This window comes from Dendropsophus ebraccatus, chromosome 9 (genome assembly GCF_027789765.1).
Source record: "Dendropsophus ebraccatus isolate aDenEbr1 chromosome 9, aDenEbr1.pat, whole genome shotgun sequence".
NCBI lineage: Eukaryota > Metazoa > Chordata > Amphibia > Anura > Hylidae > Dendropsophus > Dendropsophus ebraccatus.
Window position 1 is genome coordinate 54,826,998 of NC_091462.1, and position 144,179 is coordinate 54,971,176.

General features: G+C 42.6%; 2 protein-coding genes across 5 annotated transcripts; both read right to left on the bottom strand.

Annotated features, from left to right (window-relative positions):
* Positions 1-1,699: 1,699 nt before the first annotated feature.
* RAPH1 (Ras association (RalGDS/AF-6) and pleckstrin homology domains 1) lies at positions 1,700-119,998 on the bottom strand. 4 transcript variants are annotated; one of them, XM_069983408.1, is made up of 17 exons: positions 119,543-119,998; positions 52,622-52,741; positions 50,240-50,345; positions 48,056-48,567; positions 40,782-40,853; positions 37,039-37,113; positions 27,356-27,433; positions 25,486-25,645; positions 22,757-22,878; positions 19,152-19,217; positions 15,934-16,077; positions 15,407-15,517; positions 14,740-14,838; positions 14,070-14,190; positions 7,509-7,651; positions 7,021-7,090; positions 3,909-3,993 (listed from the first exon to the last, which is right to left on the bottom strand). In XM_069983408.1, the coding sequence occupies exons 2-16, from the start codon at positions 52,739-52,741 to the stop codon at positions 7,022-7,024; spliced, it is 1,998 nt and encodes a 665-aa protein (XP_069839509.1). In that variant the 5' UTR covers positions 119,543-119,998; the 3' UTR covers positions 3,909-3,993; position 7,021. The 4 variants fall into 4 exon arrangements, with proteins under 4 accessions (XP_069839506.1, XP_069839507.1, XP_069839508.1 ...); XM_069983405.1 differs by lacking the exon at positions 7,021-7,090 and having other exon boundaries at positions 1,700-3,993; positions 119,543-119,994; XM_069983406.1 differs by lacking the exons at positions 7,021-7,090; positions 40,782-40,853 and having other exon boundaries at positions 1,700-3,993; positions 119,543-119,993.
* Positions 11,249-12,837, bottom strand: LOC138802104 (lamina-associated polypeptide 2-like). Its single transcript, XM_069985251.1, has 2 exons — positions 12,660-12,837; positions 11,249-12,566 (listed from the first exon to the last, which is right to left on the bottom strand). The coding sequence occupies exon 2, from the start codon at positions 12,563-12,565 to the stop codon at positions 11,261-11,263; it is 1,305 nt and encodes a 434-aa protein (XP_069841352.1). The 5' UTR covers position 12,566; positions 12,660-12,837; the 3' UTR covers positions 11,249-11,260.
* Positions 119,999-144,179: the final 24,181 nt, after the last annotated feature.

Below are 144,179 nucleotides of genomic sequence, written 5' to 3' on the forward strand. Positions count from 1 at the left end.
ATTGTTTACTGAAGAGTCTTAACACACATAGAGGATGAATTGTCTCATTAAAAAAAACAAAAAAAAACAAACACCATCACACGATTATTTCTTTATATAAGTATAATAAGTACCTGCCAAGGCTCGGACAGTGGCACCTCTTTGTAAATCATTCATATTCATATGCATTTTTAAGTTTACATAAAAAACAACTTCTGTCTTTTGTTTTATAAGGTAAATTATCATTTAAAGACTCTTCTTAATTTCCAATAGTGGAAGCACAGGACTGCCATGTAAAGAAGTTGTTAAAAATAGTTGGGTTTCTATTGTGATTTACTTAGGATAACCATGTTTTTATGATAAGTTTTTTTTTAGATTAATCATGAAAGTAATAACATGCAAATGTATTTATTTTTTTTAAATAAAAGCCCATGTACTTTCCACGTGATGATACCACAGAGGGGCCACTCTATAGACAGTGTTGTATTAGTATTAGATCTATTTGTGCTCTACAATGAGGTATTCTATAGTGAACATCAGCCAAGTTATATGCTACTTTTTGAATCATAAACCCTTAACATGAGTATGCATATACATCTGGATGTATATGTCTGCAGAACCAATGATGTTTTTATCAAAACAATTTGTAGAAAAAGAAAAGATGCCATGGGCTTTGGATGTGGGAAAAAGTTGTACATTCGCCCATTTACTATGTAATTGACTATAATGTAAGTATCTTTTAAGGGGTTATCCAGTATTAGACCTGTCCTCAGGTGTCCTTGTGTGTTTAGTTCTATTCGCTTCAATGTATCAGAGTTGCAGTACAAACCAACATGAGAACAAGGATGGCGCTATTTCTGGAAGAAATTGGCCAAGTTTTTCTAATCCTGGATAAGCCCTTTAAGGGTGTTATTTGACATTAGAAAAAGAGGTAATACTTTTCTAATCTCACACAACTTTCTTTTAATTTTCAACCATTTGTCTAATAGCACCCATCGCTTCCAGCATATAATCTTTATGTAATTTTTTTATCATGACAGACGTCCTTAAAAATACAGCTGCAAAGTTTGTGCCATACCAGGCGCGTAAATTGAAATTTTCTGGAATGCTTTCCAGTAAATGTTGCACAATCATTCTATGGGTTATTTTCGACCATAAGCATGGAAGATCATTGAGGAAGTAACTGGATCAAGACAAACGAGAAGAAGAAAGCACATGAAAGACCAAGAGAGCAAAGCTAAATGCTTATTCCCTCTGCATATGCCCATATACAAAAAACACCAAGTCACCTACAAAGGATAATACGTGCAGGTTATAACTGTGCACATTGACAGTCAGGTTAGAAGGTGAGCTGCAACAGCACATTTCACATTTAGTTCTGTTTAAACCTTTATAGGTGTAAATGAAGTTCTCTGATCTGAAGAAAGGAGTGATTGTAAATGGTACACAATACTGTAACCAGGCAAATAACAGAAGCAGAGTGAAACAATTCTGATAACACCTAATACACATATGACAATAGCACCCCTTAGCAATTAAGGCAGACCTCAGTTCACAACTTACGGTACTTACTGGCCACTTTGGCTGAACCAGTTTGCAAGCTCATAAAAATAATAGTGTTAAGTCTTTCTTGAGGCATATCTTTTTGCACCAAGTAATCAAGTGTGATCATATACTATTCTTTGTAGTTGACTGGAAACAGACATATTGAAATAAAACATTCTTGTTATCTTTTATTGTACAGCTGCTATATTATTACTTACAGAATTATATGCCTATTGTAGGAATACATGCAGAGACACACTGCACACCAACGTACACTACAAAAAGATTTCATTATATGTAGAATATGAATAGAGTTTTGGTCCTATCCATACTGGGAATAGTTATGGATCACCAGATTCTGTTCCTGTTCAGCAAAGTGCACAACGACCCTTTATCCTGAAACTGCATTGCTTGATTGGATATTATCATACAAGGAGTCTAAATTAATAGTACATTAGTCAGCTGGATGTGCAACACGTCCGAAAAAGTTTATGTCATAAGTTACCAGTCTCTAGAAAGTTTAGTATTCTGGTCTCTTTTAGGTGGGGCTGGAGGTGGCCCCCTTCGTAATGTTGCATAGCCTGATAAATGGCTGCCTCCATAGCAATTAGCTTTTTGATGTTCACCTAAAAGTTCTGGTGGTGGAGGAGGCAGTACCATATCATCCATAGTAGCAGTGGGTTCAGGCCTTGATAAACGGGCCGAGGACAGAGAACTATGTCTAGTAATAGATTTTCGCTGCAGAGTCTTGTTTAGATCAGCAAGAAATCCAGGCTGCACACTAAGGCCAGGCTTGGGCGAAGTTGGGACTTGAGAACTTACGGGGGTAGGTTCTGTCATTTCAGCTTGCATTAACCTCATGCTATCATTCCGTTTTGGCCTAGTAGGAGGTGGAGCCTTCTTTACAGAAGATTTTGACCATGTCTGGGGCTGTGGATTCACAACTGCTACTTTTGGTGAGGTATTCCCAGAAAACAACATAGGTGGGGCATCTACAGGTGGAGGAGGAGGGGGTAAAAGCTCAAGATCTGCAGGTGGAGGTGGAAATTCAGACTCAGAATCAGAAGGAGGAGAAGGAAATTCTGTAGTGTGTTCCTTTGCTGTAGACATCATTTGGGCAGGGTGACCACTTCCTTGTTGAAAAACCATCGGTAAATTTACCCCGGAAAGATTTAGTTTAACTGGTTTTGGTGGAGCTGTTGGTGGGGGTAATGACTCTTTAGAAGGAGATCCGGGAGACTCTGAAAATTTACACACAAGGCTGTCCACAGACGTCTTCTTAGATTCATGATACTCCGCAGAGCTATTGGACTTAATACTAGAATTTCGCTGTGGGGTGGGGGGAGGTTTTTTCCCTCCTGGGCTTGAAGTCTTGGTTGCCTTCTTAACAGGGGAACCAGTTTTGTCTGGTGTTGGTGAGGGTGGTGGCACAGGAGATGTTGAAGGAGGGGGTGGAGGGGGTGGGGGTGGTGGAGGAAGCAATGCCAAGCTACTTTCAGGAGGAGGAGGAGGAAATTCAGGTGACGGAACAGAGAATGGCTGCCATTTTGGCTTTGCTTTCACAGCTGGAGGAGACTGAGGAACAGTACTAGGTGTTGCTGGCTTAGGTGTTTCTGATGGAGGTGGTGGTGGAAACTGACTAACAATCTGTTTAACCGAAGGCATGGCTGATTGTGGGGAGGAAGGAGGCTTGGCAGAGAAGCTTTGCTGTTTTGGTAATGTTGGAGGTGGTGTAGGACCAGCTGGTGCTGATGTAGATACTAAAGACTGTTGAGTTTGGGGAGGGGTGAAATGTAACTGTTTTTTAGGTGCTGTGGGGGGTCCTGCAGCTGCAACTGTTGGTGGATTAACAGGGGCTATAGTTTTGCTTACAGGCACAAACTGCTTAACAGGGGCTTGGAATGATGGTGGAGGAGGAGGTGGGGGTGGAGGCAATGGTGGAGGTGGGGGAGGCTGAGCAGCCTGAATAGTGTTATTTTGTGGAACTTGATTAATCTTTAGAGGGGGTGGTGGGGTAAACTGAGGTGTTGATGGTGCACAGGGGTTAGGTTTTAGCATTGCCATTGCTGAACCAGGTGGAGGTGGTGGGGGAGGAGGGGGAGGGGGTGGAGGAGGAGGAATAGCTCCATTTGGAGTGACAACCATTTGAGGTTTTGTACTTTGTAGGTGTGTAGTATGTTGAACTGTTTGGGTTGCTGATGGTGCTTTGAAATGAGGCCCTGGATATTGGGCAGCATTTTGTAACCTTGTGATGGTACTGTATTTTGCAAACAATATTGGGGTAGATTTGGACTGTGTGGGAAGTGGTGGAGGAGGTGGCGGCGGAGGAGGGGGAGGTGGCGGTGGAGGAGGTGGTGGTGGTGCAAGTGGTGAGGGTTGAGATAATGCATGTGGAGACACAGCTCTTATATGAATCTGTGACTGGGGGGTCAACGAAGTTAAGGGACGTGTTAAGGTTTCAATGCGAGCCTAAAATGACAACAGAAAAAAAAACCTAATGAATATGGTCACTTATAATAACATGCAAAATAACAGAAACTGAGCCATAACAGCACCAGGTTTAAAGTGAGCAAATAGGTAGAAAAATAGAAACTTTTACAAACAGGTGCGTCCTGTGTTGTTATGCCTGCCTATACATTCCATCAAGCAATATCTTTAAATGGGTATAGAGAGGTAAAATGACTTAGCCCCTATTCACATGATAGATAAACGTAAGATCTCCAGAATTGGGCCCTGAGTCTTTCTTATGAACGAGGCAGTTAGTATAAATATACACTGTGTATACATGCACGCTGCTTCTCCATTTATTTTCTATGAAGCTGCCTAAGATAGCAAAGCACACCAGTGATATATATTAAGTGGCTCCCACACCAAAAAGAATGGAGCAGCAACATGCATGTGTTACTTTCTGCTGCATTCATAACAGACTCATTGGCCAATTCTGCCATTTATGTCCTATCCTGTGCATAGAGAATGAGTCATTTTAACTAGGAATACCATATACCAATACAATATTAACAATGTAATGTTATACAACAATACTATTTCCTGCACTGCAAGAGAAACCCCTGGAACAGTTATGCAGCATAAACTTAAAATAAGTATCAGAAGTTCAAATGACAAATGAATGACAAGGAAACGTGAACACAAATCACTATCTGTGGTAAGGAAACAATTGCAGGGCAAAGACAGCATTACAAGTAAGGCTATGTTCACATTACACAGTGGGATTTTTTTTTTCCATACACTAACTTTACTAGATTAAACATACAGCCATGTTTTATACCTATATTACTATTGTTTTCATTTAACTGTATCTGAACATGGCCGTAAAGTCTATTTTGTGAAGAAAATCCAATTGAAATAAAATAATTTATGACATTGTTTTGTGAATGCGTTTTAGTCTTAAAGATGAATATGCACATAAAAAACTGATAAGTGTGAACATAGCCAAAAATTTTACAGAGAGACAGGAGAAGATGGTGAGAAGAGGCAAGTTAAGCAGAACAAAACTGGCATCCCTACACTGCAAAAGGAGGCCCTGGAAAAGATGCAGCATTCCTAAAGGAGGCAGCTGGAAAGAGAAGAGTAGTCCTCTGTGTCCCACTAAGAACTTTATTGTGTTTTGTTATTAAAACCTTAGTGTACTCAATGGATTGCACATACCTATATATTAATTAATATCAGGTCCTAAGCCTGGATGTTGAAACTGTATCCTTGTGATGTGTATAGTATCTTAATGCAGATTTTATGTGTAATTAAATTGAAGCTTTCTAGGATGGTAACCCATGCAATATGCCAGATTATTGGTACAATAGTTGTAAATAAGAAATCCCCTCCCTCCATGCCCATGGACAAAATAGGCCTTCATGGATCAAAAATGGTAAACAATCTTATACACAGTAGACATGGACATGTGTGGGTTAATTCTCCCATGGCAGATGATGAGACAGAAGGACTAAGTGTTGAATTCTGACTGCCTAATCCTGTTGATGGGGGTAAGGCATTTAGCTTAAAGGGGTTATCCAGCGCTACAAAAACATGGCCACTTTCCCCCTACTGTTGTCTCCAGATTGGGTGGGGTTTTGAAACTCAGTTAAATTGAAGTAAATGGAGCTTAATTGCAAACTGCACCTGAACTGGAGACAACAGTAGGGGGAAAAGTGGCCATGTTTTTGTAGCGCTGGATAACCCCTATAAGCCCCTACCCCTTGAATGGGAGGTAAATGGTCCCATTCAGTTATAGGTCCAATCACACGTACAGGATCTACTTCAGATTTGATGCTATCCTTCATCGTTTAGTTACACCAATATCTGCAGCATTAAATCTGCTGTAGATCCTGTACATGTAAATGAACCTTTAAACTGGGGGGGAAATAGAAAGCAGCATGTTTTTTGTGTGTTGGCTGTAGGTTTTGCTGCTAATTGGCTAAAATGTACTAAGCCAATTGAGCCACAGAAAGTAGGAAGTCTGGGGTTCTGCTTTAAGTTATTCATATAGTTTAAACGTTGATCGGCTAAGTACTGTTATTGTCTGTTGGTGATAATTACATATGCACTGCAAAGACAGGCTGTGCGGTTACTCACGTCTGGCTAAGGCTGGTTTTACAGTTAAGCAGTGTCTGTTTAATGTAAGCACTAGGATAGGTCCCTGCATATGCATTAAACAAATCCATTGACTTCCATTACCTGACAGAAACCAAAAAAGGTGTAATTTTGGCTTCTGTTCAGATAGTACGCATTGGGGTTTGCAGGTGAAATGGTAAAAATATTCCATCAAGCTGGGTCCAGAAAAAAAATATATACCGTGAGGTATGCCTTTTTTTTCTCTGAACATGGGAACCCAAGGAACAAAGAATGCCACTTAGGGCCAGGACGTCTCCTTGACATATACATCCAACAGACACTGCTAACACCAGCAGCACTTTGGCCTTTTGGTGCAACTATCCATATTTTGGCAAACAAAAAAAAGTCAGAGACACAACACATCATATCAAAAGAAAACAATGGCACTTAAAATACTTCTTAAAATGTGGAAGTAAAGGCAAAGGGAAGAAGACTAGAGGGAGATACCACTGAAAAGGGTTCAGGAGGACCAAAATGGCCACCAATAACACTACATTGTTTTCTTTTGAAATAATTGGTCTAGGCCAAAACAGGCCCTTTACATATACCAATATTACCTATACAGTGGCCCAAATTTACCAATGTCTGAGACAGCAACCAGTCACAGTTCAGCTTTAGTTTCTCAAAATGAGCTGTGATTGGTTGCTGTCTGCTGCAAAAATCAGATCAAACCTAATCTTTAATGTAGAGCACAACATATGATGATAATAAAATATAATGTTAACCATAAGCCAGGGGGTACTTGTGTTAAGGTGCATGTTTTCAAGAAAGGATTAAGGATTTTTTTTTCCATTTTTTTTAGAACGTTAGTCTGGAAAATTCCAGTTAACAACATCCAGGTTAAATGTGCTTTTTCATATGACCCCTGACCTTAATACTGCCCCGTACAAATCGCTGTGGGCTTGATGGCCTTAGCTGTGGTGGGCTTCACATTTGGAACCTGGGACAATGAGGCAACAGGAGAAACACGAGCAGTGAAACAAAATGCTTGGCGATAGAACAGCAACATGATGCAAATGCATATATGCTAAGCCCATTCATTAGGATTTCCCATATTACAATGAGATGTACAAATATATTTCATACTTTCAACTAATTTGTGAAATATTGGAATATTTACAGTAACAAAGAATTTCAGCAATGATCTACAAACTTGCCCAGTGGAATGACCACACGACAACAAAACAAATGGCAATGACTTGATCTATTCTATGTTGATATGATTGACATTGTACATAAATCTACATTATGGAATGGGAAATCAGGTGTGGGGCACAGAAATTACACTTGATAGTCATGCAAGCCCAGCTGCTCATGCCTCAATCTCTTCAATGGGCATAATTCCTAGGTGTTGCTACCTTGCTGGATTCCTCCAGCTGGGTTCCTCTCTTCCAGGCTTCAGAGAAGATTGAGCTCACAATACTCTGGGAACGTACGTGGCTGGTGACCAGGGAATCAGACAGTCCGCTATCTGACTGGTTTGAATGGTTTGATTGGGATTCTGTATATGGAAAATAGACAATCAGATAAAACAATAATATACTATGGCACAATATTCTGTGTTCATGTATAAGTATGCCCTTACAAAACCTCCCATATTTAGCTTTTTCACTTGCACTTTCTTCCTTTTCACATCCTAATGCTCATTGGGATTGTATAGGAGCTAAGACCAACAGAGTTGTAGGAGGGCTTATTTTTTGTGGGATGAATTGTACCATAGAATGAATTATGAAACCAGAAAAAAAATGTGGCAATCATCGTTGTATGGGAAAAATTATGTTAACTTTATTTTAGTAATCAGTACAATTACATTGATCCCAAATTCGTATGTGTTTTGTTATATTTTAGTACTGACCCCCTTGATATAGTTTAGATTTTACTCACCGAAATCTCTTCTTTCCATGACGTCCCAAGGCAGCACAACAGAGGGTTAACATTATTTCTCTTTTCCTACTAACAGAAGAACCAATCATAGTAATACAAGTATACTAGCAATTAAGAGTAATTAGCACCAGGCACCTCCCCCTTAGCTATATAACACCCTAGAGAACACACATCAGCGTGAAGTATGCAGCAATATTATTTAATGAGGGTGGGTAGCTTGTGCTGCCTTGGGACGTCATGGAAAGAAGAGATTTCGGTGAGTAAAATCTAAACTTTCCATTCGTCCCTTCGGCAGCACAACAGAGGGACATATAAAGCAATGGAAATAGAGGGAGGGTTTTTACGTAGTCGCCAGTTCCAGCACACTCCTGCCAAAGGACGCCTCTCTGTTAGGAAGGACATCTATCCTGTAGTGCTTGATGAAGGTCCCTGGTGATGACCATGAAGCTGCTCTGCAGATTTGGTCCATGGACACTTGTGCTAGTTCCGCCCAGGAAGTAGCTGTCGATCTGGTTGAATGAGCTCTGATGCCTTCTGGTGCCGATAGACCTGAGGACGAGTAGCATTGGGCAATGGTGCCCTTAATCCACCGGGCTAATGATGCTTTGGACGCTGATTTTCCCTTGTTGGGCCCAGCATATTGGAGAAAAAGACAGTCCGAGCGTCTAAAGTCCTTTGTTTTATCCAGATAGCCTAAGACAGCACGCTTAACATCTAGGGTATGGAGTTTGGCATGAGTCTCATTCTGGGGGTCTGGAAAAAAATCTGGCAGAAAAATCTCTTGATTGATATTGGTGAGGGATGCCACCTTAGGGAGAAAAGAGGGTCTCATACGGAGGATTAGGCAGTCTTGCATAACTCTCAGAAACGGATGTTCCGCTGAGAGAGCTTGTATCTCTCCTACCCTCTTGGCTGAGGTGATGGCCACCAAAAATAGAGTCTTCCAGGATATAGATCTGATGTCCGCTGTCTGAAAAGGCTCAAATGGAGGTTGAGACAGAGCCTCTAACACCAATGGCAAGTCCCAGGAAGGTAAAGGACTCTTGACCGGAGGGCGAAGATTCTTTAGAGCTCTAAAAAATTTTGTGACCAGAGTCGAGTTAGAGAAAGCACCGTCAAAATGATGATTAATCGCAGAAAAATGGACTCTTAGAGTGTTAAACTTGAGGCCCATGTTGAAACCTTCTTTGAGAAATTCCAAGACATGCGAAACAGATGGAGAGAGGATATTACGGAGATTACACCAAGAGTTAAATTTCTTCAGGATACGGCTGTAAACTTTTACCGTAGCGGGCCTATGTGCGGCCGACAGGATGTGCATGACGTCCTCCGATAACCCTATAGACTGAAGGGTTAGCCTGTCAGTAGCCACGCCGTCAGTCTCAGTCTCTCCGGACATGGATGGTAAAGGCCTGCTTGTAAGAGAATGTCCGGTCTCAACGGGATTTCCCAGAATCGCCCCTTGGCCAGAGACACAGCCAGGGGAAACCATGCCCTCCTGGGCCAGTAAGGTAGGATCGCCAGGACTGAGGCCTTGTCCCCTTTGACTTTGGTCAGAACTTTCATGATCAGAGGAAATGGTGGGAAGACATAGATGAATTTTTGACTCCAAGGGATTGATAGACCGTCCAGGAAGTCTGGCTTGTCTGCCCTGTATATTGAGCAAAAAGTTCTCGTCTTGCGATTGAGTCTCGTCGCCATTACATCCAGCTGAGGTTCCCCGAACATGTTGACTAGATGAGAAAACACCTCCGGATGAAGACTCCATTCCGCTGGATTCAGCTGCTCTCTGCTCAGAAGGTCTGCTTGAATGTTGAGAGACCCTCTGATATGAACTGCATGAAGGTCTAGGAGATGATCCTCTGCCCACGACATTAGGAGACTGCACTCCTCCATTAGACCTGGGGACCTGGTGCCTCCCTGCTTGTTCACATAAAACACTGCAGGGAGGTTGTCCGACTGAATTAGGATGCATTGGTGATGGACCAGAGGAGCGAAATGACGCAGGGCTAGGCGGATCGCTCGCAGTTCCCTGCGGTTGGACGAGTACGAGGCTTCTTGTCTGGACCACCTTTTTTGGACCCACCTGCAGTTCAAGTGGGCCCCCCAACCTATGGCTGACGCATCTGTGGTCAGTACCAGACGCGGGGTACTGGACATAGACTTCCCCACCGAGATCTTGTCTGGCCGGAGCCACCATGTGAGATCTGACCTCGTGGGGGGCGATAGTCTCAACAACCTGTCCAGCCCCCAAGGCCTCCTGTTCCACTGCGTGAGGATGTCGAGCTTCAGTGGCCTGAGGTGAGCTCTGGCCCAAGGAACAGCGTCTAGCGAAGACGTCATAAGCCCCAGAACGCTCATGGCAGAGCGAACCGTCACCTCTGGTCCCCGAAGCAAGTGAGAGATTTCTGTCACCAATCGTTCCGATCTCTCCGAAGAGAGAAACAGTTTCATCAAGATCGAGTTGATGTTGAAGCCCAGGAACCTGCAAACTCTTGCTGGAGTGAGGAACGATTTTTGTCTGTTGACGATGAAGCCATGATTCTCTAGAGTCTCCTGAGTCAGACGTAGATGTTGAATCAGAACTGCTGGAGAGGAGGCCTTGACCAGCCAGTCGTCCAAGTATGGTATGATATAGACTCCCCGGAGTCTGAGGTGGGCAGCCAAGATTACCGCAACCTTGGTAAAGACCCGGGGAGCGGACGACAGGCCGAAAGGGAGGCAGGTAAACTGGTAGTGACGCGTCTGGTCTCCTGATGAAATTGCGACCCTTAGGAACCTCCGATGACTTCTGAGGATCGGCACATGTAGATAGGCGTCCTTGAGGTCCAGGGTCGCCATATAGTCGTCTTGATGCAGGACTGCGGCGACTGATCTTATTGACTCCATCCTGAAGTGTTTCTTTACCAGGAAGGTGTTCAGGAATGTTAAGTCTATTACCAGCCTCCAAGAACCCCCTTTTTTGGGGACGGCGAAAACCCGTGAGTAGACGCCGAAGCCTCTTTGGTGTCGAGGAACTTCCTCGAGGGCTCCCTTCTTCACAAAATCTTGAACAAGGCCGAGGACATGAGGACCGCTGTGATTGCGGAAGAAGGTGTTTGGGGGTATACTGGCCAACTCTAGGGAGTAGCCCCTGCTGATGACAGAGCGGACCCAGGAGTCTGATGATGTTTGAAACCAGACTGCAGCAAACTGAGCGAGTCTGGCCCCCACGATCCTCCTGGCGTCAGAAGGATGAGCCCTTTGTTCCTCCCGAAGAGGGCTTTTTCTTATATGAGGATGATGTATTGGCCTGGTAATTGGACTTATTCTGCTTGTACTTTTGCTGAAACCTTTTTCTAGCTGGAGACCTCCGAAAGGGCTTCTGCTGCGGACGAAACCTAGGCTTCCTTGGGGGCTGAGGAAAATCCACCCCTTTCTTAGAGCTCATACCCTCCAGGATGGGGGTAAGTTGAGGGCCAAAAAGGTTCCCAGCCTGAAATGGCAAGGAACAAAAATGGTTCTTGGAAGAAACATCCCCTTGCCATTCCTTCAACCACAATGCCCTCCTTGCCGCTGTGGACGAGGCCAACAACTTAGCGTTAAGGCGGATCATGTCCAGGGGGTAGTCCGACAGGAACTCGGCAGCCAGTTTCATATCAGGGATATCTTTTAGAATATCCTCCCGTCGGACCCCATCCTTGAGATCCTTGGACAACCGGCTCAGCCAGACCCTGAGTGCTTTACTGACCGACACAGAAGCGATAGAAGCTTTAACAGCTTGGGCGGCCCCCTGGTATATCCGCTTAAGAGAACCATCTGCCCGCCTGTCCATCTGGTCTCTCAGAAGCGCAGACTCGTCAGAAGGAAACATAGACTTTTTGGACAACCTGGCGACCGCCAAATCAACACTGGGAGTGGAATCCCACGCTTCTGAACACCCAGGGTCTAACTTATAGACCGACTTAAACCTGGAACCTAGATCCGCCTTTTTCTCTGGTTTCGCCCACTCGGCCTGCATGAGGGGGTCCAACAGCGGTTGGTTGGGTAGGGCGTGATGGGAACTCTCTGAAAAATAAAAAAGAGCCTCTTTTTTTGGAAGCTTGGAAGAACTAGGTTCGCCCTCCACTGTTTTTTTAACTGCACTGATCAGAGTAGCCACTTGATCTTTCTGCAGCAAATAATAATCATCAGGGAGACCTCGATCCGGGGTACCTTTGTCAGAGTCGGCCTCAGAGACCGAGTCCTCCTCATCCTGCGAGGACTGGCATGGTGAGGAGAGAACAGAAGCCGGGACAAGGGCTTGAGACATCGGTACCTCATGATGACGTTTTTGTACCTCATTGAAGATTCCGGAAAGCTGGTTTTTAAACCATCCCATGAATTCTTTGGCTTCTGACTGCATGCTACCGTGAGGAACCGGGGCAGCACAATTCTGGCAGACATCAGAAGCGCAGTCGTCTGGCAGAGGTTGGTTGCAGCTGCGACACATCCTGTGTCTGTCCTTGCGTCTCCTTTTCCCCGATGAGGAATGGTCCCGCTGGTTGTCCATCCTAAGAGGCAAGCAGTAGGATAAGCGGATAGAAGACACAGATAGATAAAAAGGCAGGTAAAAAAAAACATCAGCCTTAATCCTGCTGACATACCTAATGTGCACAAAGTAGGCGCTCCTGGCAGAGTGCTGGGAGCTAATCCTAGTCCCCAGCACCTTTAAATCTCCTTCCCGGGCAAATGAGGAGGCCGGACTTGCCAAAAACCAGCCAACCGCGGTATTCGGCCCTGATGACGTCACCACAGGAAGTCAGGTTGCCACATGACCGGAAGTGGGGCAGACGCTCAGCAGAGTGCAGCCATGGAGACAGGAAGTGGGGCAGACACTCAGCAGAGTGAAGCCATAGAGACAGGAAGTGGGGCAGAGAACTCCAGAGTGAGCAGAGCCTAGTCCCGGAAAGACCCCCGCACCCGCCGATACTACAAGTGCGGGGACCGGAGCCAAGCCCCACCCCCTCCCGGAGCCCACCGCACGTATAGTCAGCCAGGAGTATCCAAAAGTTTGTGGCGCAGCGCCATGTTCAGGAGAGGGTATGTCCCACACACAGCGATACTCCATGTGCCGGACCCCTCCCCCTGCAAATACACGGCATGGCTGCGGGGCGACAGACTATCAGCAACCCTGCTGTAGAAAGAGCCCAGCCACTGCATCACCGGAGACCCTCCCCAGAGAGTAGAGCCGGGAGCAATACCCTTACCTCCTAGACTTCAACAGGATCAGAGGTATGTGCAGGGACCGGCTGAGCCGAGGACCCCCTCGGTATGCCAGGGGTTTCTGAATAAGCGAAGGTTCTTCTTAGCAGAAAAAAACAGAAGAAAAAAACACGCTGATGTGTGTTCTCTAGGGTGTTATATAGCTAAGGGGGAGGTGCCTGGTGCTAATTACTCTTAATTGCTAGTATACTTGTATTACTATGATTGGTTCTTCTGTTAGTAGGAAAAGAGAAATAATGTTAACCCTCTGTTGTGCTGCCGAAGGGACGAATGGAAATTTTGGTTTTCTACCTACTGAGCTTAGTAACGGCTATTTTTGCCATAATGTATAGATTTAATTTTTTTTTAAATTTAAATTTGACTGCAAAAAGGAGGGGGGGGGGATTTAAAAAAATATAGATTTTAGAAACATTGTTTTAATATTTTTTAATTCCCCCAGCAAACTTTTATAAGCAATTATATTTGATGATATGCAGATACAGATCAATGCTAAACTATTGCATTGCATTGACCAATCAAGTTGTTTGCTGCTCTGCTAGCCCTAACACCAATTCTTTATTTTGAAGTGCCGTTCATTTATTATGCCTGGAAGGAGAAATGATGATATAAATCTTTTAATAAAGTGAAAATTATTAGTTCTGCTTCCCCGTATAAAGAATAACATAAATTCATAGAGTGAACTGCAGTCTTACTATCACTACTTGTTCACTGCAAAATACAAATTCCGCATCTGAGTGGTGAATAATGAAGAATACTGGGTCAGATTTACTAATATTGTCTAATTCTTATACCTGGTAAACTAGAAGAGCTGGAGCCAGATTTCATGCTAGAGCTGGATAAAGATGTCCAGTCATAGGCAGCTTCTGTTCTCTTCAAGGCTTCCTGATAATTGGTGTAAAGCTGCTTCCCATACTACAATGACAAGAATAATGTTAGTTGATACAAACCAACTTACTGTATTAAAAGAAAAGTGTGGATTAATTTAAGATATGCATATAAGCAACAGTGGGTATGCTTATGCACAAAGAGATACATTTTCACTTCGGAAGTAGTATAGCCAATGGAAAGAATGCCTGAAGGTGTAGCGAATCTTTTTTTTTTTCTTTGATGGTTTATTCCAGCATGTTACCTGCACATCCCTTCAAATTCAAGGTAGTATTTGTCAAGAATCAATCTCCACTGCATCACATTCTGGTGACTTTAGGCGAGAGCCACATGCCCTAAGCAGCGCTGTCCTATGACCTCTGCTGTTTCTTTTGATGTCAGTTTGCATGACGTTCCTTCAGATCATGTGCATGACATGACAGAGAATGAGTCTGCAGTCAGTAAACCGATCTCTGTATCTTCCTCTTTGACTAAATAGATCAAGTCCTAGCATTCAGATGAAAACAATGTAGCGTGCACATTTGCCCTTGGGCTTGTGTAAGATGACGGATACACTTTAAGTATTCTAGAAATTACCTTTGCTATTCGGATTCCATTAACCCACTGGTGTAATGTTCTGACATCATCACAGCACAGATACTTGATATACTGAGACTTTTTCTGGATTTGTGGATGCTAAGAAAAGAATAAACACATGAACATTAATTATACTTAGATGTGTAGTAGGTATTCCATGTGGATGGTCCTTGGTAAGAGGTTTTCTACTATTTTTCTTTTGCATTCCTAAATATGCAGGTAAAATACAATTTAAATATTTATTTTATGTTAAAAATATAATTGTTTGTTGTGGTTGTAATAATTACTGCATACAGGGAGAAGTTTTATTTAAACCAATGGAAAGTGAATGGCAAAAAAACATGCCAATGAACCGGCTACTACAGGTTACTGCCAGACTAACATTTAGCTGCAGTTGTTGTAATATAATATCAAACCACTAGGTGGCAGTATAGTCTCAAAAAAATTGAGACAATTGATAACTACTGTAAGGTGAAGTAAGAAAATTCATCTGAAGTTTCAGTAGCACATGCATTTCCAGAAGCTGCATATAAAACAAGCCACTTCCTTCCCTAATAATAAATAAGGTTGTTTATGCCAGCCAGATTAGAGGAATGTGTTGCATAATCTTTTTTCAGGACATTCTAGCCTATGAGGTAATAACAGTACACTCATAATAAAAGCATACCTTCAATACCAGGCAGTAGTCTGTAGGAGCTTTGTACTTGCTCCGATACTCTTGACCATAGTAAACATTGACATGATCCAGTTGAAGAAAGCAGACAAGGTCCCGAGATGCCTGAAAACAACACAACAACAATGTACTATCAGACTAGAAGCATAAAGTCATTTAAACCTTTTGAAGAACAAGTCATGCTCACACCAGCTTACAATCTAAAAGACCCTGAAGGGGTCCATCCGTTTTCAATTGCACTTAATAAGGGTGCCTATACAGAGATTTATCTGACAGATTTGTGAAGCCAAAGCCAGGAATGAATTTGAAAAGTCTTTCCTTTATGACGAGTTCTCTTTTTATAGTATGTTTCTGGCTTTGGCTTCAAAATTCTGTAAGATAATCTTTGTGTAAAGGCACCCCAAGACAAGGCTATAAATTAATAAAGCTGAATATGGGGTTACAGAGGACATCACTAATGTACATAGACAATCAAAGGATAATGGATGTCCAGTCAATATCCCCAATTCTGTGTTCCTCACCTTTGCTTTCCCTTTGGGTACATAGTAAATACCAGATGCTCTGAGCAGGAAATATCTCTTCTTCCAGGACTTCTTTCCATCATCTTTCAGCCACAAGACTCCCTCTATTTCTGGGACAGTAACTGAACTTCCACAGAAGCATTCCTGCAGACAAAGGACAGAGATAAACAAATCCAGAAGTTTTATGTCAGGACTGTTCACATTGAACCCCCCTCAGAGCTAAGTTTTGTCAGCTTAAAGAACATTGGAAGTGAAACCTTCTCTCACATCAAAAACCTCTACATGTGTCCGCCATGTGGTGCTGGGAAGATACACTACTACTGCTGGATCAAAGAAATGCCATATTCTCAGGCATGTGCTTTTTATGAGGAAAACGCATTCTGGCATTTAACCACTGAGGATACAAGTACGTATGTTATTATACTATCTAGGATGTATATACTTACAATGGTATTCTTCCAGAGCTCAATTTTCCTATAGCTTGAGCTCACACAGCTATAAAATATTTAAACCAATCATCCCTTATATGAAGATGGGAAAAACTCTTGAATTCAGCATAATATATCCAATTTGCCAATCAGGTCACAGCTGAATTAGGGAAATAAGAGCATTTCCCTACATAACACATATCTCAATGTGCTCATGATTAAAAGACCAGGTTTTAAAAAAAAATATTACAAAGTAACCTTTGTGGCGGTATGTTGCAAGCTTCATCTCTAACAGATTAAACACACAAGCTATGAGGAGGGCCTCTGTGGGCCATTTGTTTTTCCAGGACATCCCACAGATGCTCAATGCAACCGAGAACTGGGAAATGAAGAAGCCAAGTGAACATTTTGAACTTTTTGTCATGTCCCTCCAACCATTCCAAAATCTTTGGCTTGTGGCAGGTCACACCATCATGCTGGAAGAAGCCACCGGCATTAGGGAATATCACTTCCATGAAGACGTGTACATTCAGTAATCTCCAAAAATTTTTAGGTGGGTGGTAACATATTAATGCCAGGACCCATTTTTTCCCAAGCAGAACATTGTCCTGATCATCCCACCATTTCCACTGCCATCCCCCTTTTTTATTGCACCTTGCTGCCATCTTTTTCTTTTCAGGTTAATGGCGCACATGTGCTTGGCCATCCACATGATGTAAAAGAAATTCATGATTTATCGGAACAGGCCGCCTTCTTCCCTTGCCTCATGGTCTAGTTATGCTGCTTATGTGACTATTGTAGGCGTTCTTACCATGAACAATCTGACCAGACTCCTGCTTTGAAGCAAGCTGTGATGCACTGTGTTCTCACATCTTCCCATCATAGCTAGTATTACCATTTTGTGTGTGCTTCAGTAGCTCATGAGCAGGACAGATCTCTTTTACTTGTTTCTGTTGGCTGCACAGTTACTGAATGAAATAGCAGTTTCACCATTTTTGCAAGCTCCCCCTAACTAAGGTGAAGCAGTGAGGAATCTGGGGCTCAGTACTAGTGTTGAGCAAACTTTATGAAAGTGTCCTCGTTGATCAACTTCTTTGCATCTGAAGAAGGTGGAGGCAGCCTGAGGATTGCCTGGAAAACATAGATACAGCCTATGGACGTGTTCACACATTGTAAAAGATGATCTTTAGCTCTGCTGAGTTCTGATGTGGGTGCATCCGTGTGCACCCGCATCAGAATTCCCCACTACCCACAATGGAGCGTGCGGTCAGAGCCGCACGCTCCATTGTGTGAACTGACAGGGTTTTCTGCAGCTGCTATTCATTGAATAGCGGCCGCAGAAAACAGATATGTCAGTTTCTTGCGGCGCTGTGTATACACTCCGGCCGGGATTTCCTCAGCCCTCAGCACAACGTAAGTTCCGCACTAATCGCTGCCGTTGCAACAACGGCCATCATTAGTAGGAAACTTACGTTGTGTGAACATGGCCTATGACTGTATCTAGGTTTTCCAGGACTCCCTAGGGCAGCATCCAACTTCTCCAGACACGTGGAGGTTAAATGCAGAGCGTTCGCATTCAGAGTTGTCGAACCTGGATATTTTTTACTGAAGTTCCCTCTACACAGCACCCTTCTAATGATTATTTAAGGTCCCAATAAACTTGTAGGCAGGGGTTAAGTGTTTTTTCTTGTGGGTGCTGTGATAAATCACTGTCGCATTACCTGCACCCCTATTAAATGTACAGCACACTATATCATAAACATGTACCTTTAATTATAGCTGCTTCCCTGTGCTATTACAAAGTATTTTGCTGGCAAACTGGATTTTTAACAGATTGCAGCTGTTCTTCCCATTTTGCATTTTTACTTAAGAAGTTAATATGAGTCTGTTTGCCAGACAAAAGCAAATGGATGGAGAGGTTAAAATGTAACTGTGTGAAAAAGTACAGACACCGTCTTTCCCTTGCTATCCAGATGTACCGCTGCGTATTTCAACAATAAGAATTGAAACAGTATCATTACTGATTTACTGCATATTGCTGCAGATCTTGGCCAATATGTCCCATCATCAGTCCTTTCTTGTTAAAGGATTTTTTTAAAGTCTTTGAAGAATGTTAACATTTGATAAATCTATTTGTTGACATTTCGGATCTTTGTGCACTTCATTTTGATATTTTTCTGAATCAACAAATGGTCTGTAACACAGTGAGGCAGAATACAGGAATGGCAGTCTACATATGCAGATCAGATTTATTTTTTTAAGCTATAGACAGGATAATTATTGTTGCATTGACTGATTATATGTGAGCCTAGAACTACCGTAACAAAAAGGATGACTGGGAGACAGCAGGGATACATGTAAGTGGCAATATTCAACAACCGAGATGAAGCACAAAGTAGAAAATGGAGACATTAAAATTAAATATGAATTGTGGTGATAAGAACAGGAGAAGATTATTATTACTAGTTTCCCCTTTAACAATTGCTACTTTGCAAGTTGTACAACTGAGAAAATCATCATTCAGGCTCTTCTCACACTGGCTTTAAGTATACTGTGCAGTATGCAGTGCTATGCTGCACTATTTAATAAAGGAAAGACAGGCAGCCCTAATGTATAACACAGAACGGGACACCCTTCTGGCCCCTGTCAGCTGAATAGAGGCCTATGGATTTGTCTGACGCTTGTTGTGACAAACAGGTCAATGAAACACAGTGTGAAGAGAGCCTTAATTGATAGGATGTGAATAACTTTCATGAACGACCATCAAGATGTTATAACATTGACACTCACCTCTAATAAGACTTCCTTATTTCTATCAGCCATCTCAGAAGTCTCTTTCCTTCCTAAAAGATAGTTCTGAAATAGAGAAATATTTATTAACAAATGGAGTGATGACTCACTGCTTCATTAGACTCCTGCATTTTGGAAAAAGATTAAGCAAAAATATAAATTATTTATGCAGCTACCCACACATGCAATATGCCTAATAAACAGCTAAGGATATACAAACTGCAATCTGTCTTTTCACAGGTTAGCACCACAGTCCAGGCTGCTACACTAGTCAACTCTGCCAAAAGGGCCGTTGTGGGAGGCAATGAAAGTAAACACTAAGGTTCTACACTTTCCAAACAACTCATTTAAAGCCTTGTGGTAATGATATGTAATGGCGCAGATAAGATAAAAGGCAGTAGACTGGTGTAGCATAAACCCTAAATGTGGGGTAGTGCGGGACGCACCAATAAAAAGCTAGCAGCTGGAAGACAGACAGCAACGAATCTGAGGAATTAGCAAAGAAAGTACATAAAAGAAAGAGGACGCTACTAAAAAGGCAAATGGAGACAAGTGTATGCTTCTATAATGACCTGCAGACCTGTATATCACAGTCTCTAATTCTGACCTTTGTTAGGGTTCTCTACTGTTCCCTTACATGACTTATATTTCTTTTTCTGCATTAAACAGGGACCACAACTCTGACACTAACAGAACTTACCAGATTTGCCCTGTTGGTCAGACTGCATACATTGTGCCCATCTCACACTTGGTAAACTCTTGCAAATACGGTTTTCCCTTTGACCCCTAGTATATTTCTCACTGGATTATTCAGTAACACTCCAAATTGGCATCTCTCTTAATCTTCTGTACAGCTTTGTATTTTGTTCTATGCATCGCGCTATACGACGCTCACAATATCATTCTTCCTACAGTATTACACTGGGTATTGTTAACAAAAACCTTCACTGTGCTTTCCTTTTTGGTTGTCATATAATAACATTTCCTACTACAAGACTATTTGTAAATATAGCTTTTTTAGTGTAGCCTTTTCATGACACAGTTTAACTGCAATGCTATTCATACACCTTTTGATTAACATTTTAATTTCAAAAGATGTAATAATCCATAAAGGACATACTTATTTTTTAAGAAAATAATTGAAGTTGCCTTTAAGTGAAGAAACTGAATTATCACAGCATCTTGAGGCAGAGTACATGATAATGTAGAAGCTATGCTAAATCTTGTCTGTATATTAGCAATCAATATTGTACATCAAACAAACAATCCTAATGATACATGACCATTAATGCTATCCCCTGCCTTACCTTACATGTTAACCTTGCAGGAAATGCCTAGATACAACAGTTAGGACCTGCCAAACATTGGCATTATCTGCATGGTTGAATTATCATAGGAACTAGTAAAGAGCAGAAGTGACTGGACACCACAAGAGTGGCAGTGGCAGGGGATTGGGGCTGGTGAGTATGCTTTGCTCCACTGTATTTTTCCTTCTTTAGGTGAGTATGTTTTGCTCTCCTTCTTTAGTTAATACAGAGCGTGCCATTCTATTTCCTATAGAAACATTCCATGTCTTTAGTTTAACATGCAGTAAGTGGAAATGGTAATTAAAAGCATTAACACCAAATGAAATAGTAAAAGTTATTAGGAAGTGGAAGCATTTTAATCTTAGTACATTATAGCCCTCTTCACAGAGACATTTCATTACAAGGAAGGGACATACGATGGCAGTACACTCTGCAAGTTACAAAAAATAGAGTTGATGAATCATTTGTAGAAAATGAATGATGACTAAATAGGAGAAAAAAAAATTCAAAGCCCTCTTTATTCCTAATGATCCTATTGGAATAATGAAATAGAGCAAGCAGCTGTGCTAAAGTCAAAAATGCTTTGCTTTTAACAAGGCTATTCTATTATACTGTAGCAGCTTTATTACTGCGGCCTTGCAGAATTGTTCAATGTAATGTGTCTTTCCGGCAAGCAGCCTCATTGTTCTTGTAAGGCAGAATCACACGGTGCCTTGAAGACTGGTTGATCATGAACATTTGCATTAACATCTCTCTGTATGTATTGAGATGCACTGCTCTAGACATTGCAGGTGTCAAGGTAATTAGAAAATCCTCAAGCCCACGGGTGCCTGATAGCGATTAGTAGAAGGAAAGTTATAATTACTTATCCTAGAATCTGCAGTCTTTTCCTTTTCTACTGGATTCATGGTATTTCAGCACTTCAATAGTAAAGTACCTCTGTGCTGCATGGAGGATGACTGGCCAGCTATTACAAAGCCACAAGTATTGACTGCCCATTTGTCTATGGAGGTCTGATTCAACTGAGGTAATAGAATTTCAATGTGCATGTGCACGTAGAAGTAAAGAAAGCTTTCAAGGATTTTAATAGTTGTCTACTAAGAAGCGGATATCTAATGACATTTCTTAACAGGCAGATCGAATTGTGTTTTGTCAAAAAGAACGATAAAGGATTGGAAAAAATTATAGTGTATATATAAAAGTGGGGATAACAGAAGTGCAGACTCATTTGCATTTATGTTCACTCAGTCAATAGCGTAGCTACCATTAATAAGATTATAATGGCTGTCTATGTAATGTTTTTATGGACTTTCTGCAAAAACAATCCTAGCCACTTGAGGGGGTGCAGGGAATATGGTATGGTTTGTACCTTTATAACAAGCATATAATATATCCGTTTTAACATCAGTTTTTGCAAAAACGGATGAAGAAATAGAATGCAAAAATGTAGTGTGAACCCAGCCTTATAGAGCAGGATCAGCAGGGCAGATATAGATAGATTTGATTCTATCTATATAGTTTTGTAGAGGAAGTTCAAGAACAACTTGTCATTTATGTAAACTACTACTCCTACTGGCCTAAATTGTCAAGTGTATTATTGCACTCTGTGATTGACAGCTCTCTCTATATGCACACATATGGACAGTTAACACTAAGCATGACTACAGTACATAGCCTAGAACAAGCAGATATTTACATGAATAAATAACAAGTTATACTGGCACCTTCCCCAAAAATTATCAGTCTGTAAAGACTGCTCTATAACACCATGTCTGCAAAATAGACTGTAGGTTCCCTTTAAAAGATTTTCCAGGATAGTACATTGATACCCTTATCCTCAGTAGTGGTGCTGCAGCTCAATGTAATGTCCCAAAAGGCACTTTAAACACCAGCTGCATTAGAAATATTACCATAATGGCTTTCTTTGAAAACATTTTTGGTATTGTCAGCACAATACAGATGGTGCTGGTTAGATCACCTCTAAACTATGATAGAAACAGGAGCCACATCTTGCCTGCTCTCGCCGCCACTGCCAGTTTCCCAAACACACATGAACAATGGGTGTCCGCATGGACTGGTTGCCTATATGTAATTTACATTTTTTTTTAACTTATTCTTTCAGCAGTGGTTCTTAGCCATTCCTGTTTCTTATATAGTAGGAGATTGCATTAATCTCAGGCTCCTAATATACTTCTTGTAAATGCATGCCCCATCAATAATGAAAGGTATAGAGAATTGCAAATGCAAAATTAATATACTCAAGTATTTTTTTTCTAAAATAAGTCGGAAATAACTTACTTGTGGATTTTTGAACAATGCGTATTTCTCAATACGTTCCACAAACATCAGCTTGTTCTGGCTATCCCGGGTCCAGTTCAGTAAGTTCTCAACCAAATTCTCATGGTCTTCAAAGATACGGTCTGTGGAAAAGTTATATTAATTAGAACGAGTAATATTAACATAAAACTTTTCATAAAATATAAAAAAAATAAATAAACGGATAACCCCCACCCCCTTTAACATTTCGCCAAAGCTGTCACACAAGGTGACCATAACAATTTCGATCCGTTTTTTTTTTTTTTTTTTAATACTGGAGGTAAATGGGAAAGCGGCTCAAACCCGATGCACACAAATGCATCCAAAAAATGGATTGCAAAAACGCAGTGTGAACCCAGCCTAGCTAATAAAAATCTTATCATCATTAAAGGGGTACTCTAGCGAGGGGGCTATTTTTGGATCTGGCCGGGGAGGAGGTGGCTGAGAGAAAAGATGTCCACTCACCTCCCCGGTTTCAGTGGCAAGTCCTGTATCGCGGCGCTCCGGGCTGGGACCGGAGGGCCGCGATACGGGACCCGCCGCTGGAACCGGGGAGGTAAGTGGACGGGTACCTTTCATATATCTCTCTGTGCTTCCACAATGTTTTATTCACTGGTACAAAGAGTCAACAATGCCTTTCCAAGCTCCTGATCTACTACAAGCTGAATCAGAAGCAGGGTCAGGTATAGGAGGAGGGAGTGCTTGCTGCACTTCAGCGGCTCAGGTAAGCCTTTCTGACTTTTTGTACTATTAAAAAAAATTATCTACATTCTGCAAGCAGAGATGTATATATGAAGGTACTAGATGCCTCCTTGATCTAACAGTTATCTAACAGTGTCAGCAGTTTGGAAACATGAATTACAGCTGACAGATTCCCTTTAAACATGTGCCAAAAATGTATTGAGGCTTAACATTAAGAATGTCTATACAAAGAAAAAGGCCAATTAACCCTACAGACTACTGTACATTCTGCAGGGGACAAGGATTAACTAACAGGTTTGAAGAGCTGTGGCAAGTTGATATAATGAAGAATGACCGACTGGCTAACACTTTGCTGCTTTTTTCATTAATTACATCTTTTATGGATTATGAGAAGAAAATAAAGTCATTTTATTTGGATTATAGAAATTGTTCCACTATTTTGAAGAATAAAAGAAATGAATTACAAAAACATGCCCGTGCAAATACAAGCTTTTTATCTGAAGCAGCTATAAATGCTCATGCGGGCTCTTAAACACTGTGCTACCTTCTGCTTTTAAAACATCTACAAAACCAGAAAGGATTAGAGGGTCTCTGTCAAAGCCTTTTACTCCATGAAACTGACTAATTGTTTAAAGAATATTAAAAATAATAGACCTCATGGTGGACTGATGTGCTCATAGGAGGATAATCCCCCCCCCCTGTCTAGTACTGGGTAGCACAGGGGCTGTCAATAAACTGAAAGGGGTGGCATATGGCTGAGAAGATGATTGTGGTCACCTGCAGCAAATAGTTGGGCTCTTAACTCAATAGCATATTACAACATGGATTATCACCTCACAAGCGTAACAGTTTACATCAATAAAGGTATGATTTTTAATATAATTTAAACCCTCACCTGCTGGTATAGCTACATTCAATGGAGTAAACCGTTCTGTTTCATTTAAATGTCTGCTTGTCTCATTCAAATTGTTGTCACTACATTTAAAGGATTAGCACGTGATATAGACACTTACCGCTACTATACTTCTTTTTGGGTCTGTTCAGATTAAGTGAATAAGGTCAAGTAGACCAAAACATTTAAAGGGGTTGGTCACTTTATAGCAAAATTGCTCAGTGTACAGTATTAGTAAGTGTACTCACTGTATATACAGACAGCAGCTCCCTGTGTACCTCATAGAGCTAAAAATCAGACTCAAACAAACAACGAAGGTGCCGAGAAAAAATTAGACTCCCCTCCTCCAGGCTGTGCTGCCCTGCTCTGTGGTGAGTCTGTGCATAAGATGGCCGACATGGAGGAGCATGTTACCATGCCCCGCCTCCAGTGTCCACCACTAAGCCTGTCTATGCCTATGAATGGCACTGGAGGTGGGGCAAGGTCACATGCTCCTCCATGTCTGCCATCTTATGGACAGACTCACCACAGAGTAGGGCAGCACAGCCTGGATTAGCAGAGTCTGATTTTAGCTCTATGAGGTACACAGGGAGCTGCTGTCAGTAAGTAATGTGAATACACTAACTAATACTAAACACTAAATGATTTTACTATAAAGTGGCCAACCCCTTTAACATAAATCTAAACTGCTGAAACTATGCAGTACATGGGATCTAGGACTCCCATTAGGGCAGGTAAAGCGGCCTGCAGCTGCCACATCTAGAGGGAGAATGAATGGAGAGATGGCCCTGCATTTGCTCAGATCTCTACCTTCAGTTTTTAATCCTTCTTCATCAGCCACCATTTTAAATCATTCTTCATATGAATGCAGCGGCAAATGGTCACATCAAAAGTTGGGACAAGGGTCAGGGAATCCCTATTCTGGAGGGTGACCTGCATCTATCAGACATTTATATTGTGGACACGAAAAAAATGTCTAAGGTGAAAAAAAGAGCTTTAACAATAGCTCCGATACACGAAAATGAATCAAAATGTTAAGAACCTTAACATATATGAGAATTTTATTGGATTCTTACTGTTCAGTGTACATAAAGTTAAGTAAAACTGATTTACTAACCCATTTGTAGCTCAGAAATCGTCTCAACTAGGGACCAATCCAAGCTGTACCCACAATGGGATTTGTCCATCAAGTTGTCCAGCACCTGTCGTACCGTTTGTCTCTCATCCACCATCATTGTCTTAGAGCTGTCATCTGACATGTGCACTCGGATCACAAGCTGTGAAGAGAATGAAATCAGTAAGACTGTAAACATGGAGGAAGAGACATGTATTTTTCAGATAAAATCATCAGGTTAAGAACAGGAGATGCTGTGACTTTTTACAGCAGGGATGGGGAACCTCCGGCCCTCCAGCTGTTGCCTTTGGCTGTCCAGCCATGATGGGAATTGTAGTTTTGCAACAGCTGGAGGACCGAAGGTTCCCCATTCCTGTTTTACAGCATTAATAAAATATGGCAAGCCTCCAAATATACCTACGATTAGAAAACTTGACTATTTATTATAACGGGCGATATTCAGTGACCACAAACAGAAAGAAACAGGGGGTTTCTTCTGGTGTAGTGCTATCAAACAACAAATGCAGGGATCAAAAGAATAATGATAGCCAAACTAAGGCTAGGTTCACACTGCGTTTTTGTAATCCATTTTTTTCATCTGTTTTTGGAAAAAAAAAACCTGATGCATTTGAGTCCATCCTTTTTGGTCCGTTTTTCCATTGACTTCCATTGTAAAAAAAACTGATCAAAACGGATCCGTTTTTTTTTTTACGGACGCAAAAACGTAGCTGACACTACTTTTGTGTCCGTTAAAAAAACCGATCCGTTTTTTTTTTTTTTTTTTTTTTTTACAATGGAAGTCAATGGAAAAACGGATCAAAACGGATGCACACTAATGCATCAGTTTTTGCCATCCGTTTTTCATCCGTTTTTTGCAAAAAAACGGCTGAAAAAAAATGGATTGCAAAAATGCAGTGTGAACCCAGCCTAACCTGGTTGTTGTGCTGATATGCAGACACAACTCTACAGCAGACTTTGAATAGCGATACACTACTGCACAAGGGGAGAGGTACTGGCACACTGTAGTCTGCTAACAACCAACCTCTAGGGGGCATGAACAGGAACCCAACACAAGAAATCCCCATACATATATTTCTCTATTGCAACACATTTCAATGCTGTTCCTGCGTCTTCCTCAGGCCTGAGGAAGGTTTGTCCTCTGACCCTTTAAAAAACATTAGCCGTTGGCCGAACATTTTTCTGTGTAATAGGTTATGTGTGGCCAATGACTGATGGCCACACATAACCACACAAGTGATATAGCAGCTGTGCAGCTGATTCGGGGCTTTCCCCCTGAATAACATGGAAAATAATCAGTCCTCTCCATTATGTGTGTGCTCAGTAGTCCAGTATATTAATGAGCACCAGAAAACTTTGGTCACCAGCTGCCTATTGACAGTTATCTATCCATGCTGTGTATAGGCAGTCAACTGTCAATTAGCAGCTGGAGGGTGGGGGGTGTGGTGCGGATGTATGAACAGTATGATGTAAGTAATTTATTGTTCTGTTCAGCATTTCTGTCACTAGTTTATGCTGCTTTCATTTAGAGCAGCATAAACCTAAAGACAGATTCCCTATAAGGCTACTAATCCTAGTACAGAAGAAAGAGGATTGCTAGCTCATGAATTTGACTTGCATTTGTAACGGAGGAAAGATTTAAAAAATCTGAATAGACCTAAAAGCATTTGGTTGATGGCATATAGGATTGTAAACCAGCCTCAAGTGCTAAGAGTTGCCCTCGCCATTCCATACTTTTCTTTACGCTACAGATACATACAGTAGTCAGTAACTTAATTAGTGTTATTGTCGTTAGATAAGCCTTTTGTGAATACAGTCAATGTATTTGCCAGTCCTACATTGTTGGGTGGGGTACCTTTTTAACTTGAGCTTCTTTTATCTTTTCTAAAGCTATTCTTATCTTCTCTGCCTTTATTTTAGCAGCCTGTTCCTCCTGTGGAAAAAAAAGCATCAAAAGTTAGATATTACATTTTATTTTATATGTAATATAAACACTACCAAAAAATTGTTAAGCCTTAACATTAAAACCACACGTCTAATGCACTTTGTGCCATCAAAGCAGCTCTGACCCACAGAGGTATAGGCTCCACAAGACCTTTGAAGGTGTCCTGTGGTATCTGGCACCAAGATGTTTGCAGGAGATGCTTGAAGTCCTGTAAGTTGTGAGGTGCAGTTTCCATGGATCGGAATGTTTTTTTTTTTGCACAGAACACAGACTTAATCAGATTGAGAAACTGGAGTCAACACTTTGCTAAGGAATAGTTTAAGAAACAAAGTGTTCAATGTTCAAAGTGGCCACATTTCCTGCTGAAATAGGTCACTGCTCGAAGGGAGAACCACTACCATAAAGGGATGTAGTTGGTTCTGCAACAGTGTTAAGGTAGGTGGTACAAGTCAAATGCCAGGACCAAATGATTTCCAGGACAGTGCCCAGAGCATTACATTGCCTCTGCTGGCTTGACTTTTTTCCTATAGAGCATCTTTGTCATCTCTTCCCCTGGCACGCAATGTAAGCACACCTGACTGTATAGATTATGCAAAAGAAAATGTGATTTATTAAACTAGGCCACATTCTTCCATTGCTTTATGATCCAGTTCTGATAGTCTTGTGCCTGATGTAGGTGCTTTCTTCTTTGCTATCCCAGTGCATCAAAAAAAAACTGCTGAAAATATTCTTCCTATGCTGATTATTGAAGACTGAGTGCCCAAAGCCCAAACACCAGTTGGCAATCTTTAGACCACTTTAGATACTTACCAGTTATAGGAACACCACACAAGACCTCTTATTTTAAAGATGCTCTGACTGCACTGTCTAGTCATCACAATGTGACCCTTGTCCAAAGTACAATGAGTATAAATCACAGAGGGATTTAAATACAATCTGTGACTAAAGTACCACATATATGCTATACACATATACACACATGCTTGAATTTTTAATTCAGTTAAAAGGAAACAGAAAGATTCCAAAGATGTAGGTATTATTTTGGGTTAAGATGCAGTTCTTTAAAGGGGTAGTTTACTAAAAGTGCCAGAGATTTGTAATGTACTGTTATTAAAAAATCTCAACGTTTCCAGTACCTATCAGCTGCTGTATGTCCTTCAGGAAGTGGTGTATTCTCTCCAGTCTGACACAGTGCTCTCTGCTGACACCTCTGTCCATGACATGAAATGTCCAGAGCAGTAGCAAATCACTATAGAAAACCTCTCCTGATCTCCAGACTGGAAAGAATACCACATCCTGCAGGACAAACAGCAGCTGTTAAGTACTGGAAGACATGAGATTGAAGTAAAGTTGTAAATTGAAGTAAAGTAAATTACAAATCTCTGGCACTTTTTGGCACCAGTTGATTTGAAAGAAAAATGTTTTGGTGAACAACCCCTTTAACTAGGCAAAAAAAAGACCCTATCACTCACATTTCTAAAAAAAACCTACTGGTTACAGTTATAGGAAATACAGACAATAAAATCCGTCATTATATGTGTGCAGTTCTCTTATTTTATAAACAAAGTATCAATTGAAATGTCAGCGATCAATGACAGTAAATAAATGCCAAGGTTCTCCGGTTCATGAGCATGCCCTACAAAGATAATATTGTCTACAGAAATGTAACAAATGTCTGTGGGCTGAATGTTTGCTTCCAAGTACCATTTACAGAAACATTCCTCTGTGTTAGAACTGACGGCAAGTGACCCTCACCATAAAGTTACTACAGAACACTATAAGGATATTTCTTGTGTTTAGAAGCATTGATGCAACCTGTGACTCCTATAATCTCCACCAAACTGACCAGTAGGTTCAGACATAAGTAATAGGTGAGATTTCAGGGATATGTTGACTTCTGCTTTATGAAAAAAAAACGTTAAAGGGGTACTCCGGGGGGGGGGGGGGGGCACTTTTTTGCTGGGACCAGGGAGGAGGTGGCCGAGGGAAAAGACGTCCACTCACCTCCTCGGTTCCAGCAAAAAAGTATTGCAGTACATGGTATATAACAATACTGCAATTACACAAAATGCAGTTTTGTTTTAAAGTGGTTATCCAGCGCTACAAAAACATGGCCACTTTTCCCCCTACTGTTGTCTCCAGTTCATGTGTGGATTGCAATTAAGCTCCATTTACTTTAATGGAAGTGAGTTTCAAAACCCCACCCAAACTGGAGACAACAGTAGGGGGAAAGTGGCCATGTTTTTGTAGCGCTGGATAACCCCTTTAAATGAAGGGTGGAAATTGTCAGGTCTGCAAAAGTATTACCTCAAATCAGGAATCAAAAAATGTATTTTTTGTTAAGTTGTAATCCATGTGAGGCAGGTACATTAATTATCTATGTAGGTAGCTTTTGGACAGCCTCACCAGTTCTAGCCATCTCATTGGGGGCGAGTTTGACCAAATAAAATTGTATGGCCCAATAATGTTATAAATACCCAAATAGCCCTTGGCAAAAGGCTCCACACCCCTGCTTTAAAACAAACATGCTGGGCAAACTGGATATAGTATACAGTACTTTGCCCAGTGCAGGTCCTGGGGCTACAGCATGACACCAGAGCACCAAAGAACACCATAGAGAATTCCCTGAGGCATGCACCACCTGCCAGATGAACAATGCTTCGCAATAGGAAAATATGCATTAGGATTCACACTTAATGCATGCCTAATTTTTAACCAGAGCAAGATGCACTTTGGAGAGGAAAATTTCAGAAAACTCAACTTCTGACATTAACTGGTAAAACGTCAATAATTAAAAAACACCTTTTTTGTGGCAAACTATACACCCAACCTTATGGTGCAATAACTGTATCTACAGTCTCTTACAGGCAAGAGTGTACATAACCTACATAATCTACTGAATACTGGTATAAAATGCTGTTTGGTCACCAATTAGTCAATGTTTTAATGGGATGTCTAATTGAGACAACCTCTTTCTATAAATAAGTCGGCATGACAATCTGGCATCTCTCACAACTCATGTCAGCTGTTTTCTACCTGCAGGAGAAGGTACTATTAAATTGCTGCCCATTTAAATCCTCCAAATTTAAATCAGTTAATTAAAAACAAACTATTTCTTAATTCAAAGGGGTATTCTCATCTCAACCAACACAGTTATACCTGTAGGAATTGGCAAGTTAAATATTTTTGCAAATAATTTTTTTTAACACACTTGCCTCCTTCTCCATATATGCTACTCCTTATTAACGACCAAAACAGCTCTGTAATGCTCACCTGCATCAGTTGTGTTGTTTGACAGGACTCAAAATACAGCGTTAAAGTAGATGAGGCGCTGCCACCACTTTGGAACACCCTCCTGGGGGCGGTAAGTAGATCAACAGGATGGCAGTAGACAAATGGATGGCTTCCAAAGGCGCTCATACCCTTCAAGATACAAGAAAAGTGTGAAAGCAACTCTTTTATTGGTAAAATGGACAACGTGTTTTAAGTGACTTATTGGTGCGCTCTTCATCAGGTCCCTGGTCCCTTCTAGACCTGATGAAGAGGGCATCAATAAGTCCCTTTAAACACGTTGTCCATTTTACCAATAAAAGAGTTGCTGTTCACTTTCTGTTGGAATCAGCTTTTCTTGGATCATGAAAGGTACGGGCGCCTTTGAAAGCCATCTATTTGCCTACTTTTATCCTGTTTATCTAATATATGTGTGTGTGTGTGTGTGTTAATATATTGTAGATGTATTGAGCTATATACTGTATAATATATAGGATCTATAAATCAATTAAACGTTGAGTTAAACACGTCAATGTGATCAAGTTTATATATATAGTATAGAGCTATATACTGTGTAATATATAGGATCAATTACACACACACCAGCCAGACTAATGTTTTTAGAGCAGAGTAGTGGTCTGTAACAGAGACAACCAGCTGTCAACAATGGGAGGGAAAGAGCATATTAGGAGGCAAGTTTGGTACATGAATGTATTTGCAAAAATATATACTTTGACGAGCCCTACAAGTATAATTATGTTACAATGTGAAATAAAATAATGTGTAAAGAGTGTAAGTAGCCATCTGGTCAAATCAGCTGAATGAACGTGTCCCCCCCATCTTCCTGGGCCAAGCATGCATGAGACCTTACAACAAACACATATCATGTTCTCTCATCTGCTCCACTTCAGCTAGCTTCATAGATCGAAACTTAAGTCTCAGGTTCCAGGCTTTTTCTGTCTTTTACGGCTGCATGACAGTAAGGCAGGAAGTGGTGACATTTTATATAGCCCTACGCAGTGCTCACATTACTTATCCAATATAATTCACACTATCCCAGACAGTACTGACTACAGCAACATGTACTGTTTATTGAGTGCTCCCATCATAGAAATGCTTGGTTACCACTGATATGTACTTGTCTATGGGGCTTTATTATTTGCCCTGATTATAAACACAAGGAAAATCCTATTGTGCTGGAGTCCTTGTGTATATTTTTTTCTAGAACGTAGCCTATTACTATCTCATGACAACATAATGTTGGTTTAGTTGCTTTTCTTTTCTACTCTAATTGTTGTCTCCCCTGCTTATTCCCACATAGTGTAATTCTATATAAAAGCCATAAAAATGAAATCAGTTTGTTTTTATTGATTTTATTCTAAGGTACAAAGTAGTAAGTTTTCTTCATATAGGCTATGTACCAAGCAATGGCTTCTATTTGTCTCCCTCTAATTGTTTTGTACTTGTTTTTGGCTTGAATAAAACTCCAATCTATACAAATTTTTAGGATCCCTGATTGGACGGCCATTCCTTTTGTATGCATCAGAAGAGAAATGTTCTAGAAGACTTATGCATGTCATGGTTGGAATTTATACAATGCCATAATTTAAAATATTTTAGCCAGATGGGGCTTTCCAAGTAAAAAAATAAAAAAAATAAAAATTTACTACTACAGAATTCTGACACAATTTGTGCCAAACATGGCTTGTGCTCACCTGGCCTGCGCCTCATTCCCTCTCTAGGGGCTACCAAACATTTCCGATCACTCAACCTGGAAATGCTCAGAGGCTCTATAGAGTGTCAATAGAGCACTGCATTAATTCCAGAGACAAATGTGTCTACCTTCTCTAGATCGGTCAGGGTCCCAGTAATCAGCATGGGCATAACAAGCTTTGATGGGAATACCCCTTTTTAAGGCACACTTCTGGTCAGTCACTATCCTAGCTCCAATGCTACAATACACCCACCTCATCAGGGATTTGGACCTTTGAACAATCCCTCCTCGATGATTTACACTGCAGTCATGAATGGGTCCTGTTAACCATAGGCTTACCACAGTATCATTGGGGAATTATTCAGGCAAAGAAAGGTAAACCAACAGACAGAAAAATGTAACTTACTAGTTACATTAAGTGAACGCGATCAGCTGAGCACAGGGAAAAGGCTCAATTAGCGTCTGATCATCCGTTCAGTACAGGCTTCCAAATGTATCTGTCAGCCACGCACCTTTTATTTATTTATTATCTGTGCTGTTAGTTTTCAGATCATAAGCACTCTATACTTACTACACTGCTTGTGTTCCGGCATCTGACTTCTCCAATCTTCCAACCGCTGCTGTATCTTCAGACCCCGCCTTCCCCAGAATGATTGACAGCCGGATGAGGCAGACGGAGGACTGAAAAAGCCAGATGCCAGATCACAAGCAGTGTGGTAAGTACAGACTGCTTGTGATCTGGAAACTGATGGCAGAGATATCTATATCTGTCTATCTGCACTGTCTGTTTCCAGGGTTGCATGAATGACACAAGGATCATTTGTAGGAATCAGATTTCTCGTGCCACGTAAAGCCACTAAAAACGAACGTCCTTACTTCATCATGGTGGAGCTTCAGAGATAGAAGTACCAAAATTGCCTAATTGTGAGCAATCATGAGACTGCATTCAGAAGGTATATTCTATTTCTATCCTTTCAGTATGTTCAATTTTAATTAGTGTATTCAAATATACTTTGCTAAAGCTATCTTCTTTGCCAAAATTGGTGTCCCAATTGTGGTAATATTTCTGCATATCGAATAATGTAGACACACAGCATGGACAATGGTGGCACTATTCATTCATAGACACTTCATTAATGTGTAGCACTAATAACAGTATAATAATAAACCCACTACAGAATTCCTTACTAAAAACAGAAAAAAAATATTGTGGTGTGATGGTTTGCATTAATATTTCATACTTGCTTTGTCATGTTTCATTGGAAAAGCTATGCAGTGATAAAAGAATAGAAAACACTTAACCACAAAGTGTCCATTACATCTTCGCAAATTTTTATAATACTAAATAAAAGGAATTAGCCCTATTGTTAGAGTTTAGGGAGATGTGTAATACATAAATTATACGCCCTGTAAAGCTGAAACAGAACACTGAAAAGAAACAAAAAACTACAAGCATGTTAAACCCATTAGATAAATCAAACTTATAAATTATAAACAGTCTAATAGTAATGATGCAAAAAAACACATATGGGGTAATATACAGCCGCACACAAGGGAGAGAAGGCAGCAGTACATGTTAGACGAAGTCTTGCAGTTAATAGTCATTTCCATTCATAATTTATAGGGCTGTGTAATTGATGTATACAACTGGGAAAACAACATAGGCAGTTGGAGGCAAAGGCATGACACGTGTCCAAATAACATCAGCTTTACACAGGAAATTCTCATTGTCAAACTATTAAACGTGTCATGCATTAAAGCAGCAGCTCGTGCAAAGATTCCGTATATAGGAATGATTAGAGCACACTTACAAGGTCTACATTCCAGATAACATAATTCTTTATTCCTCAGTGGCTTTGCAGTATCGCCTACAGAATACTACATGATGATATTACTCCACTATACCAACTTCTCATAGGCCACAGAAAATCATGGTTGCAGACATGAGAATGGGACTGCATGCAGCCATCTAGCTGTTACAAAACTACAATCCCCATCATGACTGGACAGCCAAACAAAAAGCTCGGGATGTCCAGACTTGATGGGATTTGTAGTTTTGCAACCTATGACACCTGTGTTCTAGCACATTTAGGGTACAAACACACACGGCATTTACGCTGCGTATTTACTGCTGCGATACGCAGCAGATACTCAGCAGATTAGATCTAAATAACTGAACACAGCATCAAATCTGCACCATCAGATCTGCTGCGTATCTGCTGCGTATACGCTGTGTGTGTTTGTACCCTTAGGGTACAAACACACACACCATATACGCAGCAGATCCGCAACAGATCTGATGGTCTAGAATTGATTTGCTTTGAATCTGCAGCTTCAAATCTGTGCAGATCCTGTACGTGTGAACGCACCCTAACTGTTCATATGATGTTAATGGGGTAGTGTGGCGTTGAAAAATTATTCACTAAATAACACACATTACAAAGTTATACAACTTTGTAATGTGTGTTATGTAAGTTAATGGCCCCCTTACCCGTGTCCCCCCACCCTCAGAAGTGTGGTGCAGTATACTCACCAGATTACTGTTGACCCTGGCCACCATTGGCTGAGCATAACTGTGCTCAGCCAATCGCGGCTGAGCAGCTGATGACACGGCAGAGGGGGCCGGCATGAGGGACGGCTGGAGTGGTTCGGCCGGCCTCCCGAGGATGACGTCGTTCGACACAAGATGGTGGCCGGGGTTGACAGTAATCTGGTGAGTATACTGCACCACACTTCCGGGGGTGGTGGGACACGGATAAGGGGGCCATTCAGTTACATAACACACATTACAAAGCTGTATAACTTTGTAATGTGTGTTATTAAGTGAATAATTTTTCAACATCGCACTACCCCTTCAGGTAGTAATTCAAGTTCTAACAGATGACCCTGTTAGATAGCTGTTAGGACAAGGAGACACATGATACCTTTCATGTATCTGTCTGTACTTCCAGCATGCAGAGAAATGCTTTTATTCTCTAGTACAAGTCAAAGAGGATTTTCCCAGCTCCTCATATGCAGCATGCTGGAATGTCTCTTCTCTCCCCCTCCCTGCTTGACTGACACGGGGGGAGTAAGGAGATGTTACAGCTTGCTGCACTTCAGGAGCTCAGGAAAGCCTCTTTGACCTTTTTTTTTTTTGTATATAGAATAAAAGCATTCTTCTGCCTCATAGAAGCACAGACAGATATATAAAAGGTACCATGTGTCTCCCAACCCAAACGGCTATCTAACAGGGTCAGCAGTTTTGAGTGTGAATTGCAGCTGACAGATTCCCTTTAAAATATTGTAAGGGTGTATTCACAAGTACAGCATCTGCAGCAGATTTGATGCTGTGTGTAATTATCCAATTACACTGCTTTCTGCAAGATAAAAACTGCTGCGGATCCTGTACGTGTGAACGGAGCCTAAAGTAGTTTTTATAAAATTTGTGTATTTATCAACACTGTGCCACAGATTAATTTCACACAGACATAAAGAGAAAAAAAGTCTGGATAATATATATATAGGCACATAAAATGTGCTCGCCATAACTTTATCCTCAAAAAATGTGGTGGTGCTTCCAGATTTCAGAACTGCTGCAGGCTATGTTGGATACTTACCATATGTGCTCAAGTAGATTATCTGAATTCCCCTAAACACTTTGCGTGTAACGACATAATACAGGGATGTCTTAATACTTTTTAAAGTGAATGGTTTATGACCTTTAAACGTAAGACTATTAGACAAAGGTTTTGTGAACTGGGCTGGCTGCGGTAAAGCCTAGCCGTACTAAATTATCTGAATGTAACAGGTACACTTGGCCAACAGGCTGACTGGTAACTAGCGGCTGTTCTATCCGCTGTGGAAAATCTTTAATCCAGAAATAATAACGTGCCGATATACTGCAGATTTCACCAATCCCACTCTATAAGAAATTCGTCCAACTTCACAAATATGGCCATGTGCATGCAGCTTTATGGACATTTCTAAAGCGCAGAACTACATATGGTAAATATGCTAAGATGTTCCTTTATCACTCACAGGCCCTTGTAAAAGCTTTATCCTTTGTGCCATATCAAAGGATAGCAGGAAACTGAAAATCTGACACAAGCATTTGTACCCTAGAACTTGTTAAAGAGAACTGATGGCTCATATATGCATATATATGCCGATAATTAGGAGTTAATTTTTAAGCAAGCAGTCTGTTTATAATTTTATAATAGAATTTTATTTTCCTACACCTACCTTGAACACCTGCATAGCACGGCAAATTCAGTTTTCCTTTGTCTAATACTTCGTCAAAAGATAAGAAACCATTCAAAATGATGAATTTAGGGATATCATGAAGATGGCATCTTTTTTATAGCAGTGTAAACATAATAAGAACAAGAAACACCTGTACGTCACGGCTTCTATAATGCTGCCTCCAACGCATATGTGAACACGGCCTTCATATTTGTATGTCTCCCCATATAAGATAATCATATAAGAAAGGTAGCATTTAGCAAAGAAACAGCAAACAAGCACATGCTTGCAGGTTGTACACTGCTCCGTCTCCATTTCACGGTGGGTACAATTTAGCTGCAGGGAAGAGGTAGATCATGCAGATGGAAAGAGCAAGCTTCATCACCTTAGTCAGCAAGTGTGAGGGCTTTCCTGCAATGTTTCTGAGCAGAAGGGAGGTCTCCCTGTCCAGATAGGAATGCTTGCACAGAAAAAGAAACAGACAGAAGGAGAAAAAAAAGTGGAAAATACGATTAAAAGAAAAATCTGAGCAAGACATATTCATTTGCGTGTACTGAGTAATGCAGTAGACGTGCAAAAGGAAAAGACAATTCCCTAAAGCATGATATGGTACAATCCACATTAACACAAATAGATGTCCATAATTTAGGATTAAAGTCACGGAGTAACTATATTCTGCAAGAAAAAAAAAGGTAATACATGTCCCACATATATAAATCTCACAATGATAACTGGTACAGAAACTAGTAAACCTGTTACTACTTTTCCCTTATTAAATTTGGAGAGTGTGCAGGTCACCTTGACAATACTAGCAGTTGTGTGTATGTGTATATATATATATATATTTTTTTTTTACAGTTTTTTCCTGCAGTCATGAATGACTCTGTGGCTTTCACATAGCTGCACATTACTAGTACAGCACAGTATAACCTGCACTGGCGACACACAGCTTTTATTAGAGCACTAATACACATCTCATGGTTTACTTGCTGGGTGGGGGCAGGAGGACTTCTCTTTGAGGGTACAAACACACGCAGCAGATACGCAGCAGATACGCAGCAGATACGCAGCAGATTTGATACTGTGTTCAGTTATTTAGATCTAATCTGCTGCGTATCTGCTGCGTATCGCAGCAGTAAATATGCAGCATATATGCCGTGTGTGTTTGTACCCTTAAAGACACAAAATGATTCATGCCTCTCATAAGATAACAAATACTGACCAATATTTAACCGCTGCCTGTGGTCTGCAGCTGCTTTACAAAAGGCGTCATAGAGATTATTTCACAATCATAATGAAATCATGGCTAGGCTGTGCTCTTATCCGTCAGGATGACTTCACATGAATATCTTGAACTAAAGGCTGCAATGTATCCCACCTCCCAGAGGGAAATCCCAATGATCTATATATATATGGTCAAATACTTAATCTAAGCTTCCCCGGTGAAGGCAGTCAGTCTCCCTCTCACCCTCCTGAGTGGTGGTAATGCTGACAGCCGGCTCATACATATTTAATATAGAGAAAAAATAGAAGTAAATTGGGGGAGGACATTTTAGCATCATGGTGTAGTGTAAATGAAGAATAGTAATCAAAAAATATTGCAGTTTCCTATTGTCCCTTTAAATGTAAACAGAATAAAACTGAATTTTGACAGCTCATTCACAATGATATTGTTTTTTATACTTACCGGACTATACAAATCGCTAAACAGATTTTATACATTAGTGAATGAAAAAAAAAATCACCAGAAAGGGAAGCTGAGTGATAATACCAGTAAAGGATGCAATGGTGACCACATCTAAAAACTAATTCATAGCTTTTGTCACTACAGCTGCATCGCTTGTTTATATTGGTGCACAATACCTGACACAAACATGACCACACGCAACATAAGTAGCACCTGTCACCACTCCTGACTTGTCTGTTTTAATACATACCAATTTATTCAGTTTACTGTGGTGCTATTCCTCTGTACTTCTGCATGGAAATGTGTAAGTAAATTGGCAACCAGGTATTACCACAGTCCTTACATAGTCTGGCAATGTAAGTATTGATTGCACAGTGTAAAAACACTTTTACATGGGCTGAATACCGCCTAAAAGGGCGTTCATAGGAAAATGATGGTTCATTAGCTGATCTTTTGTCAAGAACCAAAGATGATTTATATGGCCTGACCTGCAACTGCTTAAGGGTGCGTTCATACTTACAGGATCCGCAGCAGATCTGCAGCAGATCCGCAGCAGATTTGATGGTGCAGATTTAATGCTGTGTTCAGTTATTTAAATGAAATCTGCTGCGGATCAGCTGCGGATCTGCAGCAGAAAATCAGCTGCGGATCCGGTAAGTGTGAACGTACCCTTAGGGTCCATTTACACAGAAAGATTATCTGAGGCTAGCTTCACACTGCGTTTTTGCAATCTGTTTTTTCCAAAAAAACGGATGAAAAAAACTGATGCATTTGTGTGCACTGACACTACTTTTGTGTCCGTCAAAAAAAAAAAAAAAAAAAAAAAAAAGGATCAGTTTTGAGCGTTTTTTTTTTTTTTAATGGAAGTCAATGGATAAACAGATCAAAACGGATGCACAGAAATGCATCAGTTTTTTGCAAAAAAAAAAACGGATGAAAAAAACGGATTGCAAAAAAAACGGATTGAGTGCCGGCCCCTCACCCACCAGAGCAGCGCACATCTTCCTTCTCCTGCGGGCTGTGCGATGACGTCATTTCATCGCGCACTGCCTGCAGGAGAAAACAGGCACGGGCTAAAGGGGAGAGAAGAGGACCTGGGCAGCGTGGAAGCGGAGAAAAGGTGAGTAGGATGCTTATTTTTTTTATTTGGGACAGACACTGGGGGGCTAACTAGGCTACCAGGCACATGACTGGGGGGGTTAACTAGGCTACCAGGGACATCACTGGGGGGGGGGGGGGAGGGTACCAGGGACATCACTGGAGGGGGGGTAACTAGACTACAAGGGGCATCACTGGGGGGTTAACTACAATAGCAGGGACACTAGGGGAACAATACTTTGCCTTGCCCCGGGTGCTGCAAACCCACGCTACTAACTGCTGCGCACAGTATGCGGCCCTCAAATGATTTTATTAATGCCCGACTGGCCCTCAACATGGAAAAGGTTCCCCACCCCTGGTGTAAATGGACCCTAAGGGCCCTATTCCATGGGACGATTATCATTCACATAATCGTTAAAGATAAACTATCTCAAACGATCGCTATTGCAAACGACCTGAAATCGTTCACCCATTTACATGGAATGATGATCATTACTTAATGATAGTTCTTGCGGTCGTCTTGCCGTCGCTATTGCCTTCGTCGCTACTGTGAACAACGTCTTATTCCATGCAAGTGATTTGCGAACGAGCAACGATAAAAATAGGTCCAGGTCTTATTAAGCGGTCAACGATTTATCATTCGCCGTTTAATCGTTAACTGCTATTCAACCGAACAATTATTGATTCAATCCGAACGATTATTTGAAGGTTAATCATCCTGTGGAATAGGGCCCTAAATCGTGTGAAGACAAGCTCTAATCTTGTTAATCGGCACTTGTTAATTTGCGGCCGCTGGCCTATGTAAAAGAACAAGATGCTCCAAAATTATTATTTTTAAGAAGAATACAAGTATTTACTAAAATAGACATGTCAAGAGAGGTGACCGGACCCCCTTTCAGGGTATTTGTTACAGAAGCCTAGCCAAACATGCATAATTTCTTATAAAAACTTTTTTGGTAATTTTGGTAAAATCATCAGAGAAAAACACGAACTTAAGCATTATAACTGTACGTGCTACAAATGGTCTTCAAAGAACTTTCCCCCCTAAAATAAAAATATTGCCAGAAAAGGAACGCTTGGGATGTCCTCTCATGTCAATTTTTTAGCACGCTCCATGCTGGGTTATAATGTCCTCGGGAAAGAATGTAACAGTGGCCGTAAGAGTTGGCAGATTACTTCCCAGGAAAATCAACTAAGCAACAGTGGAACAAAATGATATAATTTTATTGGCATTTTTGCAATTTTAAAGGGAAATGCTCTTCAAATAGCAGACATTCATGCATAGCTGTCATGGCTATCGTGTAAGATTAGGAAAAAGAATGCATGCATTTCCTTTAACTTACAGGGCTCACTTCTGCCTCCTGTGTAAAGTCAAGGTGACGCCGGGCTTGAAAGGGTCTTCCCAGTGCAACATGCTGTAAATGTGGGTCAAAACAGGCAAGTGGAAGGAATACAAGGTGCACAGGAACAGAAGAGTGAGGCGGAGAACAAGGGATTCATGCAAAAGTGAAACATAAAACAAATGAAGATAATAAACATACTATAGGTGCATTGTTCTATAGTCATGCAGCAAACCAACCACATGCAAGACAGACAGGAGGTCTGACACTGAAGGAAGTAACTTGAATTAGGATTCAGTTTAAAATGTGAATGGAAGTCACCTGAAACTTTGGTATATACACTACATGAAGCATGCCGGAAAGATTCTTTCACATAAGCCCAGGCACTTCCTATAATGCAGTGATGATCAGCTGATCCTTACTGCAATGTGGAAAAAGAATGACTGGAAAAATGTTATTTCTGTCACACAATCTAAAAGTTTCATAAAGCGTTGGGAGGGTCCGACTAGCGAGATCCAAGAAACAAGCCTCCAGGAGTCTTACCAGCCACTAATTGCATTATCCCATGAGCACCCTCTGATTGTTTTAATAAATGTTTCAGCGTTAAAAATCATCTGTTGCTATGGAAACTCCTCATTGCTCTGGGATCAGGGGACAAACCAATGCTAAAATCCTACAATCTTGGTATGTCAAATAAAAAAAAGATATCGCCCCTCATTATTTTATATTAGGCTAAATGGGGAACCTCACTATATAGAAATCATTTACAGCCCTGAACACATAGAAAAGAACGGCGCACAGAAAGTTGGCACACAGAAAACACATTCCCCCGCTGAATGAGAAGGTAGATTAATATCCGGATTTATAGCACTGGAGATATTGCACATAATCTCATGACAGTCAGACTCTATCAGCCGCCAATGGCTCTATCAGACACTAAATAAATGGCCAAAACAAAGACAAATCATCTTGGGTCTGCGGAGGTAAATATCATTCTGTCAATGGTCGCAGTAAATCATTTGTATACAATACAGGTGCTTCTTCCACTGATGCCATGTTCTGGTTTTATGAGAATCCATAGTATCTAGCATCTCCTAGCTGCACAACTACAGTACAATCTGGACTACAGGGTGACACAATTAAGTAATACAGTGCTACTAACGTATTACTGTAAAACCATTACGTATTACTGTGCTCAGCCAATCGCGGCTGAGCAGCTGATGACGCGGCAGAGGGCGGTTGGCACACGGGACGGTCGGAGCGGTTCGGCCACCAAAAGATTACATCATTGTCGCAAGATGGCGGGCGGGGGCGACACGCATCAGGTGAGTATAGAGCACTATGCTTCCAAGGGTGGCATGGGTGGGGGGAAACACGGGCAAGGGGGCCATTCACTAACATAACATACATTACAAAGTTGTATAACTTTGTAATGTGTGCTATTTGGTGAATAATTGTTTAGGGTCGCACTACCCCTTTAAAGTGTGCCTTTCGTTGTAATGTTCAAAATCTTAATCAACAAGAAATTTGAGATTTTTTTTCTCAGTTATCATGGAAAACAAGGCACTTCCTGTATTCTATCTTTTTTTCAAAGAGACTAAACTCAGAAAGTCCTGTGTTTCCTAGGTCATATGAGCGCTCACAAAGAAGGCAGTCATGTGACTGACAAACACATTGAGCGGGGACTTCCTGTGTTTGGTCCCTTTTTTTCTACCAGCACAAGACTAAAAGCTGCCTTCAGAAGACTGGGAACAAATAAGTATAGCTTTGTTTTCCAGCATGATAACTAAAAAAGAAAAAAAATAATGAATGTATATTGTAAACATGCTTTATATTACATCTACTGTTGATTGAGATTTTCAAAAAGTTATAACGACAGTGACACTTTAAGGCCTCTGTTGGTTCCATTCATAGGAATCAGAGACAATCAAGGACAGTCCTGCTAGTCTAAGGGATTTATTACATGGGATGGTTATTTATTACATGGGACCACTCTGTTCTGAACTGTCATAAAACTGTTGCTCATTAACCCTGCATCTCCCCATGTAATAAGTAATGTATGGCTGATGAATGATGGAAGCAAATGGCAGCTCTGCCCACACAATGACTGAGAGTTGTAATAGACCATGTAAGCATGTTGGGCCATCTAATAGAGTGCTAACACTTGCGATTTACAGGCTTTTCTCTTGAACCAGGAAACTGCAAAGCAGAAAATGTGCATGGAGCCACAAACACACATAAGGTTCTATAGTGGCCCATCAGTGTCCACTAGAAAACGCCTTCAAGGCTGCTCTGTGCAGCTTTTTCTGCTTTAGGTGCACAGCATTTTCCATCTGGATCATGAGAGACATTAAACTGTCTCCTTTACAGGCTTAGATAACATAACAGTTCACATTAAAAGATTATCCACTAAATAAGAAAACTGCAACTATAGCCTGCACAAAAGATGAATAGAATTGCCTACAGCGGGGTTAGTGGTTTCTAAGAACTCCGACAAAGGCTACTTTAGAATATTTTATCTTATTCACGGTTTAGCAAACAAAATCTAAGGGAAAGGGTTCTTTAAGGCATTTTATTGAACAAAAATCATCCACAGTTAAATGCTATAAAAAACAGTGAACAGAACTGTAAACTCTCTGTAGAATATTCATATGTTTTCCATTACACATGAATCTGTTTCAACTAAACTTGACTGGAACTTCATTAACAAAGTAAAGAAAGTTTCAATCCTCTAAACAATTCCACAACTCCTTGCGTGCATTTCTAAGAAAATCCTTTTCTAAGAACTACCCCACAAGAAGCAGACGTCACACGCCTATAGAGACCAGTGTTTTAGAGCTCAAAAAAAGACTAATTACTAATTGAGAAAACTACAGTAAAGCGTATGTAAAAGAGCTAATGCCTCAATATTTAGCTGCCAGTAAGGCTTGGTTTACACTGTTTTTCCATGTGTGTTACGGCCAGAAAAAAGGTGGTCAACCCCATTTTTGTGTACGTAATTTTTAAAAAAGTGATCTGTTTCAATTTATTTATTTATTTTTAACATAAGTAGATGAGAAACAGATTCTGTATTATGGCATCTGTATATTTTTTCCATTTACCATATACGTTAAAACAACAGAAACATAGTGTGAACCTAGCCTAAGGTTGATAATAGCTTCAGCAATACCTCTAAAAGTTACCAGGCCCTCAATAAATCCTCTTTAAGAAATCTTAAATATTTCAAGATTTTTTTCAACTTTACCTCCTCACACTTTCCATAAAATGTGTAAAGTTCAGTCACCAAATTCCTTAATGTTGTCACCAGCTATAAAAATGTGACTTTCCAGAACGTAAGCAGGCTCGGCAGAAGGAAAACATTACTTACTTTATTAGAAATAGGCCGTATAATTTAAAACAGATCAAAAAAATCCACAGCAGCCAGACACGTGCCTACTACCTCAGATATGACTGTTTCAAGTTCTTGGTTTTTTGTGGCAGATAAAGAACCCAGTGGAAAAAACTGTTAATGCTATAAAGAGCTTTTCTGGCTACCAGTGTAGCATTTTTGATGGACATTACATCCTTTCTGCATATATACATTATATGTAGGTCCACATGTGGGAAATCTTGTTTTCATAGAGAATCCAAAACAAAATCCACATCCGTAACATGATGATGATTTTGCTGTAGATTTCACTCCTGCTACACTGAAAGTGATTAAACCCGCTGAGAAAATCCAAAACAGAAAAAGACAAGTTGCAGAATCAAAAAAATCTAAGGGCCCTATTACACCAACAGAATATCTGACAGATTTTTTTTTAGATCAGGCACGGGGAACCTTCTGCCCTCCAGTTGTTGCAAAACTACAATTCCCATCATGGACAGCCTGGACAGCCAAAGCGAAATGTAGTTTTGCAACAGCTGGAGGGCCGAAGGTTGCCCATCCCTGGTGTAGATGGTAAAGCAGGTGATTTATACAGACCAATGTAACGTAAACTGCTCACCAAACTGTGCTGCACAACACTCAAAGAGTGAATTATGGACCAGACCAGACAGCAGCAATATTCTGCTTGTCTGATTTGGCACCGATGAACATCAGCTGGAGGTGTATCCTGAATTATTGAGTAGGAACACCCCAATGGACTACTAAATGCAGAACAAGTAGAGATTTCCATAAATAAGAGAAAACAAATAGTGATACTTTCCTCACAAAACTTTATATTAACCAGCCCAGCTACTCCTGCTCTATAACTCCTGCTCCCTTCATGAATCCTGCCCAAGGGGGACAGCCACAGCTATCGACTGTATTGGTGATCTGAAAGACTTCCCTATACATCATTGATCATTCAATAAGGGAACCTTCTTAAAGGGGTTATCTAGCGATACAAAACTGCTGCTTAGTTCCATTGAAGTGAATGGAGCTTAATTGCAAACCACACCTAAACTGGAGACCAGAGTGGTGCTGTCTCTGAAAGAAAGTGACCATGTTTTTGTAGCACTGGATAACCCCTTTAATCTGGGGGGTAATATTCACCTTACTAATCCCCTGCCTCTCCTGTGCCAATGCTTTGAGGGCCGCTATCAGTCACTGTTCTTCTTGTTTTAATGATAGCGTGTTGACCTAACCTGTGAGCACTGTAGCCAATCATAGACTGCAGTGGTGACCTCAGTAGTCTAACATGTCACCTCCACAGCCAGTGATACCAGTCACATGCTGGGTAGCACATGTGTTATTGCTGGAGCAGGAAGTAAAGAGGCTGTAATTTGTAAAACTATCTGTTATTTTTTAAAGCATTACAGTTATTTGTTACCAGATAAATGACAGTCACATGTAGTCAGACGTATCAAAAGTTATTGATTGCAGTGGGTCTCGGGAGTGAGACCTGCTGCAATCCTAAGATACACCCAGGGGAGAACGTAGCAGTGCGCTCGATGTTCCAGCCAACCAAAGATCCGACTCTTTCGCTGCATAGGCCGACAGCTAGGGAGACAGGGGCCCTGCAGCACTCTAGCCCTGGGTGTATTCGCAGCGGGTCTCAGGAATGATGACATATCAAAAGTTGGTACAAATTACAGTGACAAGTTAAAAAATTTAACCCCTTTAAATATATTGGGCTGTATCCCAGTAGTATGCAAGCGACTAAAGAAAAAATATTTGAGTTTAAAGTAGGAGTCCCTTGAAAGAAAAAATAAATAAATAGAAGGGAAGTGCGGAAACACAAACAAAATTTACCTATCCCTGTGCCACTCCCTGGTCCAGCTGACAGCCCCCTGCAGTTCCTCCAGCCTGGCTGAGCAATTGCCGGCTCAGCCAATCAGTGACTGGGACGGGAAACCTCCCAGTCATTGTCCGACTGAGCAGGAAATCGCTTAGAGGAGCCATGAAGTTGCAGCTGGAAGAACCAGGTATGTAAAGTACCCGGTTTTCAGCCAAAAATGACAGCCGGCGGCCATCAGCAGGAGCAGCGCTACAGAGGCACAGGGACTGGTAAGTATACATTGTTTATTATGTTCCCGCACCCCCCTTTCTTTCAGCCTTTTTTTTTTACTTTCACAGAATTCTGCTTTAAATTGCAATTGCATTTCAGTAACTATTAAATGATTGTACGAATTTCATATAAGAACAAAACAGAGTCCTGCCACACTTTGCTGCCAATGTTAAGAAGAAGACTTTTCTTTAGGTTCTGGCTCTCATCAATGTCTTAGTGAAGAGCAAACAATGGACAAAACAACTTTCTCACAAGTCTTTAAAAATGGGCTTTCATTTCAAGTTGTAGAAAGCCAATTACATTGGTAAGGTAGACAATTTGTGCTGAGGACGGCCAAAGTAGAGTATAACATGCCCCTTGATAGTACAATGCAGCATGAACACGCTGTATCTTTCACCAAAGGGCCAAAAAATGATGAAGAAAAGTGGGATTAAATAGAAAAAGAAGTCTTGTGTAAAAAGAAAACTTCTAGCCGCACAAAATGTGTGCACAACCTTCATGAATACACAGTGCTGTCATGGTGAGAAGAGATTGGGAGACGGCCAACTGCAATGCCATCAATACAGCCAAAGCTAATTAGAATTGCAGCATTTCCAACAACTTAAAGTCATGAAAAATGCAAAAATCAAGTAAAACTTGTCTGCCTCTTCTAACGAGAGTCATGTCTCATGCAGTAGTCTACTTTAATAGAAGAATATAGAAGCTCAAGGATGGATTCTGCTTTCATTGTTATTTAATGCAGTTCCATTCATTATACACCGTAGTCTCGTAATGTTTCCGTCACACAAGTGCACATGTACACAATATGTGTGATAAAACTGCAAGCAAGCTAGCTATTGCTCATATAGCTATGTTAAATGAGCACTGTAAAAAAATAAAAAAGAAAGTTTTTATCACTCCGGGTCTAATTGTTTAGACCCCGACCGATTACTAGATAGAGCCAGAAGTGTGTGCCAAGCTTTGTATGACATGACCAAGAAGGTTTATGGGACAGAGTCTTGGTCCTATAGATGGAGAGAGGGTAGAGAAGTGAAAAGCAACTAACTTCTCTTTTCCTTTCGGTTCAGCAAGCAGTCAATGCCTTAAGATTCACACCTCAACTGTGAGGAGCAAACGAGCGCTGTCAGCGCTTGTTTGCTCCTCGTTCCCCGCTCGCTGTAACCGATAGTACACGCGGCGGCAGTGACTGGGTGAGTGCGGGAGGGGCCACGTGGAGCTGCGGGAGGGCTCCCCGGGTGGTCGCTAGATTGTCCAAGCAGCTCATAGAGGATAGTGGCGGTCTGCTTCAACCGCTCCTATTTCACGGAGCAACGGCAGCAGATCACTGCTATCACAGTCGTTTGTTTTTCAACATGGTTGAAAGACAAACGACTACAACGATCAGCCAACATGAATCGTTCCGTGGAATAGGGCCTTAAGACAGCTATTAAACACCATTTCTGGATATTTTGTATGAAAACTGTTAATGGGATAACCTCTTGCAAACAAATTACGCTATGGGGTATATTTTGTTCTCCATATTCCTTGCCTAAGCCTTGTTGTAATGATTGTCTCTCACTTGATTATTAGATTCAGCATGGAGAGAGGCAAGTCTACACGGGGTGGTTGAGTTGCTAAGGTACCGTACAACTCTCAATATGTTTTGTAAATAAGTCCTAATGACTAAAAATAGACCCATGCACACTATCTCGGAAACCATACCACCAAGTGTAAACTTATGTTTTTCCATGCTGAATGTATATATTGGGTGGGAGCGAGCCATTACAGGTACACTTTAATATTATATTTTTTTTTCTACTGCCTTACCTCGGAAATAGGCTGACCCTGTATCAGGTCTAGCTCCTGAGGTCTTGTCATTTTATCAATATCCAGGGAGTCCATACTAGAAGCTGCCGAAGTAATGCTGGAACGTGAAGAGTTGCTAACAGAACGAATATCACTATCGCTGACTGTGCCTGCTGATGCTGTCCGTCTGTGATGGATGGTTACAGCAGGCTTAGCATCTTCTACTGCTGTCTGTCGTGCTGCCTCATCCATACTTAGAGAGGCCTGTTCTAACTGTGCAGTGATATCATCCAATGAAAAGTTGGCGTGAGAAGGTTTGGTAATCCTTCCCGATGATGATGAAGGCAATCCTCTTAAACTGCTCTGTTTGGAGCTTGTACGTCCAGCTGGTGGCTTCTGGGAAGATCTGCGTTCATGAGATTTAAGGGTGTTCTTGGAGGACTGGGACCCAATAGTGCTAAGTTCCTGCTCAATTGAGCAGAGATCCGCCATGAGAGCATCTAAATCCACCGATTCTCCTTGATTTAAAGCTTCTACAAAGACATAAAACATAAACATCAGCCCACATGAAAGGGATTTTCCATAAAACAAAGACAGAAGATGGTTTCTGGTGGTATTGTGCAAAATGTTTGCACATACGATGCTGTAAGTTATTTAGGTACTCAGATAGGAAACCATCTTACTGCCAAAATCTCTCAAAAAAAAGAGAATTTCAATAATATCATAATTGTATCCATAGCATATAGCATATAATAATATTCAGGACGTGAGCAAACACATATGTAAAGGGTCAATGTCACTTTTAAGTTGGTTCCAAATGCTAAGGCCACAACTAGCTGCTAAAACGAGACGGTGGAAGCACTGTGCCTGGTCATTCCTGCTTGGCACGGCCCAATTCTGCTCAGAGAGGCATGAGCTGTGTGTGGAGTTATACCACACTCCACGCAACGCATTGGGCGTGTTCATACCAACTGTCCGGTGACAGTCCTTGGTGCAGGTTGTATACTCTAGCGCTTTGGCGTTTTCATATTTTCATGCACTAGGGCACTTTGTGCAAATAGGAAGAGGGAGCAGTTTATCATGCATATCTAAATACCAATACATGTTTTCTCCTATTCCTATATGCACAAGTCTTTCATTTGTTTCCCCCACTCGGGAAAAGGCAGTATACCATTGCCGGTTTTGGACAGAGGTTATAGTTCAGCTTATTTTGATCTGTACTATGAGTGCATGTTTTTAAATGTTTTTAAGGCTTTTTTTCTGTGCTTTAATAAAATAAAATGAATTGTTTTTGTAACACTATACAGGTGTGCTATTATAGTGCTTTTCTTTTTCTTTGTTCTATATATGGAGTTATACCAAGACTATAGAAAGTCACCTGTCTCTCTAACACCTAAAGGTGTTGGCCACTTTAAGGCCCTATAAAACAAAAAGTCTATCGTCTGTTATGGCCGATAATTGCCTCGTGTAATAGAAGACAACGGTCAGCCAACATGAACGATGTCAGCTGATCATTGTCGGTTGTTGTCTTAACATGTTAAGAGACAAAGGACTTATGGTGCATTTACACAGACAGATGAATCTGGCAGATTTTGGAAGCCAAAGCCAAGAATGGACTTGAAAAGAGGAAAAATCTCAGTCTTTCCTTTATGACATGTTCCCTGTTTATAGCACAATTAGATAGCAACCATCTGCAGCTGTCGCTCCATGAAATCTGCTGTCTTCTATGATCTGGCAATCACCCGGTGAGCAAACCCCTCCCCCCCCCCCCCCCGCACTTACCCAGTAGCTGCCGCCGAGTGTAATAGCACCAGCGGCGAGCGGGGAACAAGGAGCAAGCGAGCACTAACAGCGCTCGTTTGCTCCTCTCAATCGCCTTGTGTAATAAGGGTTTTACACTATTAATGACGTGCACACCACATGTTCCTCCATGTATGGACATATCACGGATAGGATCACTGTTCACAGGATCAGGAGGAAATGCACAGCATGGGGTGTGGTGGCTTCTAACTGCAGTATGGAGCATGGAAAAACATTTTTTTTGCATGAGTGACAAACTTGCTGTTCTAATACAGTGAATGATTTTAGTATAAAGTGGCCAACCCCTTTAAAAGTTTTTCAAAGTGATAGGAACCATTTAAGAAAAAAAGTGATCATCCCTTCATATATATTTTGTTTAACAATGGAAACAATACTTTCTCTTACCGTTTATGTTGTACATAGAAAATCTATATGAGAAGTTAGCAAGATTAGTCTCCTGCCGCAGAGGTGATCTCTTCACCGGTTCTTCTGGCTTCTCAGTATCCAGGCTCTAAGAACACAATGCAAAACATTTACTTATATCAGTTCTAAAGTTTGCTTGTATATACTATCCCCTACCTGTCAAATAAATTGTAACCCTATAGCTATGGACCTGCAGTCTGTGTCACAGCATTACACCTGCATGCGATAGCTGAATCATAACACTGTACCCTTAAACCAGGTTCTGTTATTAAAGGACACGCATCACCTAAAATTTCTTTTATGGATTAGAGTGAGACTGCCATCTTGCCTGAGCTGTTTTTAATAGAATTTTGTGACATGCTTCACAGCAAGACTCATGGACATAGACGACAATGAGATGTGCTGAGTGTTACTGAGTGTGCTCTGTGACTTTTGAGGAGGGAGCTGTTATTGTTTCCTTTATCTACTGGTGTCACATGTTTCTGTAATGCTGTACAGATCACTTTACACAGCAGCCTCCTCTTATTACCCAGACACAACAGGAAGTCTCTGCTTTTTTCAGCCCCAGTGGTGAGAATGAAAACTGCAAGGTCTCAGGATTATTTTATAATACAGATATAAAAACGGAAAATTAGAAAAAATGTAAGCCCCCCCCCCCCCACACACACACACCAAAATGACTCCCCTGGCGAGGCCAACATGGCAGTAGCCCCAGGGAGGGGGGAGAGCTCCAGCATCATATTTAGAGGAAAAATTGTTGGGACACACTTCGTTCGGAAGGAACAGGAAACCACTGAGGATGGAGAGGAGGGCCTGCCCTTTAAACTCTCCAGGTTTCCTGTCCCTGAGGGCAGTTCCTCTCTCAGATGGTGCTGTCGTGTCGTTATTAAAATAAGTAATTTTCTAAATAATCTAATAAACTAGTGAATAAAGTGCATATTTCATACAACGCTCCAAGATGTAATAAGTCTATAAGGTAATGTATCATTTGTATTTTTCCCTTACTGATTACAGTTGGATCTTACTTTCTAATCACTTTTGATTTTCCAATTGTAAGTTTTTATTTTTTGATAGGTATGGGAGCAGCCATCTTGATTGAGCTGTTTTAACAGCATTTACACATATGTTGTCTTCACTATCTACTGATGTCATTTTTCATTGTAATGTTGTACGGATGACTTAACAGCAGCCTCCTCCTTATCACAGCCAAAACAGGATGTTTCAGCTTAGTTTCAGGCTTATGCTGCATTCACATATTCCATGAATACAGTCCGTGCACAGAAGCTTCAACCGATGGGATTCACAGACCTCCTGACACCATGTATCATTATGATGCCAGGAGTTCCACAGGTGTTTAAATCTTCGCTGTACTGTACTGACACGACCACGCAGCTGTGTCAGTACAGTACCACAAAGATTTAAATTGCTTCGGAGGTCCCATCATCATGATGATACACGATGGCGGGAATTCCAATAATCTGTTCTGTTGTACCCCATCCGTATATACAGACTGTGCACAGAACATGGAAATAAGGCCTTACTGGTAAGACAGAATACTGCAATTGTTTTAAAATATAGATAGTTAAGTAGACAATTAGAAAAAAAACACCAAAAATTCATAAAAATATAAAACATACAAACTTGATTGAAACAAGGATCTAGGTCATCTTCTGATGACATATTCCTATTAAGCTAGGTAATATTCTACCACAGAACATTAAAAGACAGTGGGGCACATTAAAGGGGTATTCCCATCTTAGAGACTGATGTCATTTCAATAGACATTGGTATAAAAAACATACCTTCTAATTCCTTAACTTTTTTACATTTTCTTGCTAGTTCTTGATGTCCCTAAGTAGTTAAAGCTTTTAGCTATGGCCACAACTTGTGCATAGCTGTTGTGCCATGATTGATTAGTCCTGTCTAGAAAGAAACTGGAGTTCATAACTGGGCTTATGTGTGAACAGGTTAAGCATGTCTACAAGCCCCATTGTAACTCCGCAACCCTGGGAGCTATCCTATTTGTGTATTCTCATGGCCGTAGACTGTTACGAGCCCTGAAGCTGCTAATTCCACTGAATACCAGCTTTGGGAGTGCTCACTGAAGTAAAATAGTGTTGTGATTGGTACTACCATTACATACAATTCCCAAAATGCAGGGATCAGTTTGGGGAGTAACTGTATGGAATCCCAGAATTCCTATATACATGTAGCTAATAAAGTTCACAATAGACAAAAAAATGCCAGACAATAGCCCTAACTTACGCGAGTTGATGTGGCAGCGCATGAAACCAAGCAAAGAAAAGAAAACATCTTTGATTAATGGGAAATATAAAGACAATGTCAAGGTAATCTTGCTTTTACCTGGGTAAGCTTGTCCAGCTCCCCTAGCCAGGCTCCAAACATCTTATCCAAGTCCTGGTCTTCCTTATCGCTGTCCTCCTCTGCTCCATGATCAATTTCTTCATCTGATAATTGCTCCATCTGTAATGGAATTGAATTACCAGTCAATATTTAAAACAAGAAAAAACACAAAGCTATCATTCATGTCAAACACAAAACCTGAAAGAAAGGTTGGCTTTTCAGTAAAACAACCATTTAAAGGTTAAATGTTAAACAAATTCTTGCATTTCCTATACAATAATAATACTAGAACATCTTTCCTTACAACTCTGTGTTGGTCCATTCCACTGTTAGTACTTTGTTTCTTGTGGTGGTAGGCGCCATTATTCCCTGATCCTCCACTGACATAACATGCGCACTAGCTTATGCATGTCAATCGGCCTGATAACCCTTGGCCAGTATGGGGAACTGCCTGCCAAATCAGCCCTAGTTTTCTCTGATGAACATGAAAAGTATGTCAATAATGCTGGGGTAGATAAGCGGCGGCCAGACACATCTGGTTCTGCTCATCTCCAGGATGAGAAAATAACCAGACTGCAAAGACCTTTATTCTGGCCAAGCATGGCTGTAAAATAAAATTAAAAAAAAAAAAAAAAAAAAAAAAGAGAGGACATTTGACAAGTCTGAGTACACCACTTTTTTATGGCGCAGAGTATCTTATACTTGTTGTAAAACAAAACCAACAAATGCCTTTGTGAATTGTTTGGTCCAACTACGAAGCTAAGAAGAGAAATGTAACGGGACGATTATCGTTCGCATAACTGTTAACGATAAACGATCCAAACGACCGCTATTACGAAAAACCTGAAATTGTTCACCCATTTACATGGAAAAATCATTGTTACTTATGATCGTTCTTGCGGTCATCTTGTCGACGCTATTGCGTTTGTCACTATTGCAACGACTGAACGACTTCTTATTCAATGTGAACGATTTGCGAACGAGCAACGATAAAAATAGGTCCAAGTCTTATTAAACGATCAACAATTTCTCGTTCGGTCGTTAGTCGTTTACTGCTATTCGAACGATTATCGTTTAGATTCGAACGATTTAACGATAATCTGAACGATAATCGTCCGGTGGAATAGCGCCCTAAGACAAAGTATAGAGCATTAATCTACTCAAGCATGCAGTGAGCAGTTAAGATTCTCCACCACACCATCACCATTTCCTGTTATTGTGGTTTCCGCTGCAGGCCTCTCAAACCCCATAGATAACACACAGACTTTATGACCTACAGATCTCTTAGTAAATTATACAACACAAAAAAAAAAAAAAAAAAAAAAAAAAAAGCAGAAACTAAAAGAGACAGTCGGCTTTTTATGCTGTCTACAACAATTTTTGGTTGTTTTGCATTTCTTATTACTTGGTAACATTACTAGAGAACTAGAAAATGAATGTAACCCCTACTGGAGATTCATTTTGGACATAAAGATGCTTGTATGTGTGTAGTTGTAAAAGTCTAGGGTTACAATGATCATATATAAGATTGTTTTACATTACCAATACTGACGAGTGCTCTGTGCCCTACAATAAAATAATGTACACAAGCAACAAAAGATGCAGACTTCATCACCAAAAGACTAAAAGAAGAAAAAGAGAACAAACAAAATCATACAGCCCCTGCAAAACTTTCCTCCTGCTGTGCCAGCAAGACTGATGACTGCAAAGTGAAGGCAAAGTGCTCCATTGATTTGGTATTTTTAACCTTAGCAGAATGCTGATAAAGCAATGTATGATACAGTCGTTTCCTAGACCAAGTATGCATTCTTTATTAGCCGACTGCCCAGACAATACCCATTACAGCAATGTATGTATTCTGATAGCTATCTGGTCTCTGATTTACATAGTATGTATAGACATCAATAGGCATTATCAAAGAGCAATGATTGACAAGAGTAGGACCACTGCGACCCTACACTGTTTTGGTAGAGCTGCCAATGGCACCCATGGTAGCCTATATTCACCAATGCTTATTGTGAGACAACTCCTTTAAATCTCAGTAGACATAAATGGCTTCTCAGGTTTCACTCTGTATTATTGTAGTTGACTATTTAGAATAACGTCAGATTTATGATCCAACTGATACACAAATGCATGCCTTGGTTTGGAGGATCGTGTAAGCCAATAATATGATAGTATCTACTATGATTGGCTAATCTCAGCCTCATTTTACAGCATCTCAAAGCAAGAGAAGTGGAGCAGATGACTGTCGTATCTGTACTGAAATCACTGCTGCTTATTTGTACCTAAGTCCAGTGGGCTGTGTCACTTAGTGATTGACAGCTAGGCTTGCAAGAATTATCTGAAAGGTTAAGGGCCCTAGTACACGGAAAGAGTATTGTGTGAAAAATCATTATATTGTTTGAATTTAAGCGATAATCTTCCCGTGTGTAAGCAGGCAACGATCAAACAATTAACAAAGATTAGTTTGTAAGTCGTTGATTACATCCTTTGATCTCACCATAAAATCACTGTTAATCATTCGCAAATCTTTTAGTGCATGTACACATCGTTCATTTGTAATTACTATCGTTTGTATACTAGAGTACATAAACTATTGGAATTGCGATCGTAACTAACGACTGTCGTTCCGTGTATTATGATGAATGATTTCAGGTTGTTCCCAAAAGCCATAATTTGCAATGGTTTATTGTTAATCAGTAGAAAGGAAAAGTCGCTTTGTCCAATAGGACTCTAAGATGCACACCACTTAAAGGACTATCCAATTGACACCTAAGCCTAGAAAAAGCAGGGATTTCAATAAAGAGTTTGTATACCATCTAAATTTTTTTCCAACAAAATAACAGTGGCTCAGTCCCGTGATGGCGGTAAAGTGAATATGAATGGTGTTAGGTTCCCTTCAACTTCCAGTTCACTCTGGTAATAGATTGTACAATTGTAATGCAAAAAAAAAAACAAAAAAAAACAAAACAGCTGTTTCCTCTATTACCAAATAATCCCATGTGAAAAAGAGCAGGAACATTTACTCGGCAATCCTCCCTATACCCAACAACAATGTGCAGTTTATCAGGGATACTTGACATTTCACAGAACCACATCCATCACCTTTATGCATTTTCCATATTACTGGCTATTCCCCATGTAAGGACATTCACCATAGTAAATGTCAAAGCAGGAGCTGTGCTAAGCCTTTCTGACAAGTGATGTCTTCCCATCATCATGACATGTAACACAGCAGAATCTCAATGACTATACATGAAAGAATCTGAATTCTAGTGCCCACCTTTATTGGACCTATACTGATTTTTAGTTATATTATGGCTGAAAAAAAGCAAACACATGCATCCTAGGAAGAATTTACTAACTGACTGATTTATACTTATAATCCTGTACTGGATACAAAAAAAATATTGTTTGGACAATCTGGTCATCAGAGATCAGAACCAAGTGTAAAAGCCAATGGCAGCTGTAACCCCAGCAAACGTAATGTGGTTAAGCCTCCTAAGTGAAAGTGGTATAATTACATTATGGTGCTCTACTCCTACATGCTGTGGTGTGATTCTAGAAAACAGTCAGAAACATGTTTGGCTGGTGCAGATATTTTGGTAAGATAATAAAGTAATGTTCCTTGGATGCTATGACACAGAATTGAAGCACAAAATTGGTTTTATTAAGAAGCCTAAAGAAGTCTTTGTGTAATGCATAACAGTGAAAACACTAAGGCGGCCTGTTCCCTCAGGTTCCTAAAACTGTCCTGCAACATAGGCTATAAATCCTGTCCACTTACTACAGAGAATTCCCGTCACACATTACAACATAACTTACTGAGGGTCCCGACAGGCCCCAGCAGGTTAAATAGAAGGCCACCTCCTGCTGAAAACATCCCTCTAAGAGAATGTGTCAGGGGGATAGGGAAAGGCCATTAGGAAAACTGGATTATTCCTAAACGTTTGCCATTTACGAGCCATTACCCAGATTTCAGTGTCATATTGATTATTTTGCTGGGATGCCATTTTGCAGACAGTGGACATTTATAGCATAATATATTTCATGACTGATAGTGTCCCAGAAACCCAAAGAAAGAGAGACTATTGTGTAAGAGGAAAAGCAAACCTTCAGCAGTAGCAATATAAAGCGAAGAAAGGGATCCATGGCATGTCATTGACTGGAAATACAACTTGTAATTAATTGTAAAGAAAAAACAAAACACTGTATAAAGGTTCAGTTAGCTGTAAGAACACTACTCTGAAACCTTATCCCCCTTGTCCCGCACTTGCATGCAGTCTATGGTTCCCTTTATACAAGCCTTTAGGCTGGGGGCAAAGTAGAATTATTCTTCATTGGCAACTGACAGGAAGGTCAGAAAAATCTGTGACCCCATCTCCACCACTTTATCTAGTATACCGACAGCCATGAGGCACTCCAGAAAAACAGATGCGTGATATTATCATCCGGTCTTAAATTATCCAAATTTTTAGCTCAAGACTTTAGGATTAGTGTTTTGGTTCTTTTTTTTTTTTAACAGTACATAGAACAGTATGTAAAGAAAAGCTCCCATCAGCCATCGTATCCTACATGATGTGCAGTGCAATTCATTTGGTTAAGGCCCTATTACACAAAACGATTATCGTCCGTATTCGGCTGATAATCATATTGTGTAATAGAAGACAACGATCAGCCGACATGAACTTTGTTGGCTGATCGTTGTAGCTGTTTGTCTTTTAACATTTTAAAAGACAAACAATTAATATTTCAGCGATCTGCTGCCGTTGCTCCATGGAATAGGAGCGGTGGCAGCAGACCGCTGCTATCTGCTATGGGCTGCCCGGACGATCACCCAGGCAACACCTTTTTGCCTCATAACCAACCAGTGTAAAGGGGTCTTAAAGGGGTATTTCCCTCCCAAATTATTTTTGCATTATTACGTTGCCCACCCATAGCTCTTCATCTTTCCAATATCAATTTATTATGGATTCTGCACAGTTTTGTTGTTATCTAGATGCATTCACCCCCACCAAACGCATAAAATCATTAAATCTCAGTCCAACCCGACACTGCTCTCTGCTCCTGGCCCCCACCCTCCGTATCGGGATCACGTGTCCTCAGACTCTTCAATGGGCTGGCTGATCAGTATCCCAACTCCCAACGTGCAGCTGAACCTCACCCCAGCTCAAAATTCTCAGGGGGACTTGGGGAGTAAGACCAGATAGGTTTGGAAGCATTTTTTTTTTTTTTAGGTCTTTTAGCCCTTTAAGATTCCTACTAGAGAAGAGTGAACTTGCCAAAAGTTCGTTTTTGCACGAACCTGAATGATTGTCATTTAAATCCCGCAGCTGAGGACTGCCTGGAAAACATGTTTTCAGCCATAGGCATTCACCTTCTGTAGGCAGCGGGATTTAAATGCCAATCATTCGGGTTCATGCAAAACCCCAACCATTGGCAAATTCGATCATCTCTAATACCTACACCAGGGTGGATTTGTTTTAAATCAAACTGATTTAAATCACGATTTAAATCACGATTTAAATCACTAGTCAGGAAGGCTTGATTTAAATCAGTGATTTAAATCAAAGTTTCTACCTAAACTAGTTCTTGCTACTTTAACATGCAAGTAGATGAAGATTTTTAGAATCACTTTTTATATTACTTTTTTCTCCCCAGTTTAATGGGTTAATCATTCATATTTGGACACCACTGTTCTGTTGTACTTAGGAAGGAGAAAAATAATCCTGAACTTAATAACAATTTAAATGGATTTATTCAACTGAAACAATAACAACATTACAGCATACGTTATTTGCTTAACCCTTTAAGGACATGGCCCATTTTCGTTTTTACCTTTTTCGGTTTTTCCTCCTTGTGCATAAAAGGTCATAGCACTTGCATTTTTCCACCTGGCAACCCACATGAGCCCTTATTTTTTGCGTCACTAATTGTACTTTGCAATTACAGGCTGAATTTTTGCATAAAGTACACTGCGAAACCAGAAAAAAATTCAAAGTGTGGTGAAATTGAAAAAAAAACGCATTTCTTTTATTTGGGGGAAATGTGTTTTTACGCCATTCGCCCTGGGGTAAAACTGACTTGTTATGCATGTTCCTCAAGTTGTTACGATTAAAACGATATATAACATGTATAACTTATATTGTATCTGATGGCCTGTAAAAAATTCAAACCGTTGTTAACCAATATACGTTCCTTAAAATCGCTCCATTCCCAGGCTTATAGCGCTTTTATCCTTTGGTCTATGGGGCTGTGCGAGGTGTCATTTTTTGCGCCATGATGTGATCTTTCTATCGGTACCTTGATTGCCCATATACGTCTTTTTGATCGCTTTTTATTACATTTTTTCTGGATTTGATGCGACCAAAAATGGGATTTTTGGGGATTTTTTTGCGCTGACGCCGTTTACCGTGCGAGATCAGGAATGTGATTAATTAATAGTTCGGGCGATTACGCACGCGGCGATACCAAACATGTTTATTTATTTATTTATTTGTTTACTTTTATTTAAAACCTGGGAAAAGGGGGGTGATTCAGACTTTTATTAGGGGAGGGGGCTTTTTACTATAAACAACACTTTATTTTTTTTTTTTTACACATATACTAGAAGCCCCCCTAGGGGACTTCTAGTATATACACTGTGATCTCTCATTGAGATCTCTGCAGCATAGATATGCTGCAGAGATCCATGAGATCGGCACTCGTTTGCTTTCGGCTGCTGCAGCCGGAAGTAAACGAGTGCCGAGCCGGGGACGGCGCCATCTTGGACGCGTCCCCGGCCGGCATCAGTAACGGAGATCGCTCCTCCGGGACAAGGTCCCGGAGGAGCGATCTCCCCCACTAGACACCAGGGAAACGTTGCCTCCGGTAATCGGTACCGGTACGTCATATGTCCTTAAGAGGTTAAACAAACATCCATGTTAACTAATTTGGCTAAACAAAAAAAAAAAAAAAAAATAGTCCAAACAATCAGAAACATATTGTCTAACTTCTTGGACTTGGTACTGAAGGGGATGATTCTGTATTCATAGGTTTGTAGAACAATAGGATTAAGGTCTTTTTCTCAACTCTGTTCATGTTGTAACATTTGAGAACATATACAGCCTTTATTCTACTGAGTTAAACAACTCCGCTTTATCTCATGATGGAAGAACCTTTGGATGGTAAAATATTTTCCTCAAAAAGCAGTTTATTGAAAAAAATCCGATTTAAATCAAAAAAATCCGATTTAAATCAAAAAAATCCGATTTTTTTGATTTTTTTAAAAAAATCATTGATTTTTATCCACCCTGACCTACACTTAAAATGACCTTGTGTAGGCAGCTACTGAGCCACAGGATCACATTTTTGTGGGAATGCTTCTATAAGCAGTTTCTCAAACTAGTAAAAACCACCATGATATAACACCGGTGGTGAGATCACTTAATTCAAACAATTCAGCTTGGATGGAATGGAGCAAGGATACAAGGATATAAACTAGTCCACTGTAATCCCCTCTGGATTATTCCTCAGGACTAGTTCACATGCATATATTACATGTAGATTATGTGACAGAAATTATCCATTTCAAATGTAATGGGTTAAATCCATGGCATTTCCATCAGGAATCCACTACAGGACAGAGCATGCTGTAATAAAGTGTGTGTCATTTTTGTACAGCATTTAGAACTTTACATTAAGGAGTAAAAACACAACAATTTGTCAGAATCCCAGTTTATGAAAGGAAGCGATTTAATCTTCTTGTATTTGAAGAGGTCATCCAGTCCAAATGCTTCCTGTTTCCATTCTTGTGGGAAAAGTCCCCCGTGCAGTTCATGGAATTGACGCGTGAGAAAAGAATGGGTATTTTAAAATGTGTTTTCTATCATTTGGATCCTCTAAAAGTGCTGTAAATGTATACAAATCTGTCCCACTGACTATGACCTGATCAAGACTCAGTGTGTGTGTGTATATATATATATATATATATATACACACACACACACACACACACACACACACACACATACAGTATATGTATATATAATATTTGCTGAGTCTTGAGGTTTACATTACATATAAATACACATACACACATCAGACCAGCAGCTCACTGACAGATCAGATTACATGCTTCTAATAGAAGTCTATGGACAGATTACATGCTTCTAATAGAAGTCTATGGAGAGAAGACATGTGAGAAAAAAGATGGGAGGGTAGGGAGTTCAAAACGCAAAGGCTGAAGGGCAATAAAGGCCAACTGAGTAGTATCCATGTCTCTATGCCCTCTAATCTGGTTATGACAGAAAGGAATCAGAGCACACAGGGCAGCTTGCCGTGTATGGGGCTGGGTCAGTGTGTCCATGATGTCTACCTACATTGTGAACAAGACCATAAGAAGTGGACCATGGAGCGGCAGGAGGAAGTCTAGTCTGATAAATCAGGTTTTCTTCTACATCATGTGGACGGCCAGGTATGTGTTACTTACCTGGGAAAGGATTGACACTAAGATATACTATGGAAAGAGACCAAGTATGCACTGATATGGGGCATTGTTCACACCACAACCTCTGAGGGACAGATACATCGCCAAAATCTCAAAACTGGCTGCAGGCCCCATACAATTCAATAACCTATGACGACAGGGTCATTTTCGGAGCGCATACAAGGGTTAGCTGTGACTGAAAAACATGGCAAACCCCAGTGAGGCCCAGCTAAGATCCATATGCTTGGATTATTACCTCAATGTAGTCACTAGCCATGTTAAGCCATTGAACTGAATAGAGCCCAAGTCAATCAGAACCCAGATAGGTAGAAAGACAATTCTGAGATTTTTCTGACATTCCTATGCCTTGGAGGCATGAACCGTGATATGCACCAAATCTAAGGCCATCAAGATGTTTCTACCACCAGACAGCGGCTCACAAATATAGCATAAAATCAGTGATCAAGCAGCAGGGAAAGCATGTAAGAAGTATTCCAGCCATGTCCTTGTACACGAGTGGTAATGCAGATTCACCCCGGTAAGTGTTTTGACCTAAAAATACCAGAACGTCAGTGGCATCTTCTGTTATCTTAAGCTCCTGGTAAAAACCGTCCCTGCTACAAATAAAAATAAGGCTTTCTGCTCTATTGTCTGTTGCCATAGTAACCGCCAGGTCTCATTCTCTGTATGGATTAACCCTGAAAAGTCAAGTGACTCACAAAACACAGAAAAATCACTTTAAGTAAGGCCAAGACTACACAGCCAGATGTAGCAGCAGCATCATCATCACCATCATCATCAATTGTGACGTTGCCGCAGCGACAGGATAACCTCATATTGTTTCTGCTTATTTAGATGTGACTGATGGATGAAGATGTAAGAAGCTGCAGGTTCTTTTCTGATGGCTGCAGTCATGTTGTATCCAACTACTAGCAGACAAAGCAAAAAAATCCCTCTCAGGTATCTGCCCATGATAATTCTGTCATATGTATTGAAGTGTATTATGTTCCTGCTAAAACAGACTACAAAGATAGCAAACCTGGGATGACAAGACAATGCCCTCTCCCTTTGCTTGTATCATGGGCAGGACAGGCCAATCATAAGATGACAGAAGATGCCCCTTCCACTAACCCCTTACATACTGTGGTCACGGTTGATGGGATCACAGTTATCTCCTATTCTAGCCGCTTCTGTGAATAGAGAAGCTTCATCTCCTGCTCTCCCTCCATACATTCGATTTCTGCCACATGTAAATGGCAAATGGCAGCAAGAGGTTAAGGCAGTGAATATCCCTCATGCTATCCCAATAGGGAGACCGTCAGTGTTGGAGACTACATGGATAGTAATGACAGGTAAGGATACAATAAGAGCACACTGTGCTACATCACTCCACACGGTAATCCACAGTACTATTCAGTCCTAGTGAAATCTGTTTCTATGTAACACTACAAAACATATATATTCCCATTCTTTCATTTATTTATCTTTTTAATGTTCCACAGTAAGCAGATTGGGTCTAGGAGAAAATCATAGTATCCACACTCTGACCCTGGCTACCATATATCTACATGTTTAGAATAGCTAGTTACTGCTGCTAAATAGCATCATTCTCCCGAGCTTCACTGCCAAACGTAAGGTTATGGACCTCAAAGAATTTCTTTGGCACAAGGCACAAATATGTAAAGAGAGAAAGAAAAGGAAATGGTTTGCAGCTGTTTGAATAAACACAACTATTCACTAATAGAAGTCCTTCTCCCAGATACACCTTGCGTGTGTGCAGAGGGGAATACTAGGTCCAAAAAAAAAAAAAAAAAAAAGAAAGAGAGTCATGTAATGGAGATTAAGGCACCCTTAATCTCCATTACATGACTTTTTTTTTTTTTCACACATACAGGATCTGCAGCAGATTTGATTGCAGATTCAAAGCAAATCTGCAACTTAAAATATGCGCCATCAAATCTGCTGCAGATCCTGTGTGAATGCACCCTAAAAAAAACATACTTTTTTTTATTCCCTCTGTATAAAAGAGTGATAACTACTATATGCAGAACAAATGCACAGGTTCTACACACAGATCAGTCCTCTTAAAAACACTGGTTGATGGTCAGTGATAGTTGGTCACTGAGACAGATGCTGGCCACCACCCCGATGACTCGTGGTTCAGGCAGCAAAGTGACGACAGGTTTCCTTTAAACAAAAGGAAAAACTTTAAGGAGAAGTCCGGCAAAATTTTTTATTTAAGTTTTATATTGCCCACCCAAAAGCTATCCAACTCACCAATATACACTTATTATGGGAAATGCACATAAAGAGCTTTTTTTCCCTGCACTTACTACGGCATCAAGGCTTCACTTCCTGGATAAAATGGTGATGTCACGACCCGACTCCCAGAGCTGTGCGGGCTGTGGCTGCTGGAGAGGATGATGGCAGAGAGACACTCAGCGACACAAGCCTTGATGCAGTAGTAAGGGCAGGGAAAAACGCATTTTATGTGCATTTCACGTAATCAGTATATATCAGTGTGTATAATAAGTGTATATTGGGGATTGGTATAATTTTTGGGGGGCAATACAATACTTTAATAACATTTTTTGTTGAACTTCTCCTTTAAGGGTTCTTTTAACACACATATCACACAAATATCTTGCAGATTATCTGACAGATTTTTTTATGCCAAAGCCAGGAAAGGATTAAAAAAAGAGGAGCAATCTCAGTCTTTCCTTTATGACCTGTTCTCTGTTTATAGACTGTTCCTGGCTCTGGTTATCAGATATCTGTGTGTATAAACGGTCCCTAAGGCCCTTACACTAAACGATTATTGGCCTTGCTTGGCAGATTACCGACCTTTAGGGCCGAAAATTGTTCAGTGTAATAGCGCATGTGGAAGGCAACAATCAGTGGACATGCACAACGTCTGCTGATCGTGGTCTTTCAACATGCTTAAAAAGGTCACGATTATGTCAGACTTCCCCTGACTTCAATGGGCAGCCAGAACGATCTAATGGTCGTTCGGGCGTCCCCTCTCGTTGCTCCCCGGTTTCAGCCTGTGCGTGTAATAGCGTTGAGCTGACAGGTCAGCACTCACTTCCCTTGGAAAATCATGCTGTGTAATACAGCCTTTACCCTTCTGTCACAGCCTAACCACTACCATATGTATTTAACAGCACTACCAACAAGACTAGTTTGCCACTAAAAACCATAGGGTCAGCTATACATCTTCCAGTAAGAGGGTCTACCGCAATAAAGGTGGCAAAACCATAATAAAGACTGTATGCTCCAAAAATTGCTACTAGAGGAAACCACAACTGCAGAACCACATGTCCAAACCACAGGCACAGATAGGGAGCTGTAGTGTAAATTATTGGGCAAGGAGGCAGATTTATAGGTCATTCAAGGTGATTCCACCCATAGGCACTTTTAATGCTCCTACTTGTGGCTGTTACTAGGCGAAGACCAAGATAACGCACACTACTGTATTCAAACATGTGTAATAACTTAAAGGGTTATGGCCCTTTCATCCACAGCTTACAGAAGCTAAAAAAAAAAAACGAATATTTTTGTTCCATTTGAAATAGTATGGTAGGTAAAAAGGCTATTAATATTTTCCTCACAGCCAGAAAGATTGAGCTTTCCCCAATGAACATACTGCAGTCAGGTTTTTTCCCCTCATTTCAACAGAGAGAAATTTATAACAGGATGTACTTCCTATTACTATCCCAAGGATCAGTGCCCTGTGGAGTAATCCCCTGCAGAACCAGGCGTTTCAGTATTGTGTGCATCACATACAGCAGCAGGAAACAAGAATCTATTTTACTGTGCATATCTGCAAGTATGCGTGTGCTATTTATATTGTATTGGGAGGAAGTAGCCTAAACTATAGTCATTACTGCAAGGGCTACGTGGAAGCAAAAAAACAGTCTGGTGCAGCTGCATCCGTTGTCAAAGACGAAAAAATAATATACAGTTGTTATCCAAGACTGGCTTCTGATGCTCTTCACCATTGGCCTTATTTTTCTCTGCCATTCTTAGCCGACCACAAAACCAAGAGGCATCCAGAAAGTGCTGGAGACTATAAGAAAAAGAAAAATACATGATACTGGAAAGGGGAGAGGTCAATCCTTTGGCCAAGACTTTGCTCTACATTTTTTATTTAAGAGTGGACTGTGACCTTAGCATCTGTTCTTTATTATTCTGGAGGCTTCCAGGAACTCATTAATCTGCTCCATAATAAACATGTAGTTGGCCAAAGAGTCGAGGCTTCTGCATCCACAAGACCAAAGCTCAGTATCGTATGAGTTGGAGCGTTTGCTTTAAAACTGTGGAATCATAATATAGTTTGATCCTGGATATATACAATATCCAGCAGCTCCCACCTGCCTTGGCCAGAATCTCTGGGCCAGAATTAATAAATTGAATTCCTTCATGCTGAAAAAATGACATCTCCTGAACGAGACCTCGGAAAAAGATGTTACCTTGGAAACATCCTATACTGAAAATGCATTGTGTCAAGTTATTTCTTCTGCAGATACATGGATACTCGGCCAAACCAAACAAAACTTGTTGATAAAATGTATATGGAAAGCACGTGCATTGCGCAATGTCATATGCCAAGATAGGCCTCCTCCACTCAACCGTATTTTACCTTACACAACTGCAGATTTGCAGATATGGATGTTATAGGTCTCATTATAGTCTATGGGCAAATGCATATGTCATATGCACACAATTGTGGACTCCATAGATTTCACACTACAAGATCATGGAGGGCAGCCACCACTTGGAGCGTACATGGAGAGTCATCCATGTGCCACTCACAATCACAGACCATGCACTGCGGAGCACTATTAGGTCATGTGAAAAAAAGGTCTTATTGTGACATTCCCTTCAATGTACTGGTTTCTACATAATAAGAGGTATACCATACTTATAGGAGAGTACAAAAAACAGCAACCAAAAAAAAGGTCTGATGTCTCAATGATTATTTATATTAGCAGTCCAAAAAACTGAAAATTCCTGTAAAATAATTACACTGTATCCTACCAAACTAGTGACAGGACATAGTTATAATGGAAGCTTTAGTAGCATATCCCATAACATCTGTTCACAGCTCTGCAAAGACCAGTAGCATGGATAGTGAACGGATTCATACACACACACAATACTACTAGGGTATGAAAGGTGTGCGATTTTGTTACCTAAGGCTAGAGCCACATGGTGGCTCAACATGTTTTGCTGCCCAATACTTGTGTGTTGTACTGTCTGCATCACAGTTAATGAATGTGGCTCCAGTATGGAAGCATGCGGGTAGCAGCACAACCAAACTGACTCATCAGCTTCAATGCAGAACCAATTTCTGCCCTATGAAACACCCCCCAAAATATAAAAATTTCAGAGCAAAACAGAATTTGTGTAACACTAGGCTTGGGAACTGTGAGCTGTTAAAGGATACTGTACTATACATGAGTGCAATGCAAGGATCTGTCATTGGTGTCTGGTAGAATCCTAACCCCCACTGCAATACACATGAACCCATGACCCTGTGTGCATGTTTATGAGGGGGCTGGGAAAGACAGTTGTTGGCTACAGGTATATGTACTGCTGGCCTAAAGGGCCTAACACACATTTTCTTTTGGGGTAGTTGTTGCTGTAACTTTTGCTTCAAACAGACTGTTATCAAACACAAAACCTTTAGAAAAGGATGTGGCAGGATCAGATCCTGTTTTCACAAGATATGCTAAGGGCTATGGTAGAGTTAGGGCCCTATTACACCAACAGATTTATATGACTATATGACAGATTTTTGCAACCAAAACCAGGAACAGACTATAAACAGAGAACAGGTCATAAAGGAAAGACTGAGATTTCTTTTTTTTTTTTCAAATTTGCTAATGGCTTTGGCTGCAAAAATCTGTTGGTGTTGGTGTAATAGGGCCCTAAGAGGTGCAAAAGAGTGATCTGTTTATCAGGAAGATTGCATGTGATGATGTTATGGATGATAATCAGCAACAAATAATATGCCATTGATATATTCAGATGACAGAATAATCCAAAAAGTTGCTCCTCTCCTGGAAACCACACCACCCTGGCCAAGTGCCGGTGACTATCTGGTAGAATTTAGTTGGAGAGGGGGTAGAAATTCTGTGGGTGTCTCAGTCTAGGAAAAAAGGGGGGTAAAAAAAAAAAAAAAAAACGGGAGAGATCAGCCTTAAAATTCTAACTTTAGAATAATTTACTATAATAGAAGGAAATGATCAAGGTGGGTGATATTATCCTTCTATTAACTACCATCTTTGGACTTGCTTAAAAACCATAGAAGCAAAGCAAACAGGAAGCCAGCAGAAATCCCAACACTATGAATGAGATCATTTATCACAGCTACATTTTCCTGTTTACTTGGCTAAATACCAAAAACATGTAGGATTAAGTTACATCTTTAAGTATCTTACTTATTTTGTACTGAATCCCATAGCCTGTAGTGTAGTCCCCAGTGGCAGAGGGAGGGCCTCAGACTACAGAACCACACTGGGCATAAGGATGTTCTAACAATCATACACAGAGAAGGGACTAGTATTCTGATTATTGTACTATAATCAATAGCTTATCATTTCAGACAGTGATGCAAAGGGTTAAAAAGAAATATGCAACATTTAATCCCCAGTAAGAATCTTTTTTAGCTAAACATAACATTATGAAGCATATTCTCCCGGCCTTCACCGTATGATTAGAGGGAAAAGGCTGACTAAGATGTTGCAATGTCAGACGGGTATATAAACCTGTAATTACTACAATCTGAGACAGTATTTCTCAAGAGTTCTTCAGAGGAAACTGAACATGGAGACAGTCGAGCTTTACTTTAAGTAATGTAGCTGTTCTTTAAGAAATGTAGCTCAAATGTTTGCAAAATAGAGAAGCTTATCAGGATTACACTGAAGGATTAAAATGACATAAAAGATAGAAAATACGATATAATCGTCTTGTGTAATAGAAGATAATAATCAGCCGACATGCACGATGTCGGCTGATCTTCGCCTGTCAACATGTTGAAAAACAAATAATCACGATAGCAGCGATCCGCTGCCGTCGCTCCCGCCACTATCTTCTACGGGCTGCTTGGACAATCTAGTGATCACCCAGGCAGCCCCCCGGCTCTTGACCTGACAGATCCGCACTCGCTTGCTCCCTCTCATCGCCCCGCGTAATAGGGACTTAAGGATACAACACAATTAGCTGAAGCAGGAGCCTCTCCTCTCTGGGCTGTATGTCACTTCTTAAAGGTTGAGGCACCCCCTGGTTGCTGGTGAAGCACAGCTGGGGGGGGGGGGGGGGAATGGGGGCGTCTGTTTTCACAAAAGTGACTATAAGCTGCACAGTTCTTTCCCTGGCTGCAACAATCTTTGGTTTAGGAAGATTGTTGAATCAATTATAATTATTTAATGTTTGAAAGAGATTAGGAGGCAAATGAAGGGTAGACTAAGCAATAATTTTTATATTTGTATAGACTTCCACCACAGATGGTGAGGCCCACAGCATCCTCTTAGTCAGTCTGGTGAGGCCCAGGCATCATTTTGTCTGTTGGGTGAGGCTTCAGTAGAAAAAGTTTGAGAAGCGCTGTTGTATGCCATAGGAAAATAGACTAATATTCCAGGCCTTTATAAGGGTACATTGATGCAGGCAAAACACTCCCCCTAAAAAACAAACAAACTCAAACACCCTGAAAACTTGCAGTTTCCAGCTCCCATTAACTTCGATGGGGAGTGCTGGAAAGAGCATGAAAATTAGCGCTAAAAAAAACACCACAACATGCTACTTTTTCAGAACAGTTCAACAGTTCCATTTTTTGAAGCTCACATTAAAATCACACATAAAAAATAGTAAAAAAAAAAAAAACACCCCAAAACACATTTAGTTTTTAAGCATTTTTTCATTTTGTTTACACACTGGGGAAGGAGGCCCCGGCCGCTGCACACAAGGGAAGGAGGCCCCGGCCGCTGCACACAAGGGAAGGAGGCCCCGGCCGCTGCACACAAGGGAAGGAGGCCCCGGCCGCTGCACACAAGGGAAGGAGGCCCCGGCCGCTGCACACAAGGGAAGGAGGCCCCGGCCGCTGCACACAAGGGAAGGAGGCCCCGGCCGCTGCACACAAGGGAAGGAGGCCCCGGCCGCTGCACACAAGGGAAGGAGGCCCCGGCCGCTGCACACAAGGGAAGGAGGCCCCGGCCGCTGCACACAAGGGAAGGAGGCCCCGGCCGCTGCACACAAGGGAAGGAGGCCCCGGCCGCTGCACACAAGGGAAGGAGGCCCCGCCCGCTGCACACAAGGGAAGGAGGCCCCACGGCTCAATCTAAACTTAAAGGCAACTTAAAGGGAATCTAACTCAAATTAAATATGAATCCTTATACACACTGCTTCATGGGTTCCAAGAAAGGAATAGCTCGAAAAATAAGTAGCAACCAATAATACCAAGCAAAACCATAAATGCAGTTTTAATAGGGGTTGTAACTCAGGATAAGTAGAAGATAAGAAATGCAATGAACCGTTATGTCGTTTATATCTGGAGAAACTTTAAAACAGGTCCTAAAAGTTTAACAGAACCTTTAAAAAGCGAACAGGATGAGACTTTGGTCTTTTATAGAACACACTTTGAGAATCCACTTTTGCTTCCATGTCTTTTACAAGACCTTAGATATTAATAAAGCGACTCTGTACCCACAATCTGTCCCCCCCAAACCACTTGTACCTTCGGATAGCTGCTTTTAATCCAAGATCTGTCCTGGGGTCCGTTCGGCAGGGAATGCAGTTATTGTCCTAAAAACAACTTTTAATCCTACAGCGCTGTGTCTAACGGCCGGGGCTTACATTTGTATATGCATTAGACTGGCACAACCTCTCTGTCCTTCCCTCCTCCCCGCCCTCCTCAGCATTAGGAATGATCCAGGAACATTTACTGCTGTTTCAGCTTTGCACAGGTGTCTTAACGATCCAGCCCATGTTCATTATGCACACAGGTGGGGAATAGGAAGCAATCTGCCTGGAGCATTCCTAATGATGAGGAGGGTGGGGAGGAAGGACAGAGAGGTGGTGCCAGCCTAATGCATATACTAATGTAAGCCCCGGACGTTAGACACAGCGCTGCCGGATTAAAAGTAGTTTTTAAAACAATAACTGCATCACCTGCTGAACGGACCCCAGGACAGATCTTGGATTAAAAGCAGCTATCCGAAGGTACAATTGGTTTGGGGGGGACAGATTGTGAGTACAGAGAGCAGAGTCACTTTAAAGGGGAACTCCAGGTAGAGGTTAAAAAAATGAAACTTCTGCAGAAGCATTACTTACCTGTCTATCCCAGTTTTGAAACTACCAAAAATCCATTTGTTTTATTTTTTTTGGAAGATTTGTCTCCTAGGGGGGGATAGCAGCAGGAGCAGGAGACAATGTGAATTGGCACAGGGGCCATTTTTTTCACTTCCTGGATTTCTATCAGCTACCAGTGTGGCAGAACCGTACAGATACAGTAATACATTGTATAGACACATCTATATAACTTTTAATGTACTTTTAATATGAAAAAGTTGTTCTTATCCGGAGTTCCCCTTTAAAGCGACTCTGTACCCACAATCTACCCCCCCCCCCCCAAACCACTTGTACTGTCAGATAGCTGCTTTTAATCCAAGATCTGTTTTGGGATCTGTTCAGCAGGTGATGCAGTTATTGTCCTATAAAACAACTTTTAAACTGGCAGCCCTGTGTCAAATTGGTGTGGCCTAGAGCATCTGTGCCCTTGCACCGCCTCGCCGTCCCGCCTCCCCCATCATTGTGAGTCCAGCATGCTGGGCTTTTGAATTCCATTGTCTGGGTGCTCCATGGAGAAGATGTAGACAGCCAAGGATCAACAAGAAAACATGGATACAGCCAGGATATGTTTTCAAAGTTATCGTTGGGCTGTTCCCCCCCCCCCCCCCAGGCATCAGGATTCGAAAGCCAAGCGTGCCATTTTGTATGAATCGTAACGCTGTATGCTTTGTTTATCTCTAATTAGAGTATGTGCAAATCAGTTGTGGAATTTACCCTTTGCATTCAAAATGTTGAGTCCATGGAATCAGTATTTCTGGCAGCATTTGTGGCTGCAATATAGGCCCAGAAAGAAGAGGGCAAACTGGACCTTTTAAAAAAAAAAACTATCGTAACATAAAACAGTAGAATAAATTATCTGAAAAATAAGTTTATTGAAAAAATAATAGGTGATTTTCTACTTATATATTCCCTTTAAAATAATTAAAAAAAAAATATTCACTTGTGTTTATTGGCATCACAGTACAAACAAATCACTCACACAATGAGCATTGTGCCTTTGTAACAAGAACAAATGTAAAATTGTTAACATACCTAAATATTACCACTTAGCCCTGTATTACCTAGGCTGGTAAATCATCCGGCTGCATCTCCTTATAGGGCTCTACAATGTTGTACAACACAGACGTACCCTTATATAAACACCATGTCCTGACATCCTATCCAATGGATAAATCCCAGGACAGGTATTTAGAGGGGTTGTCATTTTAAGTGTAACCTATAGAACCCTTTAAATGTCTGGTAAGGCTATGTTCACACGAAAATTTGTCATGTGTATTTTGGAGAGGTATATATGCCCATGTATTAGTCTGTATTTTTTAAAAAAACCTAACCCTGCAGATTTTGGTGGGACCAAAAAACTTTGTAATAAGCAGGTGGCCTACTAATAGAGAAGGGTTGGGCATGCTGTATATAAGGTGAACAGGGACAATAGTTGTCAGCAATATGTGGCCGAGAGCTATTGGGGGTATGTGGGCACCTTAAGACAAGTTCCACTTTACTGTGTGTGCGATGTTGCCAATTCTTCAAGGATCTTTTTGTAAATTGCTGCTGTTATGAGCTGCACATAAGCCATGCAATTTTTAAACATGAAACATGTTTCAATAACCGTGCAGCCAATAAGCAAATTGCAAAATATAAGCCTACAGAGCTATAATATGAGGAGCTCATGAAATGATTCTAATCCCACGCTGCCAAGTTAGGACTTTCAGCAGTACAGCGATCCAGGGGCTAGCAAGTTTTTTTAAATAGACGTTTGATGGGGCCAGGGTATACACGAGTTTACAAACACTGCTTGACAACTAACATAGGGCTACTTTCTTGGCAACTGCAGTGCCATCTACATAAAACTTAAAGAAGCAGGTCACAAAAAATTATTGGCCCCCCTGGTAGGCACTGGCACGTATACTCACTGCAGCTGATTGGTGTCCCACAGCGCGGCGCCGTTCTGGTCCCGCGGCGCCGTTCAAATCCGGCGCGCGCTCACATCAGCCCCTGCAGTTACTTTTCTTCTGTCTCCTGTGATTGTACACCGGAACTCAGGCGCTTCAATGCATTCTCTATGGAACCGTGTGACTTCCGGTGTTCAATCACAGGACAAAGAAGAGGAGTCACTGCAGAGGCTCAAGTGAGCGCAAGACGGATTTGAAAGGCGCCGCGGGACCAGAATGAAACCGCGCTGTGGGACATTGATCGGCTGCAGTGAGTATACGTGCCAGCGCCTACCGGGCGGGCCAATAATAATTTTTTGTGAACTGCTTCTATAAGTACAAGTTTTTCAACTTCCATCTCTAGAGATGAGCAAATGTACAATAGGAACGAATCAAAGTGTTTGGTTCCAATCTGCATTCAGCTCATCAGTTTGAAGTCTGCTCTGCTCCATGCCGCTCCTCCCCGGGTGCTGGAAAGAGACAGATCCAGTCATGGGGAAACTAGGAGAAATTTTCCAAAACTGGATCCATCTTTTCCCAGCACCTAGAGAGGAACGGCACATAGCGGAGCAGACTTAAAAGCCTGCAGAATGCAGATAGGAATGAAGCAATTTGCTTCATTCTTACTTTGGATTCGCTTATCTCTACTTACATCTTCAGAGCGAGAGAACCACAAAAATCTAAATAATTTTTCATGCACACACTCAGTGTATGGTTATGGACTGGATTTGCCATTTGAGTTGCGTGCCATGTCTTACATTCTAACAAATTCACACAATCATTGCCCAATGTACATTACCACTGGCTGAATAAGGTATGTTCACATGTAGTGAATGCGCTACAAATTTAATGCTGTGTTCAGCTATTCATTTATATTGATTTATTCTTATACTATCATTAAACACTGAATACGCTACAGGTTAACTTTCAATGAGTTTTCTGAGATGTAACATTGATTGTACAATCCATCCTTATGCCAAGAATGCATGATCAATAGGTGTCTGACCACTGGGAGCCCTAGAGATTGACAGCATCAAATCTGAATAGCAGATCTGCAGTGGATTACATACATGTGAATGTACCCTTATAGGGGGAACGTTAGGAATGTCATGTGACTTTAGCATCAAAATATAATGTTTAAGGGGTATTCTAATTAAAAAAAAAAAACAACAAAAACAATGAATATCAACTGGTGAAAGTTTTGTAAATTACTTCTATTTAAAAATCTCAACAGTTTCAGTACTTATCAGCTGCTGTATGTCATGCATACAGCAGCTGGTGTATGGTGCATGGTGTATTCTTTCCCGTCTGACATAGTGCTCTCTGGTACCACCTCTGTCCATGGAATGTGTGCCTAATATGGTGAAAATAACCATAATCTCAAATCAATAACTAGGTTGACCAACATTAAAAAATATGAATAAATAAATAAACACTATTTTTATTATTATTATAATCATTATTATTGTTGTTGAATATGAAACAAAAACTTTTTGCAGACATGGCTAGTGGTTAGGTGAAGCCATTTATTGTCAAACTACTGTCTTTTCTCTATTTAAATCATATTGACAACTACAAACATCCAAATGACCCTGATCAACAGTTTACTGTACATACCCCATTATTAATACTATGACAGCTTGAAGTTTTTTGTGGTAGTTGTGGTTGAGGCTCTTTATTTTCTCAGAATGCAAAGCTTCCCATTCTGCTTGGCAACAGCCTCCAGTTCCTGTAAATTGCTGGACTGTCTTGCATGAACTGCATGCTTAAGATCTCCCAAGGGTGGCTCAATGATATTGAGGTCAGGAGACTAAGATGGCCATTTCACGTGGCAGCAGCGAGCGGGTGAGTCTGGGAGGGTGCTGCGGGGAGGAGCAAGGGAAGGGGGGGCTGCCTGGGGGATCGCTGACCGTCCGGGCAGCACATAGGATACAGCAGCATCTGCTGCCCACGCACCTATTTCACGGCGCGACGGCAGCAGATCATTGCTGTATCAGTTGTTTGTCTTTCAACATGTTTGGAAGACAAACGATGCAACGATCAGCCGACATGAACCCAATATGGCCGATAATCGTTCCGTGGAATAGGGCCTTAAGAATTGGGGTATGTGAACTTTTGATCAAGGTTTTTTTGATGTTTTTGGTTGTCATTATGATTTAAAAAGAGAAAAACACAGTAGTCAGACAGTAAATTCTTTCACCCAATCACAAGAAAGCAAAAAGTTGTTTGAGTACACACATATATATATATATATATATATATATATATATATATATATATATACACACACACATATATATATATATATATATATATATATATATATATATATATATATATATATATATATATACACACACACATATATATATATATATATATATATATATATACATATATACATATATACACACACACACACAGCTATATATATATCTATGTTACAAATTTTGAATATATTGATTGTTTCAGTGCAGAATCACTGCACATGTGCTTCAATGGCAAAATCTTTTTTTTTCTTTTTTTTTAAAATTTTAATATTTATTAAGTTTTTTTCCAAAGCATACAACCCACAAATACAGTAATAAAAAGAAGGTCCTCATCACAGTGAGGGCCCTTTAAATAAAAGTAAATTGCCCATTCTTTTACATATTGACAACTGGCAACAAAAAGGTAAATAATACACAACCCCTCCCAAAAATTATAATGATGAATAAATTAAAATAAAAATACCATATCCTTTCTATTTACCCAAAAATCTATACCAGCTATTCTATATTTTCTCTACTTGGAGGCAATACACAGTATTAAAGGGGTAGTGCGGCGCTCAGAAATTATTTACAGAATAACACACATTACAAAGTTATACAACTTTGTAATGTATGTTATGTCTGTGAATGGCCCCCTTCCCCGTGTCCCACCACCCCCACCCGTGTACCCGGAAGTGTTGTTGCATTATACATTACCTGATCCGTGTCGAGGGCCGTCCGCCATCTTGTGCCAAACGTCATCTTCGGACGGACGGCCGAGTCGCTGCCGCCCGTCCCCCCTCCGCCGAGTCACAACTGTGCTCAGCTGCGATTGGCTGAGCACAGTTATGCTCAGCCAATTGCAGCTGAGCATCGGATGAAGCTGCAGAGGGCGGCCGGCATTTGGGACAGTCGGAGCTGTTCGCCGTCCGCCCGAAGAAGGCGTCGCTCGCTGAAGATCGGAGACGGGTGTCGGCACGTGACAGGTGAGTATAGAGTACCACACTTCCGGGTACACGGGTGGGGGTGGTGGGATACGGGGAAGGGGGCCATTCACAGACATAACATACATTACAAAGTTGTATAACTTTGTAATGTGTGTTAGTCTGTGAATAATTCTTTACCGCCGCACTACCCCTTTAAAGTGACTGTACCACCAGGCCCAGGCTGAAGCACTGGAGGCGGGCCGACCCACCCCCAGTGGGAAGATCCCCCCGCCCATCCATGACGTAACTCCATTTGAATCAATGGAACCCTATCATAGAGGGGCGGGGGTTTCCTCCCACTAAGAATTGGGGTATGTAAACTTTTGATCAAGGTCATTTTGATGTTTTTGGTTGTCATTAAGATTTAAAAAGAGAAAAACACAGTAGTCTGACAGAAAATGCCTTCACCCAATCACAAGAAAGCAAAAAGTTGTTTGAGCACAAATATATATATATATATATATATATATATATATACACACAGCTATATATATATCTATATTACAAATTTTGAATACATTGATTGTTTCAGTGCAGAATCACTGCACATGTTCTTCAATGGCAAAATCTCACATACTGCTAAGTAAAAGCATTAGCGTCACCCTATAACACCATGTAGAATGCAATGCAAAGGTAATTTCACATGCTGTGGATACAAAAGAAAAACCATCTCTGTTGCACACAACAACCAATCACAACAAAGATTTTATTTTACCAGAGCACTGGCTGCTAGGGGCAACAAAGACAGCTTCTCTTTTAAACACCTTTCCTTACCCCTCCCGCCTTATTTCTTTAGTCTGGTTAATTCTCAATAGCAATGTTCACACTTACAACATGTAAAAAGTGCAGAGACACCTTTCGAGATGATCAGTGCAAAATGTATGACGGTGGGGGCACTCTGAAACACTGCATATTATTACATCTTTTTTTCTAGGTTACCTTCATATGTAGTAACACAAAAAAGCAATGCAGAAAGATGGAGACGAGCAGTGCTGCAGAGAATGAAGGTTATTTTAGCCCATATGTTTTCTAGTTTCAATGACATTGTACTGAAAAGAGAAGATAAGGAATGAGGATACAAAGAATAAGAATAAAATGCAATGACTACAGGCACTATTATAATAAATAAAAAAGATTAATGTCATATTCTCACACTACTCTATATAGATGCTATTACTATATTTTATACCACGTTTTGCATGTTCTCTATATGATAAGTTGCTCTTTTTTGTTAAATGAGGCCATAACTGCTGGTTATACTTCATGACTGTGAATCAAGTGCACATACCTGGAAATAAAGTAAAACCATCAAAGCAAAGACAACACAAGTCTATAAACTACATTCTCTCCCAGTGCAAGCCTAACTAACTAAAACATGGCCACAGGCAACAACAATCTAATTCCCATCTTACCCAGCCTTGGGCTATAGTTAGACACAGACAGCAGTCATACCCAGAGAGTCACATTCTTTACCTGTCCTCACATGTCTGTTCAGCATGAACACCTCCTGCTGCTGCCTTTCATATGTATCATCATCTAGATTTCAGCTTGAAGAAAGTTACTATGTTTTAAGCCTAATTGTAGACTCTGCAGCAAAAAATGCCATCAAAACATAAAAATACCAGGCAACATGGTGCAGCTACTGGCGAACGCATTGGGGCATGGTTTTAGCTGTATGAGTTCTTTGGCATGTGGAAATGCTGAATATTGGCCTGCTCTGCTCATTATCACTCAATGTGATAGTTATATAGGTAAAGCCATGTATTGAGAATGAGGTGCATCTGCAATGTGGCCAAAAATGCTCCAATTCCCCCCGCCCCCTACTATCTTTAAACCTGTTTCCTACTAAGACTGTAAACAATTGTGGCAAACTTTCAGCAGTAGTGATAAACATGATTGTTTTCATTTACTGCCAGCAAAAACTGGGCCCCTGGATTGAAATAGTTAAAGGGAACCTGTCACCCCCCATGCCGGGGTGACAGGCTCCCGACCCCCCGCTAGAGCACCTTATATGTACCTGATCGCGCCGGGTCCCGCTTCTTGAAACGGTCGGGTGACGGAAATTTCAGCGCCCGAAGCCCGGCGTGCGCTCCTGAGATGAGCCCAATGCTCATAGAGAATGACGGAGCATCAGACTCACCAGTCATTCTCTATAAGAGTTGGACTCATCTCAGGAGCACGCACGACGGGCTTCGGGCGCTGAAACCTCCGTCACCCGACCGTCTCAAGAAGCGGGACCCGGCGCGATCAGGTACGTATAAGGTGCTCTAGCGTGGGGGTCGGGAGCCTGTCACCCCGGCACCAGGGGGTGACAGGTCCTCTTTAAAGGGGTACTCCAGTAAAAAAAAATTAAAATTAACTAGTGTCAGAAAAATAGAGATTTGTAGTACTTCTATTTAAAAATCTCAAGTCTTCCAGTACTTATCAGCTGCTGTATGTCCAACAGGAAGTGGAGAATTCTTTCCAGTCTGACACAGCGCTCTCTGCTGCCACCTCTGTCTATGTCAGGGACTGTCTTAAGAAGCAGCAAATCCCCATAGAAAATCTCTCCTGCTTCGGACAGCATTTGTCATGGACAGAGGTGACAACAGAGAGCATCAATACACCACTGCCTGCAGGACATACAGCAGCTGATAAATACTGGAAGATTTGGGATACTAAAATAGAAGTAATTTACAAATCTATATAACTTTCTGACACCATTTTTTTAAACCTTTTTTTCCCCACTGGTGTACTCCTTTAAGTACTGAAGCACAAAAGTATACTAAGCTGCATTAAAGGGGTTATCCAGCTCTACAAAAACATGGCCACTTTTCCCCTACTGTTGTCTCCAGTTCAGGTGCAGATTGCAGTTAAGCTCCATTTATTTCAATGGAACTGAGTTTCAAAACCCCACCCAATCCGGAAACAACAGTAGGGGGAAAGTGGCCATGTTTTTGTAGCGCTGGATAACCCCTTTAATGCTTCAGGATAAAATGACTGGGGTTACTTATATAAAGGTGGAAAGACCCTATTACCAGGTTGACAGACCTGTCATGTTCTATTAGAGAGGGAGAGCTTCCAACAACAACACTGTATTAGATACGTAGCTCACAATGCGATTCACCAACACAATGTTGTGCTGTGTTCAGGACTACCAGTCACAGAAGTCTTGTCTTATTTATTCTTTTGGCCAAAACTGGGACTGGATCCAAAAGAAGAAGTATAAGGCTTTCATTTAGACTTCTCCTGAGATGGAATGCTGGTTTTGGTTTGAAGCTTTTTGCCAATCACAATATGGACAGAGCTATTTATTCATCATGACTGATCATAATAATCACGTGATAAGTATTGGACTTCTGGGCAGAAACGCAAACACAAACATCTTAGGTCACAGAAACATACAAAAAGTTTTGATTGGTCAGGGTCTCAGGGCTGAGACCCCACCGATAACTAGACCAGGGCTCTTTCACACGGCCTGATGTGGCACTTGTTTGTGCAGCCTTGACAAGGCTCAATCAATCATATGACCATTTGTGCAGCCCATTAACTTCATCAATCCCTGTTTACACGGAAAGATATGCAGCCAACTATAGATGATTTAAATGCCCGCTCAAAAGATGTGATCAGCCAACGAACTGGAGAATTCTCATTTATCAGCATTAAATCCAGTCATAGGGCATTGCATGTATCAGAGTCACCATTATATCAGTCTTCTAATCCTAACTAGAATGTCGTTTTTTTATATGAATGATGATCTGGAGCCACACATTCCTCTAAGACAATCCCCTACGTGGATCATGTACTACATTCTATTTTCATATATATAATTTTTTTTCATACACAAGCTTAATCCCCTCCTGCTAAGTGCAGCTGGATAGTGCGCTCTTCTGTAGAGCCGTACATCACATTATGAAGCAATTCTCTTGTGTGTACGCCTATGAGGATTATTTGTCTGAAGTAATGTTGTTCCTCAAGCAGGACAAAGTTATTAATAGTTCCCTCTCTGGCATACCACATAATTCCTGGCTGCAGTTTTATAACCAAGTGTGGATTCAATGCAAGAATGGAAAATATCAAAATGAGCAAAGAGTGTTTAAAATAATAAGACATTCCCGAGATAATCTTTACCATAAGTGTCAATCTATTCAACACAGGTTGATGCATTCAAATATGAAAGCCAGAAATATCTGAAGAGAGCCTGGGTGACAGAGTGCAGAGGCCTGGTGACAATACTATGGGCATTCCACAACATTAAAAAGTACTCTAAGGGTAGAAACACACACACCGAATCCGCAAATTTGCAGCAAAATCCGCTGCGGATCCCTTGCCGGATTGACATCCTGCCGTGTGTATGTAAGTGACAGCCCCTTTAACCCCCAGCCGGCGTTACATTACCTGCTCCGCACTCCAGCTTGCTTTGGGGGTTCCCGGTTGGACATCCCGCTCAGCCAATGAATGTGCTGCCACGCCCCATCCACTGATTGGCTGAGCGGGACGTGCAGACATCTGGAGCCCCTGAAGCAAGCCGGAGTGTGGAGCAGGTAATGTATGTACCGGCCAGCAGGGGATTAAGAGGGCTGTCATTTACATACACGCAGCGGGATGACAGCGTTGCGAGTATATAATCTCAGTGAAAATTACTGGCAAGGGATCCGCAGCGAATTCGCAGCATGTAATCCGCTATGGATCCGGTGCAGGTGTTTCTACTCTAAGGGTACAAACACACACGGCTTATACGCTGCGTATTTACTGCTGCGATACGCAGCAGATTAGATCTAATTAACTGAACACAGTATCAAATCTGCTGCGAATCTGCTGCGTATCTGCTGTGTGTGTTTGTACCCTAAAAGAAAATAGATTGATAAAGCCCGACATATAGCTAGTGGACTAGATCATTGTAAGTTGATCAATAAGAACAGATCTAGGAGGGACAAACCGGATAGGTTTGTGTTCACATTTAGGGTATAAACACACACACCGTATACGCAGCGTATTTACTGCTGCGATACGCAGCAGATTTGATCTAAATAACTGAACACAGCATCAAATCTGCACCATCAAATCTGCTGCAGATCTGCTGCGTATACGGTGTGGGTGTTTGTACCCTTAGGGTACAAACACACACACCGTATATGCAGCGGATACGCAGAAGATCTGTAGCAGATTTGATGGTGCAGATTTGATGCTGTGTTCAGTTATTTAGATCTAATCTGCTGCGTATCTGCTGCATATCGCAGCAGTAAATACACTGCGTATACGCTGTGTGTGTTTGTACCCTTAGGGTACAAACCCACACACCGTATACGCAGCAGATAAGCAACAAATACGCAGGAGATTTGATGGTACGTTCAGTTATTTAGATCTAATCTGCTGCGTATTTGCTGCGTTTCTGCTGCGTATTTGCTGCGTATCGCAGCAGTAAATACGCTGCGTATACGGTGTGTGGGTTTATACCCTTAAGCATAGTCCTATGGAACAGGTGATGCGTTCAGATATCAGCAGGAATTGTGGGGGAGGAAGCAATCAAACAGCTAGTAGTACACAGACCCCCTAGTTTGGCTGGTCTCTGTGAGATCAGCAATCTGTTTCTCTAGACCACTAGTGGCATTCAAGAGATGCAGAAATATAAGAGATGAGGTAGGTAGGGGTCATTTTAGACCTCAGCAAAATAGCAATAAAAAAAACTTACATCAGGGTGAACTTTGTGGTAATTATATAAGTGCAGACATTGTAACTACTGCAAATAGCTAACTGTAATAATGGCAAATCTGACAGAATTCGCCACAGAATCCCGCTGTGCTTTGTTTGTCATTGCCAGTCTATGGGAGAGCGAATGCTCCTCCGTTGCCGCGGCTCTCCACTCAAAGAAGTGGAGAGGGGAGGGGAGGGGAGGGAGGGCAGGAAGCGGATGTGCGCACGCCCTCTCATTCACACACTGTAGGATTGAGTGTGAACATACCCTAACTAGTATAAATATTGTGAATATTTTTATATCGGCAAAACTATCTGTCTGATAGTTATGGCAGTGCTTTTCAGAACATGTAAGGTCTATACATACAGGCGAGGGTTGTACGAGAGTGATACCTCAATGTACAGAACGCATTTGTGCTAACATATCTGAACTATGCTTTATGGGACTGTTGCAGGTGAAGAATTCTCCGGTGGGGGGAGATCAACACAATCAATTGATTCAAAGTGAAGCTGAGTTAATAAACAGGACTGAAGCGCTCGGCCTGTAGGTCTGAATGACAGCTAGTGTCACAGCTGTTTAAGACGTCATGTTCTTGTTCGTTAAAATATAAAGATATGTCAGGGTTGAGAGGAAGCATGCACACCAGCATGCGAAACAGGTTGTCGCCCGCTTACTCTTCTGTGTCTTTGCTACCTGCTATGATGTGAATAAATCGTTTGCTATTTTAACTTCACAAAGTGCTGAGTGCCTGATCTTTATACCATTCTTTGGATACAAGTTATTATAATTCATTTTCTCTCCATCACATACCCCTATAGTCTTCATAAATCAGGACAGCACATTCCAAGAAACTACATATCCTCAGTCCGGAGACGCTTTAGGGTAATGGTTCCAGAGATTTGTCATGAGGTTAGGGAAAAAAGTTTTCCCTCCTAGGCCTTCATTACTTCTAGAGGTAAGAAGGCCTCTACAATGTCATTGGTGGTCTCTCTTTGACACTTGGGTATTCGCTCCCACAAGACATTGCGACGGTTAATGGGAAAATTTGAGGTTGGGAAGAGATTTCTGTCTAATGTAAGGCAAATGATAATGCGTTCCTAGTGGTAACTGCCTTCCAATGGATCAACAATGTAAAAGTACTACAGGGTGGCTAACCAGTGTATTTTTTCACCCTTTCTAGCTATGTTAATATTTATATGTATAATATGCCCTTTACTTTTTACTATCAATAAAGTAGGGAATTAATCCACTGCACATAAAAGACTCCTCCACACAATGCTATGGATGACCATCCACCCCCCTGATTCCAGGCCAACTTCTGATGGGAAGACGATCTACAGCCTTTGCATATGTAGTAAATTTTCTATTGACCACAGCTAATGTATAGCAGCTGCCTGGGTAAATATCACAGTGCCTTATGGGAAAAGTAGTTTACCACCTGTGAATACAGCTAATGTAAATAATGAGAGCACAATGGGGAAGGATGCAGAGTCCAGAGAGTGAGTTGGAAAAGTAAGACTTGGTTGGTTGTTGTCATGTTATAAATTATTTAGAAAAGGCATCACTGATCTCCATCACTTAATGGAGCATCAGGATACATGGTTACTAATGGTTTAAGAGAAATCAAAGGAAGGAACCTTATTAAGTACAACCCATTCCTTTTTATGGTATTAAACTAAATGCAGGTAGAAAGAAATAGCACATAAAAACTGGCATGTAACACAGATTTTTGCACTGCATTTGTTGCAGCCAAATCCGCCCTATGTGATGTGAAAATGCAGAAAGTGCTGAGCGTTTTACTTTAAGTAACGCTCTCACTCTCTGTGTTCAGGAATCCCTGGAGAAGTCCGCAGATGTGCTGGTATGCTAACCATGCACAGAATAGAGATGAATACGGTTTTGATGAGCAGATGAAACACAAGTATGACTGCTACAATGACTTCATTTACAAATCAGGAAAGGCAAAAAGCTGAAAATTAACTCAAATGACTTTTATGATTCTTCCCAACCCTACAATGTCAAACACACAAGACTGTGTTATACAGATCTAGATGAAATATATGCAGGCGTTGTCATAATATATACAGCATGCAGAGTTTACACAGCAATGTATAAATAGCCTGGGGGGGATGAAGAACATGAGGAAGGGCTCAAGCCAGTGTACAGGTCGGAGGGTAGACATGTATGGTTTCAGGGTTTTGAGGATACAATTCAGATATCAATATGTGTATTGTGTAAATGTACTATATAAGGACCCTTGCACGTGCCACATCACAAGTCTTTGTGAACTAATATAGTACCCATAGAATGGTACTGCCTGTTCCAATGCAAATGCATGCACATAGGTTCATGAGGTCTATGAGAAACAAATCATGTAGTGTCATTGGAGGGAACACTGAGTGCCTACAGTTCTTATAGGACTACAGGACCTTTGTATGAGGTCACACATGCATGATGGGGCAGAAGTCAGGTCTCTCTATAGAATTTGTATTTTCAGAAATGTAAAAATATAAGTTAAAATCTAATTTTTTACTACATGATAATATATGCTCATGCTGAATTGTATCTGTTCTGCAATAAGATCAACAATGACAAAAGTGCAATCCGAACAGAGGAGGTCATTTCTCACCATTGCTTACAGGAACACAGTGTTAGCTGCAACAGTGACCCTTCATCGTAGGAGGCTACTAATAATCATAAGGGATGCATCCTATGACTGTACAGCGACTATTGTGGGGGAGGGGAGTCACAGGAAGCACATAATTACTCCTTAGTTAAGCACAATCATTATGTCATAGAGTAACAGCTGTACAACATGCTGGCCCAAAGCCCACACATCACTTGTACAATAAGTATAAAGGAAACTATCCTTTCCAGACATTTCTTCTAAGTTCCTTGAAAATCATGGCACTGGTGCAAGACTATCCCCCAGGACGAATTACGTGTTTCCCGTAGACAATATTGGTTCAGACTGTTGCCTATATTGGATCACATCACATTTTCAGACTAAAAAAACTTTGGAAAACAACAGATGGCACAAGTCTAGCCTATGGACTGTATATGGGGCACAAGTTAGGGGCCCAACAAGAAGTGCCAATCACATTTATACTGACTGCCCTTTATACCATATGCATCCATGACGCACCGGCCTTACTGTAGAGAACCCTTTTTGGACACACTGATTTACCAGATCAGACTTTGTTACCCACAGCGGGATAGAGGATACGTTCTAAGGCCCTAGTACACAAAGTGATTGTCGTCCATTATGGCTGATAATTGCTTTGTGTATTAAAATGCAACGATCAGCCAATGTGCACAATGTCGGCTGATCGTTGTCTTTCAAAATGTTGAAAGACAAACAACTGCAATCGTAATAATGCTGCCATCGCTCCGTTTAATAGAAGACAGCAGACCGCCGCTATCTCCTATCTCCGCAGCTCCCCGCCCCGGATATACTGCATGCACAACCATTGCTCCGTTCATTGTCTATTGTAGCTATGGTAGACAGCTGAAAATACTGCATGCACAACCACTGCTCTGTTCTGATAGGAGACTAAGGGCCCTATTACGATTTTTTTAAAGTCGAAGCCAGGAATGCATATGAAAAGAGGAGAAATCTCTGTCTTTCCTTTGTTACCTGTTCTCTGTTTATAATCCATTCCTGGTTTTGGCTCAAGAAATATCTGTTGGTGTAATAGGGCCCAAAGACTCCATTTCAGAGACCGTGAAAAGGGTCCCAGCAGCGGGACTTCCTTGTGATCAAACGCTTATTCCCTATCCTGTGAATAGGGGATAAGTCTATATCTCTGTGACACAATAAAAAGCTGTATACAGGGATTGGTTGCTATAGAAACAGCATTTTTTCCCCGGCTAGACAGTTCTGATGAATGAGGCCTATTAAGTTGAGTCAATCATCAGCCATTCTGTGTGGTTATGTTATGTCAGAAGTGGTCGGAACTACAAGCAACAGCTGTTCTTTCTTATTTTCAGCTCTGGTGTAGGGCAGATGGACCAACAGCAGCCACTTGGAACTTCATTTCCCACTATATTGTGCTTTTATATATTATTTTAAGGGCTGTGCACTTCAGTTTAGTTATTGACATAACATTTGTATTACACACACAGATTTATCTGACAGATTCTTAAAGAAAAACCCAGGAATGGATTTGAAAAAAAGAGAAGAAATCTCAGTCCTTTCCTTTATGACCTGTTCCCTGTTAATAGTCTGCTCCTGGCTTTTAATACCACTGATACCATTAGTTTGCTGACATGAAGTCCTCTAAAGTCGTCTTTTTAAAAATGCGCTTGGTGCTGTCTTTGGGGTAGAAAAAACAACAACAAAAAATCTTTAATTCAGACAAAGTTGAAGAAAGCAGTCAGAAGAAGCACACGTGAGTGTGTGAAATGGCTGTAACCTTTTCTTGTGGATTCTGGTGTCCCTGCTAACCTGCTACCAATTTGCCTGTGTGTAAGAATTAATAAAGCTCGAAGATCCAGTGAGTTCCATCTCCCTATTCCTTTGTTCGTTTAATCCTTTATTTAGCAGCAGCAGCAGCAGCAGTGTCAATAAGGCGGAGCCTAAAGTCTCCATGCCCTACGCCTGTGACACCTCTCAGGTCATCCTCCTTGCCCTCCTTGTTTTTAATAGCACCCCTTTGGACATGATTTCAGCTTTTCAGCCCTGGCTGAAACCTGGTGAATGCGCTGTAGTGATGCAAAGCAGCACAAGTGCATGGATGCGGCCAGGCTAGATCAAGAAGCTCAGGCTGGGTCAGTTCGGATCACTATGGCGCATGCACAGAATGTCAACCGGGGCTGAAGAGACAAAATCCTGCTTAAGGGGGCACTACTAAGGACAGGGAGAGAGGAAAGGAAGACCCTAGAGGCATTGCAGGCCTAAGGCATGGATACTCTAGAGTCTATACCCTACCTCACTGATACTGCTGCTGCCCCAGAGGCGGCACCAGGCCCATTATGAAACGACCGGGAAGGACTTTATGTGAGCAAACAAATGGTACCAGGGGTTTAGGGGGTGGGTAGGTGGCTACAGATTCACTTTAATCAGATGTTCTTCAGACGTTTCTGAATGCAATTAGAAATGTAAAAATAAAATCGATACACATATACATGCATGAGCACACATTTACTGGCATTATTAGGCCATTAAAAAAGAAAGAAAGAAACAAACAAAGCTTTTGTAAAAGAATTGATGTCATACTTAAAGTTAATACTCTCTTGACAACTCAATATAGAGCACGACTAATGAGAAATGGATTACTCATCATAATTTGTTTAAAGTACAAAATATAAAAAAGAACAAGCGGATACACACGGAAGAAAGAAGCAAAACCGTTACAGGCTTTACACCATTATGTATACTGATAATAGGCCACTAATAACCATTAAACAGCAACATCTACCGCACTTTACAATACAGAGCAGACATGTACACACAAAATCAGACATTATAGACCAACAAAATACATATATTCAGATGGATGAGAGCCCTGTTTCCAGGATCTTACAATCTATGACAGAATGGGGATGACCACATAACCTTACCAGGGGAAAAAACAACATTGTTGTAGGTGTGCGAGTCACATAAATGTAAGGGCGGCTTGTATCCATGAAAAATGTTTTAAACCACTAAACTTTCATCATTAAACAAGGTTCATTGTAAAGAGACCTTAAAGGGATTCTTATGTTAATATCCCATTTACAGACTAACGCCAGGCCAGAAGTCAGCTGGTCACCATTGGTCGGGTTTCAGAAATATAAAACAATTGATCTGCTCTTATCACCAAGGGAAGCAGCTGCTAGCCATACCAGATGTAGTGAAATATAGTATTACATGCAGCACTTTCATATAAATGATTGAATATGTAATACATATACGGCCACGTCTACCAGAGAAACAGATGCTCTTTATGACCCAGAGCGGAGGGAGAGCTGCCCTGATCAAAGTGGGGAGACCTCTATACAACTGAATAGGCTCTGTATGCAGCTTCAGGGTCTCTAAACACTGCATGGAAACATTCCTTCACTGCAGTTATTATAACTGCTGCAATGTCTATACAGAAAAACCAAGTGCATGTTCCCCTATATGGAAGCCCCAATATTAGCAAACCCTGTGTGATTGTACACTGAGGCCCAGATTTATCAAAGGGTGTAAAATCTACACTGGTGGAAACTGCCCACAGCAACCAATCACAGCTCAGCTTTCATTTTACCAGGGCTAAAAGCTGAGCTGTGATTGGTTGCTGTGGGCAGGTTACGCCAGTGTATATTTTACACCCTTTAAATCACCCAGACAATGGTTTTATTAGCCAACAGGTTAGGATGTTCTATGATGGAATGTAATGGGTTCACATAGCTCCTTTTTTTTTCTTTCTTTTTTTTCCAAGAGAATAACACAAGGAATATTAGTATTTTTATGTGAAGTAGACGTATGTCACATGGTTGGATCTGTGATATTATCACACAGGTATAAATAGAGTATTTGTGTACAATAAAATCTGTGAGTCCTTAATGTGGCGTCTTCACTAAACTCTCCAGCAATGTTATCACATCAGTTAAGGCATGTATGAAAGCATGATTGTCAGCCAAATAGCTAACTGTCCATATGTCTCACGCAGAGAGAAAATGTAATACAGGAACTGCTCCAATATCCAAGGTTGTCTCTTATAGTACAAGGCAAAACTTAGGGTACTATTACACGGAATGATAATCAGCCGAATTGGCCCGATTCGGCCGATTATCGCTCCGTGTAATAAATGCAACAATCAGCCGATGACAACGATCATCGGCTGATCGTTGATATAGGTTAGACCCTATTTTCGTTGGGCGCTGACCGCGCACCGCTGCGTGTAATAGCGGTGCGTGGCCGGCGACTAACGATATACATTACCCATCCACGTTCCAGGGCTGCTCCTGCCGTCCGCTTCTCCCGGGGTCCCGCGCGCGCTCTAGCTTCACAGAGGCCTGTCAGCTGATGAAGCTAGAGCGCGCACGGGACCCCGGAGAAGCGGACGGCAGGAGCAGCCCTGGAACGTGGATGGGTAATGTATGCCAGTTTAGCAAGGGCTGCAAGGACATGGGTAACGATGTCCTTGCAGCTCTTGTCAAACGATTATCGGGCCGTGTAATAGGCCCAGTAAACGAGCAACGATCTAGCAGATCGCTGCTCGTTTACAGGTATTATCGGGCCCTGCTCGGCCCGTGTAATACCACCCTTACACAGTCTACCAAAGCTAACTAAAATAGGATAAAAATTCAAGAAAGAATAAATCAGCACATTGAAAAAACCAACCAACCAACAAACAAACCGTGTCTGTTATTATCATAACCCCTCACTTGATACTTCTGCAAAGGTGCAGCCATATTTGTCTGAGCCAAGAGAGAGTAAAGACCCTATTACACTGAATGATTATCAACCATAGGATTATCTGTGGATTATCAATAGATTTGAAAAGAGGAGAAATCTCTGGCTTTCCTTTATGACCTGATCTCTGTTTATAGTCTGCTTCTGTCTTTGGCTTCAAGCCTTTGGCAGATAATCTGTCAGATAATCTTTCTGTGTAAATGGACCCTTACTAGGTCGATTACCAACCGATCAGGCTGATAATGGTTCAGTGTAATGGTGCATTTACACAGAAAGATTATCTGACAGATTATCTGCCAAAGATTTGAAGCCAAAGCCAGGAGTGGATTTGAAAAGAGGAGAAATCTCAGGCTTTCCTTTATCTGATCTCTGTTTATAGTCTGTTCCTGGGTTTGGCTTTAAATCTTTGGCAGATAATCTGTCAGATAATCTTTCTGTGTAAACGCACCATAATAGCACATGCTGAAAGGCAACAATCAGTACACATTGTCGGTTGATCGTGGTCTTTTAACATAATGATAGATCGCAATGAGTCTGCTGCATGTCGCCCTGCGCAAAAAGAGCCGCAGTAGCAGACCCCTGCTTACCTCAGTGGGCCGATTTTAAGATTTTTGTGTGTGTAATAGCACAGTGCAGCAAGTGGGGAATAAGGGGAAAGTGAGTGCTGAGCTTACAGGTCAGCACTCGCTTCCTGGGTGCATTAGGCTGTGCAATATGACCTTAGGCTTTATTCACACGTCCGTTGTTCTGTCCGCAATTACGGACAGAACAAAAAACCAATGTTATTCAATAGCCCCGTTCACACGTGTATACAGGGCCGCAATCCGTGCCACAAACAAAACGGGTCGCTAGGGTAATTGAGTGTGAACCTAGGGCTCCGTAACACATGGAGCCAGTGGCGTAGCCACCGTGGTCGCGGGGGTCGCCGCCGCGACCGGGCCCGCCACAAGGGGGGCCCGCGGGGCCCCCCGATCAATCACTCTTGTGACCGCAAGCATTGTTTTGCTTGCGGTCACAAGAGACTGGCTCCGTCTTTCCCCCGGCTTCTGCGCGGCTGCCGGGGGTGTCGCGTCTTACCCCCGGCAGCGCGCGCATCCCAGAACTCCCTGCGCGCCTTGGGCCCTGACTTCCTGTTTCCGGCGCGCAGGGAGTTCTGGGATGCGCGCGCTGCCGGGGATAAGACGCGACACCCCCGGCAGCCGCGCAGCAGTCGGGGACAGACCAGGAGGAGTGAGGATCAACGTGGGAGCGCGATGTCAGGTGAGTTAAGTTTTGTTTTTTTATCAGCCTGTACGGGTGGGGGGAAAGGAGGGGGGCATCTATGAGGGTGGGGGGAAAGGAGGGGGGCATCTATGAGGGTGGGGGGAAAGGAGGGGGGCATCTATGAGGGTGGGGGGAAAGGCGGGGGGCATCTATGAGGGTGGGGGGAAAGGAGGGGGGCATCTATGAGGGTGGGGGGAAAGGAGGGGGGCATCTATGAGGGTGGGGGGAAGGAGGGGGCCATCTATGAGGGTGGGGGGAAGGAGGGGGCCATCTATGAGGGTGGGGGGGAAGGAGGGGGGCCATCTATGAGGGTGGGGGGAAAGAGGGGGGCCATCTATGAGGGTGGGGGGAAAGGAGGGGGGCATCTATGAGGGTGGGGGGAAAGAAGGGGGGCATCTATGAGGGTGGGGGGAAGGAGGGGGCCATCTATGAGGGTGGGGGGAAAGGAGGGGGCCATCTATGAGGGTGGGGGGAAGGAGGGGGACATCTATGAGGGTGGGGGGAAAGAGGGGGCCATCTATGAGGGTGGGGGGAAAGAGGGACCATCTATGAGGGTGGGGGGGAAGGAGGGGGGCATTTATGAGGGTGGGGGGAAAGAGGGGGGCCATCTATGAGGGTGGGGGGAAAGAGGGGGGCCATTTATGAGGGTGGGGGGGAAAGAGGGGCCATCTATGAGGGTGGGGGGAAAGAAGGGGGGCATCTATGAGGGTGGGGGGGAAGGAGGGGGGCATTTATGAGGGTGGGGGGAAAGAGGGGGGCCATCTATGAGGGTGGGGGGAAAGAGGGGGGCCATTTATGAGGGTGGGGGGGAAAGAGGGGCCATCTATGAGGGTGGGGGGAAAGGAGGGGGGCATCTATGAGGGTGGGGGGGGGAAAGGGGACCATCTATAAGAGAGGGAGGAAGGGGACCATCTATAAAGGGGGGGAAAGGGGACCATCTATAAGGGAGGGGGGGGAAAGGGGACCATCTATAAGGGGGGGGGGGGAAAGGGGACCATCTATAAAGGGGGGGAAAGGGGACCATCTATAAGGGAGGGGGGAAAGGGGACCATCTATAAGGGAGGGGGGGAAAGGGGACCATCTATAAGGGAGGAGGGGGGGAAGGGGACCATCTATAAGGGAGGGGGGCGGGAGAGGGGACCATCTATAAGGGAGGGTGGGGGGAGAGGGGGCCATTCATAAGGGAGGGTGGGGGGAGAGGGGACCATCCATAAGGGAGGGTGAGGAGAGAGGGGGCCATCTATAAGGGAGGGGGTAGAGGGGGCCATCTATAAGGGAGGGGGTAGAGGGGGCTATCTATAAGGGAGGGGGTAGAGGGGGGCATCTATTTGGGGGGGCAACATAGGGGGAGAGGGAATACACAGAGGGGGGCATATATTATTAGGAGGTCACATAGAGTCAGGGCTACCCACTAAATGAGGGTGTAAAGGGGACAGTACAGATGTGCAGTGTGTAGAGAGATGAGGATGGTGACAGTGTGTGGAGCCTAATATATCTGTCTGGCAGATTCTGTGGATTCGTGGCTTGGAGAAGTTCTCATAACGGCCTAGGACGGATGGAGAAGATGATGAAAAGGAAAGAACTCCGATCAGAAAAGACGTCTCCTGTGAGTCACCTGATATAACTGCACAGTAATGTATATGGTGTATAGAGCCTGTGTAGAGCTGGGGCCACCTCTATATGACTGGATGAGGTGATTTAGTGTACTGGATTTGGTCAGTAACAATATGGTGGTGATGGTTGTGGTTGTGGTGTGGCGGTAATGTTTCCTCCCTATATACTGGTATTACTGGTAATATTGGTCTCAGTATACAGGATTTGGTCGGTAACAGTATGGCGGTAATAGGTAATATCTGTCTTGGTGTGTGTGTGTGTGTATATATATATATATATATATATATATATATATATATATATATACAGTGGTACATTGGTTTAAGAGTAACTTCGTTTAAGAGCGTTTTGGTTTAAGAGCTCACAGTTTTTCAAAATTGTGACTTGGTTTAAGAGCATTGCTTTGGTTTAAGAACTTCCTGTATTGGGTGGGAGCGCGAGTGGAGAAGGGGCATGGCCTGCATAGCGGGGTCTACAGCACTGTACTCTAAACACCTTCCAAATCATAGCAGATCCCCTTCAGGCTGGGGCTTACATCAGGGGACAGGACTGTGGGGGGGGGGGTAATCTCTCCATAGCTGTAACCCCTCTCTCCCCGGACAGAGAGTGCTGCATGTATGTGCCCACATCTGTACTGCTCATTCCTTCCTGCTCTCTGCAGTCTCTGTCAGCCCTTGTGTTTCCCATCCTCTCCATTACTGTACAGTACAGAATAATAAATATATTTGGGGTGTGGAACCAACTGTCTGCATTTACATGATTTCTTATAGGAAAATTTGCTTTGGTTTAAGAGTGGATTTGGATTACAAGCACGGTCCTGGAACGAATTATGCTCATAATCCAAGGCACCACTGTGTATATATATATATATATATATATATATATATATATATATATATATATATATATATATATATATATATATATACACACACACAACAATAGCATCACTTGGTCGTGAAAGGAGGGGGGGGGGGCCCAAGTTGGCCTCTCGCACCAGGGCCCAGGAGACATTAGCTACGCCCCTGCATGGAGCACTACAGATGCACATTCGTAGTGGGGGCCGCGGTCGCTGACTGAACTACGGGTGTGTGAATAAGGCCTCAAAGGCTAGTCAAACACATGAGATAATGGTCAGCTGAAATGGCACGACTGGTTAGATTCATAGATATTTACCATTTTAGTCTGGCATGCTGCTGGCGCCATCGTTTGTGCAAACAATCCCATAAGATTTTAAAAGTTCCATGTCTACGGCTAGTTTTAGTGTGTCCAAACATGGTGTGCATCTAACAATGACGGAGAAAATCCAGCATGGCAGATGAGGTTCTTCACAGATAGATGCCTTATGTCTACATCTTATGGTGCGTTTACACGAAGCGATAATTCGCCCAATTGATCGTTTAACGATTTTGATGCAACAATTTGGTCTTCATAACGATCAGCGTTTAGACGAATAAATCGTTAGAAAATTTGTAAGAAAATCGTTATTGCGATTGTTTTTAAGATCGCTTAAGCCCATCTTTTACATAGGGTGAATCTTTGAAAGACTGTTTACACGAAGCGATCTGCGAATTTTTAGCGAACAACGATTTGAGAACATGTTGAAAGATCAAAATAAACGATTTTTCGCTCGTCGCTTGATTGTTTGCTGTGTTTACACGGAACGATTATCGCTCAAATGCGATTGTTATTGCGAAAATTCGAACGATAATCGTTCCGTGTAAACGCAGCATTATGCTCAATAATTAAAAAAAAAAAAAAAAAAAAAAACCCAGCATAGACAATCAACTGCAAACTCTCTAAAATTTGCCTTTTGGGCCTGTTTAAAGAATTTGGGGTATAGCCAGCTTTAAGGTGGCTATATACATTCTGCAGAATTAAACAATAGTTAAACAAAAGACTGTCTGGTCAAGGACTGTTTTACCGATGCAGCCATACACAAACAGACTATGTGTGATCAAGGCCTTGGACCAAGTAATTTACCTCCTATTGTGATTCCCTTGAAGGAAACATGCATGAAAATGCTAAGCATGGTGCCGACTGCATCCATTCCCAGTGGGTCTATAATCTAACTGCCCTATCTCACTACATATATATCTTTTACTTTCTAGGCACAAGAGAAACCTAAAAACATCAAAGCCAAATGCCATTCACAAAGGAAGCAACTATGATCCTAGATAAGGGACAAGACTAAACCCACTTAACTACTGACACCTAAAATGACCATACACACAGTCTACAATGCCCTCCGTCATTCAGAACGTATCTGACTGCCCTTCATAGGCACAAACAGCCGAGATAAAAGGAAAGTGTGTGATCTCTTGAGAAGTGTCAAATGACAGCGCAAGTCTAGTGATCATCACAGATTTGGCTGTCTCCCATCTCCTGCTGGCAGTGCTTACTTTTTATTAGCATAGTTTTATCTGACAGCGCGCTCCTTCATGTGTTGATTAACTGTATGAGAACTAACAGCAACATACGCCACAGAGTCACACAACTGCTACTCCATGGCAAACTATCCAGCCAGAATATCATACCAGAAGTTCTACCCAAAAGCCATCTTCTAACATACAGGGCCTTGTGCACAGAACTTCCCGGTGTGTGGGACATTTTCGCAGCAACCTAAACTTCCAGCGCCACTCTGCAAAAACCTTAGTTGACGCGATGAGGTGGTAAAAACTATTCTGAAATAATATAGGTCCCAGTCAAAACAAAAACACCTCTTTAGGGTGCCTTCACACCTATCGGATCCACAGCGGGTCTCACTTCTGCGGATTCGAAGCGAGAAACGCTGCGGATCCGGTATCAATTCCCCCCTATGATAGCACATATTCGCAGCGGGATTGACATCCCGCTGTGAATATGTGCTTTAACTCCCTGGTGCCCGCAGCCCCACTGTCGCATCCCCAATCCCCGGCGGCACATCCCCCCCCATCCCGGCCACATCCCCCCATCAGCCCATCTCCGGCCTACCACGAGCATACATTACCTGCTCGGCGGCGTGGCTACAGTGAGGCTCCCAGCTCCGGTTCCATTCAGCTGATCTGAGCGGGACCCGAGCCGGCAGCCTCACTGCAGCCGCGCCGCCGAGCAGGTACTGTATGCTCTCGGTGGCGGCGGGCTGGGGGTGGGCTGATGGGGGGATGTGGCCGAGATGGGGGGGATGCGACGGCGGGCTGCGGGCACTAGAGAGTTAAAGCACATATTCACAGCGGGATGTTAATCCTGCTGCGAATATGTGCTATCATAGGGGTGAATTGATACCGGATCCGCAGCGGTTCTCGCTTCGAATCCGCTAAAGTGAGATCCACTGTGGATCCGGTAGGTGTGAAGGCACCCTAAAGGAGTACTCCAGAGAAGAAGAAAAAAAAAGTTTTTAAATCATCTGGTTTCAAAAAGTTATACAGATTTGCAAATGACTTATTTAAGGGAAAAAAAAATCTCAAGCCTTCTAGTACTAATTAGCTGCTGTATGTCCTACAGGTAATGGTGTACTTTTTCCAGTCTGTCATGGTGCTCTTTAGGGTGCATTCACAATTACAGGATCAGCAGATGATTTAATAACAATGCAACTAAATAACTGAACACAGCGGACCCTGTACGTGTGAACGCACCCTTATGGGGATATGCTACTGCTCTGGACAGTTTCTGACACAGATAGAGGTGGCAGCAGTGAGCACTGTGTAAAACTGGAAGGAAAACTCCATGTACTGTAGGGTATACAGCAGCTGAAGATGTGGATTTTTCCTGATATATATACTGGAAGATGTGGGTTTTTCCTGATATATTGTATTTTAGTTGTATAACTTTCTGATACCATTTGATATTCATTTTTTTTCCCCTTGGAGTACTTCTTTAATAAATTTGGCAAAAGCTAGCGCAAACTATGCAATATACGTAGGCCTTGATCTAGCTGGATGGAAGAATAAATGACCCTGGCACGTATACTACCCTAGCGTGTCCCCTTTACCAGTTCTAAACATTTGATCAAAGTTTCCCTTTAAGTAGCTTTACATGAATATTTCCTTCGGAAATGAAAACAGAAAATGTCCCATGAATAAACAGGCTAGCAGAAAAGACCTGTATTTATAGGGTAATTGAAGAGCACTCCATTGTAAGTAGCTGCTAGGTTAGAATAATACGCAGGGCTCCAGTTATTGCTGGCTCAGTAACAGGAATGTTGGCGAGAACGTGAAAAATGTTTTCAGCTGTTATTTCCAGACTCCTCGGATAAACTACTACACTATAGACCAGAAATATTCTTCTTCTGACAGATGTTACAAACTTGGTTGGAAGCCATCATTACAGTACCACAGACCTAGTAAGAACCAGTATTGTCAGCTAACAACTTTCTCACTTGGATTGCCCATCATCATCTTCATGTCTATGGCAGCCTAATGGGGATGTGACAGCCGCTTCAGAGAATTTTTTTTCCCCTTCATCGTGCCATTCATGATCCTTCAATAGAACAGGGCTGTGTTACTACATCAGATACAGTGCATCTTCAGTTCAGACACCCATGCTCTGACCATGAGGGTACAAACACACACGGCTTATACGCTGTGTATTTACTGCTGCGATACGCAGCAGATACGCAGCAGATTAGATCTAAATAACTGAACACAGCATCAAATCTGCTGTGTATCTGCTGCGTATCTGCTGTGTGTGTTTGTACCCTCAGAGGGATTTCTATCTTAAGGCCAATAGTAATCAGATATTGATGACTACAGCTGGCCATACACATAAGATAGCTGTCATCCATACACCTCCCAACCCTTCTATTAGAGGATGCAGCCTCCATCATAGAAACATCACTACCTGCCAGAAGTGACGGAAACTACCATAACTCAACAAGGTCTATGAAGCATAGTCTGGATCAGTTATGGGAATATAACTAAACATAGATGCATTTTTTTTATTGAAGGGTTAGAGTAAAAGACAAGTAGATCCATGAACCCATTTTTATATGCTTTAAGTGACTGTACCACCAGGCCCAGGCTGACGCACTGGAGGCGGGCCGACCCACCCTTAGTGGGAGGAAACCCCAGCCTCTCTCAGTTCCATTGATTCTAATGGAGTCACGTCCACGGAGGGGCTGGGGCCACCTCCAGTGCTTTAGCCTGGGCCTGGTGGTACAGTCACTTTAAGTCTGCAGTCACACGTTCCGTAAAGTTGTCTATGGTTGCAGATCGGAACTCAACGACAGAAAATTTTTAGAAACTATTAAAGTGAATGCGATCCCCACCGCGAAAAATAGGACATGTCCTAGTGCGGATCGCCACACGGGTAATCCCCCCCACCAGAGATGGATCCCCTAGCAGATGCAGCCCCCCTGCCACCCTTAGTGGGAGGAAACCCCAGCCCCTCCATGATAGGGTTCCATTGATTCTAATGGAGTCACGTCATGGAGGGGCTGGAGTTTCTTCCCACTAAGGGTGGGTCAGCCCTCCTCTAGTGCTTCAGCCTGGGCCTGGTAGTACAGTCACTTTAATGTGCGCTCTTGTCATCCCATCTGACTACTCACCTACTCCTCTGTGCCGGCCGGTTTACTTGTTCACCAGAAGTGGCCTGCACCGGGGGTGAGTAGTGAGATGCGACGACAGGAGAGCACATTATGCACTTCTGTCATCTGCTAGGGGATCCGTGCTGCGATCCTCCTCCGGATCGTGTGAATGAGACCTTAGACAATGTATAAATGGCTTACGTCCTTATGCTTCCTCCACTTTCAGCTAGGGACTGGCAACCTCCCATGTAAGGGTGTGCTGCACCCAAAAATCAGCGCTAGGATCTAGTAAGCCTCAGGGAACCAACAACTAGAATCCACTTATTATGAGACATTATATAATATTATAACCACGGGAATGTGCCTATGCTATAAGCTCTAAGTAAACTTGTTTGGCCTTGTTCCTGTGTAGACGTCCAACAATCGCACGCGTCATAAGCCGCAATTGGTGTGTTCATCATAAATGCAGGCAGCTGTCGAGCAGTGTTCAGATACGAGGGCAGCGGCTGAGGGAGCCTCCTAGCACTTTTTAGCTTCCAAATAGCAGCTGCTACTGGAATAAGAGGCAACGCCCTCCTCCAAGTCCCCAGCATATCAACACTCTATAAAAGCCTAAAGATGGATTGTTAACCCAACCCTTACCAAGGCTTTATGGTTCAGCTGCAACTCATAACACTAAATGACAGAGTACAGGTTGTCGCTACACAGTCACTGTCCCTATGGGACATGCTATACATTTTGTGGTTTCTAAATAAGGAGCATGCTATCACATGTGGTCAACACTGGCAGACATCTTGACACTTTGGTGCACTGAATATGAAGTAAACAGAGTATTCACAACTGTCTGGAGTGCTGAAGTTAGCCTCACTACCTGTGCACACAAGCCGATCTAAAAAGAGATCTGCTGAGAAGGTCAACAGGTGTTTGACTTTTGTAAGGCAAAACACATATTAGGGTGCCTTCACACCTAATGTATCGCTGCGTTTTTATCGCACAAAACTCACATGAAAGTAGCTGCGTTTTTTGTGGTGTTAAACTCGCCTGTGAAAATCAAGTGCAAATCAAAACTCGCATGTAAAAATCGCACCAAACTCGCATGTAGTAATACACATACATTGGCTTGATAGCAATCAGTATCACTGTGGATTTATGTGCGAGAAACTCACAGCGATACGGTGCGTGTGAAGGCAACCTAAAGACGTAAAGAAACCCTGTTATATTTAACTGGCTTCTTGTGATAAAAAAATTTAAGGGTACAAACCCACTTGACGTATTTGCTGCGTGAATCAGTCTTAAAAATAAGCAGACAAAACGCAGGTTAGCTTTATACAATTGTTCTGCGTTAAAATACGCAGTTGCGTATTTTTGAAGCGTGAAGCTACATGCGTTTTTCGCACAGGTTGATAACAACTGATGCTTTGCTAACAACAAGCTTCACGCTTCAAAAATACGCAATTGCGTATTTTAACGCAGAACAATTGTATAAAGCCAACCTGCGTTTTGCCTGCTTATTTTTAAGACTGATTCAAGCAGCAAAAACGTCAAGAGGGTTTGTACCCTAACTTGTATTTTATTCATTTAAATTCCTGCTAATTCTGGGAGTCCAGAAGGCGGTCCTACTCAGTGACTGAGAGGTATGTGTATGGACCCTATTAAATATTAGATCCCAGTGTGCGCAGGGACTAAAATGAATACAATCCTGAAATGTTACCCATAAAACTACATCTCAATCTGTACAGCTCCTCGTGCAAGGGAATAAACATGGAGTAAATGTACGAGGAATAAGAACAAAGTATCAGCTAGGAACTGCCTCTCTACGTGTGTTGTGGGTAGGTTACTGGTACGGCAAGTTCAAGGCGTTCAGGATGTACTGTCAATAGTAAAACACTCTAGGTGGTGCTCAGCCCAAATAAAAGATTCATAAAATAGCAAACAGTCACTTCGACGCACTTCGCATGTCTGCCTGTAACCTATTATGGTCATGATTCAATAAATCCAGAACTTGAAGGGTGAGTGACCGCCTCTTTGTGACTTTTTGCTACTTTATGGAGTAAATGTAACGTACCCTCAGGGTAGAGCTCATTGCACAAGGATGACATTTGAGGGACAACTCCTTACTATCAGTTTGTGAAGGATTTTATTTGTGTAGTCAGACCTAAAGACTGATCTGTGGAATAAAATACAAAATAAAAAGTTGCCCAATGGCTACTACCCTCCCATTCTGCTCTGTAGTAGATATACATAAAATCGGTGCTTGAGGCAATGAAAACATGACACACGTCTGGGCTGATCCTGCCCCATGTCCAACAGCTGCCAACAAACACATTTATTCATCAATGATCCATGGTGACGAGGAGATTACAAATCACTTAGTCACATAACACACCCCGACTGTTTCTATACTTTTGCTATTCACACCATTTCACATTGCACAGCACATTTACCTCTGTACATATACTGAGAAAAGTTTCATACAGCTGTAAATAAAGCTCAGACACAAGTAGCTAATAATTGTAACACTGGGTGTTCACTTACCAGATAGAACCAGGGCTGTATTAACAGCTGCTGCTGCCCTAGGCACTAAACCTGAAGACGCCCCATCTTCACGCACATATTGGCGATACCAGACCTGACTGATACCACCATACCCCCCCACCCCCCCTGGAAAAGACACCAGATTTACTGGCAAGTCTGAATGGGAGGAGGGAAACTAAAAAAATAAAAACAAAAAAAAAAATAGTTTTTTCTGTCCCCCTGGTCCCTGGTGCTGCCCCCCTGCAAGTTGCTGCCCTAGGCACCGGACCACGGGTGCCTAGTGGTAAATACGGCCCTGGATAGAACCTAAAACTGCCCACAGTGAACAGGTGCCGCTAAAGAGGGGGATCAAAGTTTTTCTTCTAAGTGGATACATCCTAGAACTTTCATGGCAGAGTAGTATTTCCTTTGGAGTTATGATGCTGCTTTGTGCTTTTCAGCAGAGAGCACTCTGTCAGACTGGAAAGAATACACCACGTCTTGCATGACATACAGCAGCTGATAAGTATGGGAAGACTAGAGTTTTTAAATAGAAGTTTTCTAAAACCAGTTGATCTGAAAGAAAAAGATTTTTGCTAGAGGACCCCTTTAAATATTAAGTCAAATATCAAAGTAATAGCATATACTGCTAGGATTTGGCATTGGTCTATCAAAAAATTGTTCGCGGGTCGATCGCGTCTTTTGAGCGGACCATAAAATCACTGTTAATCATGCGCTAATCTTTCGGTGTATGTACACATGGTTCGTCCTTTTACTGGGATCAGAAGGAATAAACGATCGTAGTGACAATCATAATTATGACCGTAATTACGAGTCTCACGTCATTCCCAAAAGCACTAGTTTGTGATCGCTTTTAGTTATACGTCAAACAAAAAATTTAAACGTCTAATAGGACCCTTATGTTAGCTGTATAACACCATTCCAGTATTGGTAATCTTTGTGCTGCTATATAAACAACAGACAGCTCAGGGCGACTTTCAAAGTGTCAGAACTGGTTATCTCCTGGACAATTGTCACACGACTGCTACAGAAGGTTTATGGAGAACGCCACAAAAAAAGACAAAAGACTTTCTTGTGTGCAGACATTAAGTATGCAGAAAACAGGCCACAATGGGACAGACAGCAGAAATATACAGCACAGGTGTGCAAACACAAACTTCCCAATAGCCCCTCACACCTCATCACTGGTGGAGGGGGCTACGAGAAAACAAACATAACAGGAGTCTGTCAACACCTAATCCAGACAACTAGGAGTAGCTAATATAACAAGATGGATCCAAAGGGTTGTCCGAGGAGCGTATGTCATATTAGGGCAAGTACGAGACAGGGCCGGGGGCTCTATTAGTAATACTACAGGGACATAGAAAGGCCATGGAAACTTCCATCAATTAAACCAGCTATTTGCCAGGGGTCCTAAAAACATGCTCGTAGTTTGCTCAACTCTAGATGTCACCCATACAGAATAAGAAGAGTTTTTTTTTTTTTTTTTAGCGAAGGGAGCAGTGAGGGTCTGCCATAGGAATAAGAAGAGTTTTTAATAAGAAATTACTGAATATAAAATTGTAACCAAACCAAAAACTATATTTTGTCTTGTCTTTGAGCATAACCAGTAAGCGCTCCTTACAACCAGTTAAAAATGTTTGGCTATAACTCGGTGCAGTGGATACTGACGTAAATCAGTGCATATTTTATTAGAGGAGAACTGCCCATGGACGGCAGCTCATATTCCCGGAGTTTTCCGTTTACACAAACAGGGCAGTCAGCAGGAGCGTCTCTCTGCTCCAGACTGAGCACATGCCAGAGGCACAGAGGGCAGCCCGGCATTGAACACTCACATATGCTGCTATAAATACTGGCATATGTTGCAGGAGTAGATTGCAGTCTTCACTTATCAGGCACCTTAGCGTCAAGCAAACCAATGCCAAAAATTCCTGCATTGGGTCATTGCTAACACAAATAACAATAAAGTTCACGCAATTCATTTAACGGTACCTGCACATCAATACAGCAACAAAAAACAAACAAAAAAAGGAATATATCAAGACATGACAAAAAATAGACAGGTAAAAAAAAGTAAATATCTTGCACACAACACAGGCGTTAAGGGCCTATTACGCCGAGTTTCATAGTCATAAAGTACAGTATATGAATACACACACATATGCAGTCAAATCATATACATAATGTGTAAAATTGTCTGTTTCAGTACCCCTTTATCCCAGCTACAAAGATTTGGAGTTATTGTGTGGCTGAGGAATCACTTGCGAAGTGTATGGGTATTATATGTTCATTTGTATGCATAATTAGGATTTTGCTTGTCACACTGCTAAACATTGCTAAAACTAAAAATGCACTGTATAATTATAGAAGTACAAGGGATAACACTGTTGTGTTTTTGTCACACTGCCTGATCACATGTCAAAGATGTAAGGAGTATGGTCACATGACCATCTCATAGGCAGCTTTAATGTAAATGGTACTGTGTGGAGGTTAGGTGGTTGTTTCATACACTGTTTTTACACCATGCTTTCAACCTTCAAGCACCTGTTTCTAATTCAGATAGGGAAAACTGTCAAGACCAGGGGTAGGGATTCTTGGCTGTCCACCTGTTGCAAAACTACAACTCCCATCATGTCTGGACAAGACAAAAAAAAGGTAAAGCTGAACCCTGAACCCTTCTAAGACTTACCTGTGGGCTAACAAGATTCATGAAAGGCTCTGTAGAGAAAGAAAAGAACATTGATGTGCATGTGCAGCCCAAACTTTGTTTAGATGGGATTTCGAGGTCCCATGGAGTACCCCTTTAAGGGTGCCTTCACACATACCATATCGCTGCGTTTTTAACGCTGCGTTTCTGCCGCATTTTTTACATGCGCGTTTTGATTTTCACATGATTGTAATGTAAAAATCGCACCAAAAACGCAGCGATAAAAACGCAGCGATACGGTACGTGTGAAGCTACCCTAAGCAGTGTTCAACAATTTTGCCACTATTATTTTGTTGTAATGATAGAAAACTTGGCTACTTTAACTCAATGATATGTAACTTGCACACAGTTTGAATAGGGTGATTCATTCTTGCTATATTTTTGGTGTAAGGCTGCATGAGCAAGGAGTGATACATACACAGTGCGTTTTGTGGACAGAAAACATCCAGCTAAAATAGGTGACCTGTGGCATCCATGTAAACCAGGCCAAATGTTATGATGTTGTGAACCTGGCTCTCGCACATTGCTGTGAAATGACAAGTTGTACCATGCAGGTCTCAACAGCGATAAAAATGTTAGGAGGGCCATCACTTACATGTTACTACAAAACCTGCATAACTTAAGGTTAGTTATAGCAAGAAAGTGTTCCATCAGCAGGCAAACACTACAGCAAACAGACAACGCACAGCTGCTAGTCACTTTAGGGCAGTATATATAGTACATACTTGCTGGAGAAACTGCACATATGGGTTTTTTCAGCTTTATCTATTACAGTGCCAGACACAAACATTTGACATACGTGCAATGTTATTACGGGACAAATAAACGTAAGTAGGAAATTCACAGGCAACGGCTGTTAAATACTAAAAGTCTTAAAGGGAACCAAACAGCACGACTGTTCTGATATTGTTTCCAGCTGCACAGTATACATCTACTATGCAGCTCCCGGAGGCTACCAGCTACATATACAGCGGTATCTTTACATCAGGGAAATAGGTGTTTTATTCTGGCGTGCAAGGCTGGGAGACTAGTCATCTGGGCGGGGAGCCGCCAGTGACTAGACACTAATATCTGCACAGTGCAAGAATGATTGACAGGCAGAGAGGCCACGCGGGGTCTCTCTGCCTGACAATAATCTCTGCAGAGCTCTCTGACAGGCAGCTCCCTGACCAAATGACTAGTTGCTGTCCCTCTATCGCAAGGCGCCAGAAAAAAAACAAAAAAAAAACAACTTTTTTTCCAATGTTAAGCTAGCTGGTATGCTGGAGGAGCTGCACAGTAGATCTATACTGTGCAGCTAGGACCCATATCACTATAATTGTGCTGATTGGCTCCCTTGAACAAGCCCACATACTAAAGTCAGACAAAGCCATCACTAGTGACATAAGGTATATGGGAGCCTCCTGACTCTCCAACAGATGATGTCGGTTGACGCAAGGGGTTTTCAATGTCCTTATCTTGAAGGGATAAGCCAGCACCTTAGCTATGTGGCTACCACCTGCTTCACACCAGAGACAGATGAACATTCGGCCATGCTGAAAGTTCATGTGTATGGTTAATAAAGTTGTATAGGCACCTTAAAGGGGAACTCCGGATAAGGAAAACTTGTTTTTTTTTATTAAAAGTACATTAAAAGTTATATAGATGTGTCTATATAATATATTACCATATCTGTACGGTTCTGCCACACTGGTAGCGGATAGAAATCCAGGAAGTGAAAAAAAATGGCCCCTGTGCCAATCCACATTGTCTCCTGCTCCTTCTGCTATCCTCCCTTAGGGTACAAACACACACACCGAATATGCAGCAGATACGCAGCAGATCTGCAGCAGATTTGATGGTGCAGATTTGATGCTGTGTTCAGTTATTTAGATCTAATCTGCTGCGTATCGCAGCAGAAAATACGCTGTGTATATGGTGTGTGTGTTTGTACCCTAATGGTACAAACACACACAGCAGATACGCAGCAAATACGCAGCAGATTTGATACTGTGTTCAGTTATTTAGATCTTATCTGCTGCGTATCGCAGCAGTAAATACGCAGCGTATAAGCCGTGTGTGTTTGTACCCTTAGGAGACAAATCTTCCATGCCTCTGTCTCACATTGTGTGTGTTTGCTGAGATTAGGCTGATGATGCAGACAGGGGGCAGGTGAGATGTCACAGGAGGCTTGGCTGGATCCCCCAATCCCCTGAGTGATTCACAATCTCTGACTGGCCAGAAGCAGGTGTTGCACTGATTTCGCTGATTGTGCAGAAGTGTGCAGTGAAATTAGGGCTGTGTTCACACATGTTGGAGTGTCATTGCAGTACTGCAGCATATTCACAAAAATGATGCAGTAACACAACTAAATGATGCTAAACGGCAGAGAGGATCAGAGCCGGCATTGCCAATTCCACCTGGACAAAAAACAAAGCATAAACAGTAAATCCCATCTAAGATAATATCAGAAATTATCTTAAGGATATTATATCATCGGATAAGTTCTTATTGTAGGGCTCAACTTCAAAGATAAAAGATGCTTAATCATAATATGTGCGTGGAAATTAAAAGAAAAAAAAAAATCTAAAAGTTCATTACTTTATTCCAGCGTTACAGGTAGAGAATACAGCGTGCTGTATGGTGTTACAGGTAGAGAATACAGTGTGCTGTGTGGTGTTACAGGTAGAGAATACAGCGTGCTGTGCGGTGTTACAGATAGAGAATACAGTGAGCTGTGTAGTGTTACAGGTAGAGAATACAGTGTGCTGTGCGGTGTTACAGATAGAGAATACAGCACGCTGTGTGGTGTTACAGGTAGAGAATATAGTGCTGTGTGGTGTTACAGGTAGAGAATACAGCGCAATGTGTGGTGTTACAGGTAGAGAATACAGCATGCTGTGTGGGTGGGACAACAATAAAATAATAGAGTGCTGCAAATAATTCAGTAACACAATGAAACTGCAATGTGTGAAAACAGCCTAGATGTTCTGCAACAGATTTGGGCGGGGAATGTGCAGGGTGGGGGACTGTGATGAACAACTGAGGGAAAGCATTGCATCCTGGAACCTGTAGTACTGTGTACAACTGCTCTACCAGGAAGTGCAGAAACACAAAACAGAACAAAACCCCCCCCCAAAACAAATGGATTTTTGGTTTCAAAACTGGAATAGATAGGTAAGTAATGCTTTATGCTTCTGCAGAAGTTTAATTTTTTTAACCTCTACTTGGAGTTCCCCTTTAAAGGTCCAAGGCACCAGGAAAACAGACAATTTATGTACTCCCACTACCTACTTGCTACAAAATTATTAGTGCACTGTTCCACACCAAGTTCTTGGAATGATATGAATTTTTCCATGAATATATTGCTCGTTGGACATTATCTTACTGTATAAACTCAAGTTATCCTTGCCTTTTTTTAAATCCTTTTGGCTGTTGTAAGTAAAAAGAAAATGCCAACAATATGCACTTAGAGTGACTCTGTGCCCACAATCTGACCCCCCAAACCACTTGCACCTTTGGATAGCTGCTTTTAATCCAAGACCTGTCCTGGGGTCCGTTCGGCAGGTGATGCAGTTATTGTCCTAAAAACAACTTTTAAACTTGCAGCCCTGTGTCAAATTGGTGTGGCCTAGAGTGTTTGCCCAAGCCTTGCACGCCTCTCCGTCCCTCCTCCCCACCCTCATCATTAGGAATGCCCTGGGCAAGATTTTTCCTATACATCACCTGTCTGGACACTGCACTGGATGTGCTGGATCGTTAAGGCCCATGTGCAGTGTTCACACAAGTGATGAATAGGAAAAAAAACTTCCCAAGGCATTCCAAATTATAAGGAGGTTAGGGAGGAGGGACGGAGAGGCAGTTCAAGGCTTGGGCACACAAACTCTAGGCCACGCTAATTTGACATAGGACTGCAAGTTTAAAAGTTGTTTTATAGGACAATAACTGCATCACCTGCCAAACAGACCCCAGGACAGATCTTAAAAGCATCTATCCAAAAGGTACAAGCGGTTGGGTGGGAGGGGGCAGATTGTGGGTACAGAGTTGCTTTAATAGTACAAAAAACACAGCATGATGACCACAGAACCAGTCCTGGGCCCACTGATCTGGAATTATTTGATTTGTGCTGGGTGTAAACTTCTGCTGATTAACAAGAACAGGGCGGTAAATCGTTTGCAGCCTTTCTGTTTGATTTATTGGGCGGTGTTTTTGTTTGTGCAGATCAGATTTGCTGTAAATGATTTTCACTTTTGCATTTCTTTTTAAAAGGCTAGTGAAAAACATTATTTGATTTGATATAAAACTATAACTGGGCCATTAACCCATTTGATTCAATTCATTCGGGGGCCTCACTATTCTGATTCTAAACATACTCGCTAAATTGAATTTTATCTTCCCTTAGAGGGGAGAAGTGGTGCAGCGCATAAAGCACAAGTCCCTGTAGATCAGTAAGTTCCTGTTGCAAGAACAAAAATTCAGTCCGTCATAATTGTCAGAACGGTTATATTCTCTATACCATTGCAAGACATCTGACCATTCCCGTGCAAGATTTATTTAGTTTTAAACTATCTGTATCCAGTGATACAGCCCTATTATTGGGTTGTCAGTAGGGATGGTCCGAACCTGCCGAGGTTCGGGTTCGTATGAACCCGAACGCTCGGCAGCAGATTCCCGCTGTCTGTCCACGGAGCGGGCGGATCCAGTGGGAGTAACGCCCTGAAAACTGGAATACAGCCTATGGCTATGGCTGTATCCCAGTTTTCCAGGCGGTCCTCCCGCTGGATCCGCCCGCTCCGCGGAGCAGGCAGACAGCGGGAATCATTACTGAGGGTTCTGGTTCATACGAACCCGAACCGAACTCGGTTCGGACCATCCCTAGTTGTCAGGATTCCAATAATATTACTTTGGGGAATTACATATGTGCAACCTCCAAATATATATATAAAGGGGAACAAAAAGCAGGTTAGACAAATCTATTGCAAAGGAGTTGCAGTTCCGATGCAGTTAGTAGTTTGTTCCAGAGTCCGGTAAGACCATTAGGACCACTGCCCACCCCCAAATTAGCGCTATGGGGGGCGGGCAGTGCTCCTAACGGGTGACCTAGCAATTCGAATGGTCTTACCGGACTAAGGGGAACAGGACTAACTGCACCAGAACGACATACGTTCCTCCTTGGTGTCTCCTGTGCAGTAGGGACATATCAGCAGGTTAGATTCATCTCCAATCCTCCAATCCAGCACTTGACATTGGGGAGGGGGCTATGAGCGGTTTATGAGAAACACTGTTTTTGCTAAATAAAACATGACTCTATGAGATTCTCAACACTGCGGTAAATCTGTGAAGTTTGACACTCCTGCCAACAACCTTCGACTGGTAGAAGCATCACACACTGAAATTCTTCTTTCATCAAAACGGCACATGGGGAAGGAAAGGAAGACAAAACAAACAAAAAACTGCAGTGACACGGAAAAGGGCAAAGACGATGGAAAGGCGATGCAGCAATGCATTCTGATGAGAGGTATGGCAGCACTGGAGCAGAAGATGTAGCACACATCAGACTTTTCCTCTGAAGCGTCATAACTAGACATTTATATTCAGGACAAGTAACAATCCCTGCTGATAACTATACCTACTGAAATGTTATTTTTGGCTCTCAGGGCTTATGCACAGTGGCAGGCATGGAGCTTGTACTGCTGTTTAGTGTGGAGCTGTAGAGCCTCTACTCACTGTCCTCACACAATCTTTTTTTCAGTGAGAATCCTAGAGAAGTAAAAGCACTGTATCATACACCTATGGCACCCTTATTAAAGGGTTTGTCTAGGATAAGACAACATGGCTGCTTTCTTCAAAGAAACAGGGCCAAGTATGTTTGTGTGGTATTGCAGTCCAGCTCTATTCCTTAAGCTTAGCTGTAAGGCTCCGTTCACACAGCATTCTCCGCCGCGGAATCCCGCCAGCCTCCAATCCCGCCAGCCTCCAGAATTACATACACGCAGCAGTTGTTCAGACCGCTGCGTGTATGTAGTGAAAGTGATCTGCCAGGACCTAGCGGACTTGCAGCATTATTAACGCTGCGAGTCGGTACGTGTGAAGCTACTCTGAATCTGCAACTTCAAATCTGCTGCAGATCCTGTAGATGTGAACGCACCCTAAAAGGGGGGTTATTCAGGATTTTTTTTTTTAAATTGTTTCTTTTTTATTGAAATAGCGCCACTCTTGTCTTTAGTTTGTATGTGGTATTGCAGCTCAGTTTAACTGAGGGGAATGGAGTTGTAATACCATACACAAGGACAGGTGTAGTCTTTTTGGAGGAAAGTAAATCTTTTTTTATCCCCTAATACCAGACAACTTGTGGACAGGTACAGTATGTGACTACTTTAGAAAAACACTGGGGGACATTTATCAAACTAATTGCGCCTGTTTTTAGTCTAATATATCTAGTTTTTGCTCAAAATAAATCTAATATGAATTTATGAAGCTTTTTTAGACAAGACTATACAAATTAGATGCGACTTTTTTAATTAGATTTTTTCTTGATAATTAGATCGAAAGTGTGCCAGAATTCTTTTTTAGCTAAATTTATTAACTGTCAATTTTTAAAAAAGTCGCATATATTGGCGCATCGCTACGTCCGCTCCGAACCAGGTGAATTTATTTGACTAATTAAAAGACCATTATTTTTAAGACACATTTACTATGCTATTAGACAATTTACATACATTTGACTAAACACATTAGATTGGAAATTATGCCAAAACATCTTTGACAAAATCGTGTTTTTAGATTTGTTAGTAAATATCCCCCACAGTTTTTTTTTTTTTATGTGGAATACAAAACAGAGCCATATTAGGGCTCTATGTGTAGAGCAATAAATAGAAAGACTACTACAATCATATATTCCAATATTATACTGTTCATGCGCAAAATAAAAAGGACAGAATCCCACAAAAATGGGTCTAACCAAAACGAATAAGTTCTTTGGATCCCATTGGTTCTTTACTTTTGACAAAGGGGGTCCCAATTGAAGGATCTCCTCTATGGACTTCCCTGTGAGAATAATGTCAAAGAGAGGCATCTTCTTATGGCATAAAACTAAAATCGGGACCTTACAAATAGCTGCACACCGAAGACCTTAACTTGGGGGCTGTTGCAAGAAAACATGTTGTCCTACGAGGGTGACATAGATAGGTTACATAGAAAAAAAAAGGACCAAATTACTCCCAAAAAGACACAGTACGCAAGTTTCTCAAATTAATACAAAAGATTACCAGATGTAAAAGGAGAAGGTAAAACTACGTCACACTGAGCAGTGCACACTTTCCACGTCCGGGAGGATATTAGGTTTGTACTTTTTCTTTTCACATGCACAAATATCTAAATCCCATGCAGTGAAAAGTGTGGAAATCCAGCAGAGTAAAGATAAGGAAAAAGAAAGAGCATTCCTGCCACACCTTATCTCACTCAGCTGCAGCTGCCCTATGCCCTGGATGTCAGATCACAGGGAACAGCAGCTGTAAGACTGGGTGAAGGGCATCACTGTATTACTGGCTAATGACACGGCCACATGCCAGCTTTTAACTGCTGGCTTGTGACTTCACAGAGACACCCTAACAAGGCATACAGCAATATCATCTTAAACAAGAGGTCTATTCACTTCTTATTTATTCAATGGAGCACTTATAATATGTGTGCTCTAATAAGTAGTAGAGGTAATGGTCTTTGACATATCCATAAGATATACCAAAGGAAAATGCTAATGCATATAGACAAGCTTGATGACATATGCATCCCCGTATGAACAACATATAAGATTGTATGGACCTGTATATAGCAGCCACTGACTCAAGCTGGCAACACAATTTTAAGACTGCTAAAAAGACCAGTTTTGACCATTTACTGCCAGCCATTGGCACAAAACAATGAGACAGGTGGCAAACAGGCACATATCTATCTAAAAGGTGATCTGCTGTAGATTTTGGATTTTTCAATTATTGTTGGATATACGGGTGTTGCGCAGTTGTTCATAGCAAAAGACAGATCGGCATCCCAGTGATGACGGCCAAGACTAGTCCACAGATCATGGCAGTCATCCAAGGCAATCAGGGCTTATTCACATCAAGTTTTGCCGTTCTGTGTCACATATACGTCTGCACCCCATTTTGAAAGCGGTTGCTACACTCTTGATTCCCACAAAATGTATGTGCTGAAAATGATTTGAACATAATAAACACCTGACTACGTTCAACCTATTACAGTTAATGCTGCGCGTACCAGTACATTAACATATAAGTAAGCATCCGATTTTACCAGGATGCGGATTGCAATGTACTCTCCGCAAATTTTGCACTCTGCATAGACTTCTATTGGGGTGTCTGTTCCAGAATTACAGACCGTAATACATGTCCTATTTTTTTTTCGTCGCGGATTGCGAATCCGCAAATTAACTGGATGTATGAATTGCACCATTAAAAATAATGGGTTGTAAAAGATTCCATATTTCCTGGTCCCTAAAAATAGATAAAAATTACTGAAGTGTGAATAAGGCCTAAAGGAGAAGTCCAGCCTCAGCCGACTACTGCCCGCGATTAGTGGTCCTGCCGGAAGGCATCCCCCCCTGTTTCGGCTGATGCACAGGTCGCTCAATCAATGAGTGACTGGAGTAGCGACACTGGCTGAGCGGCGGTCATGGTATGTGCAGCGGACCCCAAGAGGGATTCCAGAGCGGCGATCTGGGACTGAAGAGGCACAGGGAGAGGCAAGGTAATACTCTTTGCTACTTTCCCCCATGCCTCTGCTTTTTAGGGCGCCTTCACACGTACTGTATCGCTGTGTATTTATCGCTGCGAGTTTCTCGCACATAAATCCACAGTGATACCGATTGCTATCAAGCCAATGTATGTGTATTTTCACTGCGTATTTGGTGCGATTTTTACATGCAAGTTTTGATTTTCATATGATTTTCACAGGCGACTTCAACACCACAAAAAACGCAGCTACTTTCATGCGAGTTTGATGAGAGTGCTGTGCGAGAAATAAGCAGTGATATGGTGTGAAGGCACCCTAAAAAAAAAAAATAAAAAAAAAAGAGGGAGGCCGGACTGGGGTGATGAAACTGCAGCACTTTGGACATACAGCAGTAGGTGCAATGCTATGTGTGGTGATGAAATGAGAGGGAAGCCTTAATTTACCTTGTGGATCATCGTCAGAAGGCAGACTGGCTCAACTTGCAGGCTTTAAGGGGCTCTCTTCCCTCCTGCACATAGCAGATGTTAAAGGGAAATTCCCATGTCAACTAATATAGTTATACTTGTAGGGCTCGTCAAGTTAAAAAAATTTGGAAATACATTCTTTAGCAAACTTGCCTCTTCCTTCTGATATGCCGATCTATTCCTTCCATTGTTGATGGCTTGTTGTCTAGGTTACCGATCACAACTCGGCTCTAAAAGCAGTCGTCTGGCTAGTGTGTACAGATAAAGGATATATATAGTATCTGTGTACATCTCAGGTATATCTGTCTATATCAGTCTGGCTGCTTGTACAGCAGGTGGTCGGTAACCTAGACAACAAGCCACAAACAATAAGAGGAAAAGAGTAGGCATATCATATTAATAGAAGGAGTGAAGTTTGCTAAATGAAAGTATTTCCCAAAATAGTTAACTTGACGAGCACTAAAAGCTTAAAGGACAACTCCCGCGGGACCCCAAAAAAAAAAAAAACACAGACACACACAGACACCATACTCACCATCTCTCCGGTGACGATCGCCACTCGATTCGCCCGCCGTCCGCCTCTCCGTCGCCGCCGTCCGCCATCCAGCGATGTCTCCAACTTCCGGGTCCAGGGGATGGAAAAGGCTGCCAGTGCGCTTGCTCACCGGCAGCCTTTTCATTGGCTGGAGCGCATCACATGGCTTCCAGCAAGCTCAGCCAATCAGGGCTGAGCAAGCTGGAAGCCATGTGATGCGCTCCAGCCAATGAAAAGGCTGCTGGTGCGCATGTGCACCAGCAGCCTTTTCATCCCCATTCACTTTGCATGAAGACGCCGAGGAGGAAGAAGACCCGGACCGCCCCTCGGCTCTGACGTCGTCGTCACCAGATGCCGCCCCGGAGAAGAGGACCGTGACGATCGTAATAGGTAATGTATACATTCCTTAACTTCCGGGGTGGGGGGTCGGGGGTCCGAAAGTGGGGGAAGGGGGCCAGGCCGGGTATTTAACCACATTACAAAGTTATATAACTTTGTAATGTGTGTTAAATGAGCAAAAAAAAAATTTTGTGGGAGTTGTCCTTTAATTGTTAGTTTTATGTTAGTTGAGAACAGCATACCCCCACTTCCTGTGAAGACTTGAGGTGTTTGTTTTTGTTTTTTTGTTTTTTTTTAAAGAGGTTATCCAGTTCTACAAAAACATGGCCACTTTTGCACCACTCTTGTCTCCAGGTTTGGTGGGGTTAACTGCAAACCCCACCTGACCTGGAGACAAAAGTAGGGCAAAAAGTGGCCATGTTTTTGTAGCGCTGGATAACCCCTTTAATATTTTTATGCGCTTTTTGGTAAATAAAGTGAATTGCAAATATGTTAGGAATCACATAAGATATCAAATAAAAGGATGTTTAAAATGACAGCGCACATTTAGGAGTAGTAGAGAAGTTCTAAAGTTTTAGTATACATGACCCAATATTTGCAGTACTCATCCGCTACATTCACTTTTAGGTATAATTACCCTTGAGCGTACATGACATCAGACGTGTGAAATGCATGAATTCAGACAAATTCCAAAATCTACTCATCCAAAGAATAAAATGAAAACAGACTCATCCAGGAGAGAATGATTTCACAATTTGGCTGCCATGCAAACTGGTCACAGATAGACCCGCTGACTCTCCCACTGAGAATTTAATTTCACTAGTGCTGCCTGGCCAAAAGGTAATGTAATGAGTTGTTAATTTTCAATAAACATATGATTTGCCTTTTTTTCCACTGTCTGCACCACCTCTCTGGCTGTCCTCAAGAAATTCTCACTGAAAAGTGTTCAAGTGGAAATAAGCGCAAATTAGTGGCCGTCATAGAAACACATCGCAATATCACAGCTTTATGTGATCTGCCAATTACCGCTGTGAAACTGAGCAAATGCTAACAGACTTCTCCGCTAACATTTTAAGGAATTAAAAGGCCAACCTAAATATTACTTCACATATGTGTTTAAGCAATGTTTATAAAAAAATTTATATTTATAAGAAAGGAATATTTTACATAGAAATAAAATAAGTATTGTGTGTAACTTCTTGTAAGTTACTTGTAGCATTGTAGGGTGATAACTGTTCATTTAGGGCCCTATTCCACCGGACGATTATCGTTTGCATAATCGTTAACAATCTCAAACGACCGCTATTGCGAAAGACCTGAAAACGTTCATTCATTTCCATGGAACGATAATCGTTTACTTATGATTGTAATTGCGATAGGTTTTTCTTCGTTATTTATTCGCTATTGCGTATGTATCTATTGCGAATGACCGAACAATGTCTTATTCAATGCAAAAGATTTGCAAATATTTTGCGAATGAGCAACGATAAAAATAGGTCCAGGTCTTATAAAGCGATCAACGATTTCTCGTTCGGCCGTTAATCGTTAACTGCATTTCAACCGAACAATTATTGTTTAGATTCGAACGATTTAATGATAATCTGGACGATAATCGTCCGGTGGAATAGGGCCCTTAGATTGTAAGCTCTAGGGGGCATTCAGATGCTCCTTATATCACAGATGCTACGGAGCATGAAGCTGTGGGCCAGCATCAGGAAATCCAGGCATCATTTATCATTATGATGCCGGGAGCTCCGGACTGGTTCAAATCTTCTTGCTTCTGTACTGACACAGCCACATGGTCAAGGATCTAAATGTAGGTCATTTTATTCATGACAGGTTTTTAGACTTTTTTTTTTTTTTTAACAGGCCCACAGACCTCTACTTTTTTATTGCCAGATCCCAACAAGACATTAGGATCTACTACAGATGTATCATCTACCAAAACAAGCAAACCTAGCTAAGCATCTGTTCTGGGAGGAAAAAAAAAAAAAAAGGTCAACCTCAAGTTGGATTTCTGTGACCATTGCCGCTACAACCTATAGGAGATGTGTTTAACCATACTAAGCATACACTAATAAGGAGAACAACAGGTTGGTGGGATCTAATGTGCTAATAACAATTATAAATACTATTACAACTTGAACCTGCAGGCAGCGCTGTATACACTCCGCTAATGGTCATAAAGTTAATATGAATGAGAAACCCTACCTCTAATGTCTGCGGCACCAAAATACCAAGTGCTGAGGAGGTGAACCTTTCATATTAAGTGCCCAGAGATCTCTAACCCTTCCTCTTGACTGTGTGGCAGCTCTAGAAATTTTGTGCTTGAACCCTAGAGCTTGACAAAGACCAGTTCTGGTTGAAACGTAGCATTTTTCTGTATCTGGACATGGACTAAAGCCTTGAAAATTGGTACTCCTGTGGATGCTGTTAAATTCTCCATTTGTTTGAACCATATAATAGCTGTCACCTACAGCTGAGAGGAGGGCCAGGAAAGTGACTGGAGCAAAAAGGTCTGGGCATCTAACAAGAAGGGACCACCTCCTAGGCACTTGCATTCATGGCACCAGGACATTAAAATTAAATGGGGTTATCCAGTAAAAAGATTTTTTGGGGTCTAATAAATGCACCCAGGCTGTAAAATGAAAGAAAAAAAGACTAATTATTTATTTTGCTCCCCCATTACCCCTGCGTCTAGTCTCTAGTGCCCTCTACTTCTTAGTGCTGGGGTTAGCAAAGTGGTGTGCCGCTTCAGTCAGGTAGGGTCTTAATGCAACCCTAGCCCCAGGAACTAGTACACAGCAGAGACCCGATGCCAGGGCAACAGAGTCTGTGGAGAAGACAGCCTCCAAAAACTAGGTTTCCTGACCTGTAACCTGTATTACCATCAATGAAGTATTTTTGCACTGCTCTTCCCCTCCTCTATACAGCTCAGAACTGCTAAGAGACTCCTCAATAAAGCTAACCATAAACACATACATGTCGGCAGACAAACAAGATCAGTGAAGATCAGCCAAATGCCTACCCACAAATACATCTATAAAACAGCTCCCATGGCCCGAACAAGTGCACCAACTCTTATGAATATTTATGAGGAAACAGATTAAATTCAGGACAATCACAATACAAGTAATTTAAGAAAATGACCACCAGATATGTCTGCAAGATATGATCCATTCTCATGATAAACGTCTTTCAAGTTCAAAGAAATGTCTGGTTCTGGCAGATCTGTGACCCACAATTGTAGTGGGTCACAGATCTGCGGGGTTAAAAGATGGATGTTGCCATTTATATCAGTTGTGAATTTCAGATACTATAAAGAGAACAAAGCCTGTACAGAAACACATCAAAGACCAGGCAGCCAGGAAGTACTATAAAGTAGCCATACAAAAGATGGACTTATTAGCATTCTCTGTAGAAAACACAACGTACAAACTGGAGGCCCAAACAAGGGCCCATTACTACTTCAGGAGGCAGCCTCCTCCGTACTGAGACTAAGCTGAAAATACTATAATCGTGTTAAGTCAAAGTCATAAAAAACTATGACAATAGGAAGCTTTCATAGAGACATAATCTAATTCTACACACTGCATTAAGGGCTCACCCATTCACAGCAAGAAGCATCAGCCATTGACTGCCTACTCTATTGTGTCTACGTATGATCAGTCCATAATATGCATTTATGACACAGATACTGGATGATGTCCATGAGAAAACGTACACCGCTTACCAAAGGCCCCAACTCGGCCTGTAGTATTGAGCACCAGTTACTTTACCACCTAATCTAAGAATAAAAAGGTACATTGAACTTTTTTCCCCCTTTGAATCATCTTATAGGGTTCTGTTTGACGGATATAGAGAAGAAAGTCAATTGTCAGATTACGCATTCAAAGTAAAAATATATATAGGATCCATATAGGAAGCAAATCATTTGGCTGCTCTGTACTGTAGACTTATGACCAATCTCAAATCCCCAGTGGTTGCCCTGCAGACACTTTATCACTAGCCCCATAGACCACTGACTGATGTTTATGGCAGCCTGCACTCTGTCAATACAGTCCAGACGCCGGCATGACATAAAAAAACTGCAGCAGTAAGCAGTTTTACATATAAGACTTTTACATACTACTACATCTACTTCTTAAATAGACACTAAAGTCAAAGGTAAAATCTTAATTGTTGACCTTAAATGACAAATTGTACATAGTGTCTGAAGGATATATTCACAGGCAATATCATATCTGTGCCGCCATTCAACATATGTTGGATTACAATAGCTAAAGTGCTATAAAACTTTGCTAGTGCTGCAAAAATCCATGTATTTATCACAGGGTTTCACGGAGCAGCTACTGCATGGAGATGAAGCATAATCCACATATAGCGGCTTCACAATTGTGCTCTGTGATGCCAGTTTTCTCGCACAATTGTGCAGCCATATTGGCTGCTGTACGTAGGCAGCACTTTTTGCACATGTAGTTGCTGCTCCAGGACCAGAACTGTTTCAACTGCTCAAACTAGATTGCAACCATTATAGTCAGAGGATCTGTTAGGAAAGTCCATCAAAGATTCAGTCAAATGTCCAAGACAAAATCATAACAGGGAAAAGCCAGAACGCGCTTTGCAGGACTCATCTTCCACGGCAATAAAAGGAACGGATGAAAAATTCCACAGTTCAGTTCCATAATTGTTCCACCTTGACCCCAATATTGATATTGTTCTAGGAAATTGCTAAGTTTGGTGACATTTATATAGCATCTTAATATACATTAGCGTCTTTAGCTCTACTCCTGTTTACACACAGGATGCTCCTTACTGTAACCAAAAAGAAAATCAATGAATTTCCAGTAAGTAAAATGGAAAGTATATAAATGTTTCACTAGGTTCCACTGTTTATCCATTACTCCACCAAAACACACTGTGTTATGGGGGGGACACGAGTCCAGGAATCTCTCATTGGTGTACTTAGTCTTAGTATCACAGTCCCCAGGCTCTGTATATGGTGTAACAAGGTGCAACAGTTTTGCCCAGAGTGTTTCCACAAGTTTACAGAAATAAGTTGGGTTTTGTTCACATACTGGTTTCTGGGTAAGCTGGGATATCGGCCAACATGGCTGCCAATTGAGCTGCCACAGGCATAGTGACTCAGTTTTCCCAGACTCCTGAAAGCCAAAGTTATGCAATGAAACTGAAGTGGTGGGATGTATCACTGAATACATAGGCAAATTCACCAGTGGAGTGACTGGAAAACCCTTCCGGCCCATAAACCCGTACTCCAGTCCTTACTTATTATTACAGACTCAGATGCTTAATATCCTATTGCAGCTCGTTAAAAGGATTTTGGAAACATACAGAAAATTAGCCAAATTAATGCTATACCTACAGCCTGACTTAACATTTCACCATTGCACAAAACACTGGCATCACAAGCCAAACAGCGCACTAGAGACTATGAATAATTGAGGAGCAGGGGGGATTGATTGAATCCAGAAGATAAGACCAGAGACCAGTTGCTTCTCATCTGTCTCCGAGCTCGGCAGGATCCGGCATCCGACCTCCAGTGGTCTGGGAACAGGACGGATTGCGACATCTCTGATACTATCCCATCACATTGTAAACCAACTACAGGAAGAGAAATTAACAGTTCTAATATACGTCCCGTAGTCACAAGGAAAACTAAGATTTGCAAGGCTGACTTGAGAATCCTGGAACACATGAAGGTTTACTCAGATCTTACATGTTACAACAAGCAGTGCGCTGCAATAAAAAAAACTGTGAATCACAGAAGGCAGGTCTATGTATCTGGAGCTGGTTTGTTTCCTAAGGGGACAGTAAGTGTCATTTATATATATAGGCCCACAAACCGCTCTCCATGCATACCCTGGAGGGATGGTGGGAATACTCAAACTGATTTGCAAGACTCCCCTGAGAGAGTGTCAGCAGTCCAGCCTGTAACTCATACTCCCCAGGGAAGATAGACAAAAGACAGATAATATGGTAGCCAAGAACCGGCATATGTAACCGGCTATGGATAAGTTGAGACGGGTAGGTTATTACTACAAGCATAACAGAGATTTGAGCTAATAGAGTAACACAAATGATAACCTTCATGGATCTTCAATGGGAAATCCCTAAAATGTTCAATACTACAGATTATGGTCAAAACAAGGGTATACTCTCATAGTCATTTTGACATTAATTGAAGACAACACAAAAAAGTTAGACCCCCTCTGCCAATATGTAAGTGCACTGGAAGCGGTCCGGCTCTGGTTACATTATTTCTCTATTGGGAATATCTTCATGTATCCGGATGATTGGGGCAATGTTCGCCATAGATGCGATCACAGGATCGCTCACAATCACTTCCATTATTCCAATAGGAGATCTCCCCATACAGAGGTATAGGACAGTGATTCCAATAGATCTCTCCCCATACAGAGGTATAGCACTGATCTTTCCCCATACAGAGGTATAGGACTGTGCATGGCCCTGATCTCTCCCCATACAGAGGTATAGGACTGTGCATGGCCCTGATCTCTCCCCATACAGAGGTATAGCACTGATCTCTCCCCATACAGAGGTATAGGACTGTGCATGGCCCTGATCTCTCCCCATACAGAGGTATAGGACTGTGCATGGCCCTGATCTCTCCCCATACAGAGGTATAGGACTGTGCATGGCCCTGATCTCTCACCATACAGAGGTATAGGACTGTGCATGGCCCTGATCTCTCCCCATACAGAGGTATAGGACTGTGCATGGCCCTGATCTCTCCCCATACAGAGGTATAGCACTGTGCATGGCCCTGATCTCTCCCCATACAGAGGTAGAGCACTGATCTCTCCCTATACAGAGGTATAGGACTGTGCATGGCCCTGATCTCTAGGTCTGTGCCTCAGGTGTATACATAAGTTGTGGCCATAGCCCTCCGTATAGAGCTGGATCCGTCCCCGGCAGCAGGTAACATACAGGCATGTCCCAGCCCTGGCAGCAGCCGCACATGTGTGATCTGTGCCCAGTGATGGTATAATAGCCGGCAGAGCCCGGTGAGATGGGCGCTGGGGATGAATGACATCATGTGGCGGTGACCGTACAATCCCCGGCTATAGCATCCATGTGCCCCCTCCCCACACCCTGCACATCCCTCGCAGGCCCCCGTCACGGTGCGGGTCTCCCCGGGCCCGCTCCCCGCTCTCACCTCGGCAGCGGTGTGTTCCCGGCCCCGGTCTCCTCCTGACGTATTCCCAGTGCGGCTCCCGGACACGGCGCGGACACCCGGCGGCCTCTAAGCTTCCCTCAGCTCCCGGCTTGAGAGTGACGGCGGCACCGGGGAGGAGGGGTGAGGGAGGGGAGCTGGATGGGAGGAGGAGGAGAAGGTGGAGATGGAAGGCCCTTCCTCCCTCCCGGCCGGCTGTATCCAGGCTCTGTGTGCGGGCAGTGCTGCCCCTGCCTCCCCGTGTCCTCAGTGCTCCCGGAGCCGCGGCCTGTGTGCGCCTGTGAGCGGTATACAAGCGGCTCTCCTCCGCCTACAGCGCGCTATGGTCCCGGTGTGTGGCCGCCTTCCTGACGGGATCCTCCCTGGCTGGGTGTGCCTGGCTCCATTATCCCTAATGTCGCTTCCTCTCCTGCCTCCGTCTTCCCCGTCGTTCCCTCCTCTGTCATCTCCTCCCATTCCTCTCCCAGTGGTTGTCTGCTCATCCTCCTCCTCACCATTATCTCCTCACTTTCCTCTTCTTCTTCTCACCTCTTGGTTATTGGCTGAAAGATTTCTGTCAGAAATTTGAAATCATCAAAAAAGGAAAAAAAAAAAAAACAATCATTTTGCGGAGAACAAAATTCTGAGTTGACACTTGATTTTAGGCAAATTATCACTGGTATCCATCAGCATGCGGCCAAGAAATGCCAATGTGTATCATGTATATGGCAGCGGGTACCATTTATTTCAATGGGCCCCACTATCTTCAGGCTACTTCCCACTTGGATATGTGACAATATTATTGGTCTGCTGCTCTGTCCTGCCCTGTTAAATCTCTCTGTAACTGTAAAATTGCAGGGAATATAAACATGGAAGCGCGAGACAGGTGAGTTCTCGCCTCCTGAAATATATTATTATTGGGGTGAAGATGACACGTGACATCTGTACATATGTCTCACCTGGACCTTCAAATCCTGTTTTTCTGTATTTTTCTGCTCCTTGGTAGTTTAGCAAATTCGTAATATGCTTAGTGTTTGGCATCTTTTTCATGCAGTAGTAGTGGTTTTCCTTCTTTGGTGGGGAACTGTGGTTTTGTCCCCCAATTCTTCAATAGAAATCTTAGAATCAGTGGATGGAAGAATCACCACATGGCCAGTCTTGGCTATGTGCAACCAGGGGGAGGGGCAAGGGGGCCACATTGGGATGGATGAGTGATAGGAGTGATTTGGATTACAAACATGTTCCTAGAATGAATTAGGCTAGTAATCCAAGGTTTCACAGTATAAATATTGCCTTTCTATGCAAAAAGAAAGGGAAACTCTCTAGCCATGGTTTCCTTGAGGTTTCTTCCACAGGAGCTTTTTCCTGGCTGGGGGGATTATTTCAGAGTGGACCGTTTTGCACAGGGTAACATAAAGTCTAAGGCCGACCCTGAATCACATGACTTGTAATAAAGAAAAATGCATATTCTAGTATGCACTACAATAAAAAAGGCCAGAACAAATACCAAAATGCAGTAAAAACTACTGATGGTTTTTTGGCATTTTTATGCAAAACTTGTGTCTGATGAGAGCCTTGGGCTGTCTTCACATACAGTTCTTCAGCATGTATTTTGGCGCAAATCACACACTAAAATATGTGCAGCAGATCTGGTACAATACACATGCCACTGCTTTCAATTCTTTTTTAAATACAGTGGAATAGGTGACAAGACTTATTTTGAGCATATCACTAGGGAATGCAGGTTTAGGCTATGTTCAGTCACAGTGTTTTTGGTCAGTATTTTTTAACCCAAACCAGGAAAGGATTAAAAACATAGGCTATGTTCACCCAAATGTTGAAATTGAGTGGATGGCCGCCATTTTGCGGTAAATAAAGGCTGTTTTTTTAACCCTTTGAGGACCAGGCCCAAAATGACCCAGTGGACCGCGCAAATTTTGATCTTTGCGCTTTCGTTTTTCTTCTTCCCCCCCTTCTAAGAGCTCTAGCACTTTCAGTTTTCTATCTATAGGGCCATGTAATGGCTTGTTTGTTACAGGAATAGTTGTACTTTGTAATAGCGTCTTTCATTTTACCATATCCTGTATGACGGAATCCCAAATATATTATTTATGAAGATATAAATTGGTGAAATCGTAAAAAAGAATGCAATATGGTAACGTTTGGGGGGTTCCTGTGTCTACGTAATGCACTATATGGTAAAAGCGACATGATACCATTATTCTATAGGACAGTCCGAACACAACCATATGCAGGTTACACAGATTCTCTAATGTTATATATATTTTTTTAATGAAATCCTTTTTTTTTGGCAATTAAATATTAATAAAATGGGCCCATTGTGACGCCTATAACTGTTTTATTTTTTCACCTACAGGGCTGTATGGGGTGTCATTTTTTCCGCCATGATCTCTAGTTTTTATTAATACCATATTTGTGAAGATCAGACGTTTTGATCACTTTTTAATATTTTTTTTTTATATATAATGTAAAATCGGTAATCCGCTTACTTTTTTCCCTCTTTTCGTCTACGCCGTTCACCGTTCGCAATGATGCTTGCAATATTTTAATAGATTGGACAATTACGCATGCTACGGTATATTATATGTTTACTTATCTATTTTTATATGTTTTATTTATATAATTTAGACTTTTATTGGGGGAGGGGTTTTGGGGTAGTGTGTTAGTGATTTTTTACTTTTTTTTTACACATTTTAAGTCCCTTTGGGGGACTTGTACATACTGCGGCATTTAAGGAGTTAATGTCACGCTGCAGCGTGTCATTAACGGTGAGGTGTCGGCTGCTGATTGCAGCCGGCCCCCACCTGCTATGAAGCGCACTCTGCTCCGGAGCGTGCTTCATAGCTCAGGATGTACCGGTACGTCCAGGGTCCTCTGGGGACAGACTTCCAGGACATACCGGTACGTCCCAGGTCGCCTAGAGGTTAACAGCCATTGTTTGGCAATCATTTGCCATTGAATAGCGGCCATCCACTAAATTTTAACATTGTGTGAACATAGCCTTTCTGTGTTTTATATCCACTCCTGGTTTAGGTTGAAAAATATTGTGCAAAAATACTGTGTGTGAACATTGTCTTAAAATGCAGGAACCAAATTAACTCATGCAGACAACAAAGCAGTGCAAAGGGTCAAAATACATTGCCCAGATTTATCAAAATGTATAAATTGCCAATCACAGCTCACCTTACAGCTCTGTTAAAGGGTTTTTCTGTCCAAAATAGACTGATGAGCCATAGACATGATGAACAACTAGACACCAGCCGATCATTGACTAATCAGTCTGTTTTTCCTGGAAAATGCCTTAAAATGAAAGCTGATTTTAAGTCATATCAAGACGTTGGGTCAAAAGAATGGAAACTATAGAAGAAGGATATTCTTGCTGGATCTTCTCTGGCTTTAGCTCCAAGAATGGCAGTTTTGCACAGGCCTCTTTTCTGGTGATGTGGTATACATTTTCCTGCATGGGGTCTCTATATTGGAAAGCACAGTCTACTGCACTAAGAATAACACATGTTAATTTATATTACCTAAAACAGGGGTGTCAAACTCAAGGGTTTGTCAAACTGAGGGGTGTCAAACACAGTGGGCCAAAATTGAAAAATTGGACAAAAGTCGCGGGCCAATAAGATTGCATGCAGCCATAAATAATGGCACTGCGGGCCAGAGTTTGACATGACTAACCTAAAGAGGCCAAAATACACTATTTGGGCTTTTATTGACTGAATGGAGTCTATGGATACATATAATGAACACAACTGATAGATTTTCCTGAGGTATACACCAAACTAGTCCTCAGACACAGTCTGCACAGTCTTCTATCTACTTGTGCTCCTTATCAGGATCTATGACATCGGCATAATCTCAGTTCACATCTTGCTTTCTTTGTTTAAAACAAAGCTGTAATTGCCATGACCAGGATTACATTACAAAGCATGTCAATGCATATTTGCTGTTGATGCATGAGGCAAAGTTTAAAGGTCTGTGACCATACAGAAAAGTATGCTTGTTTTTTTTTTAAATAAAATTAAAATAACCATACCTTTTTAAATAACCAGTTTTTAAACTGTGAAATCAAGATAAACAATTTATAGGCGACTGCTCTTGTAGATATCATGGTTTGGCTGTGTTCACAAACATTGCAGTACTGTAGTGTTGTTACTGAAATTACACAGTCCTGGGACGTTACTGCAGCAGAACTGCAATGTAAACACAGCCCTATGGTAAAGACCTTACTGATATGATAATAAGGTTCAACTAAGGGCCCTATTACACCAACAGATATGTGACAGATTTTTACAGCCAAAGCCAGGAGTGTATTTGAAAAGAGGATAACCCCAGTCTTTTCCTTATGACCAGACTACCAGACAACCCGAGGCCATCTGTAAACAAGCACTGCTCTCAGAAGATTGGCGCTCCTTTATAGTGTCTTCACAAGGCTCAATCGGTTGTGCATCCCTTTCTGGCAATAAACAGTCATCTCATGTAATGAATGTTTAGTTGTTTGTCAGCTATCCCTATTTCACAGGGTGTCACTCTGTGTCATAGGGCCCTGAGGCTGTCTTCACACATTGCAGTTTAATTGTGGTACTGCAGTAATTTAATTGCAGCAGTACCGTGACAGTACTGTAGTGAAACTCCAAAGTGTGTGAACATAGCCAAAGGCCCTATTACACCAAGCGATTATCGGCCGTATGTGGCTGATTATCAACCATTACGGCCTATATTTGCTTGGTGTAATGCTGGGTTTACACGGAACGATTTTCGTGCGAATTTGCACGATAACGATCGAATTCGAGCGATAATCTTACGTGTAAACACAGCGAACGACAAGCGAGAAATCGTTCATTTTGATCTTTTAACAGGTTCTTAAATCGTCGTTCGCAAAAAATTTGCCGATCGTTCCGTGTAAGCAGTCGTTCACTGATTTTTCCTATGTGCGAGATAGGCTTAACCCCTTCCCCCAATATGACGTCCAGAGACGTCATGAAAAGCAGTGGCAGAACGCATCATGACATCCCTGGACGTCATGGTTTCCCTGCCTCCCCCCTCTGTCTCTATCTAAGATCGAGTAGCAAGAGGAGGCTGTGTGACACAGCCTCCTCCTGCTGCCTCTGCCCGGGGTGGAGCCGCGCTCCCCCCGGGCAGTTAACCCCATAAATGCCGCGGTCAATGCGACCGCAGCATCTATGGGGAGATTCCGTGTCCTCCCGCCGATCGGGCGGCGGGGGCAGGGCCGCTTTAACCAGAGGGCACATGGTGCACGTGCACCGGGCCCACTGGTTAAAGGGGCCCCCCCGAGCAGGCCGGCCGTTGCTATGTGCGACCAATGCGGTCGCACAGGGCTCCGGCCACCAGCCTGTCAGGGGGGAGCGCCATGGATGGGTAATCTACTTACCCCTCCATGGCGCCCCCTGCAGGGCCCCCCCGTCCGCCGCTGCCCCCGCCCGCCCGCTGCTGCTGCGGCGCGTCAGCGCTGCAGCAGCAGCGACACTGACAGAGAGAGAGCCATTGGCTCCCTCCCTGTCAGTCACTCTTGTGGCCGCACTTCCTGCGGTCACAAGAGGCCGCACTCTCCCTCTAGCGGCCGACGTCACTGGAGCGTCGGCGCGAGGGTAAGGGGAGTGCAGCCTCTTGTGACCGCAGGAAGTGCGGCCACAAGAGGGAAGAGAAGAGGAACGCGTGGACCTAGGTGAGTAACAGTGTTTGTTTTTTTCAATGTTATATGGGAGGAGGAGCTATATACTATTGGGGAGCACAGGGGGCTATATACTATGGGGGGCAGAGGGGGCTATATACTATGGGGGAGAACGGGGGCTATATACTATGGGGGAGAACGGGGGCTATATACTATTGGGGAGCACAGGGGGCTATATACTATGGGGGAGCATAGGGGACTATATACTACTGGGGAGCACAGGGGTCTATATACTATGGGGAGCACAGGGAAGCTATATACTATGGGGGAGCACAGGGGGCTATATAGTACTGGGGAGCACAGGGGGCTATATACTACTGGGGAGCACAGGGAAGCTATATACTATGGGGGAGCACAGGGGAGCTATATACTACTGGGGAGCACAGGGGAGCTATATACTACTGGGGAGCACAGGGGGCTATATACTACTGGGGAGCACAGGGGTCTATATACTATGGGGAGCACAGGGAAGCTATATACTATGGGGGAGCACAGGGGGCTATATACTATGGGGGAGAACAGGGGGCTATATACTATGGGGGAGCACAGGGAGCTATATACTATGGGGGAGGACAGGGGGCTATATACTATGGGGGAGGACAGGGGGCTATATACTATGGGGGAGCACAGGGGAGCTATATACTATGGGGGAGCACAGGGGGCTATATACTATGGGGGAGGACAGGGGGCTATATACTATGGGGGAGCACAGGGGAGCTATATACTATGGGGGAGCACAGGGGGCTATATACTATGGGGGAGGACAGGGGGCTATATACTATTGGGGAGCACAGGGGAGCTATATACTATGGGGGAGCACAGGGGACTATATACTACTGGGGAGCACAGGGGTCTATATACTATGGGGAGCACAGGGGGTCTATATACTATGGGGAGCACAGGGGAGCTATATACTATGGGGGAGCACAGGGGAGCTATATACTACTTGGGAGCACAGGGGACTATATACTACTGGGGAGCACAGGGGTCTATATACTATGGGGAGCACAGGGAAGCTATATACTATGGGGGAGCACAGGGGAGCTATATACTACTGGGGAGCACAGGGGAGCTATATACTACTGGGGAGCACAGGGGGCTATATACTACTGGGGAGCACAGGGGGCTATATACTATGGGGGAGCACAGGGGGCTATATACTATGGGGGAGCACAGGGGAGCTATATACTATGGGGGAGCACAGGGGACTATATACTACTGGGGAGCACAGGGGTCTATATACTATGGGGAACACAGGGAAGCTATATACTATGGGGGAGCACAGGGGAGCTATATATTACTGGGGAGCACAGGGGAGCTATATACTACTGGGGAGCACAGGGGGCTATATACTACTGGGGAGCACAGGGGAGCTATATACTATGGGGGAGCACAGGGGGCTATATACTATGGGGGAGCACAGGGGGCTATATACTATGGGGGAGCACAGGGGGCTATATACTATGGGGGAGCACAGGGGAGCTATATACTATTGTGGGAGAGCACAGGGGGGGCTATATACTACTGGGGAGAGTGCACAGGGGGGCTATATACTAATGGGGGAGCGCACAGGAGGGCTGTATATAACTGGAGGAGCACATGAGGGGCTATATACTACAGGGACACCTTAAAACTATGGAGGCACAGAGGGGTGTAACTATGTAGGAGTACAGAGGGGTGTAACTACTGTATAGAGGTACAAGGGACCTAACTACTGTATGTGTTGGAGCCTAAAATATTTGTCTGGCAGATTCTGGAGAGAAGATTCACAGCCAGGAGAAGACTTCAAGGTGGCCCAGGCTGGATGGAGAGAAAAAGAAAAGGTGACAGACTCTGATCGGAGAAGACGCCTCCGGTGAGTCACTGGATGTAACTGCACTCTGTTATAGGGTTGTAGTGTTAGGGGTCATGGTATGGCGGTATTATGTAATGGTATCATTGGTGATATCTTTCTGTTTTGTTTAGTGCAGTTTTTATGTAATATATAATCACTGTATGGTGGAAATAGTGTTATAAGGTAACTACTGTATGTATTGGGGCTCTTGATACAGTGTGGGGGCAAATTCAGTACATTATACAATGTGCCGAAAGGGAAGGGGGGGCCCACTCTTGAGGGCTGTGCACTGGGCCCACCAATGTATTAAAACGGCCCTGGGCGGGGGGAGGCTGCAGAACTATACTATATACCGCTGATCGCCTGTTCCAAGTGCAAAGAAGCACTTTTTATCCCCTGTCACCATAAATCATTGGTGACAGGGGATAAAAAGTGATACAGTGTCGCCCCGCACCCCCCCAGTCACCCCCGTCCCCCAGTCACCCCCCTTCCCCATATACATTACCTGATCCATGGAGGTCTGTCCTCCTCGGCGTCCAGGCTGATTCTGAAGTGCGCATGCACTCCAGAATCAGTTATCTCGGAAAATTTAAAGTGACAGAGACCAATTTGGTCTCTGTCACTGAACTATGATTACTGTGATAGAAAATATGTGTAAAGTACAAAAAGTGAAAAACATACAAAAAAAATAAAACACACACTTTTTATTATAGTAATAATTGCAGTTTACTCCCAGATTACCCCTAACCCCTCCAGATTACCCGTAACCACCGCAGGTTGCCCATATCCGCCCCAGGTTGCCCGTAATCACGCCAGATTGCACGTTGCCTGTAACCACCACATGTTGATCGTAACCACCCCAAATTGCCCTCTCCAGATGGTCTGTAATCAGCCCCGATTGCCCGTAACCCCCCAGATAGCATGTGACCACCGCACGTTGCCTCTGACCACCGCGTGTTGCCTCTGACCACCACACGTTGCCTCTAACCACCGCACGTTGCCTCTAACTCACACACGTTGCCAGTGACCCCCTCCAGATTGCCCGTAACCACACCAGATTGCCGTAACCACCCAAAATTACATGTACCCACCCCTGATTACCTATAAGCACTTCAGTTTATCCGTAACCACCCCAGATTGTCTGTAACCACCCCATGTTGCCTGTAACCACCGCAGATTGTCTGTAACGCCCCCAGGTTGCCCCTAATCACATGTAATTCCCCCCAGATTGCCTCTGACCACCGCACGTTGCCTCCGACCACCCCAAATTGCCAGTGACCCTCTCCAGATTGCCCGTAACCACGCCAGATTGCCTGTAACCACCCCAAATTACAGGCAGGCTCGGACTGGACCACCGGGGGGCCGGGGGATCCCCCGGTGGGCCCGCCCCCCTTTGAAGGGCCCTGTGCTAGAAGTGGGCCTCCTGTTAAGCTTCTCCCTATAGTCGGGAGATCAGGGGGCCCTCAGCTGCCTTCCATGGTCCTCTAGTGATAAAAGAACGGCAGCAGGGCCCCTTCTTTCACTCCACTACTGTAAAGTCATGGGCCCCCCTCCCCCTGCACTGTAAGTGGTATGGTCCGGTCCTAATCTGCTCCTGGATTGGCTCTCTTCCTGCCTGTCACTAGAGGCTCCCTCTGTCCTCACTGAAAACAAACCCTCACATGTGGCAGCAGGAAGAGGCAGAAAGCTGCACAGAGAAGCAGCAGCAGGGCCCCCTCCATCCCTCCTGCAGTCATGTCTCCCCCCCTCCTGCTGCTCTGTGTGCTGTCGGTGCCGGGGAGAAGGGGGAGAGGCTGCAGAAAAGGTGGAGATGGAGACTAATGGAGGCCCTGGAGCTTCCTGCATATAGTCAGTGTGAGTTTCTGTATATTTGTGTATCCTTGTCATCTGTGTGTATGTAGTGTGGCTATCTGTGTGTGTCTGTGTAGTGTGGCTATCTGTGTGTATGTAGTGTGGCTGTGTGTATCTGTGTAGTGTGGCTATCTGTGTGTGTCTGTGTAGTGTGGCTATCTGTGTGTATGTAGTGTGTCTATCTGTGTATGTCTGTGTAGTGTGGCTATCTGTGTGTATGTAGTGTGGCTGTGTGTGTCTGTGTAGTGTGTGTGTCTGTGTGTAGTGTGGCTGTATAGTGTGGCTATCTGTGTGTGGCTGTGTAGTGTGGCCATCTCTCTGTGTGTGTGTGTAGTGTGGCTATTTGTGTGTGTGTAGTGTGGCTGTGTGTGTAGTGTGGCTATCTGTGTGTATGTAGTGTGGCTATCTGTGTGTGTCTGTGTAGTGTGGCTATCTGTGTGTATGTAGTGTAGCTATCTGTGTGTGTCTGTGTAGTGTGGCTATCTGTGTGTATGTAGTGTGGCTATCTGTGTGTATGTAGTGTGGCTATCTGTGTGTGTCTGTGTAGTGTGGCTATCTGTGTGTATGTAGTGTGGCTATCTGTGTGTATGTAGTGTGTCTATCTGTGTGTGTCTGTGTAGTGTGGCTATCTGTGTGTATGTAGTGTGGCTATCTGTGTCTGTGTAGTGTGGCCATCTGTGTGTGTGTGTAGTGTGGCTATTTGTGTGTGTAGTGTGGCTATCTGTGTGTTGTGGGGCTGTGTGTATGTAGTGTGGCTATCTGTGTATGTAGTGTGGCTGTCTGTGTATGTAGTGTGGCTATCTGCGTGTGTCTGTGTAGTGTGGCTATCTGTGTATGTGTGTGTCTGTGTAGTGTGGCTATGTGTGTGTTTGTGTCTGTGTAGTGTGGCTATCTGTGTGTGTGTGTCTGTGTAGTGTGGCTATCTGTGTGTGTGTCTGTGTAGTGTGCCTATCTGTGTGTGTGTCTGTGTAGTGTGGCTATATATGTGAGTCTGTGTAGTGTGGCTATATATGTGTGTGTGTGTGTGTGTGTGTGCACATGTATTATGTATATAGTGTATATTATATAATGTAGTTCTATGGATGTTTATAGAGAGACAGAAATGGCCGGCTCTCTAGAAGTTTTCCATAGAGTGCATGTAGACTGTACAGATAAGCGTATAGACTGTATGTAGCCCCCTTGAAGTGTGTGTCTGTGTGTGTCTGATTAGATGTATGTATGTAAGGTGTGTATCTGTGTGTGTAGTGTTTGTATGATTAGATGTATGTATGTAAGGTGTGTGTATCTCAGTATGTGTGCATGTGTACAATGTCAGATTATTCCTTAATCCGAATGTACTATCAGATGTACAAAAATAGTACACTGTACTAACATGAAAGGTTTGTCATCGGTTATGTACAGTATATGTATGTAGGGTGGGCCCCTAGAATCAATTTCCCTGGTGGGCCCAGGGACCCCAGTCCGACACTGATTACAGGTACCCATCCCAGATTACCTATAAGCACTTCAGTTTATCCGTAACCAGCCCACGTTGCCCGTTACCACCCCAGGTTGCCCGTAACCACCCCAGGTTGCCCGTGACCACCCCAGGTTGCCCGTGACCACCCCACATTACCTGTAATCTCATTTTTTTATTGTATTTTAGTAACTGCGCTATTCTAATAACTATTACTAGCTGCGGTTTTGCTCCAGCAAATTGGCGCTCCCTTCCTTCTGAGCCCTGCTGTGTGCCCATACAGTGGTTTATGCCCACATATGGGGTACCATTTTACTCAGAAGAAGCTGCGTTACAGATTTTGGGGTACGTTTTTTCTCCCATTTCTCGTGAAATTAAACTAAACGAACATATTATTGGAAAAATTCGAGTTTTTCATTTTTACTGTCTTATTTTGAATACTTTCCTCTAATACCTGTGGGGTCAAACCGCTCACTCCACCCCAAGATGAGTTCTTTGAGGGGTGTACTTTCCTAAATGGGGTGACTTTTGGGGGGGTTCTATTCTGCTGACACTACAGGGGCACTGCAAACGCACCTGGCGCTCAGAAACTTCTTCGGAAAAATCTGCACTGAAAATGCTAGTTGGCGCTCCTTCCCTTCTGAGACCGGCTGTGTGCCCATACAGTGGTTTATGCCCACATATGGGGCACCGTTCTACTCAGGAAAACCTGCGTTACAGATTTGGCCATGCAGCTTCTTCCCTGTTCCTAGTGAAATTGAGAAATTTCAAACTAAACAAACATATTATTGGAAAAATTCGAGTTTTTCAATTTTACTGTCTTATTTTGAATACTTTCCTCTAATACCTGTGGGGTCAAAATGGTCACCACACCCCAAGATGAATTCTTTGAGGGGTGTACTTTCCAAAATGGGTGACTTTAGGGGGGGTTCTATTCTGCGGACACTACAGGGGCACTGCAAACGCACCTGGCGCTCAGAAACTACTTCAGCAAAATCTGAACTGAAAATGCTAATTGGCGCTCCCTTCCTTCTGAGCCCTGCTGTGTGCCCATACAGTGGTTTATGCCCACATATGGGGTACCGTTGTACTCAGGAGAACCTGCGTTACAAATTTTGGGGTGCGGATTCTCTCATGTTCCTTGTGAAATTGAGAAATTTCAAACTAAGCGAACATATTATTGGAGAGTTTTTCATTTTTACTGTTTAATTTTAAATACTTTCCTGTAATACCTGTGGGGTCAAAATGGTCACCACACCCCAAGATGAATTCTTTGAGGGGTGCACTTTCCAAAATGGGGTGACTTTTGGGGGGGGGGACTCTCCTGCGGACACTACAGGGGCGCTGCAAACGCACCTGGCGCTTAGAAACTTCTTCAGCAAAATCTGCATTAAAATAGCTAATTGGCGCTCCTTCCCTTCTGAGCCCGGCTGTGTGCCCATACAGTGGTTTATGCCCACATATGGGGTACCGTTGTATTCAGGAGAACCTGCGTTACAAATTTTGGGGTACTTTTTTTCTCTTGTTCCTCGTGAAATTGAGAAATTTCAAACTAAACGAACATATTATTGGAAAAATTCGTGTTTTTCATTTTTACTGTCTAATTTTGAATACTTTCCTCTAATACCTGTGGGGTCAAAATGCTCATCCTACCCAAAGATGAATTCTTTGAGGGGTGTACTTTCGAAAATGGGGTGACTTTTGGGGGGATTCTGTTCTGCGGACACTGCAGGGGCACTGCAAACGCACCTGGCGCTCAGAAATTTCTTCAGCAAAATCTGCATTAAAAAAGCTAATTGGCGCTCCTTCCCTTCTGAGTCCGGCTGTGTGCCCATACAGTGGTTTACGCCCACATATGGGGTACCATTGTATTCAGGAGAACCTGCGTTACAGATTTTGGCATGCTTTTTTTCTCATGTTCCTTTTGAAAATGAGAAACTTTAATCTAAACGTATAAATTATTTGAAAATTTTCATTTTCGATTTTTTTTACGGCCTAATTGTGAATACTTTCCTCCAGCCCCTGTAGGGTTAAAATGCTCATTATAACCCTACATTAATTCTTTAAGGTGTCTATTTTCCTAAATGGGGTCACTTATGGGGGTTTTCAGGAGACCAGACTTCTAAATCCATTTAAAAAAAGAACTGGTCCCTAAAAAAATCAGTTTTGGAAACTTTCACAAAATGTGATAGTTTGCTAATAAATTTCTAAGCCCCATAACACCCTAAAAAAGTAAAATATATTTCCCAAATTATGCCAAAATAAAGAGGACATATTGGTAATGTGATTTAGTAACTAATTTATGTGCTATGACTACCTTTTTTGGAAGCAGAGAATTTCAGAAGTTCATAAAATGCTAAATTTCCTAATTTTTCATGATATTTTGATGTTTTTCACAAAAAACACATAAAGTAGTGACCAAATTTTGCCACTAATATAAAGTGCCATATGTGACGAAAAAACAATCTCAGAATCGCTAGCATACATTAAAACATCACTGAGCTATAAGCGCATAAAGTGAGACAGGTCAGATTTTGAAAAATGAGCCTGGTCATTAAGGACAAAACAGGCTGCGGAGGCAAGGGGTTAAGCGATCGCAAAACGATCGGAAAACAAATTTTCTGTACGATATATCATTCCATCTAAACGCTGATCGTTATAAAAGAAAAATCGTCACTTAGAAATCGTTAATCGTACGATTGGGCGAATTATCGCTCCGTGTAAACCCAGCATAAGGGTCCATTTACACAGAAAGATTATCTGACAGATTATCTGCCAAAGATTTGAAGCCAAAGCCAGGAACAGACTATAAACAGAGATCAGATCATAAAAAAAGCCTAAGATTTCTCCTCTTTTCAAATCCATTCCTGGATTCCATTCCTGTCAGATAATCTGTGTAAATAGACCCTAATAGGTGGTGTTGAAAGGCAACGATCAGCCGACATGCACATGCAACACGTATAGAGCTACTGTGCAGCTTGTGGCACGTACTGGCCGTAGCAGTAGCTGTAGTAAGCAGAAAAGGATGTTTTATTCTGCATTTGCATTCTCCATTTGCACAAATCAGGACATCATGACATTATCTGTCCTGTACTATGAGCACCAGGCTAGTGCTGCCATAGTTACAGTGGGGTGGGGGGGCCCAGGCTTGGTGAACAGCCCGGGGCCTATGGTAAAGTTAATCTGCCCCTGGCTGCCCCCAGTAGTATATACCCCTTGTGTGTTGCCCCCAGTAATATATAGACCCCTGTGAGCTGCCCCCATATATAAAGAACCCTTTGTGCTTCCCGCAGTAGTATATACCCCTTGTGAGCTGCCCCAAAAAGTATATAGACCCCTGTGTGCTGCCCCCAATAGTTTATAAAACCATGTGTGCTTCCCCCAGTAGTATATACCCCTTGTGTGCTGCCCCCAGTAGTATATAGACCCCTGTGAGCTGCTCCAAGTAGTATATAGAGCCCTGTGTGCTGCCACCAGTAGTATATACCCCTTGTGTGCTGCCCCCAGTAGTATATAGACCCCTGTGAGCTGCCCCAAGTAGTATATAGAGCCCTGTGTGCTGCCACCAGTAGTATATACCCCTTGTTTGCTGCCCCCAGTAGTATACAGAACCCGGTGTGTTGCCACCAGTAGTATATACCCCTTGTGTGCTGCCCCCAGTAGTATATAGACCCCTGTGAGCTGCCCACAGTAGTATATAGACCCCTCTGAGCTGCTCCCAGTAGTATATAGAACCCTTTTGTGCTGCCCCATTTTAAGACCCCCGTGTTCTGCCCCATTATTATAGACTCCTGTGTGCTGCCCCCAGTAGTATATAGACTCCTGTGTGCAGCCCCCGGTAGTATATAGACCGCAGTGTGCTGCCCCCAGAAGTATACAGCCCCCCTATGTGCTCCCCCCAGTTATATACAGCCCCCCTTTGTGCTCCCCCAGTTGTATATAGACCCGTGTGCTTCCCCAGTTATATAGACCCCCTGTGTGCTTCCCCAGTTATATAGACCCCCTGTGTGCTTCCCCCGGTTATATAGACCCTCGCTGTGTGCTCCCCTGGTTATATAGACCCCCATTGTTTGCTCCCACCGGTTATATAGACCCTCGTTGTGTGCTCCTCCTGTTTATATAGACCCCCGCTGTGTGCTCCCCCTCCCATATAACAAAAAAAATCAAACACTTATACTCACCTGGGCCCACACGTCTCCTCTCTTGTGGCCGCACTGCAGTGGTCACAAGAGGCCGCTCTCCCCTTGTCCCCTGTCACTCAAGGGTCGGTACCATAAGGAGAGTGCAGCCTCTTGTGACCGCTGCAGGCGCAAGAGTGATAGACAGAGTGGGACACAATGGCTTCCGCCCTGTCAGTGCTGCTGCTGCTACATGTAACTATGAGCGCTCGTTAGGAACGCTCATAGTTACAATGCAGATCACAGCAGCGGGCGGGGGGCCTGCAGGGGGTGCCATGGATGGGTAAGTAGACTAAGGCCGGCTTCCTCGGGAGGGCCCCTTTAACCAGGGGCCCCGGTGCAGATGCAACATTTGACCTCTGGTTAAAGTAGCCCTGGGTCATGTGATAAAAAAAATCACAGTATGTTAGAGAATAGTGTCATGATGCGACATAGTGTCACAGTTGCAAAAATAATTCTTGATAGATTTTTACTTGCAGTTGACAAGTCACATACAACTATGCCCCACTAACCTAAATGCAAATGAAATATTTTTAACAGCCAGTTTGTTACTGCAATAAAGTATCAAATAAGTCTTCTCACAGAGAATCAGTAGCGGCACTCACCCCATAGGTAAAAGACGCTTTATTTCATGGGCAGAAAAATGGACAAACAATAGTGCAATCCACAGGAAGAGCTCTTCCTGTGGATTGCACTATTGTTTGTCCATTTTTCTGCCCGTGAAATAAAGCGTCTTTTACCTATGGGTGAGTGCTGCTACTGATTCTCTGTGAGAAGACTTATGAACTGTATTTTTAGCAGAGCACCCCTGATGGTTGTGACGGAAGATTGGGTTTTATGTGCTTAGCCCGTGCCTGCATACATATTGGACTGGAGTGCCCGCCTACACATCTACATTCCGGTGAAAGTATCAAATAAGTTGCACAAATATTTTGGTTGCACGATTTAGATGTGATTTTTTTGTCATGTGACGTATCGCCTTGTAGCCTTAGCCTATTCATTGAAGCCTAACTGCCATTAAAAAAAACTTTTGACATTTCACAGGGACATGTGGAAAGTTTTGGTCAGTTGGACTCTTACTGCAGTGACCCCCACCAAACAGGAGAATGAGTGGGAGGCAGCACACAGCAGTGAGCTTCACTTTCCTTTTGTTATCTCCATCCATCAGCCCCATAGACTTATAATGGTGCGGCCTGGACAGAAATTGCTGGAAGCCAGGTTGTGAAATGCGCTACCCTGCGCTTCTCCAGACCATTTCTCCCAATCAGTAGGGACCCAGATCGATCAAAGCTTTTGACATCTTCCTGTGACATAGACATGAAGCAGTCCAACAGCATCCAAAATTTAGTGAAATCTTGAAGGTTTTAGTGCATATCCGAGTATATAAACCACAGGGATATCTCAAGCATGCTACTAGTTGGCATTTGGGATTACCAACATTTTAGAATGCATCCCCCATACTCTATTGGTTTATCAGGACCTGGTTACAAGGTGCTGTTGGACCCAATTATTTTGTTATCTCCCTGTGAGATGTCAAAGGTTTTACCAGCTGAAGCCCCGCTGCGGTCAAGCAGGGGCTAACTGAAGCGGGAGGCAGGAATCCCCCCACCACCAGACTCCCCCTGGCTGCAAGGCCCCCACTGAAAACAAAAAAAGATCAGCTCACTGTCATGGCCGCGGCGGCGTCCTGTGCTCCGGGCCACCGCCGCGACCGCCCTCTATCCCACGCAGCTGCCGGGGTCCCTGTGCAGGGACCCGGCGCTGCGGTCTGTTCGGCCCCGGGGGGCGCCTCACCTCGTCCCGCTCCGGTCTCCGTCTGTGCCGGCCGGCCCGCGCGCGTCCCCGCCTCCTAGGGCGCACGCGTGCCAGCTGTCTCAGATTTAAAGGGCCAGTCCGTCCCTAATTGGTAGTTGCACCCAATCACTCCCTATAAATCCCAGCATGCCCTGTCCCTCGTGTTCGAGCCTCTATATGCTTCCCATAGCGTTTGGCCCAGCTCCCTGTTGTTCCTGACCTTAGTCCTTGTCCCTTGTTCCTGTCCTCAGTCCTAGTCCCTAGTCCTTGCCCGCTGCCTTCCCATTGTTCCTGAGTCCTGTCCGCCACCTGCTAGCGCATATACTATCCTCCGCCTGCACTATCTCCTGCCTACTGCTCCTGTCACGCCTCGCCTGCCGTCACTAGCAACCAAGCCAGGGGTAGCGACCTGGGGGTCGCCTGCCACAGCAAGTCCAGCCCGCCTTGCGGCGGGCTCTGGTGAAAACCAGCGGCCCCTTAGACTCCGCTCCCTGGTGAGGTCAGTGCTATCGCTGGTGACGGTCCAGTGGATCCACTACTCCAGGCGTTACACTCACCTGTCACCCGTTCCAGCAGCCGCGGGTCTCCCGTCATGTCCCCGGTGCAGGCAGTGTGATGCAGACACACTGCCTACACCAGAGGTCCCTGAAGCTCTTCCGGGCAGCCGAGCATTTTACGGAGAAGCTCGGGGATGCTCAGCTGCTGGGAGAGCTTAGAAGTCCCTAAAGTGTCTGCCATTCTCCCGAAGTTGCCCAGAAAAGCTTCAGGGACCTCTGGTGTAGGCAGTGTCTCTGCATCACACTGCCTGCGCTGGAAAACATGAGGGGAGACGCGCAGCTGCTGGGAACAGGTTTCAGGTGAGTTGAATTGTTTCTTTTTTTTATAGCGGTTGCCGCATACAGTGGGGATGCGCCGGTTTTTGAGCTTTTCCACTGTGCGGTTTAAAAGTCTTATATGCCGGAAAATACAGCATTTATTTTAAATTGGTGCCTAAATCCAAACATTATAAGTACATGTAATCATCAAAAACAAGATTTCATGAAAATACTACAATGTGTAAGAGTAAATTCCCATTGTAATCACTAGCAAACATCAAAAGAATTTCAACAATACCATATTAAATGGTTAATAGGATCAAATACAATAATCATATTTACATTTTAAAACTATTCAGCCACTAAATTGTATTTTTATGGTCTTATATTGTTTCAGTTAGGTCCAAAGCCTGCAGAGAAGAAAGAACAGAATGATCTGCTTTGGATTAGTACACTATGTGCTCCTTTTCAAAGCTGATGTTGTATAGGGTTCATATAAACTGCAAAAATTAAGAAAACATGCATTCTGTACAAACAACACTATAAGAAGGCAAGGTCAGTGGGTGATATCTCCAAATAGGATGTTAGAGACCCACACCAGGAATGTATTCATGTTTCTTATTTTGCTCATATAATGCAGCGTAGGCTATTATTAGAGAATGTTGTACAGGATATTGATATTCCTTGTACTTACCTGTTTTAGTTGATGGGTTAGGCATAGTAGAATTTCAGCATGTGCATGTGCACTCACAAGTCATTTTCTAATGCTGCCTACCCTTCCCATTGGGGCTGGGGCTGCAGGGGTATTTGTAAGGGTGCAGTCTTATGACTGCAGTTCCTCATGAGATCACTTGCAGCCAGGTGAGACTCATAAGCAGTGGCGGACTGGGGTACCTTGGGCCCACCAGGAAATTTAATTCTATGCGCCCACCATAAACATACCAGCGCTAAACCTTTCACAATACTATAGCGACTTTGCACAGCGCTGTGTATGTTACCAATGATGTTAGCTTACTGCTAGTAATTTGTCAGTCACTCTAGGCAAACAGTATAACATGCCACTTAAGTTTCTTGAAAGGGGCAGTCCTATGAAACTAACAAATCTCATAATAACGAAAGTATACTTACCCTCGTAGCACTTCCTTAACAATATCCAACAGATGCCGTCCTCCTGCAGCTCCTCCAGCTGTAACGTTACATACTTGGCCAATAGATCACCCACTTAGCCAATCAGTGACTGGGTCGGGACACCGCTGCAGTCATTAACTGGCTGAGCGGGCAATCCATCAGCCACTCTGTGACATTGCAGTTGGAGGAGCCAGGGCTGAGACGTACACGAACCCAGGCTAAAATGACTTCTGGCCGCTGTGAGAGAAACTCAATTCCCCTGTCCATGACAGGAATTGTCCAGAGCAGTGGCAAATCCCCATAGAAAACCTCTTCTGCTCTGAACAGTTCCTGTCATGGACAAAGGTGGCAGCAGAGAGCACTGTGTCAGACTGAAGAGAATACATTACTTCCTGAAGGACACACAGCAGCTGTGGCTCCGGCTCGGGGGTATTTTTAAGCTATGGCCGGGGAGGGGGTGGTTATGGATGGCAGAGGTCACTTACCTCCCGGTTCCAGTGCCAGGTCCCGGATCGCGCCGCCCGGTACAACCCGTCGCACGGCCGCTTCCATAACCACCCCTCCCCGGCCATAGCGTAAAAAATACCTCCGGGCTGGAGTACCCCTTTAAATAGAAGTCAAATGTAAATCTTTACAACTTTGACACTAGTTGATTTGAAAGAAAAAAAATTGCAGGAGTACCCGTTTAATTCTACAAAATTCACTACAAAATCTGAACCAAGATTAAGGCTATGTGCACACTGCGTATGAGACATTCCGTGACTCAGCTCTCTGCAAAGATCATTCCAGCCGGTACTTAAGTACCGTCCGGGGATCTTTCCAGCTGCAGTGTTCTGATGCGCGTTCCGGCATCAGAACTTCCCATAGCGCACAATGAAGCAAGCGGACGCAGCCGCAGCTACCTGGGCCACACCTGAATGTATGTGTGTGGGGGTTCAATACTTTGCCTTGCCCCTGATGCTGCCCACACACAGGAGCCACTGGGTTGTGTATATATGATGTATATTTATGGTGGAGTCCATGTTGCTATGCTTGGTGTCACCCTGTCACTTGAAAAAACCTTTTGACAAACCTTGCAGATGTAGGTATAAACCTTAAAAAGTATGGTTTTTTTCTTCAAGATTTGAGTTTCTTTTTAATCCAAGGATACGTGTCAGAGTTCTACTATTCACTGCTCCATCCTACTTGCGCTCATTGTGCAGGTGATAGATCTGTGTAGCAGGCAGATGTCAGAGCTGCAATACGTAATGGACCCACAACTCCCAAGCATAATAGTTAAACCAAAGAACGTGAAATAAAGACACAACACATTGTAATCAGGTGTCAAAGGGTCCCAATTTTATTTAAAATTACATGACACTGAAAATGGCAGACCCCCGACTCACGAAGAGTCACCCTCCAGCACTCAGGCGAGGAAAAACCCCCTGTGGGGGAAACCTCGAGGAAGCCATGGCTGGAGAGCTGCCCCTCCCCTGGGCTTAGAGGGTAATACCATACTATAAATATAAAAAACTGGATGTGAAAGAAATTTGTCCGCTATATCTGTCACCTTATTGATGTCTAGGCCGATGTATCTCACAGATCCAGGTCCACTTCTCAGGATGGTGGAGACTCCGTAAAGGGGTAGTCTAAAACAGACCACCCCTTTTCCCCTGCTAGAACCTCCAAAGTACATCAAGGATCGGGGCAGTAAAGTAGTCAAGCTCAAGGTCCTCTGGTGCATCCAAGATGGCACTGATGAGGGCACGGTGCATTGCTTTATGGAACCTTCTTTATGACATAAGCGCTTGTCATCACAGTGCACGGTTACCATGGTTACTGCAGGTAAACCCATCTGAGGCATTAACCCATTAATGCCTGGCAATGCGCTTTACTGCAGAGGTCACAAAACACACTTGTGACCAAGCAAACAGCTGATAGTTAGGCCACACTAAGAACACTAAATAATATGATTTGATGTGGCCCATAGCAACCAATCACTGCTCTGGTAAAAATAAAAGCTGTACTGTGATTGGTTGCTATGGGCATGTTAGACTGTCTAATTTGTGCATGGCAACCATTTAAAGCTCAGCCTTAATTTTATAAGATCTAGTTAAGATATGAAAGGTAAGCTGTGATTGGTTGCTATGGGCAAATCAGACCATGTTTTGTCTTCTGGCAGATTAATAAGCTGCTCCTTTGCTGTAAAAGCTTATGATGATGATGATGACGACTAAAAACACAGGACATTCGAGCTTCCCCATAATGCTTTGCAGTCAGCCCTTCCTCCATACCTACTTTTTAGAGGGACACTTGTGGTTCGCAGACATTTCTATAAACTACAATTCCCAGCATTTCCTGTCACTCAGTTAGCATCCACTGAGTATATGGTTATATACAGCGGATTTGTTAACATGAAGGAGACTGCTGACAATCTGATGTAATTGAATGTGGAAAGGGTGGCCAAAGAGTATTATAAATAAAGCTGTTGAAATGAATAGAGAAGGAGGGTATTAGTATGGGTTGCATGTAAAACTACATTTCCCAGGCTTTCATAGAAATCGGTGGTTGCCCAATTAGTTGATCACTGAAGAAACTGCATTGACTGTACTAAAGGGGTTGCCTAGTTGTTTAAAATTAAAATAGTCCACAGTATTAAATGGGTACTCCACCAGCCAAAACATTCTTTCAAATCAACTGGGCCCAGAAATTTGTAATTTAAAATCTCCTTTCTTTCAGTACTTATCAGCTGCTGTATGTCTTACACAAAGTATTGTATTCTTTCCAGTCTGAGGGTAGGTTCAGACTACGGAATCCGTGCAGATAAATTCCGGTGGATTCTGTTGTTTGTACCCGCTCATGGCCGCGTCTCCTCCCATGCCATAGACACCATTCTATGCACGGGCGGATTCCGCATTCGGCCAAAAGAATTGACATGTCACTTCTCTCGGCGGAATGCGGAATCCGCCCGGCCATAGAATGGTGTCCTTATCGTGCGCATTCCGTAGTCTGAACCCAGCCTCACACAGTGATCTCTGCTGCCACCTTTGTCCATGTCAAGAACTGTCCATAGCAAGTTCCTGACATGGACAGAGGTGGCAGCATAGAGCACTGTGTCAGACTGGAAAAAATACACCACTTCCTGCATGACATACAGCAGCTGATAAGTACTGGAAGGCTTAGGGTTTTTAATAGATGTAAACTACAAATCTATGTAACTTCTGGCACCAGCTGATTTGAAATAAAAAATGTTTTAAGCTAGAGCACCACTTTAAAGGGAACCAATCACTTAAAAAAACGCATGTAAAGCTATGGGAATGTGCTGTAGCAGCACCCAGCACACTTCCCAAACATGCTTTTATACCCCCCGTCCCTGCAATGTACAAGCCAAAAACGTACTTTATAAACTCCGTGCCCTGTATGTAAATTACCCCCAAGTAGTCCTCTGGGCGGGGAGCTGCGGGCAAGTATCACGGTCCCTGGGCGTTCTGCAGTGCTAATCACGCCCCTCTGGGTGTGATTAGCCTGCATAATTGTAGCGGCGTCATCGGAGGCGCGCTGTCCTCTAACGTTAGCACGCCTACGTTCTTGCTGTGCCGCTCATGCGCAGTACAGCGGGTCCGGTCTGCGCCGTACTGCGCACGTGCAGAAAGCCTCAAACTCATTGCTGGAGATCCGGCAATGAGTTCAAGGCTATTTTGCACCTGCCGCAGTACGTTTTTTTTTAACAAAATCTGTTTTATTGGTTTTCAAGAGCATAGGAAAAGCATAGAGATGTAAATACAAATGAGTAGTAACAGAAAAAGAGACATTGAACCAGCAATGGGAAAAGGAAAAAGGAAGGGTGGGGGGGGGGAGGGGGCACACGGTCAAGGTCCATCGTATTTTCTGAGCAGTCCACGAATTGGTCGTAGAGTCCTTAGTAAGTCTCTAAGACTTGCGGTAAGGTATTGGTAATTAGAAGTCCTTTTGACACCCACAGTGTAGATCCAAGGGTACAACTCCTGAAGGGTGGGGGGTGGGGGGGAGGGGGATCGGAAGCAAGTTTAGCACAAATTCTATGTTAGGGTAAGGTACAGGATAATACAATGGTATACGTAGACAAATATTTGCGAGGGAAACAGTAGAAAGTACCATAAGTCATAGCAAAAGTAATCGTGGCTTATTCCAACCATGATTCGTCAAGTGTAGGGTTATATAATTAAATATTACATATTACAGGTGGGTGGTGTGGGGATAGGGGCTAGTTAACAGGTAGACAGTGCCTGGGTTTTGTAGAGTAGCCATGGTGACCATATTTTAACAAAAGTATCATGTGATACGTTCGCCCAACCGGTAAGTTCTTCGAGTCTGCAAATCTGGTTTACTTTATCAATCCATTGGGCATGTGTGGTTGGGGAAGTACTTAGCCAATGTAACGGTATCAATAGCTTAGCAGCTGCTATTAAATGCGCAACAAGGCTATCTTTGGAGAATTTGACCTCTGGGGTAGATAGCGCAAGCAGCACCATCGGTGCAGATAGTGTAATGAGTTAATTGCCCGTTCTATTTCCCGCCAGAAGGGAGCAATTGAAAGGCAGTGCCACCAGATATGAGAGAGGGAGCCAATACCCGTTTTGCACCTCCAACATTTATCGGTAGGGGAAAGGCCCATGCGAAACAGCAGCTCCGGTGTTTTATACCACCTAGTGAGCAGTTTATAGTGATTTTCTTGTAACTTCACGCACCGTGAAAAACCATGGGAAGTTACAAGAATAGAGGTTCTCTTTTCTTGAGAAAGCGTGATCCCCAATTCTTTCACCCAGGAGAGGAGGAAGGAGGGGGGGAATGATGCAATGTCATCCAAAAGTTGTGAGTAAAAAAGGAAAGACCGAGCTTACCTGAGATTCTGGAGAGGCAGGCTTTCTATAGCCCACGCTAGAGGTGTTTTTGCTTTGGATGAGTTTTCAGAAAGTTAGCACAAGTTCGCTTAACGGTGAGAAGCTGTAGGAAGTTGAGAGTGAGAGAAGCCACCAGAGACTGGATATAAGTATCTGAGGGGGTCGAGTTATTTGTCATTAGTGTCGAAAGGTTTATCCCAGAGAGGTGGTCCCATAGGGAAACTTCAAACGTACTTTTAGGGTGCCCCGGAGGAGAGGGTTAGTCAAAGATTGAACAGCAGGTAATGTAGGGAGCCATAATAGGCGTAAGGAGTTTTTTCCCAGGGCCGGCGGTCTCAAGGTCAGAACCTCGTAGGAGGCCCCCCACCGTCACCAGGTCAACCCATCTCTGCAGGTGTATGGCCGTGTAATACAGTTCTTTATCTCCGGTAGACCTAGTCCACCTTTATGACACTTTTGCGTCAATAAATCATGAGAGAGTCTAGGCTTCCCCTGATTCCATAGGAAGGTCCGGAAGATTCGTTTCACCTCAGCGAAGAAGGAGGGAGTTACGTCTTTGGGGACCATAGACATGGTATATAGCAAGATGGGAACAAGATAGGTTTGGATCAAGTTCCTGCGTCCCATCCAGGATAAAAATGGCACCTGGTAAGAAGCGAGAAGTTTGGATATTTTTAGCAGTAAAGGCTTGTAGTTTAAGTCAAATAATGATGTGAGAGAACTCGAAATGTTAATACCTAAGTATTTAATGGAGTGTTCTGGCCACTGAAAGGGAGATGAGGACTTAAGATAGATAGCCTGGGACTTCGGGAGGGTGACATTTAATATTTCAGATTTACTATAATTAACTTTCAAGTTTGATAAGGAGCCAAATTTTTGTAGTATATTTGGATATGAGGAAGGGCAGTGGAAGGGTTCGTAATCAGGAGCAGGAGGTCATCGGCGAAGGCTGCCGCAAGGTGGGTCTGTGACCCAATAGTAAGGCCTTGGATATGTGTGTCTTGGCGTA

What these genes read in the sequence shown, in the direction of transcription:
- LOC138802104 (XM_069985251.1), bottom strand. Translation starts at nt 12,565, where the DNA reads ATGGACAACCAGCGGGACCATTCCTCATCGGGGAAAAGGAGACGCAAG.
- RAPH1 (XM_069983405.1), bottom strand. Translation starts at nt 52,741, where the DNA reads ATGGAGCAATTATCAGATGAAGAAATTGATCATGGAGCAGAGGAGGAC. An exon ending in AGGAGGCAGAAGTGAGCCCT is followed by an intron (nt 37,114 to 40,781) that starts GTAAGTTAAAGG and finishes TTTCTGTGCAAG; the next exon opens with CATTCCTATCTGGACAGGGA. An exon ending in ATGGAATCCGAATAGCAAAG is followed by an intron (nt 14,191 to 14,739) that starts GTAATTTCTAGA and finishes TTGTCATTGTAG; the next exon opens with TATGGGAAGCAGCTTTACAC.